This window comes from Squalius cephalus (genome assembly GCF_949319135.1).
Source record: "Squalius cephalus genome assembly, chromosome: 21".
NCBI lineage: Eukaryota > Metazoa > Chordata > Actinopteri > Cypriniformes > Leuciscidae > Squalius > Squalius cephalus.
In genome coordinates this window covers 33,568,244-33,712,422 of record NC_137142.1, presented here as the reverse complement: position 1 = coordinate 33,712,422, position 144,179 = coordinate 33,568,244, and the positions used below count along the sequence as shown (strand labels likewise).

The 144,179-nt window shown below is 37.7% G+C and overlaps 3 protein-coding genes across 5 annotated transcripts in view; 2 read left to right on the top strand and 1 right to left on the bottom strand.

Annotated features, from left to right (window-relative positions):
- ggps1 (geranylgeranyl diphosphate synthase 1) overlaps positions 1–22,386 on the bottom strand; it is a 31,585-nt gene extending 9,199 nt beyond the window's left edge. Inside the window, exons 1-3 of the mRNA XM_079855674.1 lie at positions 22,056–22,386; positions 17,392–17,486; positions 9,689–9,759 (exon numbers count right to left, since the gene is read on the bottom strand). Of these exons, the coding sequence (XP_079711800.1) occupies positions 9,689–9,759; positions 17,392–17,464 (144 nt within the window). The 5' untranslated portion in view covers positions 17,465–17,486; positions 22,056–22,386. The remainder of the gene's footprint in view (positions 1–9,688; positions 9,760–17,391; positions 17,487–22,055) is intronic.
- A 1,578-nt stretch (positions 22,387–23,964) lies between these two features.
- arid4b (AT-rich interaction domain 4B) lies at positions 23,965–116,572 on the top strand. 3 transcript variants are annotated; one of them, XM_079855664.1, is made up of 24 exons: positions 23,965–24,168; positions 38,813–38,872; positions 66,124–66,234; positions 70,788–70,853; positions 73,320–73,410; positions 76,165–76,244; positions 77,404–77,498; positions 81,941–82,082; positions 85,323–85,402; positions 89,916–89,992; positions 90,628–90,776; positions 94,340–94,412; positions 95,957–96,051; positions 96,147–96,244; positions 96,798–97,008; positions 99,276–99,493; positions 103,393–103,575; positions 106,113–106,197; positions 107,189–107,390; positions 108,336–109,511; positions 111,440–111,550; positions 114,566–114,718; positions 114,806–114,952; positions 115,814–116,572. In XM_079855664.1, the coding sequence occupies exons 2-24, from the start codon at positions 38,867–38,869 to the stop codon at positions 115,951–115,953; spliced, it is 3,789 nt and encodes a 1,262-aa protein (XP_079711790.1). In that variant the 5' UTR covers positions 23,965–24,168; positions 38,813–38,866; the 3' UTR covers positions 115,954–116,572. The 3 variants fall into 3 exon arrangements, with proteins under 3 accessions (XP_079711790.1, XP_079711789.1, XP_079711791.1); XM_079855663.1 differs by having other exon boundaries at positions 115,811–116,572; XM_079855665.1 differs by lacking the exon at positions 103,393–103,575 and having other exon boundaries at positions 115,811–116,572.
- A 6,728-nt stretch (positions 116,573–123,300) lies between these two features.
- On the top strand, positions 123,301–127,249 carry tomm20a (translocase of outer mitochondrial membrane 20). The gene is made up of 5 exons (XM_079855805.1): positions 123,301–123,516; positions 123,907–123,953; positions 125,002–125,083; positions 125,166–125,308; positions 126,823–127,249. The coding sequence occupies exons 1-5, from the start codon at positions 123,393–123,395 to the stop codon at positions 126,865–126,867; spliced, it is 441 nt and encodes a 146-aa protein (XP_079711931.1). The 5' UTR covers positions 123,301–123,392; the 3' UTR covers positions 126,868–127,249.
- Positions 127,250–144,179: the final 16,930 nt, after the last annotated feature.

The following is a 144,179-nucleotide window of genomic DNA, read 5'->3' as shown; positions in this document are numbered from 1 at the left end:
AGTGACACTATTCAGTGAACATCCAATACGAGTATTATCAGCTCAGGATTTATGATTTATATTTTCAGATTTCAGCCTGTTCAGTTTAACATGAGCTGAATCGCTGGAGTCGCTGTGTTCGCTCAGACATGCTGACGGGTTCATGAAGAGTTTACAGCCAGATAAACTAAACCACGCCACAGGGAGGACTCAACCAGACGGGTCAGAAACATGAGCAATCGCTTGATTACCAACCAGCCCTGAATATGATTCAGAAACGGCCCTCCGCACAGATACTGTGAGGACACAGAAATAGCCACCGCTTCAGATCATTACAATGACGTCAACACTCGCCAGAGGAAAGACTTGAACATGAACGCTGAACACACACAATCATCTGGTTATTACACACAACAGGGCCGGTTACTGAAATATCCTTCCGATGATGCTCCTCAAAAATGGTTTGGAAAAAAAATATACACTAAAATGGTTACTGCGACATGACATCATTCCAAATACATATTTTCTTTCTGACAATGATTTGAGTAAAAAAGTTTTTTTTATTTTTTATTTAATTTATTTAATAATAATTATTTATTATTAATTATTATTTATATATATAAAATTAAATTATGAGATATACACTCATCTAAAGGATTATTAGGAACACCATACTAATACTGTGTTTGACCCCCTTTCGCCTTCAGAACTGCCTTAATTCTACGTGGCATTGATTCAACAAGGTGCTGAAAGCATTCTTTAGAAATGTTGGGCCATATTGATAGGATAGCATCTTGCAGTTGATGGAGATTTGTGGGATGCACATCCAGGGCACGAAGCTCCCGTTCCACCACATCCCAAAGATGCTCTATTGGGTTGAGATCTGGTGACTGTGGGGGCCATTTTAGTACAGTGAACTCATTGTCATGTTCAAGAAACCAATTTGAAATGATTCGAGCTTTGTGACATGGTGCATTATCCTGCTGGAAGTAGCCATCAGAGGATGGGTACATGGTGGTCATAAAGGGATGGACATGGTCAGAAACAATGCTCAGGTAGGCCGTGGCATTTAAACGATGCCCAATTGGCACTAAGGGGCCTAAAGTGTGCCAAGAAAACATCCCCCACACCATTACACCACCACCACCAGCCTGCACAGTGGTAACAAGGCATGATGGATCCATGTTCTCATTCTGTTTACGCCAAATTCTGACTCTACCATCTGAATGTCTCAACAGAAATCGAGACTCAGACCAGGCAACATTTGTCCAGTCTTCAACTGTCCAAATTTGGTGAGCTCGTGCAAATTGTAGCCTCTTTTTCCTATTTGTAGTGGAGATGAGTGGTACCCGGTGGGGTCTTCTGCTGTTGTAGCCCATCCGCCTCAAGGTTGTGCGTGTTGTGGCTTCACAAATGCTTTGCTGCATACCTCGGTTGTAACGAGTGGTTATTTCAGTCAAAGTTGCTCTTCTATCAGCTTGAATCAGTCGGCCCATTCTCCTCTGACCTCTAGCATCAACAAGGCATTTTCGCCCACAGGACTGCCGCATACTGGATGTTTTTCCCTTTTCACACCATTCTTTGTAAACCCTAGAAATGCTTGTGCGTGAAAATCCCAGTAACTGAGCAGATTGTGAAATACTCAGACCGGCCCGTCTGGCACCAACAACCATGCCATGCTCAAAATTGCTTAAATCACCTTTCTTTCCCATTCTGACATTCAGTTTGGAGTTCAGGAGATTGTCTTGACCAGGACCACACCCCTAAATGCATTGAAGCAACTGCCATGTGATTGGTTGATTAGATAATTGCATTAATGAGAAATTGAACAGGTGTTCCTAATAATACTTTAGGGGAGTGTGTGTGTGTGTGTGTGTGTGTGTGTGTGTGTGTGTGTGTGTGTGTGTGTGTGTGTGTGTGTGTGTGTGTGTGTGTGTGTGTGTGTGTGTGTGTGTGTGTGTGTGTGTGTGTGTGTGTGTATATATATAAATAAATCAATTATGATAAGAAAAACACTTTTTTTAAGAAATGGTTTCCGTGTGCTTTTTTCAGGTTAAACAATCAGGTTAAATAAAAAATATTGCAAAAAATCTGTAATTATATATACATTTTTCTATATAATAACTTTATTTATTATTATTATATAGAATTAAATATAATATAATAATAATAATAATAATACAAAATAAATAACTATTGTAATGCACTGTAAAATGTATTGTTATAGTAATTTTTTAACAGTGCAACTGTAAAATTATAATACTACCATTTATGTCTTAATTTCTTAATTTTGAAATGAGAGCTTACAATACCCATGTTTCAATCACCCTGTTTTTATTGCGCATTTTGAAGTATCGCATCAGAAACGAGAGATGGAAGCACCAAATTTCGAGGAGGTTGTCTTTGACTTAATGCGAATAATAGAAGATGGAAACGCATTAGCCAAATAAATTCTGACGTAGCGGACATTAAACCCATGTGACCAATCGGCAGTTTCCGCTGACGGTGTTATTTACGGTTGGTTGCTAGGTTACCAATACCACCATCATCCGCTCGAACAACTTGATGGAAACGCACCTAATTCGCATTTGTAATTTTTTTTGCGAACTTTGAAAAGATTCGCTTCACGTTTGTCGTTTGAATGGAAACCCAGCTAATGAAAAAAATACAGCTCATGTATTAATTTACATAAATCAGATTTTTTGGTTTTAATAGTTTCTCATTTGTTTTAATTAATCGTTCAGCCCAAATTCGTAGGCAGAATGTCTGCGCTCCAGTTTTTCACATAACAAACAAGAGGATGTGATTTTATACTAGCAAGCTCCAAAAATGGTAAATAGCACAGCAAGGCGCGTGCACTATATTTAACGGCTTCTGAAGTCATACAATATATCTATTCTAAAATGTCTGATATTTCACTGACAATCCTACCGTTCCCTAAAGCTCTGAAATAGACAATACAATCATATGCACTATAAAAATAGAGCGCTGACGCCATTGCTTCTCATGTGTCACTGCAATCAAACACTGCGAGTTACAGCGGAGGGGAAGATTGAATAAAGACTCGTCATCTGTTCCTCACACATGCACAACTTGTACGGTTCATTTTCGGATCTTGACTCATGATGAGTCCATTAGTGACTTCAAAGAAAAGATACATCACTTACTTAATTGACTAGAAAATCAATGCATATTAAATCATTCAATCAAAATGTTCCTGCAATGTCAAAATATGAGTGATGGACATTCATCAAATTTGAGGTTCATCTACTAAATGATTTTGAGTTTCAGACTTCAACTGAATTTCTGTCAAAGCAAACGACCAGGCATTTACTACAGCTTCATGATCAAAATATCTACTTTATTAGAAACTAAACAAATGACATCTTCAAAATTACAAAATTCTTGCCTTCATCACAACAAACACAATGAGTGTAAAAACTGTCCCGTATTATGAACATGAAAATTGCTTGAATGATTCAAAGTTCACACCATGTACGGCAGAAAAAAACCCTTACCTGATATAAACAACCCTTATAATGATTCAACTAGAGCTTCTACACAGTACACACATCCAAAGGGAAGATGTTTTCCATTCACAAGATCAAATAAACGTGGAAGCGGAGACGACAGGCTCCGTAAAACAGCGTAACTGACACGAACGCCTGACTTTCCCCTGCCAGAAGAGCTTTAATGAAATATTCAGGATAAAAGGAGAGCTGTTGAACAGCCGGGCGAATGTGATCTGACGGACTTAGCAGATAACATAACGCACTGACGGAGATCAGCTGATTCACAATGACAAGATTAGCATAGCTTAGTGCAGTATGATCGCTCGCAGACTAAAGCCTTCAGTACGTTTAATGCTAATTAACAACGCTCGCTATAACAATATATCTGTCCTGTCACATCATATATGCACACAACTTAAAGTCAGCATGAAACAGAAGTCTTTTCTTCCCTATTTGTGACGTATATCTGAAACGCTTGCTGGAACAAGAACACATGTAGGGCGGGGCTTGGACGGTTGTGGTTTGCTATTGGTGGATCTCATGTGATTGACAGGTTGCTCCGCCCTCGTCATCAGAGAAGAGATTCTGCAAGAGGAAATTATTCTGATGAAGGTTACGAGTAGGGATGCACGATATATCGGCCATCATATCGGTATCGGCCGATATATGTTTATTTTTGATGTTATCGGCCTGATAAGAAAATTTGGCCGATATATTAAAGCCGATAAATAATGGATTATTTCCTTCAGCTGAGACACTTCAGATGCGCAATGTTGAACATGATGGTTTTTAATTGCTTAAAATATGATTCAAAAAAGGAAAATACGGTTAAGTGCAACATGTGCTGTCATATCGGCTACATAAAATTATAATGAGAACATTATAATTGTGTGTTTTGGGACTTGGATTTTAATGGTGAGACTTTTGTTTTTGTAATCAGGCTCTCAAATTATATAAAAATTTGGATTTAGATTTATCGGCCAATATATCGGTTATCGGCTTTCAAATATAAAGAATTATCGGTATTGGCCAAGATTTTTATATAGATATAGATACATAGTTCAAATGCAAAAGCCTCTAAGTGCCATCAGAAATGTTCTTCTAGAATGATCATTTTTATCAAGCTTGCATATTTAAGTTCCGTAATTTCACTTAAATGCCAATGAAAATTACCTACAGGTATTAATTGTCATTTAAGTGAAATTACTGAACTTAAATATATACGAGATAGATAAAAATGATCATTCTAGAAGAAAATTTCTGATGGCACTTAGAGGCTTTTGCATTTGAACTCTTCATACATATATATATATATATATATATATATATATATATATATATATATATATATATATATATATTATATTATATTATATTATATTATATTATATTATATTATATTATATTATATATAAAAGGTTTTTCCTGTAGTGTCTCGCCTTAGAAACAACAGCTGTTGTAGAGTTAAACCATATAAATAGACTTGTATGCACTCATCTTGTGCATTGTATTTGAAGTCTTCCAAAGTCAAACAATAGCCTTGTTTCAGAAGCAGACCCTAATTTAAGACGATCACTGATAATCAATACTGTAACTCATTTATGCATTGTGCGTAATCAATATTAAGGTCACGTGAATTCAAAATGAAAAACATTTTTTTTCCATTTATGGAATATTGCAGTATTTATTATAACTGATTTATCTGTGCACATCTTGTTAAATTCATGTGGCCCGTAATCTTGAATCAGAATATCTTGCAGCGAAATCTCTTCTGAGATGATGATGAGGGCGGGGCAACCTGTCACTCACATGAGATGCATCCAATAGCAAACCACAACCATCCAATCAATTCCTCTCAGACAAAATCAAGCCCCGCCCACATTTGTTCATGTTCCAGAAGCCGTTTCACTCAGATATACGTCACAAACAGGGAGAAAAGACTAGCACAGCTAAACATTTAACGAAAATGTAGAAACTAATAGTCTAATGACTGTCTGTGGTCTGTACTAATAATCCAAATGGTTCAGAAGGAACAAAGAAACCATAATATTGCAGTGGCGTTTGGAGCAGGTGACATCAATCCTGGCACAAACAGGTGCTGCGTTTTTTAATTGAACACAAATGTGAATGAGATTTGACAGCGGTGGCAAAAGATTATCAATCAATAACGACTTAATTTCAGTCTGTTCTCCACACGAATATAACATCGGTATAACTTCAGAAGACTTGTAGCCTAGGCAGTTTTATGATGCTTAGAGTAATTCTGGAGCTTGACAGGGTTAGGAAATAAAAAATAAAAATTGTGTACCAAAAAGAAAATGTGCATGCGCATACATATACACATACATATATACACCTATATATAGATATATTAGTGCTGACACTTTTGATTTGAGACATAAGTGTTCATTGAATCGATTGTAAAATCGATTTTCCATGTCTAAAGACGTTTCCATTTTCAACGCCAAATCCACGGACAACTGATGATTTATTGGCGTGAAGTTTCGTGAACAATTAGGCGATAATTGTTAGATAATAGATAATTGATAATAGATAATTGTTAGACAATTTCGTGCCTATACGTAGGCGATTGTAGCCCGATTCTGTATGCATGAGACTGTCTGAACACCAGCAGAATTCACATTTTTTGTAAAAGGAGACACATTATGCAGAAGTATAATCTGCTGTTATGTGTGTGTGTCAGAGCCTGCAGTTGCTGTGTGACGCACGTCCACTACGGGCGTATCGTGACGAGCTGGACGCGCACCGAGAGAAGGCCGTCAAAATCGATTCCCTGTTTTCATTTTCGAAACTTGTGTTGGTTGGTCCGAACGATTGTGCAATTGATTTTCGAACGCAAAGTGACAGCCCTAATATATATATATATATATATATATATATATATATATATATATATATATATATACACACACACTAGGGCTTGCACAGACTAGTCGAGTAGTCGAGAGATCGACTACTTAAACCACTATTCGGCGCTGTCGGAAACAATCGACTACTCGAGCGCCCATTAACCATAAATGAATTCAAAATGGCGAACGTCACCATCAGACACCACACATCAGATGTGTGGAAGTATTTCATCAAGGATGACAAAAATATCGTAATTTGCCAACTCTGTAAGGAGCCATTCACATATCGCGTCTAAAAACGCTCGATCTCCTTCTTTCCACAAGTGCTTGCGCTCCCATGGCGTCTGTCGTTGCTATGCAAACATGAACTGCGCTGACGAGGAAGTATCAGCAAAGGATTAATGATTTCTAGCCCTTGCATTAGCTTTACCACTAGATATATGGAAATGAGAAATAAAAACTTGCCCTGTACAGCTATGGTCAGCTGTTCGGCCGAGCTTTCGATGTTGTTACGGAAATGCAAGCTTATCGGTTGGTTTTTGTCTCATAACCTGCCCACCTCTTGCGGAATTCTGAAAAGTTGAGACATTTTCATCTCGCCGCGGCATAGATGCGCCTGGAAAAACGAGCGCGCCGCGACCGCGTCGCTTCCATTATGAGCGCGCCTGCCGCACTCTACATTACTGAAATAACAAACTTTAGCGCGCAAAAGACGCAATATGTGAACGGCCCCTAAAAGCGATTGCGTATGAAATGAAAGGCAAAAACGGATATTTATTTGGATTTACTCTGTGTTACATGAAAATTAAATAATGTCATACTCATAAATAATAATTATAATGTTTTAAGAGTTTACATATGTAATTGTTGCATTAGGCTATGAATTGGGCTAATAAAGGTTTATTGATAATAACTATTTCATGTCTTTTCATTTACAGTCGCATGAACCACGAGTAGTCGAGTAACTCGAATATTGTTTTGATAAGAAATCGACTAGCAGAAATCAGTAGTCGTGCAACCCCTAACACACACACACCTTTATAATATATAATAATAATAAATACTTTCATTGGGTCTCATTCATGAAACATTCGTAAATATACGAGTAAATATGTGAGTGATTTGCGCGTAAAGAGACCTTCCCGAAAACTCTTCTCCTGATTCACAAATACTTCGTAAACGTCAGATGTGATAGTGAAGTGTGTGTGTGTGTGTTAATGAATTCCAATCAGTCGTAAATGGGATGCGCGTGCACGCTCACTCAATTACCATAAATCCCGCCCATTAAATCCGACTGACAACTATATATGGGCATCATATTATGACACCAAACGAAGGATTTCAACATGTCTTCTCAAAAGCGAATGAAAAAGAGAAATTTCTCAGATGCAGAAATTGAAGTTTTATTATCAGAAGTTCATTCAAAACGCCACATTTTATTTTCAAGCGTACATAGTGGCGTATCAGGTCCTAAAAAAAAGGAAGCTTGGCAGCAGATGCAGTTAATGGAGTTTCATCTGTTAATTGAACAGTCCCAGAAGTGAAAAGAAAATGGTTCGACATGAAGCTTGACTGCAACACTTGTGACTTGCGGACTTGTGTTCTGTTTGCAGATGCTATTACTGGCTCTCATAATAAAAGTAAAAAGAAAAACCGTAGGCTATGTAATTACTATATTTTTCAAAATGCTGTGTAAATATGTACCCGATTAAGATGAATTAAAATGCAGCCTTATTAATGAGCAAAACGTTCGGATGTTAAACGCACTATTTACGCGTGGCTGGGAGCAGGTGTAGATTTCTTTCGTACCAACTAACATTTGGGAAATACGAACATTTTAATGAATCCGAAACTTTACGCCAGAATCACTTTACACACGATTTACACAAAGATTCGTTCTGCTCGTGTTTCATGAATGAGACCCATTATACGGAAAACATATTTTGCCTAATTTTCTCTATTCAGCCAAATACAAAATGAGTTCGGAGTTTCATGATTGTGAGTAAATGACAAAATCAATCACTGATCAAAAAAAGCTTCAGGGATCCTGCATGTGCGTTTATTTCTCTCTCTGCAGTAACACTATCCTCCGGCAAACTCAATCTGAAGGGCAGAATGCTGAAAATGGCCCATGATGTGATGGATAAGAGCTCAAATCTATTTGCATTGATCATTTTCAGTCTCTGCCATGCCAGTGCAGAAAAAACAAGATAAAACACTAAATAACCGGCTTGCACACACACAAAAAAAAAATAAAAATAAAAATTAATAAAAAAAAATCAATATTAATGTCATGCAAATTGAGGTTATGACATCACAATCATCTGACCACCAATAATTAGCTACATATAAATATCATAATCAAGTCCATTTGCATATAAATGTATTAAAGGTGCAGCAGCAATTCAGAAACAGGCAAAGGTCAGAGAGAGGCTGGCAAACGATCATGTAAAAGCTTCATTACTGCTACAAGAATACTTAATTAACATAAGTCGTGTTAAATGTTAGGAAACATTTAGACTACTTGGTGATTCAAGACAGAAGCCAGTGTAATGCGATAACAACTGTTCTCTTAATGATCAAACAAAGACAGTAGGTTGTTAAAAGGTCTTTCAGAAAGCAGCTCAAAGCATCCAAAGGCAGGTTTTCTGCCAAGTTCTTGAGCAGAACAGAAGTGAAACGCATCTGCTGCTTTATGTCTGTTTAAACCTTGCCCTCGGCAGACACAAAAATCAGGGAGATCCAATCTAAAAGTCTGTCAAGATGCAGATTAATTCAGCCCTCCAAAAATACATAGCTTATGCATATTAAAATAAACCATCATATTACAATTTTAAACTATAGTACAATGAAATTCACATTAATGAAAATCTAAAGAGAACCATTGGCAAAAAAGGAGCCAAAGAGTCATAAATCTCAAAATTGCCCAGTGCAATAGCTTTGTTTGAGAAATGGATCCAAATTTAAGATAATAATCCATTACTATATGCATTATAAAAATATAAAAATTACTTTCTGCATTATCACGGTTCTGAACCAAAGAAGGGCTTTGAATCTAATGGGAAACATTGGGAAGGATGGAGAACCAAAAAAAAAAAAAAAAAAAAAAGATTTCAAGAATGAGTTCATTTCTTGTTTTTGGGGTAAAAAAAACAAAAAAAACATTTAAATTTTTTTGTTGAGAATTGCCTCAAAAGCATGGTTTGGCACGGCTAAATGATCACAGAGTCAAGTCAATTCAAAGGACTTAAATGTTTCCCACCTTCCACAATGCATTTAAACATCGTAGTCAATCCAGCAACACTAAACACACAAACAAACCCTTACCTGAAGTTTATCCTCTGGGACATTGAGCCAGTGGTTGAACGCTTGAGAGAGCTTTGTTCTGACTTGTTTTCCTATCAAAACAGAGAAAAGGGGGAGAGATGACAAGAAATCAAGATTAGTTGCAGTCCAAACATGTAAAATAAGGGCTGATGTTTGTTTTATGGTTTTTTTCCAAGTTGGAAACTTTTACGGAAATTAATTGGAATTTATACAAACTATATAATACACAAACATAAATGCAAAACATTTAGTTTGGTCATAAGCAGACATGTCAAAATTATTGACATTTATTTGTGAGTAGAACTTTAATGAATTATTTCATTGAACAACTAAAAAGAATGAATGTTAAATAAATAAATAAAAACTTATTCCCAATGACCAATGTTTTAACCAAGACTTTGCTGCAAGATGTATTTTTCCAACAACATTTAAGTTCCAGTAAGGCTAACCTGCAATTTAGCAAATTTCCAGTTTATTCCCATTAATTCCCATGGAAAGTTTCCAATTCCTGGAATTTTGCAACCCTAATGATGACGCATGAAACAAGCAGCAAGTCTTAATACTGTTATAAATCAATAGAACCATTTTTGCCTTTTAAAACACAAACTCGAAGGCTGAGGACTGACGAGTATATATGAATATCATTGATCTCACTTCATCTCCATTCATGAGCCTTTCCCCTCCAGCCTCCTGCAACTCGAGGCTTCACGGAGTGTGTTAGTGCAGATACACTGATCTAATGACTGACTGGCAGCGGTGCTCCTTCATGTGTCACGGTTTCCCTTTCTCCGTTTGCCCTTCACTAATGAAGACGGTCAGATGAATCATGAAATACGTCAAGAACATGTCACACTTTTCTTTTTGGATTATTGAGGGTTAAATGAATCTGACATTATATTTTTTGTGCATTACAGTAATAAGGCGATTTTGAAAAGTTAGAAATGGTCCATCTAAGCATTTAAGAATGGGAGAAATCGTAACACTCAATGTCAATACGGTTTAACCTTGGGATGCTCGCTATATCGGCATCGGCCAATATGTTCATTTTTAATGTTATTGTTATCGGCCTGATAAGAAAATTTGGTCGATATGATAAATCCAATTAATAATTGATTATTTCCTTCAGCTGAGACACTTCAGATGTTCGCCATAATGGTTTTGTATTGCTTGAAATATGATTGTAATCACTTCAAAAAGGAAAATACGGTTGAGTGCAACATGTGCTGTCATATCGGCTACATAAAATTATAATGAGAACATTATAATTGTGTGTTTGGGACATGGGTTTTAATTGTGAAACTTTTGTTTTTGTAATCAGGCTCTCCAAAAAAATTATATAAAAATTTGGATTTAGATTTATCGGCCAATATATCGGTTATCGGCTTTCAAATATGAAGAATTATCGGTACCGGACAATTTTTTTTATTACCGACTTTGGTTATGCAAACTTAATTTGTAATTGATTTGAAATTATTTTGTTTAAATTTAATCTAAATTAAAATTAAACAATGAGTTAATTTAAAATGCAATCATTAAAATGGATTATTAAACCCACGTTTTATTATAGTAAAAATGTCTGTACACTCGGGGTTTTTCGTTTCAGTGATTCCCATTAGAGTAAAGCAGCGTCTGGATTCACTGCATCGAGAAAAATCAAACCTCTTTAGATTCTGGGGTGAAATGTGACCTGAACATGTTTTAATGAGATTCAGCCACTTAAGGCGAGACACGACAGGCAAAAACAGGCTTTGGCTTTTCATAAAGTGTTTTTTTTTCAGACTAGTGGAAAGAAAACATCTAAAATACACTTTTAACTATCTTTAAGAGCACTTTATCTATGTGCATCTGTGATTTCAATTACAGTATCTTTAAAGGCCGTTTTCTCAAAATGAGTTTTTCCTCCTACATTGAGCCAGAAATCTCCACTTCAGTGACACTTACATACACCATCTTATCTATATTATGAAGGTTTTTACAAAGGGGTTTGTTCATATATAATTTTCCTGATTTTAAACAACATTTTATTCTAATATGTGGCTCTAATATGTGACTCTGGATCAGAAAACCAGTCACATGTCGCACGGGTATATTTGTAGCAATAGCCAACAATACATTGTATGGGTCAAAATTATCGATTTTTCTTTTATGCCAAAAATCATTAGGATATTAAGATCATGTTCCATGAAGATATTTTGTAAATTTCCTACTGTAAATATATAAAACATGTATTTTTGTGAGTGAATGCAGCACAATCACGAACATAAAATACAACTTTAAAGACGATTTTCTCAATGTTTCCATTTTTTTTTGCATCCTCAGATTCCAGATTTACAATAGTTGTATCTCGGCCAAATATTGTCCTATCCTCACAAACCATACATCAATGAAAAGCTTATTTATTCAGTTTTCATATGATGTATAAATCTCAATTTAAAAAAAAAATACCCATGTGACTGGTTTTGTAGTCCAGGGTCACATATCAAATAAATGAAACAATAAACCTGACTTCATCCAATGTTCAGATTTTTGTTCTAGAGATGTATGCAAATTAGTTAGACAACACCTCATTTGCATATTTAAACATAACATTTCAGAAAACTTGTGATACAAAAAATGTTTGCTATTATTAATGTAATCAATCAACTAGTGTAGTATGGTGATATTTATTAGTTGACACCTGGGGTGTCTCGCCTTAAATGCAAATTAATGACCAGCTGCAGTCTCTCTCAATCTCTTCACATTCACGCCTGTGTTCTTGAGGAACTTGGTTGAACCGCTGTTCACTTTCAGTTCCTCAGTCATTCCTTCCCTGACCTCAGCAAAAACTAGCCGAGAGGGCCGTCTTCCGCATACGCTCACTAAAGACAGCATTAAAATTGCAAGAGGACGCCAGGAAAACAAGAGAACGGGTTGTGATGCTGCAGCAGTATTTCAGCAAACTGAATATTAGAGCTGGAAACATTCTTTCAGAGAGAGAGAGAGAGAGAGAGAGAGAGAGAGAGAGAGAGAGAGAGAGAGAGAGAGAGAGAGAGAGAGAGAGAGAGAGAGAGAGAGAGAGAGAGAGAGAGAGAGAGAGAGAGAGAGAGAGAGAGAGAGAGAGAGAGAGAGAGAGAGAGAGAGAGAGAGAGAGAGAGAGAGAGAGAGAGAGAGAGAGAGAGAGAGAGAGAGAGAGAGAGAGAGAGAGAGAGAGAGAGAGAGAGAGAGAGAGAGAGAGAGAGAATCTGCAAGATAGTAGAAAACGGAAGTTGTGGCAACCAAAGGTTTTCCTTCATTGACAATTTTACAACCTTGAATGCATAATTTAATATGCAGCCATTAAACTATTCAGATAGTAAGGGGGGTTACACTTTATTTTAAGGTGTCAGTGTTACAATATATTTAAGTGCTAAGTAATATTAAGCATTTACATGTACTTACTATAGGGTAATTATGTAATTATGCATAATTTACAGTTATTGCTATGCAAGTACATGTAACAAGGACACTGTAAAATAGTGTTACTGTAAGGGGTGACAATTTTTTCATGGTAACATGAACTTACTCTTCCAAAGCGATCACCATTCAAAATGTCCTTTGCCAAATTGGAAATATAAGCTTACTACATTATAGTAAATAGTAAAAAAGGACACATAAGGAGGATGGAACAAAACCAATCACAAATAGTCCTTTAACTACTAGATTCTGTGGATCTGTTGTTCATGTGTCGCTGGTTCTTGCTTCACGAGACGACAGCAGGAGTTAATAATAGACGCATGATGTTGTCATTCGTTGTGCATTGTGCTGACTGCAGACTTCTTGAACGCTGAGCTCTTCTGACTTCTACGATGATGATGCTTATACCACAAAATGGGTAGCTGACAAGAAATGTCAAGCAGTGACAGCAGCTTCCGGCGATGTGACATGCTGTTTTCCATCTATACCTGACCTCTCGTATTACTCAAACACTTCATGAGATATATTGCAGATTCAAATGTCAGTTTCACAAGGGATCCAGTGATGAAAAAAAAAAAAAAAAAAAAGTGATGGGAGAAAAAAAAATTATATTCAATGCGCTTTTTGTGTGCTTTCACAAATGTTTTGCATTCCTGTGTTTCACAGAAGAACGTGTGAAATGACAGATGCACGATTCTGGACAAATAGAGAATCACGCTTTTTTTTGTTTGTTTTTTAACAGACATCACGATTCTCCCACGATTCTGGACAGACAACTAAACTAAATAACATGTAATTTACTAGAGGTTCTGACTAGATCAGGGGTGGGCAAACTTTTTGGCTCAAGGGCCACACTGGGTTTTAAAATTTGACAGAGGGCCGGCCCAGTAGCAGATTATGAAACACGATCTCATGAAAGTGTGTAATGTATCTATACCACGAATTTTATTTCTCGTGCCATTTATACACCAAAAATGTTTTTTTGCGTGCATAATATGCTACGCACTGTAAACCCCTTGGTTAGGATTAGGGGTGCGGAGTGCGTGCCTATTACACGCCATAAAGTGAGTATCATATGCACACGAAAACTGCGTATCATAAGCACTACAAATACAATTCGTGGTATTCGCACTTTCACGAGATTGGGCTGAGCAAACACATTTACGTGGCAACGTCTGCGCGAAATTCAACAACTGAGAGACGACATTCTGACAATACATTATTTATGCTAGATATCCCCCATTTAGCATGTTATGTTTTGAGGTTCATTTTTAATTAGTCAGATGTTAGATAATTATAGCCTATACTTTTTAAATATTGTTTATCCTTATTATTATTTAATGGGCCTAACAGTAAATTAGAAACAAAACACCTGCAAGTGTACAATTAGAGTAAAAATGACAGAAGGGTTCATTAAAATTTATTAAAACTGCATACGGCAATCAATTTGCACTTCCAAAAGTCATACATTTGTGGAAAAAACCCCCCGAAATAAACGAATATACAAATTTATTTTAAGAATAATACAATAAAACATAAAAAGCAAAAGGCAGATCAGAACATTTAATGAACAAAACCGGGTTCTGTAATGTTAAATGGCAGACAGGGGAGCGTAGTCGAAAGCCGGGCGATAAAGGTCGGTAAACGGAATCAGTCAGGATACATCCACAAATCCAGAGGAGCCAAGAAACTAAATAGCAGACAAATCAAAACAGGAAAAACTAAACAGGTGTGCAAGCGGTTACCAAACATTTTTTTTCTCTGTGAGTTTCCAAAAAAGGAAAAAACATTAACGTGCAACAAGTCTATGCGCTTAAGTTGCTGTCTGTTTGGTTTCCATGGTGACGCGTCATTGCATGTTACGTGACACACCGCAGCCACAACAGCGCTGAATGAACGATGATCTGCTTTTATGTCACTTTTCCTTTATTACATTTGTTAGCTATGGCATGAAATATCTGATATTCCGATTGTCAAATATATGCAACGCAATATATATATATATATATATATAATGCAAAGTATTGCAAGAAAAAGGCTAAATGAATGTGATCTTAAGACAATTTTTTAAATACTCGACGGGCCGGATTAAACAGCCTAACGGGCCGTATGCTGCCCCGCGGGCCGTAGTTTGCCCACCCCTGGACTAGATGTTAATTGCTGCAGTCTATTTAAAATGTTTAATTAATCTGAATGAATTAGATATATTTTTTAAACTGTTTGAGTGAATGATTCAATGACTCCCTTAACTTCTTCATCACTTTTTTGAACAAATAAATCGCTTGAATGAATGATTCAATGACAAATACATTAGTTTAAAAGTCTTGTCTCCACCTACTGGTGTAACGACGTAATTGATAAAATCATTGAAGTGCCATGCTACTTTCAAAAGGTAATTTACTCTATTTTGATCACTACCGTAAACATCAGCGTTATGTCGTTTTCACACCTGAGAGTCCGCACCAAGGCCAGAACCAAAGTCCATGTTTTGATACATTACATGCATTCAGTTAGTTTTGGTTTGGCTTCACATTGCAACTATGCGAGCGCACTAAAGAACTTTACATGACGTACTCGCAGTGAATCGAGATCGCCATCTTTTAACGATTAATCGTGCAGTTCTACAATGACATTGAGTAAAAGATGACAGAATGTTAATGTTTGGGTGAACTATTCCATTATTGACCAACCAAAACTTAACTTAAACATGTTGCTCAATTTCGTTTGACAACAAGGCCTGTAATCAGAAAATCATACAGGCTGTATTTTCACTTTGCTACGTTAAATTAAAGCAGCTCTTTCCAGCTGTTAGTGATTCCACAGGAATGCATTTGCCAAATTTGTTGACAGAAACGTTTTGCACAAAGAGTTCAATTTAAAAAGAGTAATCAATACTCCTTAAATTATTCCGGCTTAAAGCAGGTCAAAATAAAGTCATGCAAAATGCGCGCTTATAAATGTGGAAATATTTCAGCAAACGTCATTTGTTTCATTTAGGACCGCTGCATAATCCTGTAATAAATTAAGTGTAGCGCACTGTACTAGAACTGCATTATACCGTCCCACTGAAATTCCCTTCATCTCAATAAAGCACTTTTCCTACAGCCATGATATATACCTCTTATAATACCCTTTAAACTAGATTTTAGACCAAGTTCAATATATCAAACTATTAATATCTCTACGACATTCATCCACATTTAAAGCAATAATTCCCTCAAAAATGAAAAACATCATCATTTACTCGTTCTCATGTTGTTCCATATGCATATGACTGACTCTCTTCTGTGAAAGCAGAACAGTGAAGGAAAAACTAAAAAATATTCACATATCCTAGATCCTTTCCATACAACAACAAGAACACCGCTATCAATGTCTATATGGCTATAATAAATCAATCATTCATACTTGTTATATATATATATTAGGGCTGTCAAACGATTAAATCGCATCCAAAATAAAAGTTTGTTTTTACATAATATATGTGTGTGTATGGAGTATAATTATTTTCTATATATAAATACACACGCATGCATATATATATTTAAGAAAAATGTGTTATTTATATATAAAATATTTATATATAATATAAATTATATATAATATAAATATATATACACAGTATATACATGCAAATATTTCTTAAATATATACATGCATGTGTGTGTATTTATATATAGAAAATAATTATACACCGTACACACACATATATTATGTAAACAAACTTTTATTTTGGATGCGATTAATCACGATTAATCGTTTGCCAGCCCTAATATATATATATATATATATATATATATATATATATATATATTTATTTTTTTTTATTATTATTTTTTATTTATTTATTTATTTATTTATTTATTTATTTATTTTTTTATTTTTTTTTTTTGTTTGTTTGCATACTAGGGAAGTCAATGGGGCCCATCAACTGTTTGGTTACAAATAATCTTTAAAATATCATTTTTTGTGTGTTCAAACAGATCAAAGAAACTGTTTGGGTAAACAATCCCTTTACATTGTGTGTTAAACTATTAAATAACTTCAAATAAACTATTAAATAAATTCAATCACACTCAGGTACTGCTTGACTACCATGATCACCATGTTGTTGATGGGAAAAAATGAAGTTTTTCACCGTAGAAAGCCTCAGTTTTTGAATAACATGACGGTGGTTGATGAGTAAATGTATTTTTTTTATTTTCTGTGATCTATTTCTTCAGCGCCGTTGAACATGCAGACAAAAATTAACGTCACATGTAACGCCTTACCTGGCAGCTGTAACAAGTACTTGTACGGTTCCAGAAGAATCCTTTCAGAAGTTGCTCTTTTCTCTCCATCCATCCCTTCGTTTCAACAAAGAAACCTGCAGAGAGAGAGAGAGTTTTAGTGAGTGTGAGTGTGTGTGTGTGTGTGTGTGTAAAACAGCCTCCACAATAAACTCTAAATGCCAGACGCACAGCCAATTATTCTTGGCTGAGTTGTTATTAATTCAATTGGCTTTACTTCCTGGTAAACTCCGAACATTATGCATGCACTGTCGGGACACTTTGGGGTTTTCCCACAGTGAGCAGGGCATGATTTGTTCCAGAAGAACATGTGCAATCCTATTTTAAAGGGTTAGTTCACCCAAAAATGAAAATTCTGTTAGTAATTACTCTCCCTCATGTTGTTCCAACCCCGTAAGACTTTCGTTCATCTTCAGAACACAAATTAAGATATTTTTGATTAAATCTGAGAGCTGTCTCACTCCTCCGCAGCGCTTCTGGGTTGTACGTCAGAACGGAGGCTCACTATTGGTCAGCATCACACACATGACCAGTGTCGGCCAATAGTGAGCCTCCGTTCTGATGTACAACCCAGAAGCGCTGCGCTGTTACACTTCGTGAACTCACTCAGAGAAACACAGAAGAAAATGAAGAGTTGAATAAAGTCGTTATTTTTGCACACAAAAAGTATTCTCGTCGCTTGATAAACTTAAGGTTGAGCCACTGTAGACACATGGACTATTTTAAACATTGTCTTTACTAACTTTCTGGCCGGCAAGTTTCAATAACAGAGAAGCCTATGGAGGAGTGAGACAGCTCTCAGATTTAATCAAAAATATCTTAATTTGTGTTCTGAAGATGAACGAAAGTCTGACGGGGTTGAACAACATGAGGGAGAGTAATTACTGACAGAACTTTCATTTTTGGGTGAACTAACCCTTTAAACATGTTGCTCAATTTCATTTGACAAGGGCTGTAATCAGAAGATCATATAGGCTGTATTTTGAACTAACTCAATCTAATTTAGCTTTGAAAAATGTATAATGTTTCATTAAAGTATAGCCTAATAAATGTGTATAAAATGCAATATCCTTAGTACTGTACAAACGTTTGGGATTTTTTTCCCCCTGAAAAACGGTAATCTTGTGAAATATTACTACAAATTAAAATAAATGTATTCCATTTGAATATATTTTTAAATGTGAATTTTCAGCATCATTACTCCAGTCTTCAGTGTCACATGATCACATGAGAAACATTTATGATTATTATCAATGTTGAAAACAGTCGTGCTGCTTCAGATTTTTATGGAAAATGTGATATTTTATTTTTCAGGATTCTTTGATGAATTTGAACAGCATTTATTTGTAACAGAAATCTTTTGTGACATTATAAATGTCTTTACTGTCGCTTTTAATTAATTTTATGCATCCTTACGGACCCCAAACTTTTGAATAATAGTGCACATACACACATAAATGTATACATTATACACACACATACAAAACAGGGTTCAACATTTTGACCTAAAGCATTATTCTTAAATGCTCAATTGTTTATTCTGCTTATTATGATTTTAAAAAAGTAGCTGTTTATTGAACACTGGTGTTTTATTGCTGTTGCTGCCATTGTATAAAAGCAATTATGCACTCAAGTGATTTTACAAAGATTTAGGACAATTCTAAAGACACTCCTAAACCACGGTTAAAATTACCTTAACACAACACAATAATTGGCGTTATTAATTACTCATTGTTTTTAAATGAATAACCCTACATGATGACCAGATAAAATGTTGCCATTTATAACATCAGGTTTTAAGTGATCATGCATATTAAATCAATGTATGACCAACAAACAGTCAAATATCTATAAATCATTCTGATCGATATCTAAGAACTCAAACTCACTGACAATTGGATCTAGTATTGCAATTCTTCAGAATGAATCTAATTAGGTCATTTAGAGAAAAACACTTCATTCGATCAGTTACATCTCAGCAATTGGAGTGACACAACAGTAGATGAGAGCTCGAACATCAACAGGGACAGTTTATTACAGCATGTCCATGTCGCGCTCATGGAAGTGCAGCACTGGACACGACAGAGACAAGCTTCTGCAGTCGCAGCCCATCACTCACAGGGAACACACACACCAGGACGGGGACAGGGAACACACACCAGGACGGGGAACACACACACCAGGACGGAGACAGGGAACACACACACCAGGACGGGGACAGGGAACACACACACCAGGACGGGGACAGGGAACACACACACCAGGACGGGGACAGGGAACACACACACCAGGACGGGGACAGGGAACACACACACCAGGACGGGGACAGGGAACACACACACCAGGACGGGGACAGGGAACACACACACCAGGACGGAGACAGGGAACACACACACCAGGACGGGGACAGGGAACACACACACCAGGACGGGGACAGGGAACACACACACCAGGACGGGGACAGGGAACACACACACCAGGACGGGGACAGGGAACACACACACCAGGACGGGGACAGGGAACACACACACCAGGACGGGGACAGGGAACACACACACCAGGACGGGGACAGGGAACACACACACCAGGACGGGGACAGGGAACACACACACCAGGACGGGGACAGGGAACACACACACCAGGACGGGGACAGGGAACACACACACCAGGACGGGGACAGGGAACACACACACCAGGACAGGGACAGGGAACACACACCAGGACGGGGACAGGGAACACACACCAGGACAGGGACAGGGAACACACACCAGGACAGGGACAGGGAACACACACCAGGACGGGGACAGGGAACACACACCAGGACGGGGACAGGGAACACACACCAGGACGGGGACAGGGAACACACACCAAGACGGGGACAGGGAACACACACACCAGGACGGGGACAGGGAACACACACCAGGACGGGGACAGGGAACACACACCAGGACGGGGACAGGGAACACACACACCAGGACGGGGACAGGGAACACACACACCAGGACGGGGACAGGGAACACACACCAGGACGGGGACAGGGAACACACACCAGGACGGGGACAGGGAACACACACCAGGACGGGGACAGGGAACACACACCAGGACGGGGACAGGGAACACACACCAGGACGGGGACAGGGAACACACACCAGGACGGGGACAGGGAACACACACCAGGACGGGGACAGGGAACACACACCAGGACGGGGACAGGGAACACACACACCAGGACGGGGACAGGGAACACACACCAGGACGGGGACAGGGAACACACACACCAGGACGGGGACAGGGAACACACACCAGGACGGGGACAGGGAACACACACCAGGACGGGGACAGGGAACACACACACCAGGACGGGGACAGGGAACACACACACCAGGACGGGGACAGGGAACACACACCAGGACGGGGACAGGGAACACACACCAGGACGGGGACAGGGAACACACACCAGGACGGGGACAGGGAACACACACCAGGACGGGGACAGGGAACACACACCAGGACGGGGACAGGGAACACACACACCAGGACTGGGAACACACACCAGGACGGGGACAGGGGTTTTAAACTGGAGGGTCGGGGCACAAAAATGGGTCACAGATGTTGTTCGGTATCGGCCGATATATGTTAATTTTTAATGGTACCGTTATCGGCCCGATAAGAAAGTTTGGCCGATATATTAAAGCCGATTAATAATGGATTATTTCCTTCAGCTGAGACTCTTCAGATGCGCAATGTTCAACATGACGATTTTGAACCGCTTGAAATATGATTGGAATCACTTCAAAAAAGAAAAAATATTAGTTAAGTGCAACATGTGCAGAATATTATAATTGTGTGTTTGGGACATGAATTTTACTGGTTAGACTTTTGTTTTTGTAATCACGGTCTCAAAAATTATATAAAAATTTGGATTTAGATTCATCGGCCAATATATCGGTTATCGGCTTATATACTTATATATTTCATACTGGTGACAACATAAATAGGCAGTAACTTGAGACCGATCGTATGAAACATGATCCAACAATGGCTCTTCATTCTCGCTCCATCACTACAGCCTGACAGCTCCAGCTTTCACTGACAACACAATGAGGGTTTAACTCAAAGCCTTGCTGTGTGATTAGAAGACACAAGTAATACACATAATAGTAGCCAAAGGTAATCCACTACTTTACCACGTTATGGTGCAACAAGTATTATGTGCAAAATAAACAGTATAGCACAAAAAAAGGATGATCTTCAAAATCATGCTTGCTATTGTGATATATAAATAATATAATATAATATAATATATATATATATATATATATATATATATATATATATATATATATATATATTTATTTATTCATTCATGTGTCTGTGTACCGGTAATTTGCCAAACAATTTCACTTAATATATTATAATCTTAGCTAAATATTCACAAATGCACATCTAATAATAATAATAATAATAATAATAATAATAATAATAATAATATAATAAATGAACTGTCTTCATTACTATTTATTTAATTTACATGTATAATAATAATTAACAATAACATTTTATTATTATTATTATTATTATTATTATTAATGTACATTAGTTAAAATGATAGTATGGTAACAAAGTTAAATAAATGCCCCACCCACCTTTTCGATCGAAAAATCTGGATCCTCGCACTTCCGCTTTCGTAATCCAGCACGTCACTCTTCCGCTTTCAATTTTTTTTCACTGGCAGCCAGCTCGCTAGCATTAGCCAGTTAGCCAAAGACGGTAATTTAACTCCACTTCGATTCACAACCCATTTAGAACGCGATCAAAACGGCACCTCATCATCTTTAGTACACTAATATCCCGCTATATGTAAAAAGAATAGATATTTAAGACGCGCCAGAGACCCTTCAGTTGATCTGTCATGTCTGGGTTTGACAGGAAGCTCACTCATCCCCTCTGCTCGCGCTTAAATACGCCATGGAGTCCACACAGAGCATGCGCAGAAAGTGGGTGGGGCCTTTTTCCCCTGACGCCGCATTGAATTATGGTAGATGTAGTTATAGGGTAAAATGCCACCCTTAAGAACAATGTGCGTTTACTTTTAATGTGTAACATATTTAGATATAAGTTTTGCATACAGATGATGATGCATCAGCCAATGTGTTATTATAGGAAATAAACAGAAACATTTGCTAATTTAGTTGTTATAGAACAAAATGTATAATTATTCAAAGAGTACATCTTACCCCACTACTGGGGTAAACTTTTACAGAGTGTATAAATTATACCTTTGATATAATTTTTATTAATATTAATAAAAGTAAGTTATTAATGTAAAATACTGAATCAACTATTCTATTTAAAATTGAATTTTGATCACTTAGTTGAATAATTAAATAACCGATGACAGAGAAAGCAGAATCCCAGTAAAAATATTATATATATATATATATATATATATATATATATATATATGCACAAAATCCTAAATGCACAGAAAAGAAATAACTGTAGAAGAGAATTTGATATTTTGAAATATTGTCTTTATCACTCTTAGTATTTTGTGCATATGTAGTATGACACTAAATGTTGTTGTTGTTATTTTTACATTTTCACAAATGTTATTTTAAAAACATCCAAGTCCCAACTAGCTTTGAAATTTCTATTCAATTATTATTTTAACGATAACAAACAATGTCCTGTTGTAGTGCCTCAGGAAAATGGCTAAAAATTAAATCAGAACATAAATACAATAATGCTGAAACTTGAAAGGTTAGTTATTTTATTCAAATAAGCATTTAGAAATTTTTATTGGTTTTAAAGACTTACTACTACACTACATTGAATAAACAAAAGTAAGAAAAGTACATAAAAAACAGTGACCAACTTAAAAGTTAAATAAAAACATGAAAATGTTTACAAATGGGAACACATTTTACAGCTTTCTTATTTTTTAAACAATGTTATATTTATGTAGTAAAAACAAAGGCTTATTCTTTTCTTTAATTGCCTTTATGAATACTAAAATTAGCTAAAAGAAGTAGAAGATTAATTAAGTCATTTTCCTTAAGATAAGATTTGTCATAGGATAAAAACAAAACAAATTAAAGCACAGTTGAAAGCTGGGAATGATGTGAGCCTTAATAAAAGAACATAAATCTGACCAAAAACAAACGGAATGAGAACAACTTTAAAAAGATCAAATGTTTCAACATGCAAACCACAAAATGTATTAAAGCGTTTAGACTTTTCCTCAGATTTAACTGTGCTCAAAGAGCATGCGCGTGAAGGTGGGCGGAGCCTGGACATATTTCCCCACTCGCTGTTGAACTCTGGGAAATGTAGTTTACGTCATCATTGTGTGTTCCATCGTCCCAGTGACGATATAACGCGGGTGTCATGTTCAAAACATACAAGTCCCGAGTATCTGTGCGATTAAAGTATCGCAGAGACGTTTTCCCCCGATTTCACCATCCAATAGGAAACGAGCGGGGCGGTTAGTGCGCGCGCAGCAGCCAATGAGCGCGCGCGGTGTCCACAGTGGGCGGTTTGTGTGTATCCTTCAGTCCGTTACAGACGCGAAGAGGAGGAGGATTAACACAGAGAAAACGAGTGCGATTGCGGAGCTATTTCGTCGGATTCGCATCCCGACACCTTTCCCTACATTTTCGGACGACGTTTCCAGCATTGATCGTCGATGATTTCCCTCGATTGTCCAATGGATTACTAATTTAACGGAGGAACATCGCGATCCGTCGGATACATCAGGTAGGACATTATGTTGACCAGATAAAGTCTTAATGGAGACGGAGATCGAAAGAAAACTACGCTGCGTCGAGCTTCAGTGTTTAACTAAATGATCACTTGTTAACGTTATTCACGCGACTGCATTTGAATCGTTTACTTCTATTTTGACAGCGAGATTTAAAGCGCTGTCGATCAGAGGTTTTGTTAACCTTGTTTTCTCGCTGGCTGAAAGGTTTACGGCGTAAATAGTGCATCTAGACAGCGGGAGACTTTTTGTTCGCCTTTATTAGTTTGTTAATAGTCGATGTAGCAGACTGGGCAACTTTGGGCTTCACTTGTATCGCCGTCAGCAGATGTTGTGTTGGAATTCGCGAAAAGACTTGAACACTTTCTTTTTGGCTGCTCGGCATCAAATAGCTCATGGGGGGGAAACACTGCCTTGCTGGATCCCTTACGTAAGGCTTTGTGCGATCGAAAGAGTTATTAAGACTAAAAGCGTTAAAATCTCTGAGGGCATGAATTGGGATTATGTGCACAATAATCGTAGCAAATTGGAATCGTTCACGCGCTCTTTAAAAACTCTCGCGCACGATCTCTTCGAATGAATCAACAATCTTGCAGTTTTCAATCCCGAACGTTCGATCATCGCCGTATCGCCTATTTTCTGGAAATTATGTGTTTATCACGAGCTTTACCTTTCTGAGGATCAACCTCGTCGATCTACGGACCTTTTTTGAGCGTGAGCAGAAATGGCTGGCGACGAGGAAGGCTAGTTTTCCAGCAAGCAGATTTCCATCTCCACCGTCGGGTAGTTGTCAAGCTAATTGTTATATGTGTCATGATAATCGGTTGTGTTTCGACGGTTAGTCTGAACGCGACAGTTATTGTTTGAACTGACATTGTCGTTAGGCTCACGCGCAGCGACGCATTTGTTTTCCATTCAGTTGATGTCGAAAGAAAACAAGTCCGATTTCCCCCGATCGCAAGCAAGTTGTACAAACCCTGTTTGGCTTGACCTTGTACGGAAAGCTATTAGATCGTTCATTGTGTTACACATAAACCGTCAGCATTTTGTTAGCCGAGCTTTGTCGCCTCCATCTAAACGACGAAAGCTGTCTCGTGTCAGTTTCTTTGTGATTTAGCGAACTGTCTAGTTTTCTCCATTCGGCTTTATTCGAAATAGCAATGTCGCTGTCGTCCCACTTCATGAAGTCAACACGGCTTGCAGTATTAAAGAGTGGGGGCGACAGATTCCGTTCCCTTTGTATGTTCAAACCTGGTCTGAACGTCGCAATGATAAGAATGTCGATGTCAAGCGACTGCAGTTGTGTGGCTCAGAAATGGCGTCATAATGCTGTAGCGCAGTCGACATTATACGTGCACACACACGGACTAACTGTAAAGCTACCTCACTCGTTTAACTTTCTCTAGTAGTTTAACTCTAGTTGTTTTACTCAATTGTAATGCTGACTCCTCAACTCCGTTCGCCTGTAGAAGCGCTTCTGTGGTAAAAAAAAAAAAAAAAAATGAATTAAATAAAATCACGTTGATTTCGAAGTGACACGCGGTCATTATATAAACGGCTGAAACACTTATGGCTTTAGGGTTTTGTAAGCATCTACCACAAATAAAATGTCCGCTATAACACTGAATTATGTGTCTTTACAAATCACAACTCTCTGTGACAGCCCTTACAGGCTCTGTAAACAGCTAAAGGAGTCAGGGGAGCGGTCCGTCCTGGTCTTAGCCAATAAGAAACGTGCTTTGTCCGTCAATCATTTTGTGCTGACATTGCTGGCATGTATGTGGAGGGCGGGGTTTCGTTGAGAGGGCGTGGTTTTGATGTGATGGGGAGGGTTGTTAATTCAGTGACCAAGTGTGTTGGAAGTTATCAAATAGCCTGAAATCGTTTACAGCACTTTTAAACCTTAAAGGGTTAGTTCACAAGAAAATGGAAATTATTCCATAAATTACTCACCCTCAAGCTATTATAGATGTATATATATATGTCTCATCCAAGCTTTATAATGGGAGTGAATGGTACCCAAAAAAAAGGTCATCCATCATAAAAGTAATCCATTTGACTCAAGGGGTTAATAAAGGCCTTCTGAAGTGATGCGTTTTTGTACGAAAATGTCCATATTTATAACTTTATGAACTATAATCACTAGCTTCCGGTAATGGCTGTACACAAGTCTAGTTCCGGCGGAAGAGTGACCTCTGAACCGACGCATGATGTATTGACGAACGTGGAAGCGCAGAGGATAAAGCAAAACAAAACACCGGTCAGAAATTAGTTTGAACCGCGAGAGGCCCCATAATCACTCTGATTATGCTGGTTGACAAAAGAAAGTCATGTACACCTAGGATGAGTAAATTGTGGGCTAATTTCCATTTATGGGTGAGCTAACCCTTTAAATGACCAATTAGACTAGATTTTTTTCAGTCTTTTTTTGGAAATGCAAATGCAGGGACTGTTTTCAAACAGGTTTCCACTGAACACTTCTCCTGTCTGCCATTGGATGACAAAGAAATAGTTCTGGGCCCCAATTCAGTAGTTGAGTCAATATTGCTGTGTCGTGCACAGTGTTTTTTACTCTTCAGTGAAATCAACTAATAAATTAGTTGTCTCTGTAAATTAAGGTAGGGTAGGGAAAAAAATATGACGTTGAAAAATTGCGCACATCACCTTTAACCATGAAAATGTTGGGTTGATTTTGATGTTCAAAGTAGACTTCAGGGCTGTAGTAAAGTATTACTGTTATTTCTACCATCATTTTTACTGTTACTATTACAAAAACACAATGGTGATTTACCTGCAACCTTTCCGTAACCAGATCAGCAACCACTTAGCCTTATTACCTCTTCTTTGCAAACATACAAACCTTAAGCTAATTGATAACAACTAGAGACAGTTTCCTGGCTGTTAACAATAAAAAGCTTTTCAACAGTTGTTCATATTACTTTGTGATGTTCATCAATGAACTGCAAAATGTAAAGGTAACACTTTACAGTAAGGTCTTATTTATTAAGTATAGTTAATGCACTAACTAACATGAACTAACAATGAATGAACAATAGTTTTACACTATTTATTAACCTGTTAATGTTAGTTAATAAAAATGTTCATGTTAGTAGCCTACACAGTACATTTGTCAAGTTGTGATCTATTTTTTTTTTTTTTTGTGCAATTCCCCACTTGAAAAGGACAGTCCCTCCACATGAAGATCCTAACTGGATTTCACTCAATAAACAGCCATGGAATCAGTTGTTTGTCTTTTATTTACCATTCTTTGGTTGGCAGTAAACAGGTGAAAAACCGGCTGTCCTTCACTATTTTGTGGAGGGCTTGGTTTTGCACAGTCACCTTGATGACAAAGATGAAGTTTCCTTGGTCTAGTGGTGCTATAAATGCTCCTTTCACTGTGGTCTAAAGACAACAACAGCCAGGTACTGGCACGCCCAGATTGCCTCAGATTTGTTCCACCTGGTTCTCCACTGATTGAAGGAGGAGGAGTTTCACCACTGAGGAGCTCCCAGGCAGTTTGTCAGCACACCTCCCACTCGATCTTCCCACGGGAACCGATGGAAAGATCGTAAATCAGCACCTGCTTACTGCCGGTCAGCTCCGAGTTTGGTCCTCAACTGGTAGCAAGACAACCAGGCGTCGAACATCTCTGTGCAGGACCGTGGTTTGGGTAGCGTCTTTAAGGACTTTGGCCGATGGCCGGTTTAGTGCAGGTTTTGTGACAGGAAGGCAGGAGCTCTGGACCACTTTGACGTTCACGTCTCGAACAATGCCCTTAGCATCTGGATTAACGCTCACCACCCGTCCTAGCTTAAATTGGCCCCTCACTGCATTTTGGTCGCACAACCAGACAATATCTCCGACAGCAACGTTGCGATGCAAAGTGTGCCATTTACTTCTCAGAAATAAGTTTGGGCCGGCAAGCTGGCTCCAAGACCTCCAGAACTTGTTGACCTGGTTCTGCATCTCTCTGAGTCTCTTGTAAGGGTAGTTCGCAAAGTCAAATGTTCTGATCTCACCGCTTGGAGAGGCTCGGCCCAGGAGAAGTGTGTTGGGTGACACATACTGCACGCTTTCTTCATGGCTCTGCACCCTGGCATCTATTGGGCATTCGTTGGCAAGGTTTGCAGCAAGTTGTAGTGTTGTCTGAAACTCGCTGTAGCTGAGGCCAGTGTTGTTGCCCAGGCTCTGCAGTGCCTTCTTGAGAATGCGGACAGCGGCTTCAGCAGCCCCATTGCGGTGAGGTGAGTCAGCAGGGTGAATTGTCCACTCCCATTTGGTACCTTTTTGAGCCGACATCTCTTCTATTGAAGTTCTATTCTGAGAATCCAGGAACTGGTACAGCTCTCTTAGGACAGGTTTGGCGCCGATGAAGTTTGTCCCCGGGTCGGACCAGATCTTTCTTGGGTGCCCTCTAATTGCAGTAAAGCGTTGGTAAGCCATCAAGAAGCTCTCTGTCGACATTGTGTTGACCAGGTCTGCATGAATTGCCCTGCTGGCCATACAGCTGAAGACGACACCCCACACTTTCATTGAGACCCGTTTCTTGATGTCATCTTTGACAAGGTACGGTCCGAAGAGGTCGACTGTAGTGAACTCGAACGGAGCTGCAGGTGTGGCTCTTTCAGGAGGTAGGTCAGCCATTACCTGTTTGCACCTTCTTGCCCTTGACTTTTTGCAGAAAAGGCAGTTCTCCACTACTTTTTGGGCAATTTTCCTCCCTTGGATGACCCAGGCTTTCCTCCTCATTTTCAGCAGGGTTGCAGCCACACCTTCATGACCCTCATCGTGCGCCTCCCGTGCCAATAAAGTAGAGACCCATGCATTGAAAGGCAGAAGGGGAACTGCAGCGCCATCCTCCCTGAAGCCATGGATTCTCCCACCGCAGACTAGTAACCCAGATTCTGGCTCTCTGTACACAACCAAGCGGTCCGTAGTGGTAGCTGGGAACGTCACCCCTTCTTGAGCAGCAAGATAGATGTCTCTTATTGCCTCTTGACGTTCTGTGGCGGTGATAACTCCTTTTGTGGGAATCGCCTCCCACTTTGGGGTCTCGATGGACTTTGTTGCAGCTGTAAACTTTTTGGCGGCTCTCCAGATGAAAGCAACAGTCTTGATTAGACACTTTAGGCTACTAAAGCGCCTCTCATCCACCAAGTTAAGGACAGCTGCACCAGCAGGAAGTCGTCCCACAAGACTTGGAAGACTTCTTTTCGCTTGGGCTCTGGTGAGTGCTGCCACGAATGACTTCTTTTGCATATTGTTAATGCTTTCTCGAGCTGTCACAGACACATCTTTTGACGACATAATTGGCCACTCGCTCTCTGGAAGATGTAGAAACTCTGGCCCTTGCTGCCACTCTGAATGGGCATCAAGTTCCTTTGGCCCAGCTCCTCGAGTGATAATGTCAGCTATGTTGAGTGGTCCAGGGATCCACCACCAGTCCTGTAGCCGTGTGCTCTCTTGGATCTCTCCAATTCTATTAGCGAAGAAAGTCTGAAATCCATAGCTTTCACGCTGGATAGCTCCAAGAACAGTCTGACTGTCTAACAAATGGTACCACCTTTTTATCTGGATCTGGGTATGCTGTTCAAAGTACTTTTTCAGGCGGCCTGCAAAGACTGCACCACAAAGTTCTGCTTTGACCGCATCCCCCTTCTGGTCTAGAGGTGTCAGCTTTGCTTTTGACTCCACTAGTCGAACTGTTAATTGTTTGTTGCAGTTCCACCGCAGGTAGAGGACAGCACCATAGGAGCTCTCACTGCCATCTGAAAAAGTGACAGCGACTGGTTCAGTTGTTGCCTTTGGTGGAGTAAGGGCTCTTGGGAACCTTACTTTGCTTAGCTGGACGTACTCCTCAAAAATTCCAATTGCATCTTTGCGGAGCTCATCTGACAGAGGAAGGTCCCATGTGTCCTTGACCATGCTGCACTTTGGTTTTGCCTCTTGGAATGCCCTTCGGACCAAGATAGCCCCTTTTTGCTTTGATGGCGTTGTCAGGCCAACTGGGTCGTACAAACCAGCAACTTGACTCAGCAGTTCACGTCTTGTCAGCGGGTCTGGTGTCTGTGCTCGTACTTCTTCTAGCAGTAAGTCTTTCTCAAGTCTCATCTTTTTCTTCCGCCTAGAGAAGTTGACCCTTACCATGACATGCAACATGTCTTCATCCACAATGTAGCCGAGACCGAGCGCCTTGTTGTCTTCCTCCTTAAGCTGGTTCGGCAGGACAACAATATTTGGTGATGCCTTTTCTCTTTCTCCTTTACCTTGGCCTGAGAAGACCCAAGGCTTCAGTGCAAACCCTCCTGCTTTTAGAATCAGCTCCACATTCTTTGTGATGACTTCGAGTCTTTCACAGCAGTTGTGGGATGTCAAGATGTCATCGACGTAGCTGTGCTCATGTAATACTTGGCATTCATCTGTGAGGTGGCTGAATTGAGGCAGGTTAGCCGTCTCCCTCATGGCAAGTTGTGCTATACAACCTGCTGGCTTGTCCCCGATATTCACTCTGGTTATGGCGTATTGTTCTAGCTCATCGCCCTCTGAATCACGCCACAAGAACCGGTGTAGATGGACTTCCCTCTCCTCGAGCCACACAGAATTGTACATTTTTCTAATGTCTCCTAGAGCAGCGAAGGAGCCTTGGCGGAACTTGAGGAGGACAGCTCGAATCGGGTTGAGAACGTCAGGGCCTTTCATCAGAAGATCATTGAGACTTTGGCCTTTATACTTCTGACTGCTGTTCCAGACAAGTCTTACCGGAGTTGTAACAGAGTGAGGGTTGGGTGCGATAAGATGACTAATATACCAGACAGGTCCATTCCAGTTGGTTAGATCCTCTTTGGTCAGCTTTTTTGCAGCCCGGCGGTCAACCATTTCGTGGACTTGAGCACTATAGGCTTTTTTCCACTGTGGTTCTTTGGCGAGCTGTCTCTCTGTTCTAAGGAAGGTTGCCTCCACTGCTTTTTTGTTGTTTGGCAATGTAGATGGGTCCATGAGCCATGGATATCTTGCATGCCAGTGTGGACTATCACTATGGTCATCAGCACCAACATAAGTCAGGCCACCCTTTACAACTTCCAGCTCCCTTTCTTCAGCCAGAGTCATTTCTTTGCCACCAGGTTGACAACTGCCGCAGCGACATCCTCCACATTTTGGGGTGCAGGGGGCGCCAATGCTATCCCATCTCCACCACTCAATAAAATCCCGAGTGGTAACAGCAGAACAAGAAGACTTTATGGTAGGTTTGGCACAAATATGTTCTTCATACATCAATGCTGCTGTTCTCATGGACCTGGCGAAGTGCGCTCTGGACTGGTGTGCTGTAACTGTAGCCTCTTCAAACAGACCAGGGTGTGTCCCTGCAATTGTTTTTCCCAATGGCCCATCCCATAGTACAAGGTCCCCAATGGTGCGCATTTTCTGTGGGACCAGTCGCCCTTCCTTATGGCTTATCAAAAGCTGTATCTGCCTTGGTCTCACAAGTTCATTTTGGGGGACATCTGGAAAGAACTTTTGGAGTCTTTTGGCTGTCACATGTTTGTGGATCTTTGCAATGCTGTCCAAACCATAGCAGAGGAGTTGGTGGGATCTAAAGTTGCCTTGCTCTGTGCGGACCCGGATCTTTAGGAGGTACCGTTTTGTGGTAACTTGAACTTTCATTCCTCCCACACCGTGGACAACAAGGGTTATGGATTCACTTCTAAGGTTCAAACGATCAGCTGCATCATGAGTTATATAGTTTGTATCCGATGCCAGGTCGATCAAAGTCCCAACTTTTTGTCCTGCATTGGCCGTGACCTCTAAGAGCATCATGATGACTGGCCACTCCACTATTCCATTCTCTGCTAGAAGACTGGGTTGGTTGGACACAAGAGAGGTTCTGGCTATAGTGTTGCAAAAGGCATTGCGACACTTCTCTGCAAGTTCAGGTGAAAGGCTTTTAATGAACTCTTCTTGGGCTTGGGTGTAACGCTCTCTTGTGTCACCTCCCACTTTGCTGTTGTTGTTGGACCTCTGGACGAGATTCCCTTTGGACGTATCAGCTCTCGGGCAAAGGTAATAGTGGTGTTCTGCAGCACGCTGTTCTATGCAGTCTGGCCTCCTGCACAGAAACTCTGATTTACAATAGTCACCTTCATTGTGAATCTCCAAGCATTTTTTGCAGGCTCCCAGCTTCCTGACAGCATCTCTTTTCTCTGACAGCTTAAGCGTGCGAAACTTTTGGCAGAAATATAGCCTTTTCTTATGCTTGCCGTCTCCGCAGACCACACATCCTTGAGCCTGGTTGCTTAGTTGGGTGGAGGTTCTGGTTCGAGCTTGCCGAGGTTCAGATTTTGGTTTTGGTTCCTCCTCTCTCAGTTGGTCCAGCTTCTCATAGATGGCTTCTTGACCTTGAAGAAACTTGAGGAGGTAGTCAAATCGCTTGTCTTCTTCAGCTTCATCACCTTTGCCAGCTACATGAAGAAGCCATTCCTTCTTCAGGCCATCAGGAAGTTTACTCTCTATTGTTTTTGTTACAAGAGGGTTCTTTATAGCACCGGTCTTGCCAAGCTCGTTCAGATCGACCAGGGCTTTTCCTACAGATTGTATGAGCTCAACAATCCTCCTGGGCTGGTTACCTTTAACTGCTTGGAGTCTTTGGAGCTCTTCTACTATCTCAAGGGCTATAGTTGTCTTATTTCCAAAGCGGTTCTCCAAGACCCGGAAAACCTCCTCAGCAGTTGTGTAAGTTGTAAGGCGGAGGTCTCGTATTGTCTTCTCATCCACGCTGTCGAGAAGTTGGAACTTTTTAACCTCTTTGGATCCAGTAGGTTCTCCCTGCATCTGGAGTGCTTCCCAATCTTTTTTCCACCGGTGAAACTCTCGGCGGATGCCAGAAAACTTTGGGAGGGCAGCTGGCTTTAATTTAATTGCTGGTGTGGCCACACAACTGATTGAAGTAGTACTTGATCTGCTGACGTGTGCCCCTGTAAAGTCTGCTTGTCTTATTGTGAGTTTTGGCAGGATAGTTTCAAGGCCTTTGATACGACTCTGGAACTGTTGTTGCTCTGCTGGGGGGGCCCAGCACTTCCAATGTTTATGCACCTCCTTCGCAGCCTTCACAAGTTTCTCCAGTTGTCCGATCATGAAGAGATATGCATCTGGGTTTTTACTTGGGTCCACAGCTCCCACGTTTTCTGCTTGCGACTCTGCTGTTGTAATTGCTTGTGTCAGTTCATATTCCCCGAAATTGGCCCACAATGTCTTTTGTATGAGGTCCTTTAGCTCTTGCAGTTTTCTCTCACACTCATTGGCTGTTTTGACCAAGTCAGACTTTTGCTGCTCGCTCAACTCCTCTGCATCAGAGTTTTCTTCAATACATTGCCCCTCTACATCATCATTGGCTTCAAGGACTTTGCCAGCTTCTGCAGTGAGCTTCTTAAAAATGTCTCTGAGCTCCTCTTCTGACATCATTGTATGCATTCGTAGCACATTATTGGCCAGACGGGAAAACTGACGCTTCGCTGATGTCCTTGCGGTCTTTAGCTGCTCCAACAGTAATGAATCAGCCATTTCAATCACAGCAGCAGGGCGGGAACAGTCTTTATTTGTCTCTATGGACACGTGTGGTCACTTTTCTGGTCCTTCTCCAGTCTTCAGTGGCGGTTTTTCACTGTCAAGTTGTGATCTATTTTTTTTTTTTTTTTGTGCAATTCCCCACTTGAAAAGGACAGTCCCTCCACATGAAGATCCTAACTGGATTTCACTCAATAAACAGCCATGGAATCAGTTGTTTGTCTTTTATTTACCATTCTTTGGTTGGCAGTAAACAGGTGAAAAACCGGCTGTCCTTCACTATTTTGTGGAGGGCTTGGTTTTGCACAGTCACCTTGATGACAAAGATGAAGTTTCCTTGGTCTAGTGGTGCTATAAATGCTCCTTTCACTGTGGTCTAAAGACAACAACAGCCAGGTACTGGCACGCCCAGATTGCCTCAGATTTGTTCCACCTGGTTCTCCACTGATTGAAGGAGGAGGAGTTTCACCACTGAGGAGCTCCCAGGCAGTTTGTCAGCACAACATTAACTAATGTTAACAGATAGCTATAACTTTTAATCTAAAAAAATGTATTAGTAAATATTGTTTTGATTGTTATAGTAATTAATTATCATTATGACTGATTGAGTTTTGTAATTGATTTGAAAATATAATGCAGAATGTTTCTTGTTGGTCTGTATTGTCTGTGCACTACTTCTGAAAATTTAAATTATAGTCTCAAATGTATTCAATTTCGAGGTTGAATAAAAGTGTGTTAAAAGCGGCTTACATACAGCATAATGATCTGGACCTCCAGCATGAAGTGTGTTATCTGCAGCTGCAGGTGTCTGTGTCTCCCGGTTAACAACACACTCTGAAGCTCAGTTTCCTTTCACTGCACAAATACAAACATTTAGCTCCAATCAACTGGTTGCAAATAATAAATAGTCATTTATTTCAGACTTTTATCGCTAACTTGAAATACTAGGGATGTAACAATATATCGTGTCACAATATATCGCAATACAAAAATGCAACAATATCATGGATAGTGACAATATTTATTGTGGATAGTTCACCCAAAATAAAGATTACTGTGTGAGAAAACATTCAAGTTTTCAGAGTTTTAGTGTCAGACATGTACTACATTGAACTACTATATATATAATGGTGAATATAATGTATAATAATGCAATGGGGGAATATTTGTATAAAAAGAGCTTCAGAATCATGAATCTTGTTGTTCTGGTGTCTCTATTGTCCTGTGCTTAAATCCAAGCCTATTCATTTACACACACAATGTAAAATCAAATTTAGCATTTTGATCAACAGTACATTTTTTGTTAACCTTTTATCATATGTCTTGGAGTATCAAAATAATATCGTATCGTGATATGTATCGAATTGTGACATGAGGGCATCGTTACACCCCTATTTAGCTGCAATCAGCTGGTTGCATAACTAATAATTAGTCATTTATTTGAGACTTTTATATCTTGAAATACTCTTATTAGAGTGACAGTCTCTGTGAAATAACCCGATGTTAAGTGTTTTCATCAGTGGTTATAGGTAATGGACTAACCATCTCCATTTGATTACCATCTCAGGTTTTCAACCACTAAACTTTATGTTAAAGCGTACAAATATTTTGCGTAACAAATCTGAACCATTTATTTTCACTTTCTTACTATTTAGCACAATTTAGGGGAATATTGTTGTGCATGTGTGTTTCAGTGAAAATCTAAAGTTATTCACATTTCTCAGTAACAAACATCCATGATGGATAAAATGTTCTGAAATGTACTTTCTGTGGATTTACATTACATGGCTCAAGTGGCCCAATTCCCAATTTTTTTCCTTCCACGTGGCACTGATCGGATATAACCCACGGGCGTGTGTAAGCAGGAAAAAAGCACATGGATTCATATATTCTGCCATGTAAGTGGTCAGATCGGATATTTCCCTGCGAGTCGTATGTCATTGAAAAAGCGACAGTGGCGAATGAAGTGGACACCAACCATGATCACATGACTCTTTTCAATGGCGGACGAAAGCTCAACCCAATTGTTTTGCTGACCTTTAAAGATGGTGCGGAAATCAAAAGCTTGTATTGTCATTTCATCTGCGTCCATTGCAAATCCAAATCTTCCTAAGGTTTTCCGAGCCAGTGGTTTCACCAAGTTTATATTGTAAATGCAGATATCGGATATGGGTCACTTTTAAAAGATGATGTAAGCTGGTCATCAAAAAAAACGGATATGGTCCACAAATCGGAATTGGGCATTGAGACTAGTGATCGACCGATATTGATTTTTTATAACCGATACCGATACCGATTATTTGCATGTTTATGTGCCGATTACCGATATGCAGAACCGATATTTATTTACTGTTATACTTCTGTTTTTGACACAATTATTACAACACAAATGAACTGAACAAACAATTTTATTTATAACAATCACTCCCTCCTTGCATACATAAAAAAAACTTTATATTTATACACAAATAAATAGAGGGGTCTGAGTCCAAAAAATAAAGTGCACTGTTACTAAGTGTCTTTGTTTAAAAATAAAAGCTTTGATGAGGTAAAAAATAAAGCACAAAAATTATTCTAACATATATTCAAAGATAGTTGAATGATGTATTTTAAGTGGTTCCACATGTTGGAGGTATTTTTTGTATTGTATTTTGTATTGAAATGTAATTTATTTTAAACAGTTTTAGAAGGTTTATGTGCCGTTTAATAGGTTTAAAGAGTGAGGAATAATTCACTGGGTAATATTAATTCACTGAATAATATTAGCTGGAATATAACATTGTCAGGAAAGTAACAAACAAAACAGCATATTTGCATTTTCCAACTAGTATGTTATTAATGAAATCCTTTCTGACAAAGTGCTGTTTATCTATGCATTTACACAGAACTATAACTTAGGCTACTCAACGCGATCGCGCGTAGAGATAATAAATAATTAATTTCCACTGAGCGGTATTTATTTAGATTTGTATTAGCGAAATAATGGTTATGTATTAAATGATAATACAATTTAGGGTGTTTAAACGAGATAATCTTGTCAAAAGTTTCATGCAGTAGCCGTGCTTGAGCATTCCTGTCATCAACCCAGTGAGTGCTCAGCAATATGAACAAACTTTTTTTTTTCGAGACTATATAAACAGCACTTTGTCAGTTGGCATTTCATGATCTAGATTGAATCTAGATCATGAAATGCCAACTGACAAAGTGCTGTTTATCTATGCATTTATTTTACACAGAACTACTCAACCGCGATCGCGCGTGGAGATAATAAATAATTAATTTCCACAAAGCGGTATATTTAGATGTGTATTAGCGAAATAATTGCTACGTAGTAAATGATAATATAATCTAGGATGTTTAAACAAGATAATCTTGTCAAAAGTTTCATTCAGTGGCCGTGCTTGAGCATTCCTGGTCATCAAACCCAGTGAGTTGCTCAGCAATATGAACGAACTTTTTTCTCGAGACTAATGGTGAGCAAATACAACAGATAGAGAATTGAATTCAGCGCTTTTATTTTCAACATGCACTCATTCATGTCTGTTTTATTTAATCCATGTAAATGTACGTCTTTATTGGGGCAGGACATGACGGATTTCGCTACGTGACTCCATTAGTTCGTCTCAATTCTTTAGAACTTTTAGAACCAAGCTGCATAAATAAACTATATCAGGCATTCATGTCTCGAATCTCATTTCTGCATGTCTGTTATGTTAAATAAAGTTGAATAATTAAAGCAAAGCAAGCAGAACATATGTTTTACCTGTGCACAGAGTTGTTGTTGACTGATCTCCTCAGACGCGGGCTGCAATGGCGGAATTCTCAAAACGGCCACATGATGGCGCCGTTTATCGGCGAATCCGATATTACAAAACCGATACCCGATTATGGGAAAATGCTTAAATATCGGGAAAAATATCGGTAAACCGATACATCGGTCGATCACTAATTGAGACCTGTGGTGTAAATGCAGCCTTAGTTTTATTTTGGCCGATCTGTCTTCAGGACACACAAACTGCATTGCAGTTATTGCTGCACGATATTGGAAAAAAAATGTGCAGCCCTTATTGGCTTTACTGGCAGACATTTCAATGTTTTGATTTTCTTCAATATATATTGATATGAAAATGATTTATTACTTGAATAATACTTGAATAGCCCTTGAATATGACTAACCCTAACCCTAACCCTTTATTTGGAAAGAATAAATCATTCTAGAATGATTGGAGTGTATCTGCATAGAAAATAATAAACAAATTACAAGCATAGATAAAAATACACTGGAACAAAGATACAAATGAAATAAGCAGTGCTTTATGTTTTTCAGGCAAGTCTAACAATATTCAGGTAAAGAAATTGAATAATCAAATGTAAAATAACACTGCATAGTCTTCACTGTATAAATTAAATATAGTTCATCTTTGTTACTGCTTCAAAAGTGATTTTCTCTTAATATTTTGTTGTTTGATTAACATTAATGACACAGACGGCTGCAGGTTTATTAGGCTGCTGTCACTTTAAGAGCTAATGCACAGATCTAATATAATGATTCTCATCCGTATTCTTTCTCAGTTGTTTACGTTCAGGTTAGCCATAAGCAACTGTGTAAACAAGGATACTTTCTTTAACTCTTACTGCCATAAAAAGTAGTGTTTATAAGCACACATTCATTCTGCAGTTTTTGTTTTGTGCAGGTGTCCTATATTTAGCATGATTTCACAAATCTAAAGTTAGACCATTCTGTTTTTGTAAACAAAAACAACTGTTTGTGTGTAGCATCTTTGTGTGGATTGTGATTAACAAAGAATCTCTGTAGCCATTTGAAATTAGAGGCAACCACTGCATTTTAAAGTCTTAGTTTGCCTGTTATAGAGCAAATAAATTAGCTTAAACAAAGAAAAAAATCTGCCAATTTGTTTGTTAAAAAATTGGAATCATCCATGAAAAATCATGATCATGGTGCATCACGAACTGTCCTACTTAATGTCAGATTATCAAACATGCCAAAGCAGTCTTTTCACTCATGTGTTCAGTGTCTAGCTCTCGTTCTCATTCTAAATGTGTGTTCATGTCTTTCAGCTGAAGACCTGAAAGTGAGTTCACTCAAGAGGATCACCGTCACCGTGGACGGAGATGAAGGTAATGCTCCTGAACTTTAGAGCCACTGTATGAAGGTGAAATGGTGGAGGTCAGATGAAGAATTGCCGAGTTGACTTGTCTATAGACATTGGTTTACATCACAGCACGACAAAACCATGGTTTTCTACTTGCTTTTGTCATTTGGTTGCAGTTTGTATTGGGAGAGACATTCTCATTTACCTGGACAATTTGTATTTTTGTATTTGTAAGTAAGTGCATTATAGTCATTAGTATTCTTGGTCTGTTTTCCTGGCGGTGGAAGACGTGAATGTATGCTAAGTTGTGTTTTGTCGACTTTTGATAAATGCTGCAAGCTTGAAATCTGATTTCATGGGGTTTATAAGATGCTCAATGCTTGTTTTTAAAGTTTAAGCATTAGTTTAAAAGTTTGTTTTGGTAATGTATTTTTAATAACATTTTTATTGGGTGTCGATCTGCTGTTTTTGTTTATACAAGAATCTTTCCTTTGTGTAGCACTGAATCCATTTTAATGGCCACAGTGTTGAATTTTGCATAAGAATTTTGCTCCGAAGTGCAAACATGTTCCCACAGACGTGCTGCTCTCCGGTAACGTCACTGCTCGGCACGGAAAACATGAACGCTTTGCTTCCTGATTTTCTTTTGGTCTATTTCTATCTATAAATTCATCATTGTAGGAAATTTAATACCAGTTGGCTCTTCAGTTGTTTTCATTTATGCTTTTGTTTCCATGGTTACTAGTGATCAGATCCTTACCTGTAAATTTAAAGTGAGGTCCTGTAAGTGTACTTAATGTATATTATATTGATTAAACTAGGTTAAATTACAAGGGGCAGTATAAGGAAGAGAATAGTCCAGTGGATGGCGAAAGCAATATTGAGGTTAAAGCATGCATTGTCAGGGCAAGAATTTAAGGGCTTGTTTACTAGGGCTGGGAGTCTTTTGGAATCTCACAGTTAGATTCAAATCTATTCTTGGGGTCGGGATTCGATATAAAAAGAAAAAAAAAAAGATTTTAGATTTTGAATTGAATTTTGATTCAATATATGCATTAATCTGAGCGCCTGATCAATGAACTGCTCACGGATCCTTCACAGAAACAGCTGATCTAAAATAGACCTTTTGTCCTTGAAGCCCCCTCCGTATATAATATATCTGTATATAAGAAAAAATTAAATGCAACTCCATAGGTGTAACTAAACTTCAATTAAAGTTTTGTTAAATTATTATTTTTCAATCTCATGTTACGGTGATTATCAGCTGGAGTTAGAAAAATATAAGATGTGCTGTTGTATTCTCAATATTTAGTGATTTAGCCTCAGATACAGGATATGTTCATTCGATATTTGTCATTTGCTCTCTTATTTGAACTTTTGTCATTAAAATAGATTAGTTTTTTAAATTAGCAAAGTTCAAAAACTCGTACATTAAGATATGCTAGCTAGTTTATTGCTGCATCATCAAATAGGCTAACTTCTTTGGATCCATTTAACATTCATCAGGCCAACATAAATACTGCAGAACAAAGATGCATATGAAATAAACAGTGCTATTCAGCTAGGTCTAAATTTTCAGGTACAGAAATAAAGTTATCAAATGTAAAATTATATTCTTCATTGTTTAAATTAAATGTTTATCCCAGCAGGAATATTAGGATGCGGCACGGATCCAATACACTGATACACAAGTGTTTTATTTCTCAACTGTTTACGTTCGTTTAAGACCTAACCGGCTTTTACAAGGATACTTGACAAGACAGACATTACAAACTCTGAATTGAATTGACAAAAAAAAAGACAAGTAAAAAAGTCAGTAATAAAGTAAGAACAAATAAACATTATAAACGATAGCACAATCGTATAAAATTGACTAAAGAAATTAAATAAACAGTGCTTTAAGTTTTTCCGGTAGGTCTAACAGTAGTATTCAGGTTAGAAATAAATCAAATGTAAATAAAGTCAAATGTAAAATATACACTGTATAGTCTTCACTGAGTAAATACATACAGATGAATCCTTACAATTAAAGTTACAAAAGTGATTCAGTCAAGAGCAGTGAGTGATTTTCTCTGTCTTTTATTCTTTGACTAACATTAATGACAGACGGCAGCTGCTTTATTAGGTTCCTGTCACTTTAAGACCGAATGCATGGATCCAATATACTGTTACACATGATTTTTATTTCTCAACTGTTTGCATTCACTTAAGACATAACTTAACATGAGGGAAGAAAGAGCGCAGCTGGTATTGGTGTATCGACACTGCGGAAACTGAGTACTGGGACCATTTCAGATATTTCAGTTTTGATATTTTTGACAACACTAAAGTGCTTCATGCAGGTCACAGGTGTAAACGGGGCCTAAAGGCCCGCTGTGTGCATGCATTACGCAGGGTACTGGCTTCAGTCTTCAACAACGCTGTGATAAAAATGAATGGCAGGGACATGGAGGTGTAGTGGGCACTGAGTCACGCACCATTAGCAAACTCCAACACTTTCAGCTTCCACCCCTGTAACATATGGTCATGCCCAGCAGCTAGGACGACAGCATGAAGATTATCACAGAGATCCATCATGCACTAGTGGTCAAGTCGGTGGCAGCACTCAGATTCTCTGTTGGCTGTGGTTGCTGTTATCTGTTATTTGAATGATCGTGTGTGTGTGTGTGTGGTACAGTGAGATTTAACCATCTGCTCCATTGACTGTCAGTGAGTTTGAGGACTAACCTGAGACTCTTATTATTCACATTGCTCATCAAGCTGCTCATTTGACTGTGAACTTTTACTGCTCTTTTAGTTTTAGTATTGTTAAATCTGGGAAGAGAAGGCCATCTAATGGTCTTGCTTACATAGTTTCTCACACACTAGAGAGTATAGTGTGAGTACATTAGCAGCAACACTTGTGTTCAGTGTCACGGCCAACTCGTTTCAAGCCACAACATAAGAGGGATCATACTAGATATGGATTTTTTGGGACCGATACTGATATTAGGGAGTAAAAAAAGCCTGATATCGCTACATCGGCCGATATTATTTATGTGTATATTTTAATACAGTAGCAAAATGATTTATGTGTATATTATAGGCCTAGTACAGTACCAGTCAAAAATCTGCACACACTTTCCCATTCATGTGTACAAACTTTTGACTGGTACTGTATATAGAATACAGTATACATAAACAGAATATATATATAAACACATTTTTTGCAATGATCACTCAAATGTGGTGATCAAACACTTGTGTGACAAAGACATGTTATGTAGGCAGGGTGAATGATAGAAGGAGAATGAGACATTTGAGCTGTAACCAAACTAGTTTGCATTGCATCTTCTATTCTATATTAAAGTCCCTGTAAAGTAAAAATTAAGTATGTGTTCTGAGTTTGTCACACCACAGAAAAATGTGTTATTAACCACCCAGCCAAATTTGAATGATAAAAAAAGCCGGCAAGTACATAAAATAAGCTATCAAAATCTTGAAAAAATGAGCAGTAGTCTCTGCTCTCAAACGCTGGGGGCGTGTCCGCTGGCTGCGCTGAAACCACGCCCACTAGCGCGAAAGCTGCCGTCGCCACACTCAACTGTCACAGCTACAGCCGGAATGGATGCTCCTAGCAGCTTAATTTGTTTTACAAAGCCATACATGTTCGAGCCTGGACTACCTACTATAATTATAACATAAGCACACAAGGCAACTTACACTCATTGGTGGGCACGCACTGCCGACGATGGCACCAGTTGTCGGCGCGACGGGAGGATGATCGCCGAGGCGGGAGATAGTCGGTTCGGCCACATTCACCAGTAACAGCGGATTATCAGTGAATGAATCCCAGTTGTCTCCGACGAAAGTTTATAAAACTATCCCGTGTAAAATGATCACTACAGAGGCGGGTTTTGGCGGTGATCCTCAGCTCTCCATCAAGGTGGCTCTTCACAAAATTAATCCACCTCTTGTTGATATGATAGTTTTTCGGAAATTTAAATAAGGACACCGATCTGTTTTGTACGTGATCGCATCCAGGTAATAAGCATTTCCGTGACGAAGGCATAGCTAGCTAGCAAACTGTAGGATGTAGTAACTAATAGTACTGGCAGTAACTCGCGATTGAGTTGCAAACTGATGTGAATGGGCTCCAGTGCGTCATCAAGTAGGGGCGTGTCCAGGAGCTCAGGGGCTCCAGTGCGTCATCGAGCCCCCGTTTTAGCCCCGCCCAAAAAATCCGGAACACAGCAACGGTGAAAAACTGTTTAACGGTCTAACTCCACAATTCAGTACTTCACAGTTCACAGTCTTTGTAATATGATTTAGCAATACATTTCTAACATTTATAATGTGTTTAGAATTTTTTTTTTAGAATTGCCTTTACAGGGACTTTAAATTCTAAATACTGTTGCATAATCTTCACTAATGACTGTCTTTTTATTTAGTCACGTTATATAAAAAATAACTTGTATCAATAAATATATCAAAAGTGTCACTGGCAAAACCTTGTTATCTTCTATTATTAGTCTTAATTACTCTAGTCTCTACCAGTGGAGGAAGTACTCAGATCTTTTTACTAAAGTAAAAGTAATAATACCATAATGAAAACATGTTTAATTACATACGTGACCCTGGACCACAAAACCAGTCTTATGGGTAATTTTTTCATTAATACCATAATGAAAACATGTTTAATTACATACAGTACTTTTAGTTAAATACTATTTTAAATAATGTAAAACATTTACTAAACGAGAAACGACTCATTATGCAAAATGGTCCTATATAAAGTGTTATAATTATATAAGTTATTAGAATATTACTTGATGTTGTAACGTAGCGTTATAGGCTGTAATGGGCTGTCTACACCGGACACAGTCGCAACAGTAAAAGCTGTTTACCTTGAATGCGGCAAAGCACCCATTACAAAGAATTTGTCCTTCGCGTCAGTACATCATTAATAGAATGAGGCATCAGTTTACTGTCGGAGATTTGTCGCTTGCGTCGCATGTAGACAGCATCACTGATTATAATGGGTTCAACTGTCTTTCGTCGCATTGCGCCGCTTGCGTCCGGTGTCTTGTTCAGGCAGCAGCAGACAAGCAACGTCTTAAAGGTACTATCCCACAGAGAGTGAAATAATGAAATAATCCAGTTCATGACCCCTTTAAACCAGACAGCACGTGAACACCGAATTCCCGTCTCTTCCGCCACTGTTTGTGCTTGAACAGAAAAATACACACAAAATGATGTCAAAATGCCTGCCTCCGCAAATATCCTCAAGACACACTCAAAGAAAATGGATGTGTATCATTATATTGGATCCGTACATTAGCTCTTAAAGTGACAGCAAGATTAATTATATTTATTTGCGTTATTTTACATTTGATTATTCAATTTCTCTAACCTGAATATTGTTAGACTTGCCTGAAAAACATAAAGCATTGCTTATTTCATTTGTGTCTATTGTATTTATCTGTGCTCATAATTTGTTCGCTATGCAGATTCACTCCCCTACAAAATCACCCCAATCATTGATTAATTCTTTCCAAATAGAGCTATTAAAATTTTCATATTGCAATATATATTGCAGAAATACAAAATATCGTAATATCAGTTTTTTCCCAATATCATGCATCCCTAATTCAAATGTAATATAAACAGATGATTTCACAGACTCAGTAACAGGCTTAAAATGTAAACACACCTTCATTTTCAGGCCGACTGTTGCATCCCTGGACTCCTGAAAGTTGCATAGCTGGCAATTTAGGCTGTTTTAAATCCACTATGCATCAGATATTTAGACTGGGCGTTTCACTGGTGTGCCACCAGACCAGTTAATGGCAGTAGGAAATGACTGGACAGCAGACTGTCTAAAACTCAATGAGATCTCTGGCCAGTTTAGTGAGCACGACTGGTTGTTGCATGTAATTATATCACATTACATCAGATCCTCAGTCATTTGAACGCTGTGAGGAAGACATGGTGTGTGTGTGTGTGCTAATTTTGAGATGGTCATATCAGACACTTCCCACCCTCTGACACGATAATACAAAAGAAATGGCAGACGAGACCGCTGTTTATCTCACTTTATACTCCATAGAGTGTGTTAACATCCGTCTGGATGCGTTGACGTCTCCAATCTCCATTCTGAGAAGCGTTTCATTTCACCTTGTGGCAAGAAATGCTGACATCGAAGTTCCCTCAACGAAACCGCCAGCGCCGCGGAGAAATGATGACTGCAAATGGTGTATTTAACGCTTTTTGGCTCTCAGGTATGCAAATGAAAATAAAACATCTCAGGACTATTAAAAAACGTTCTTTGTGTGTGTGTATCAAGCAGAACGCCTGCAGGAGAAACAAGAGGTTTGGCTGAATTGCAGTTCCTGGAAACAAATGGATTTTACTTTAGTATAATTTCTATAAAGTTAATTTACTTTTATTTATTTAAGGTATTCATATTTGAATTAGCTTTTTATTTTATTTTATTTTATTTTAAGTTTTAGTAATTGTGGTGTTTTTTTCTTTATATGCATTTTCTTATTTTAGTATTTCTATTTAGCTTTAATTTATATTTCTATCAGTTTTAGCAATTTTAGTACTTTTATTTCACTTGGTTGCCTACTCAACATTGCTAATTTTTAATAAAAAATTTTCATTGAAGTTAGATTTGTATTTCAGCTTTATTTCAATTATCAAAAGATTTTTGTTTTCTATTAGTTTTTAGTTGTAGTTTTAGTTCACAATAACAGCACTAATAGAAATGGCTCAGATCCCTTTTTTATGTCTGTGTAATTTGTTTTTCATTGATCTCCAGACAATTGTCTGATCATTTAGAATAGTAACAGCTGACTTTTAAAATAGATATACAATAAAATAAAAAGCAAAGGTATTCTAGAAATGTCTCTAAATTGTTCCTGCAAAGAATTATTGTGCTCATGTTGTATTTAAAGGCGTTTTGCCTCGAGGTAAACACCCAAACCTCTTTCTCCTGCACGGTGAGCTAGGTCAGCAATAGCACAGACTATTCTCCAGTTTAAAGTATTGAACGGCACAATAAAGAGAGGCTTAAAAGCTGAGCTATTTTCTACTGTTTGGTCTTGAAGAAGATTAATTCTTCCTTATTCCCCTTGCTTGGCGAATAAGCCATGGTTTGGTAAGAGTATTGTTTGGTTCTTGCTTTGAGATTTCGTCCCTGGCTGAGATTGCAGTGCTCTTGTGATTGCATTGGCGAGGTTTGTCTGTGGTCGACGTCGCTCCTCGTCTCTTGTGTGCGGCTCGATCCATCAGATTGACCTATTTTGAGGAGGGTGATTTAGGGTTGGTGGAGAGACGGACATCTCTTGGCTGTTTCTATTTATAAAGTATGACACAGAAGACTGCCAAGACTAAGACCAGAGCGACCTGTTCCTAACCCTTCCTCTGTGACGACTGACACCCGTCTCGAATCCAGTGCTTTCAAGCCACACGATCAAAACCAGTTTTCAGTGACCAAATATATATTCCAGCAATATTCTGCTCGGAGAACTAGTGAGGTATAGTTTATTTTTCATAGCATTGTTATACAATATTTAGTTATTATAACATTACAGTTATTTTAGTATTTTATATATATATATATATATATATATATATATATATATATATATATATTAGGGGTGTAACGGTTCACAAAATTCACGGTTCGGTTCGATACGATACACTTGTGTCACGGTTCGGTACGGTTCGGTTCGGTACGTTTTCCATACAGCAAAAATAAATAAATGCCAGAGAAATTTCCTTGATTTTTTTTTTTTTATTATTATTATTTTATGCGCTAAAATATCTAAAATAAATATCTATCTGAAACTAACATCATAAAGTATGATTTTTTTTTTGTTTTTTTTTTTTGATTTTTTTACTGAGCAATAATGGAGCTATACTTGACTCTTCTTATGAGCATATAAAACAAAACAGCTCCTTGGACAAAATGAAATGTAATATTGTAGTAGTAGGCTATAAACAAAGGTTTATTTTAGTTCAGATTAACATTTGAGGGCAGCAATAATTGTATTCATAATGTCAAAATAAAACCGACATAATGTTACTTTAAAGCATTATAGCCCACTATTCCTGACAAACTTCCATACCTTGCAGTTAGTGTTACTACAGTAAATCCATTCTACGGTGAATGTTGCTGATCTGACACCGGCCAGTTCATTCATGGCACGATGTTTCTTCCTGGTTTCCACGTCAGCGCTGTCTGATCCGTTAATAACAGAGAAATGTGCATGTTTCTCACTAGATCTCGCAGCGATGTTATTACTTAAGTAATATTCAAATTCAAAAAGCATTTGAAATTCAAATACTTTCTTTAGTGGTCTGGATCTCTTAGCGCTGTTTGGTAGTGTTGCTTGATCAGGCTCGCGCATAGGGCTCGCGAGTCCCGCTTCACAGGTCAAAACTGATAAACGGTCCACACAAACACAATAAGAGTAGCTCAGTGTCGTTCCTTACATTGCATTTGCCAGTTGATGTTGTGGTCGCGCCGCGCTTGCCACCCGCGACGCGCCTTCATTTGAAATAACGGAATTTTTGTCGGCAGAAAAAATGGTCCAACGAACCGTTCGGTACGTAATGCGTACCGAAAACCGAACCGAAAGCCTCGTACCGAACGGTTCGATACGAATACGCGTATCGTTACACCCCTAATATATATATATATATAGAGAGAGAGAGAGAGAGAGAGAGAGAGAGAGATTTTATTTTTATATTTTTTGCTTTATTTAAATTTTAGTTTAAGTTTTAGTAATTTTGTTGTATTTTTTATTTTTATTTTCTATTTAGCTTTAATTTAGATTTATTTCAGTTTGAGTTAATACTGAAATAGGGATGCGCGATATATCGGCCACCATATCGGTATCAGCCAATATTTTTAATGTTATCGTTAACGGCCCGATAAGAAAGTTTGGCTGATATATTAAAGCCGATAAATACTGGATTATTTCTTACAGCCGAGACATTTCAGATGCGCACTGATCAACATGATGGTTTTGAATTGCTTGAAATATGATTGTAATCACTTCAAAAAGGAAAATACGGTAAAGTGCAACCAATGTTCCCTCAATTTTTTTCTTGCTGAGCAGAACTTTTCTCTATTGGGTGGACATATTTCGCCACCTGAGCAAAAACATTCTTTATACCTGACCTGTACAGCATTGCCTACGTTGAAACACAATGGTTTTAACATTCACTTATTGGTATTAAATTAAATCATATTTTTGAAAACAGAAGCAGTTAATTAAGAAGTCACTAAATGAAGCACATTTTAGGTTACCTGAGATTTATTTATTTATTTAACAAGAAATTATATAAAAAATCATTTACAAAATCTTCTGCAGGACAGTTCAACTGAGACACTTCAGATGATTGTAATCACTTCAAAAAGGAAAATACGGTTAAGTGCAACGTGTGCTGTCATATCGGCTACATAAAATGATAATGAGAACATTATAATTGTGTGCTTGGGACATGGATTTAATGGTGAGACTTTTTATTTTTTTATCAGGCTCTCAAAAATTATATAAAAATTTGGATTTAGTTTTATCAGCCAATATATCGGTTATCGGCTCTCAAATATAAAGACTTATTGGTATCGGCCAACATTTTTATATCGGTGCATCCCTATACTTAAACTTATTATATATATATATATATATATCTATCAATATGGCTATAATTGTTGTTAACATTATTATTATTATTATTATTATTATTAATAAATAAAAATATAGATATAAAAAAATTACCATTGTAATATTTTATTGTAAAATAAGAAAATTAAGAAAATTTATATAATAATTTATTTTACATTATAACTGTAAAATTGCAGCACTAAAATGTATAGCCGTCTTAATTTCTTCATTTTCAAGCATTAATCCATCAAACATTTATTTTGATGGTAAACCGCAGGGATCCCTTAAATCTGCTTTTTTTGTTAAATGCTTCTTCTCATTACAAATATGTGAGGATTGTTGATCCATGAGTGCTGAGTTATTTATTTGGCATCAAGTTAGAAATGTAATGATTGAGTAATAGTGCATGAGCAACTGAATTTGAGCAAAACGTTGTTACGTAACGGATAAAAATGGTAATTTCTGCCCACGTGTTTTAAATCTCTGGTGTATTTGTGTCACTTGTCTGGTGTTTTTGCCCCCAGCCCTGGTGATTTAACCCTTCCCTCCAGCGCTGCTGATCAAACACTGATGAGTGAATGTGATGAGGCGTCCCGCTGATACAGAGCGTCTGCTGGTAATATCCACCTCTGGGAGATGAGGTCGTGATTCATGGAAACTGAACAGATTTTTATATGTTTGGTTGTGATGGTGGGAGGCGTATTTGACAGATTTTGTGGTTCAAAGCAAGCTGTCTGGCCTTGAGTACTTGTTAATCGCCATGTTTGATGTTGAAGCCAGGGGCAGACTTAACCGAACTCAACGGTGGATTATTGAAGCAGCACAACACTGTTCCCGCATGGTCATGACAACGTTTTTTTCTTTTCTTTTCTTTTCTATTCTGACTTTAGAAAAGGACATTCAAGATCCAGAATTTTGTAACTAAGCTTTATACAACCAGTAGTTCAAACTATCGATGAACCCGTGGCCAATAGTCACTTCCAGGGCTTTATCGGGCCTCGTCAGGGCCAACGGTCAGGGTTTTCTGGCCCGCCGAATACCTTGGTCCACAGCGGACCGACTCGGGCTAGAGGCGGAGCGGTTACGAACAGAGGCAGAGTTTATCTGAGTCGGGAGATGGATGGATGATTCCATATACCAGCTAACATCAGCATTAAATACTTTTAAATCATTTACCTCAAGACTCACTTTCATGTTTGGATGCCTTCTGTTTGTGATCCGATGTGGATTCTGATCACCGTATAAGGTAGAAATATTTATACGCGATGCAAAAGACTGTGCACGCTAACCATGAACGCTTGAAGAAATCAGACAAATCATAAAGGCTATCACAATCATGTTTTTATTGTATCTGTCAGTAGCCTACGTCTCGTCTCTTTATACGGACTATCATAAAATAAAGCTTCCTCTGTTTCTCTGACTGAAAATATCTGTAGGCTACTGGGAGAGAGTGCTAAAGCTCTTCAGGTCGTATTTTTGGTGGCATATTTGTAGAAATTATCATTCTTTCTAAATGTGATGTAAATATGTCCTATAACTACCAAATAAACAGAAACAGACGCGACTGAATAAGTCTGTCCTCTTTCGTTTTTTTAAATAGACCTAACGGTAAGCCACTCTATTTCTGTGTGGCTAATGTGCAGTTTTGACACAAATTAATTCATTATGATCAATGTATCACTTTTTATTGTAAACCTGTGGTAAAACATTGATTCTTGGGTCTTGGGTAATGTAAAATGAAGATCAGTGCACATAGGCCTTTATCTCATTTCCTGGTTTCGGAACGTTCGAAATCGCCAAGCAGTGTACTCGCACTTCCGTTGGTTACTTAGTTACACATTTAGATGAAAAGTAGGTCAGACCAGTGTCTGTCAATATTAAACCGCATAAAGACTATTTAAATAGGAATCGTGCATGTTCTGCGTGTCTCTGTGAATGAATGGCACCGACGCGTTTCATTTACCACACACACACACACACACACACTGAGGCACGCATGACCCTCGCGATTTTTTTCAGCCTTACGTATTAACATTAATGCACTTCATCAACACAGCCGCTCTGAGAGTCACTTCAGCAGCATTTTAGCCTTATTTGAGAGAAACTATCATCATAAACACAGAGAGACTCAAAGGTCTACACGGCAACCCGTCAAAATAAAAGTTTGGTTTAACCTTTGAAGAAATGTTTGCTTAAATCATTACATTTTAAACAATTGGTTATAACAATTTAATTAAACCATTCAACAACAAAAAATGAAACTTTTGGGAGACGCGAGAGCGAAGTAGTCCAGTGATAATTAACATGCAGCCATGGTGATTGCAATAACCGGAAGACGCTGTACACTGCTTCGCGGCTACTTCCGGCGTTCTATTGTGTTGTGATAAAGGCCTATTATGTGTTAATATAGTCTACCTTCAAGTTGAAAACCTACAGTAACTGAGCTATAGTGACAGATGTTTTTTTATTTTTTTATTCTAGAATCTATATGTTTAAACTATTTGAATTAAACTAATTGTTAATAAATTAAATTATGTATTAAAGTCCCCCTGTGGTGAAAATCAAGTTTTTAATGTTGTTTATGTGTCTATGTGGTGTTTTTAATATGCTTTAAGTCAAGCCATGTGTAAATTCATAAGTCGACAGCATTGCTGAGTATTTCCTCCTTAAAACTGCAGTGAACCAAAGACAGTCTCAAAAACACGCTTTGAAATCGCTGGTGTTTCTGACGTCACAAACTACCTTGTAACCAATCAGATCAACGTGTGATCGTCAACGAGTGGATCTCTGAGTGAGTGAGTGGAGGCGGGGCTCATTTGCATATTCATAGAACCGCGTATACTAAATGAGGCAAGGGTGTCGAGTTACATTCAAGATATTTTAAGGCATGAATAATTTTTTCCCACAGAAAAAAACGCTTAAATATGTAATTTTGGTGATCAAAGGTGAGTTTTAAGGGACAAAATTATTTATCTTAAAGCATATTAAAAACACCACATAGACATATAAACAACATTAAAAACTTGATTTTCACCACAGGGGGACTTTAATACGTTTAACTACTTACTAATACTTTTATGTATTATGTTTATAGTGCTTTGAGTATAAGGTGCATTCTATATTATAGAATACATTTTTTTATATTTTGGTGCCATTTATTGATTTGCTGTTGGTGCCATTTTCCACATGAGCAAAAACAAGGCGTTATTTTTGACTTCAAAAGCAGATTTTTTGTTTGTTAAAGGTCCCGTTCTTCGTGATCCCATGTTTCAAACTTTAGTTAGTGTGTTATGTTGTTGTTAGAGTATAAATAATATCTGTAAAATTATAAAGCTCAAAGTTCAATGCCAAGCGAGTTATTTTATTTAACAGAAGTCGCCTACATCGAACGGCTTGTTTGGACTACATCCCTCTACTTCCTTCTTTAATGACGTCACTATAACCGTTTTTTGACTAACCTCCGCCCACAGGAATGCTCCCTCAACTCTACTGGCTACTTGCACACTTCTAATAACTTACTGTGTTTACTCAGCTCTTACGGTGATTTTCTGAAGTAAAACTGACGCTTCATCTTTTGTGTGATGTACAATAAACTTTATTAAACTCATCAGTATATGTTTGATCATCATTCAGACAGCAGACTTGTAGGCTATTAATAAATAATGGATACATACAAGCAGATGACAAATACGTTATAATAACCGTAATTAAACTACTAAACTATACCTGTTTCATCTCTATACAGCACTCTGACTCTGTAGGCATTATTGTCCGACTCGAAATGAACACCGTTACTGAGAGTTTCTGATATTATCATCATTCCGTGAGATGAAATTGTCCTGAGAGACTGAGCGCGAGCTCATGAAGCTCCGCCCCCTGTGTCGTCCAGCAGCAACTTATTTGCATTTAAAGGGCACACACTAAAACAGCGCGTTTTTCTGAGCCCCAAAAAATGACAATTTAAACATGCTGTAAATGATCTGTGGGGTATTTTGAGCTGAAACTTCACATTCACACTCTGGGGACATCAGAGACTTATTTTACATCTTGTGAAAAGGGGCATAATACGGGACCTTTAAAAGATTTTTACAATTCCCTTTAAAAAAAACAGCCAGTAATATTATTAATTCACATGTGATTATCATTATGGACAGATTTATTTCTTTATTTTTTGGGCTAATTGTCCACTACATTATATAATGTTGGTGTATTGGGTGTCTTTAATTTAGTAGTATCTCTTCACTCTGTCATTGTTGACCTGCTACAGGAAAGATCAGTTTAACGCGCTCGTTCTACTCTGGCCGACCGAAACACGTGTGTTTAATCAGGCGATGGACGGCAGGGGAGAATTTTCCACCTCAGCAGAGGTAGGTGAATCGAGAAGCTGTAAAACAGCCAACGTGAGGAACTGTTTTCCCCCTTGCATAAAGTCGCCAATATTGCAATAGCTTTTCTGGTGTTTCAGCGCGGGTTATATAACCTTCACTCCATTGGAGTTTGTAATAATGTTGGCAATGCAGTGCAGGATTTTGAAGTCATTACCCTGCTGGCCAAAGTTCCTACAGCCCAATGCAAATCGCTCCGTTGAGGAATCGCACTCTCCTGCCTTTGAGGCGAGTCTGGCTGCGCTTTCCAGAAAACACATGAGTGCCGTTCTTTGTTAGCTATTGTAGAGTAATGCATGCTCGCTCTGCAAAGGCGTGACTCATGAAAGTATGACGGTGCTGATGTTGTTGTTGAGAGCAAAGCCAATTGAAATTGCTGCATTGAAAACCTCTTTTTTCATCCCAGGTGAAACCTGATAGGTATATCACCGCTCTTCCCCAGTTGATTAATCACATTACATCAAGACCAGACGAGTTTTCTCAAATGTTATGTTTAAAAATGCAAATTAGGCATTGATTGACTAAATATGCACTGATTTGCATACACTCCCAGAACAGAAATATGAACATTGGATTGAGCCAGATTCCAAATCCTTGTTTCATTTTGTTGACGTATTAATTTATAGTATCTTTTTGGGTATTGGGATCTCGCTGTGACACACTACATTAGGATCTTGCATGTAATGTATTGCATCGTTAGTTTTGTTATTCTGAGAGTTAATGATTTGAACAAGACCAAATCCTAAGCGTCTTGCACTGTTTGTGCTATGGACATAAATTCTACTTCAAATCATACAGCATATTGTGTGGTATAGTGGAGGAGAGAAAGTGCGCTTTATTATTTAATTTATATTTCAATTATTTATTATTATAATATTTCATTACTTTTTTTAATGAAACTAACTAACCCTCATTCAGGTGTTAATGAAAAAAAGAATGCATGAATTTTTTTTTTTTTTTTTTTAATCTTTCTTTTGATAAATTGCATGTTCAGATATTCATACAACAAAATATTCTGGGGGCCATAAAAGTTTTGTGAAAATGATCAAATTCTGCCGCTGGCTGGCAACTTTTTTTGAAACACTGGCAGGGAAAGAGTTAAGCCATCAGTCTTTGTGCATGGCAGATGCTGAAAGAGGTAAAATAAAATAAAATAAAGGCCATATACTTAATTTAAAGAAGTCTAGAGACTAGAATCACTGGATATATCAGTCTGTCATTACCAACATCCTAATCTGATTTCTGTTTTGAGAGGTCAGTTTATTTGGAGGTTCAGAGAAGCTGTTTCACGTCACAGTACTTTCGAGTGCCGTCCTTTCTTTTGTATTTGTTTCATCTCAATTGAATTGAAGGAAATGAGTCAGTAACTCTTTGTTATAGTTTATTTTTTGATGGGTTATGGTAAGAAATTACAGTCATATCTTGCCAAAGCACTCAAAAACATCAAGGCATTGAGGAAAATAGGTCGAGTCAGGAGAAGCGTTTTGTGTGTTGAGGTTGTGTGTCGTCTTAAATTTTATTCCAGACCAATCCAACCCTGTTGTAGCAGAACAGAGTAGATCCATCACTCTTTTGGTTTACTTTGGTCTTGAAGATCTTGCCAAACCCAAACTTTTCCTCATGTCTTAATATCAATCCTCAATTTTGCAGTGTGAAAAGGCAAGGGAGGGGTTCGGGAAACCACAGCCGAACAGATTCCAACACAGTCTCGTATTGCCAAGGGATGGTCATGTAAACATTCTGCAGCCGCGTCGTTCCCAGGCGAGGAGGCTCTGCGAACTAATGAGGTGTTTATGTTGGAAAGAAGTGCCTGCGACTCCCTCTTCCACTGACTTCATCTGCCACTATTGACTAATTGCCATGAATAAAGTCACACATCTTACCTAAAGAGCTTCCACCATGACGCTCATCGTTTCAGACGCGTCACATTGAATGCAATCCTTCAAAGCTACAGTATTCATGCATCTCCATTGAAAAGTAAAGATAATATAGTAATACGGATAGTTCTGACATAACATTCTGATTGGAACATTAGTTCTGGAATAGCTGATAAATGCATCGCTATGAGGGCACATAAATTCTCTGTTAATGTGACAAGTTGTAAACAACTAAACTCCGCTTCACATTTTGCCTAACAAATTCCTTAACAGAAGTTCTTTCTTATTTTGTTTGGGACACGTTATCCTATGTTGCATTCCAGCTACTGATAACTACTGGTTGACACATTTCCACCATTGCAGTGCCTCCTCTGAATTTATTTAGGGTTTATGTTTCACAGCCAGATGTGTTGGTGTGGTAGGAAATGACCTAATGCAGTGTATTAAAGTGGTTAAATTTGGTTTCAGCTGTCAACATTTGAAGTGGATCAAAACCTTTCATCAAAGTTATACATGCATTTTGAACAATACCCGTTCTTAAAGGGACAACTTTGATGAACTTTTTTTGATCCACTTCAAATGTTGACTGCTGTAGTTTGAATGTGATGTTCTCACAAAACGATTGATAGTTTGTTTATAAAGAATTTCAGGGCTCCATATTGCGACCAAATGATCACATTTTACAACCTTTTTTCCTGCTGGTGCGACTAAATTGTTTTAGAGGTCGCACTGGAGCCACAACCAAGTTGCCAAACTAAGAAGAGCTGCCATTTCTGTTTCATATAAGAGAAACACAGTATTAATAACATTGCTGCAAGATCTAGTGAGAAGCATACAAATTCTGTGCTTAAATCTCTGTTATAAACCAGAGCAGATCAAACAGCGCTGACGTGGAAAACCAGAAACATTGTGCCATGAAAGTTATATTAGGCTTTTCAGTTCACAAATCACCAACATTCACCATGGATTTAATGTATAACGCTAACTGTAACCACGGTATTGTGGCAGAAATAGTCAAACGTTTTTAAATGATTCATTTCAGGGTTCTTACAACCTTTTGACAGTGAAATATGTTAAAATATTGAAGGAAGAGTTCATACAGAAATGAAAATTGTCTTCATTTTCTTACCATCATGCTATTCCAAACCCACATGCTGCTTTTAAGAAACTTTGTGCATCTGTTTCCGTAAAACAACAGGTCATAGTCACTGATCTGTTAAGCCTCAAAAAGGACACGCACAAAAAAACAGTAGTCTAAATTACTTGTGCACTATATTCTTCACACAAATTTATTGTATGGCTGTATGACTTCAGAAGAATATAGCACGCAAGTCTAATCGAGTACTGTCATGGTGTCTTTCTTTTTTTGTGTGTTTAAAAATATAAAAGAAATGATAGTTTGGGTGAACTATCCCTTTATGTTCATGTTCCCCTTTTGAAGTGATTATAGGCTGTAAACCGAAAGCCTATGGTAACGCTCATGAACTCCGCAGATTATTATACCCATAAAAACACAGATTTGGATGCTCAACTCCATGCATTTTATCTGCATGCCTCACTAAAGGGGATTCAGAGGATTTTTTGAAAGTTAATCTGCTGAAAGAAACTCTTCTTGAAGTTGAGGGTCGCTCTGATCACGCATGAGCTGAAAACACCTTACGGGCTCTGAATATATGAAGCCAAGAGTAATAAGTGTGTTTGCTCGAGGCTTCCTGACCTTCAGATCTCGCACATCTCCAGTTGGTCACCATCTGTGTCCGAATTTGCTGAAATGGGTTTCTAAGGCTGAGTATCTCTCACCATCCTTTATTAAGAACAACAGATGAAAGACTGAAAAACATAAAATATGCACTTTATAATCTGTTTTATTTCCATTTATTGAATGGAATACTAGTTTGCTGTTTTTAAAAAGTAGTAGTGCTATAATGGTACTAGTTTGCATCATACGCAGTATGCATTATGCAAATGAACATTTAAACAAGTATCATTAAAATAGCTTCATTGTTTATAAATGGAAAGTCATGTTGAGCACATTGCATTGTGGGATGCACGATTGCACACAGTGTGCTCTGGTTGCACGTTTTGGCACTTGTTAATAGGTCATCTGGGTATTTCATGCATATAGATAATTCACACACTGTGCCCAGTATGGAAATAACACTCTTCACCTTTAAATTTGGGAGTGATTTCTGTTCTCAGAGTGTTTTGTGGCTGTTTTCTGTCAGTATGTCTTGCTTCGCTGGAGAGTGACGGCGTCCGTAGCGCTGACTGTTGTTTCTCTGTTTCTCTGGAGCGCGTGAGGAGGACTGATGGCAGTCATCTAAGAGCAGATTGTCAGGGCTGTTTGTGTGATGTTAATGAACATCTGTGGCGTGTCTGCTGATGCCCCGTCAGGCTGAGAGCCACAGGATGGGCAGCGGAGCAGAGCATGCTGGGTACTTCACTCTTTGGCAGCGCCACGTTCCTTCTGGAGACTGAGAGAGCTTGTGACCATCTAGCCGGGAACCTTAACCGAAGTGAAATGTGGCATACGTGTTGAGGAAATTGCATGTTTAATGTACTATCAGCTGGTTTATTCATGCTTACTGAAAATTAATTAAAAAATAGATTTCATTGTACAGAAGAAAATTGTTCACAAATGGACAAAATGGCAAATCTCAGCTATCCTAAATCAGAACAATACAGATCGAAGTGGTTTTCATGCCGTTCATTAGTTTCATTAATGATCCTCAATCGTGAATTTTAGTACCGAACACCATACTAAAATACGATTCATTCCAACACTGCTACTGGATCTATTACATGAAACATATAGCGATCAGTGTATTCCAAACCTCAAATGATTGATTCTTATGAATCATTTACTTATTTTTAGTGAATCAAGAAAACTTGAATCAGTCTGAACAGTTACAGAATTATTCTTATTCAGAACCGTTTCCAAAATGCATGCCGTTCAGTTCCATTTATTCTTCTAAATTGTTAATTTTACTACTGAACACCACACTAAAACAGTAAAATACTCAGTCCATTCAGTCGAACACTGCTACTAAATCTGTAACACGAAAGGTATAGTGATCAGTGTAGATCGAACCCCAAATGAATGATCATTTGGTTCTTTTTAATGAATCAAAAACACTTGAATCACTCAGATCGTTTACTGAATTATTCCGACTCATTAATTTAACTGCATTTGCCATGTTTCACTCCAGATTAACTAAAACCTGTTGCTGTGTTATGTTGTATTTAAAGCTTTTGTCACTAACACCAGTGTTATGACTCTTTCTGTGCCATTGACAGAATTGTGGGGCTTTTTGTGATTCCACTGTTATACGGTAGGTGGCGCTATTACACTTTTTCTGAAAGAGTACAGAATCTTCGGATCAAAAAAGAAACAGAAACAAGCAATAAAAGCATTGCTTTTGCACGTTTTTCTGCTTTTTTGTTCCAAATGTTGCTTTTTTATTAAACTTACCCACATTCAATTGTTGATTAAAAAAAAGAAAGCTTGAAGCTAGAATAAAATGTTTCATTGGAATTTTTATGAAAATGATCAAAAACGCTGGCGGTGTTTTGCAACTTTTTTATTTTTTTTAAAGAAACGCTGGTGGGGAAAAAGTTAATATGCACAATTTATTAATAAAATATGTTAGTGGTAATCTTTGTTTTTGTATTTTTATGTAGTTTATAGAAATTACACAGATTAAAAGGTACTTTGTACATTTATATCTGTGAAAAGTCATTAAAAGTTTGTGTTAAAACACCTTTAAAACACCATTTGTAAAAAGTACTGAAAGAATTGCTAATGGAAATGTAAAATAAAAAGGGAATTATTAAACATACAATTTCCATCTCTATTCATCACTCTGGTCTAGATTTTGAGCAATCACTTTTGGCTTTTGGATAAGTGCTAGGGGTGTGACGGTTAGTATATAACCGTGAGACCGACGGTTATAGTTAACACCGTCATTAGATCTCTATAACTGTACGTTCACACCGCTGCTGACTTGAGCTGCAAAGAAGCTCTGGCCGCCCTGTCAAGGACGCTTGTCAAAAAGTACGGGGAAGCTTGTTGACGCTTTGGCCGCTCTGACGTAGCAGCATTCTATGTTCGATCATGGGAGAAGATAAGTGTCACACCATGAAATGTAAACAGAAAAAACAAGCAATACATTGACACTAGAAACCTTTTATAATGGCAGCATTTTTATAACCGTTTTGGTCACATTTGGTCGGGAAAAAAAGAATAATTAGCTATTATTATTATTAATAATAATAGTGAGTGCGCGCGCGCGGCCGGGGCTCGCTCGCTCTCTCTCTCTCTCTCTCTCTCTCTCTCTCTCTCTCTCTCTCTCTCTCTCTCTCTCTCTGCTCGTTCTTATATATATGCCCTGTCAAGCGCGCCCTGCTTTCACTCTATGATGGTTAAACTGTGCAATTAATCCGATAGGAAACCCAGCAACGGCGATGATCAGCTTCTCCTCCATTTTCTCGGAACTAATGTTTTGGTAGGAACGAAAGTTTACATTGTATGTTTCTCTGGAATCAGCTAGCGCGAAGGACGTCTATATTCTGATTGGTTGCTGGCGTTTTGCCGCTGCTTGCCGCTGAACCGCGTCATAGCTCATTACCATAAAGTTGAGCTACTTTCAACTTTCTGATTGACGCTCAAAACGCGATGCCGATGGATTTGACGCTCCTTGCAGCTGCGAGAAGTCAGCTTCCATTGAAAATGAATGACTTCCAGTAACTTTGGAAGCTCAAGTCGGCGGCGGTGTGAACGTACAGTTACCGTCAAAACCGTGTTATTAAAATATTTTTTACAAACATTTTTTATCATAGAGAATGTTTAAACACTAATTAAAAACAATTGTTAACAGTCTGTGTCATTAATGGTCTATGTCGTTTCCAACTGTATTTGATTCTTTGCCAAGTACCAAAGCAAGTTTTGTTTTGTAAATCGTCAGACATGATTTTTACAACTTCATTAAGTTTTTCTTTGTAGAAAGCCTTTCTTTAAAGCGAATTTTGTTTTGTATAAATTGTATCTTAATTTTAATAAATGTTTCATCAACCAATGTATTGCATAATGCATGTATTTAATAAATAAAAAGCAAATATAGAAGACAATATAATAACCGTGACATGGAGGCGCCGGTGCGCCGCGTTCACTTGCATTGCATTGTGAACTAGAGCGCATCTCATCGTAAATGAATGAAACTCAGCGTAGGCCTATGCCTCATACATTAGCATTAAATATCTTTGCTGCATCCTTTCTAGAACAGACAAGGGCTTTCTTGCGGCTCGCATCAGCAGAGCATTGCATCGTCCATAGACCGCAAAACAATCAGCGGATGGCGGGCAGGTGCGGCTTTGAAATTTGGTCAAAAAACGTTGGTGCAGATGATGAGTTTAGTGATGCGGTTGCGGATGAAACAATACCCCATCCGCGTATCTCTATCGATAACAACATTGAACACTACACAAATATACATTTTTTAATTTTTTTTATTTAGGCGATCAAATAGCTAATCAGTGTCTGCTCGTTTATTCAAACTAAGTTGTCCTATAACAGACGAACGTCGCAACAACGACGGTTATGTTACGAACCGTCACATTTGACTCGCGTCATAACCGTCATCACCAATTCTGAAACCAGCACACCCCTAATAAGTGCTAAATGTTTGCATATTTCATTGAGTTTGTTGGTCACAGGGCTAACATTGTGAAGTTAAAGAGAGAAATGAGACGAGGGTGTGTGAGACTTGATGAGTTTGATAGTACGACAGGGTATTGATTATAGCAGAAAGGACTCATAAAGCCGCCACAAAGTGAGCGTGACTTATAGATGTGACCCCCACACCAGAGGTCAGTAATATGTTAAAGCCTTTAGAGTGGCCAGTTGACCAGTTCATTAGGTTTTTAAAACATTTCTGATCAATCTTACCTTACCAAACTTTCTCAATCTCAATTCTCGGGTCATTAAAGTAGGTCATTAACTCACATTTAAGTGGACAAATCTCATTAAACCATGTTCAGGCCACATTTCACCCCAGAATCTAAAGAATTTAGATTTCTCATTACTGCAATACAGTCGTTTTATTCTTGGTGTGTTTTTTTATTATTATTATTATTATTAAGTCATTTTTATTCAGATGGGTTTTAAACTGAATTCTACCAAAATTATACAACAATATGGTGAAATGCTATCGTCAGGGCCCTTGTAATGTGTACTGATGCTGTTAATTTACATATTAAGGTCTTTGTATAGTGCCAACGATTACTAAATCACAGTTCTGTTTGTTGTTATTGGTATTCAATGAAGCTTCTCTTGTTTTAGTCGACTGTGAGTCAGACCTCTCCATTATGCTTTTCTTTGCCAAATTTCATGCTGAGGAAACTGTTTTATTGACTAGATTTAAAGAATAGCGTTAGCAGCGCAGATTGACCAATGTACTTTTTGATTTTCCTTTCTTTTCTTCCATGGCCATTGCAGTGCATTTAGGGCAGCATTGTTTGACTAAGCGTTCTTGCATCTGTTAAACAGCACAAAACATGCTTTCCTGTTCATAATCATGGTGATCATCATGTGATCCTCAGAAACATCAGCTCTTTTGTGGTTGCCTGTTGGTTAAGGCACTTGTCATATGGCAGTCAGTGGTTAGTTTAAGCTGGAAATTTAAATGTAGCAGCTGTGTTTAATTTCCTGACGCTTTAGAGCTAGCATGATGGTTTTCGCTGTTCACTTTCTCTGCTTTCAGTTGCACAAAAAGACTGAGAGCATCTTGTCGCAGTTAGTGAAACAAAGTTCAGGGAGTCACAATGCAATTACAAAACAATTCTTAATGCTTCTCTGTTTTTTAAGCAATGATTCGATAACTGAACACTTCACAATAAGGTCCTATTAGTTTTTAATATTAGTTAATGCATTAACCAGGGATGAGCAATACATTTGTTCCAGTATTTATTAATCTTTGTTAAAGGTACGCTATGTAAGTTTTGGCCCTCTAATGGTTAAAAAACAAAACTGCATGCATATTGCGGAAGGACATTGTATTGGTTGTGCTTCGGCTCTGTGCGGATGATTATTGTTCTCCCACTGCTCATAAAACATTCACTACTTAAGAGATATAGCCAGTTTAGATGGAAAGGATCTCAAGCTGACTAGGTGAAGACGATACTGTATTTTTACCCATAAATAGACACGGTACTTCCTTGAAAATAAATTTGCAACAAGCATAATGAAATTTCACAATAGATCATGCTTTACAGTGTTTATCTGTTCAATAAAAAACACGATTCAAAAACACCATCATCTCCGCGTCACTTTTACAATATTTCAAATTCTTCAGTTCTCGCCCGTCTCCGAAAAGCCAAACTAATGTTGATTCTTGTTTTATTACGAGCTCTTTCGCATTATGTTTTTGCCTGCAGATTCTCCTCCGGTCAGCGTTTGATTCCCCGGAGATTTAGGCTCAATCCCAATTCACCCCTTGCCCCTACCCCTCCGTTTTGCACGTTCCCGTGAAGGGGTAGGGTTGTCTCGATTCTCTTTTGGTTGGAGGGGTAGGGGGAAGGGGAAGGGCCAGATAGCCCTTGAAACGAAGATTTTTCGGGACCACACTTCAAACGAAGGGGTATGAGAAATGTACCTGCATACACCGGCTACAGAGGCAACATGACTGCCAATAATCATTTTCTTTGTCACATTCAATCTTGTGTTCATATTTACGGTCATGTTCTTCAAAGAAACGTTTGCAAAAAAATCGCTAAAGTTCGTTAACAATATGACGCGTGTAACGCGCCGCGCTAAACGCCTCATTCGCGCCGCAAGACCTCCAGACGCGCGTAAACGCGTCTTAACATTGAAGTCACTCGCGCCAGACGCTCTATTCGCGTTTGGTGTGAACGCAGCATTAGGCGTCGAAGATATCGTCATCTCCGTTGTTTTCTGTGAACTTCAGAAGAAAAATGCAAAAAAATAGCTGTAACTCACGCAAGACTACAGCTGACGACGGCATCTTGGAAGTTTGTGATAAACATTGGCGCATCTCCTGTGACGTAGGCGCTAGCAACGACGTATAATGACGTGTAACGGTGTAGTAGTGGTGTCCCATTTCTTAGGGGAATATTTTCACCCCTACGCCTTGCCACTCTGTTTCAAGGGGCAAGGGTAAGGGGTATAAAATAGAATTGGGATTGGGCCTTAGCGGCTCCATGTCAATCTTTCTCGCTCGTTGTGACAACTAACCCCTGCCACTCCCCCCCCCCCACACACACACACTCCCACACCAGACATGTGTCAAAGTAGCCGGAGCAACTTTACTCTATTTACAGATATGACTAGACTCACACGGGCGAGTGACACATGATGCAATTTCCCGCCAAAACAATCCTGTCAGGTCTCAAATATAAACACTTCTAATAGGCTTACTGTGGTGAATCAGGGTAGGACAAAACACGTTTTGGAAGAAGGCTTCTTTTTTGTCACATAAGTAACATAGTTACATTGCCTTTAACATTAGTCGATTTAAAAAAAACTGTCGTTGTTAGCTCAGGTCCATTTAAATAGTGTTAACAGATAGAACTTTTGATTTTCATAATGTGTTAGGGTTAGCATACAAGTATATTTCATTGTTAGTTCATGTTATCTAATGTGGTTAACTAATGTTAATAGAACCTTGTAAACCTTTAAATTGAAAGTGGTACCAACCAATTATTGAGGGGTTCCTGGAAAAACTACAGTATGGTAAAGAAAAAGCGCTCACATTTGCTCATTTAAAATACACTGTCAAACAAACAAAAAAGCAGTTTCTTTATGATTGGGATTGGGATTTACTAGCAATACATTTTCTAGCAATTTTGAAAATTGTGTTATAAGCGTAGCTCATTCTGATGTTTGTCCATGATTAAGGTTCTTTGAGTCTTTGGTTAAAAATGTAATCTATGCTCTCAAGAAAAGTCCAGATTGTGAAGGAACAACTGGCTGTTGTTTGCAGAAACCAATCATCCCGATGACTAATCTCTAATTCTTCTGGTTATGAAGAAACCTGGAGCTTTTAGCCGTGGTCCGACTGGCTGGTTTAAGCTGTGAAGTCTCCACGTCATGTTCTTGTGGGTGTCTGGAGGTCTAAAGACACAATCAGTAGCCTTGGGAACCCTCGTGTCTGTGTTGGTTAAGATGTTATGTGAGTGGGTGGGTGGGTCGGTTATCTCTCGGCCTGTTCGACTCTTCAAACGAGAGAGACGGGTCGTCAGGGTCCGGAACACAGAGCCGATCCACCTACACATGCTATTCCTGCTCTTACTGTCATCTTAAGATAAATAAAGAATGAAGCGTAATGTAAGCTCAGAGCTGAAATGTGCTGGCCGGCTGTCAGTGCAGTGCATGTAAGGTTCAATTATACTTTAATCACAGATTATGAGAGAGATACCGCCATAACTGGAGCGTTAATGGTGTGTTCACATGGAGATTAATGTCTTCAAGTCTTCAATTATTTTTCTCAGTACAACAAAATACATGCGGCCTTAACTGCATGGTGCAATCTGTGAGTAACTTTCATTTACTCAGGTTAATTGAATTCATTAAAGTTGATTTGGTGATTCAAATGGATGGCAAAAGTCTACTATAAATACGACATCTGTATGTTTACATACACTGTTTTTAGTTTACCAATTTCGTGAAGAAAAAAAGAAAGATGTTTTTACTTTCTGAATGTTCACCTAAATACCTGAATACAACATATACAACTTTTAATTTTAATAATGTATTAGTTAATGTTGAAGTCGAATTCAGAATCGATTCAGAATTGTTGGAGAGAGAATCGCAATGCATCGAGTTTTTTTTTTTTTTTTTTTTTTACCCCGTGTGTGTGTGTGTTTTTATAAATGTAGTATGTTGTTACTATTTAACTTAAGGTGTGTTCAGTAGGATTATAGGTTTTTGCTTTTGTACAAAATTTAGCATTAAAAAGTGAGAAATTTCAATTAAATTTAGGGCTGCATGATTAATCGAAATGAAACCTAGAGAAAGAGAAAAGTTAATTGCAATTAATAGTGCAGCCCTACTTAAATTGGTGTCAACTACAAAAATGTTTAGTTCTGTGACATCTCTATTGTGTTTATCTGGAGACAAGACTTGAAGATGGATTCTTTTAAAGTAACCACCCACAACACCACAGCATTTCTTATTTTCTTCAGAAATATTGTAAAAAATCTAAAGCTTTTTTGATGGTTTTAGATTAATTGTCTAATGCTCTTGATAGTGATGCATTTTAATGCCAAAGAGTTTTCATATTCCATATTCAGACATCATTACACCATCAGTACTTGCTTAAAGCTTAATTTTTCTTACTTGTCTCATTTTACCGGTTGTAATCGTTTGTCTCCTAGAAGCATTTCAGTTTCAGAGAGGTTTACTGCGGTATACATCATCATGTTTGGTATACATCATCATGTTTGGTATCCAACATGCGCTGTTTTATTATGTAAAGTGAATGGAGTCATGCACCTGTTTTTCGCTCGTTCAGTTTGTTGACTGGTATGAAGATGATTTAACACACATTTCAGTCATTTCTATTTATGTCTGATATTCCAAGCTTTAGAATAAACACTAGAAGATGTTGTTTTAAATAGAACTTTAGGGTTCTTGACTCAATTTCAAACAACCCTTTCTGCCAAAGAGGAGTAATGTCTTAAATGTAGGGATGCACGATATCAAATTTGGCCGACATTTTAAAGCCGATAAATAATGGACTACTTTCTTTGCTTTCCAGCTGAGACGCTTCAGATGTGCACTGTTTTCCATGATGGTCTTGAATTGCTTGAAATATGATTGTAATCACATTTCAAAAAGGAAAATACGGTTAAGTGCAACATGCGCTGTCATATAGGCTACATAAAATGATAATGAGAACATTATAATTGTGTGCTTGGGACATGGCTTTTAATTGGTGAGACTTTTGTTTTTGTAATCAGGCTCTCTAAAATTATATAAAAATTTGGATTTAGATTTATCGGCCAATATATCGATTATCGGCTTTCAAATATAAAGAATTATCGGTTATCGGTATCAGCCAAAATTTTTATATCAGTGCATCCCTACTTATATTTCCTATTGATAAAATATGTTTACAAGCTGTTTAATTAATAAAATTTGATTAAAATTATAAATTAATGAACCAAATTAACTAATTAAAACTAAATCCATAAAATGATCCCATGATGGGAATGGAAAATATGAAGTGCCTAACAAGAACCTGTTGTGTAGGGACTTGATTTTTCCTCACTTACGCCACCAAAAACGTCATTAATGTCCAGTGAAACTGACGTGTGTTTCTTGTGTTTGTTGTTGTTCAGACACTGGAGGAGCCCCCTTACCTGACCGTTGGCACTGACGTGAGTGCCAAATACAGAGGGGCGTTCTGTGAGGCCAAGATCAAGACCGCCAAGAGACTCGTCAAGGCAAAGGTGAGCCACTGAATCATAAGATGAACCAAAGCAGCAGAGATCACTTGAATATATATTTTGAATGCATGGATGATCATTGATTAGAAAAGACTATTATGCAAATTTGAGGTGAGTTTGATCGTACGATCATCAAAAAGTGAATGTAACGTAAATAAAGATAATAAGAGGCATCTGTATTTTGTTTGTTAACTGATGTATTGTTCATCCCTATTATTGAAAGAGAGAAATGCTGGTCTAATGTTGAAATAGACTTAAGGGCTGCAACTAACGATTATTTTAATAATCGATTAATCTGTTGATAATTTTTTTCGATTAATCGGATTAAAAAAAAAAAGCATTCATTTCCAACCCTTTGTTCAAAAACAGAACTGACAGTGCAAATTCACAGTGCAAAAAATCTTCAGAAAGTGCACAAACAGGTCGCTTCTTGAACATCCCTGAGCTGTTAAAGTAATGAAACAAAAAACATACACATGAATGCTTAACATCTGCCAAATATATAGGCTTTTTTAAAATAAAGTGCACAAAAAGATGTATATTTGTGTTTAAAGGGACCTTTATAAATAATTTATAAAAAAATAAAGAAAAATACAAATCAGAAAACTTAAAGGAGAACTCCGGTCAATTTTAACATTGAGCTCATTTTTTTGTAAATTTGGAGTGCTGTCAATACAGAGAACAACGACAAAAATCGGTGTTGCCTACACCGTGTTATCCTCTTTTTAAAATTTGCACCCTGTTGACTTCAATGGGGCAAGTTTTAAACCTGCTTTTAGCCTCTTAACATCCTTGATGTGTCATTACAAGTGCACAGCCATGTGAGTGATTCCTTCGGAGTGAACACGAGTGAGTCTGACTGCAGTAGATGTGAAAGATATGAATAAAAGTGATGTTATTTCAGCCAGCGCACATACCTGTATTTACATCCTGTTTTCGGCTGAAGTCCACAGTAGTCGATTGGCGCATGATCGTACGTACTAAACCTATGCGCGTGAACTCGACAATCAACTACTGTGGACTTCAGCCGAAAACAGGATGTAAATACAGGTATGTGCGCTGGCTGAAATAACATCACTTTTATTAATATCTTTCACATCTACTGCAGTCAGATTCACCCGTGTTCACTCAGAAGGAATCACTCACATGACCTGTGCACTTGTAATGACACATCAAGGATGTTAAGAGGCTAAAAGCAGGTTTAAAACTTGCCCCATTGAAGTCAACAGGGTGCAAATTTTAAAAAGAGGATAACACGGTGTAGGCAACACCGATTTTTGTCGTTGTTCTCTGTACTGACAGCACTCCAAATGTACAAAAAAATGAGCTCAATGTTAAAATTGACCGGAGTTCTCCTTTAACAGGGTTTATTTGAATGTCAGAACTTGTTCTAGACTACACTCACAGACGCGCACACACTCACAAACTCTCACACTCAGACACACACACACACACACACGCAGACACACCACGCACTCACTCTCTCTCACTTCCTTTGTTCAGACACTTTGCATTGCAATGCAAAATATACCGTCACATCGCCTAGTCAGGCCAGTTAGATATTTTGCTGCATTCTCTTCAAAGGCAGTCTTTGCAGATATAACCATCTTCCTCACAGATGCCATTATCCTCCGCACAGCTCTCGTGGTACCATGACTTACACTGACAACATCCCAATGTCGGAGAATAAAAGTCAGAGTCATTGTTATTTGACGCTTAAGAAACGTAAAACATGGTTGTGGTACAGTGTCAGTGATTAGTTATGAAATCTTACTGCATAAATTCAATCTTATTTAATCCTCCATATGAAAGTTTATGTGCTCGAATTATTTCTATTTATTAAACAAAAGTTCAAAACAATAATTGTAGTACTGATTATTGGAGTCCATTAATCGAACTTCCATGGCTCTTATATAGTAATTATATATTACTACCTATTTACTAATGCTCGGACACACTCGGTCTCTCTCGCGCGCAGACACACTCGGTCTCTCTCACGCACTGTCGAGTGCAAACATTCAAATCTGACCTAGAGAGAGCAGTTGTCATGTATAGGTATTAAACACATGTATAGTTTGTATTAAAACTTCAGTGTTTTCAACCACACAGTATCATTATTTCTGTTATAATCATTCAAATGATCACAGAAGTCTATAAATAAGAAGTTTATAGATCAGATAACCTGATGTCTATGGTCGCGTAAATAAAGAAAATCACCCTTTGAATGTAACTTAATGTTACATATGTAGATTGTGTCAGTTACGTCGTTACACCAGTAGGTGGTGACAAATGTAAAAAATATATATATATATTGCATGCATGTCATTGAATCATTCATTCAAGAGATTCATTCAAAAACACAGATTCATCAAGTAATAAAACAAGCAGACCGTCAAGAATTAAACAAGCCTCATTTTGATGCATTTGTGTGTCGTCGTTATTGGACTTACATTGTTGTGAAATGTTTTGAAGTTGGAGAGCAAATTGAGTTTTCATTCCTAATGAAATATTCTGCTCCTTTTCCTCCTTTCTCTCATCAGACTTTCTCTTTCTGTCTTGTCTCTGCCCTCATGTTTTTCTCCTGATGGCTCTCTGATGTTTTGTAATTGAGATGTGATTAGCTGCTCCTCGCCAAGCAGAAACCTTGTTCAAGCTTGTAATCATATTCCTGTTGTTGTACTACTGATGACATCATTGCGTCTCTCTCTCTCTCTCTCTCTCTCTCTCTCTCTCTCTCTCTCTCTCTCTCTCTCTCTCTCTCTCTCTCTCTCTCTCTCTCTCTCTCTCTCTCTCTCTCTCTCTCTCTCTCTCTCTCTCTTCACAGCAGTGTGTCTGTTTGTTCTGTCTCTCTCTTTCTCGGTTGGTGTTTATCCATTAGTCAAAGAACAGTCTTTACATTCACACAGTAAGTGTGTCTGAGAAATAAGAGCAGGGCATTAGATCTCCTCGCTGTCTGTGTGTTTATGCCTGTGAACAGATGTAATGTCCTGTCTGTCAACTGATTTATATACGTTTATAGTTATCTTAGTTCTGTGATTAAGGCATCTTTTGGTTTCTGCAATGTCTGATTTATCGGATGTTTATTTTTATGTTCCTGTGTTCTTGCAATCTTATTCATTGGTCATGTGCATGTGCTTTTATGTACTGAACTGAGAAAATATATACCGTGATTTATATAAAGTCACTTTGGATAAAAGCATCTGGCAAATGCATAAATAATGTGATGTTTTGAAAATGTATGTTTTACAAATCATGTTGATTTATAAATACTCAAAATAATTTTGACCATAAGATTTTTAAATTATTATTTTTATTTATTTATATTTTCATTTATTTTATTATTATTATTATTATTAATAATAATAATGATAATAATAATTAATTAATTATTATGTTTATTTATATATATATTTAAAATATTCATAGTGAAAATTATGTATGTGTGTATATATATATATATCCCCGTTGCACACACACACACACACACACACACACACACACACACACAGTGAGTGTAATTGAAGGTTCGTTCGTCAGGAATGACCTGTTGCAGAACAATCAGAGCTTCATCAGACGTGACTGTGGCGACATGCTGAAGTGTGAGACTTATTATCTCCTGTGACACTGACACATTCACACACACACACACACACACACACGTCTCACGGATGATATTCATTCGACAAACTGCTCACAGCTGGAGAAGTGCATGTGTAACCCTAAACACAGTCATGGCAGTGTGAGATTACATGGACGTCACTGAGTTAATCAGCTTTGGACTTTCTCATATTCTTGTTTATTTTCAGTATGCTTATGTACATTATACAAAATCCATATATGAACATTTGTGTGGATCGGATTCTCTCAAAACAATGTGCTGGGCATAGTTTTTTTTTTTTTTTTTAGATGATGGCTGTTAATTGTTTTGACCGTAATTAATTTTTCTAGAGAAATAAAAAAAATAATAAAAAAAATTAAGTTTAATTATTAATTTCTATTCGTAACATTGAAATATTCATATTCTGTGAAGCTGCTTTGAAACAATGTTTTATAAAAGGCGTTATACAAATGAACTTTAATTTTATTTTAATTGATACTTCAGTTGATTCATGCATTTCGATGTTTGGTCACAAAAGTTGTGTTGGACTGTATTGTTGTGTGTGATTTTTCAAGTTCTTCATGTCATTTAATTCAGATTTCAGCTTGTGAAATGAAAAGGATGAATCTCAATTCTTATGCGTGGCGTCTCACAGTGTTGTGTGTATTAGTGGAAATATGACATCTTGTTCCTCCATCTCTATCCCATCCTCTCGCACAGCGTGTTTCATCCGCCCTGCTTTCAGTATAATTATCTTCTGTTCTGTGACACTCAATGATTGGGTTACCCAGCGTGTCTTCTCTGCGTTTGGTCTGATATCAAAACAGGGACGTTCGGGTCTCTGGTGAGGATCCGGCTTCCCGATAGGAGCGATCGATGCTTCTTGGCCGTTAGGGAAAGCCCTTCCGTGTTTTCTATCCTCATTCCTCACTGACTGTGTGTGTGTGTCTCTCTCCAGGTCACCTTCAAACCCGACGCGTCCACTGCGGTGGTGCACGATGAACACATCAGAGGACTTCTGAAGGTAAGAGCAAACCTGCCTCCTTCAGCACAAACACAGGCTGTGGCGCATCACTTCCTTGGCTTTATGAGAGTGTGTCTGTTAGTGGTGCAGTGGATCACAAGACTCACGGTTCGGATCATTTACGGATTTTGAGCCACGATTGTTTTTTGGATCAGCCATATATATATACACATATGGGTGGAGGGGCGTAATTGTAACTTTGCTTTTCATTTATTATTTAAAGTTCACTTGAGGTACTTCGATACCACAGCAAAAACTACTAGCCTAACTGTTGAAGTTCAAACATTAAGGCGAGACACTACAGGTGAATAGGGTAACATTTTTAACTAGCAGATATCACCATGAATCTTTCCCAGTTGGTTACCTACATTTAAGATGAGGAAAAAATGTATTACAAGTTTTCTGTAATTTAATGTTTAAATATGCAAATTAGGCTATATCTAATTAAATATGCGCTAATTTGCATATATTTTAAAAAAATGAAATCTGAGTATTGGATAAAGCCAGGTTAAAAATTATTTTTTCATTGTGTTCAAATATTAGATGGAAAAAAAAATACAGAGGGATTTATGGATATCTACTTTTGTTATCCTGTAAATCAGAATATACTGTCAATAGCCTTAAAAAATATATTTTTGCCATGTTTTTTGAAATAAAATGTTATATAAATCAGGCTAGGAATAATATATTTACAAATCCCTCTATAAATGTCTTCATAATATAACTAGGTACAAGACTGGAAATTTAGGTGTATATCGGTGCTACTGAAGTGGAGATTTCAGACTTGGAGAATGAGAGTAAAGTCATTTTGAGAAAATGGGCTTTAAAGATTTATCATCAGCCAATGAGATTGCGCATTCAGCCCTTTTACTTTCACGATTGGTTGCTGATTAAAAAGGAAATGACCATATTTGGATCCGACAGCATTGTACAGGAGAGAGAGAGCTTTCTAACGGTGTGTGTGATGACAGGGTGCAGACAGCGATCGCGGAGCAACGGGAGGATTTACAACGCCAACTTTTGTTGAATTTAGGAGAAATCTACAGACGCAAACAGACAAAGTGTAGGAAAATAAAGACCTAAATGTGTATTTCTGCCTTTTTTTTCACCACAAGTCTGAAAGAAGACATGTTATTGAAGACAAATGTCCAAAAATCTCAAAATTGACCAGTAAAAAAAAAAAAAATTACAAGCAGAGATGAATACTAAATAACACAGTTACAATGTCTAACATTAGTATTCAGGTACAGAAATGTATAATTAGGCCTAAATGTAAAATAACACTGTGTTCTCTGTAGAAATCAAAAAGTCCTGCGAAAGTCCTGCGTGATGCAACCAAATCAAAGCTATTTAAATGTAATCGGTTTGCTCATGTTGTTCCAAGCCCTTTTGACTTTCACACTTGAACGCAAAACAAATGAAATATTTGTAAAGTAGCCCGTGATCACATCTGTTAAGCTCCCAAAATGCATCACAATGACACGCTGATTTGCACACGGTGTCAAAACTATTGTCTGGAGTTCATGTTTGATGGTGCCAGTGATGCCAGTCAACCATATAATCCTCTATTTCATATTTATATTGCATTGAAATCTTTGTTTGTCACTCATTTGTTTAAAAATCTCCTGGCAAGCCAGCCGTTGCATCTGTAGCTGTGATTATGAATATGACGGTAATTATTCTCCGCCATCAGCTCATCAGAAAACATCTCGCTTATGTCTGGCAGAACTGTTTGCTTTGAGCACTTAGTGAGAGAGTAAATGACAAATGCAAGCAGCAAATAGGTGAAAACCACTGATGCCCAGACTAGCTAAACTCTCAGAGCTAGTTATTTATTGGTTATTAGCGGGCCAGATTCAGTACACTTGAAGTACATTAGCAATAAAAGGCCAAAAGAAATGTATGTAGCATGTGAATATGTTAATATATTTTGACGCTGAGTCTCAGAAAAACATGTCCACGTTTTGGAAAATGGAAGAAATTAAGTTATATTTTGCATAGAAATAAGATAAAGGACCATTTAGATTTATTTATTTTTTGCTTTGTATATAAATAATATATACATTTGTATTATAATTATTATGAAATAAAAAACTTAAATTTAACTTAAAACAAAAAATTATCTTAATTTTTGCTCAAATAGGCTTCATTTTCTTCATGGATTTTATTTCTAATTATTTATCTATTTTTGCGACCTCTTGTTGGCATGTTCTTGACAGGGTTTGCCCTTATTTGAACATGTTAATCATTCAGAAACATTTGATACGATCATTTTACGATGGTAGTGCCACAGTACAGAACATGATAATCCCTCACAGGCGTTTCTCCATGAGTACTGTCAGTGATTATGGGAAAAAAGAAATAAATTCCGGTTTCTCATCTCCAGCTTCAGTGTTTTGACGCCCAGCGAGTGGTGTAACACCGTGAAAGCCTGTGAATGAGTGATTGTGTTTTCTCTGGTGTTAGGTGGGCGCTGTGGTCGAAGCCAGGAACCAAGATGGGATCTACCAGGAGGCCATCATCAACAAGCTCACTGACGCTAGTCTGTACACCGTCGGTAAGTCCATTACATTCCTTTCAAACAGTATCAAGCCCCTTTCACACAGAGATTCCGGAAAATACACGGATAATGTGTCCCGGGTTCGTTTGACTTTGGTTCATTCACACTGCCAGTGTTTTTCCGGAATCTGTGAGTGCGTTCAAGATCCCGTAAAGACACGTGATGTCAGGATGTGATAACTCCTGTCAGATGTTCTGCTGATAACTCTTCGTCATTTCTACACGAAGACGAGTCCATTCTCCCCAGTAGCGCCACTGGGTTTGCCGAGTGGCTCGTTCCCCATAGGTTGTAGAAAATCCCGTGGGATGGCCCGTGCGTCATCACTACGACACACCCCTTACGGCATTGGTCCTGGCTTTTGTTCACACAGTGTGTATTCCGGGTCTGATCCCGGCAATGTTACTAGGTCCCCATCCCGAGATCAATCCCGGGACGTGTTTGCGTTCACACAGAAGGCACTCAAGCAATTTTACGGCAATTTCCCGGGATCAACGCGCTGTGTGAAAGGGGCTTGCCTGAGACAAAGAGGGAAAGGCTTCTTCTGTCCTCGTTTATGCTTTGCTTTCATATGCGAGGGCAACACAGTCAGCTGGAGACGCTGAGTAATTTTCATTTTCGTTCAGGGCTCATGTTTTGATGAATGTATTTTTGTTTTGTTTTTATTACGTTGTGATTTGTGTTACGTTATATGTTAGGATAATATGAGTCAGTCTCCGTCTCTCACAAAAACATGAAATATTGTGTTTTTATTCCTCATTTTGATGGGTTAATGTGAATTTAGTGCACATATGTGTCGCCACATGGAGAGGAAATCTTGATGAGTCTTAGATAAAGTTCTGATGGTAAATTTCGCAGAAGACCTGTGAGTCACAGCAGATGTTTTCTCTAGCAGATGGTTTGTATGTCTCTAATTTGACACTGTCGTTCTTTCGATTTTACCTTATAACCATATTTCTATGCTAATGAAGTTTCAAACCAACTGGTGATAAGTTTTATTCTCATTTGGTGTTCATAAACACATGAAATGGACTCGCTTCGCCCGATTTTATACACCTTTTATTCGCCTTTAGCCATTTATACAAAGGCAGCTCAGAAACTGACCTATTATGATTATGATCTTTCTTTAGTGTGTGATGTTGCTGTTTTAGCATGAAAAAGGTTTCCTCCAGCAGTTCTTCTCTATATCAGTGTCAGTGTTTCTGAACTCATCCTGAAACGCCTCCATTGTAGTCTTGAGTTTCTTCCGGGAACGAACACGTCACAATATTCCTCATTTAAATAATTCATACGCAGAATAAAGGGGCGGGGCCTGGTTGAGTTAGTTAGTAGTGTGTTAAACTGGTGGTTATGGTAATGGGCGGGACATTTCCCAAACACACTCGAAGCGCTTGACCAATCACAGCACACTGCTCCAGCCGACCAATCAGAGCACAGTGTGCTATTCAGAAGGAGGGGCTTCATAGAGACAGGAACTAAACAGAGCGTTTATGAGCTTCCAAGCATGACCCTGTTCTAGTAGAGCCTAAAAACTAGGGCTGCACGATTAATCACAATTTCCATGTAATCGCACTTAAATGGATTTGGTTTATTGCGATTATGAAATCGCAAAGGCTGTGATTATTTGTTATGTGCAGCTTGTCAGTGACGTACGGCTCTGTGATCATTAGTAAACGCTGCTCCATCTGAAAGCACTGTGAGTTTGAGTCGCTTATAACGTGCATTTGAAAAAGCAACACTCGTCAAACATCTTTCCAAACATGAAGCATTGATGAACCTCTGTCCAACAAAAGACAATATTTAATAACATGCTTTTACTCCAAACTCACTTCATGACGACAGTTGAGCTCCTCCTTCTGTGAGATGATGTGCTTCTTACACAGAATAAGGCAGTCGTGTGTTTATTAGTCATGTTTAATCAAAGCGTTTCAATCTTCTGTTTATTCGTACTATCGTACTATTATTCGTACTATTTGTGTTATCGTACTTCAGCGGTGGGGCATATTTGTGTGAGATGCCCTCTGGTGTTCAGATGATTTGGTGTGTGTGAGACGCCCTCTGGTGTTCAGATGATTTGGTGTGTGTGAGACGCCCTCTGGTGTTCAGATGATTTGGCGAGTGTGTGTGTGAGACGCCCTCTGGTGTTCAGATGATTTGGCGAGTGTGTGTGTGAGACGCCCTCTGGTGTTCAGATGATTTGGTGTGTGTGAGACGCCCTCTGGTGTTCAGATGATTTGGCGAGTGTGTGTGTGAGACGCCCTCTGGTGTTCAGATGATTTGGCGTTTGTGTGTGTGTGTGTGTGTGTGTGTGTGTGTGTGTGTGTGTGTGTGTGTGTGTGTGTGTGTGAGACGCCCTCTGGTGTTCAGATGATTTGGCGAGTGTGTGTGTGAGACGCCCTCTGGTGTTCAGATGATTTGGCGTTTGTGTGTGTGTGTGTGTGTGTGTGTGTGTGTGTGTGTGTGTGTGTGTGTGTGTGTGTGTGTGTGTGTGTGTGTGTGTGTGTGTGTGTGTGTGTGAGACGCCCTCTGGTGTTCAGATGGAGAAACATTACTACCGATCAGCCGCTTTAAAGCTGCGCATAAAATAATCGCGGCCTTTGCCAAATCGCGTTCGGTTTCATTGCCATTTAATTGTGCAGCCCTACTAAAAACACAATCAAGACTTTGAAAGAGGGCATAGTAGGTCCTGTTCTAAAACACTCTAGAGTGTGTGTGTGTCTGATAACTCGTCTCTCTCTCTCTCTCTCTGTGCAGTGTTTGATGACGGTGATGAGAAGACCCTCAGGCGCTCGTCTCTCTGCCTGAAAGGAGCGCGCCACTTCGCTGAGAGTGAGGCAAGTCATCTTTCTCTTTAATGCGTTGGTTTAAATGACTAGTTAAGTCCTTTACCTTGTGACACTTGCTCCCTTTCGCATCACATCCTGTTCTTGACAGTGTAATTTTACGAATTCATTTAATTTTGTCGAAATTCAAAGGGTATTTCTACAGACATTCAAGTTCAAGTGAGCTTTAATTTGTCATTCAGCAATATGGGAATGAAATGTTAAACATATAACCTGTATAAATCTATGTAAACATATAACCTAAATAAACCTACTCATAGCTAACCTATTTAAAAAGTAAAGACTCTCAGATCCAGTGTTTTGAAAGAGAACTTGAGGACATGTTGGAAAAACCTGTGAATTGATTTTAAATTAAAACCATATTGCAAAGAAAACATGTTTAGTTTGAAACATTCCGATTAGACAGAAAAAATGGAAACTCCTGCAATATTTCTCCAAAAAGTGAGTTTTTCATTGCAAAATTGGCAGCATCTGCTCAAACTGAAGTCGTAAGTAATGATTTATTGTGTTCACTGATATGATTACCTTATATAAAAATCATGAGTTTAACTTATAATCCAGTATATTAAGGCATGTATATAATGGGTACATGAAAATCTTGTGCATGGTAGAAATGACCCAGAACCGTGTCGAGTCTGAGGCGCTTCATTCCCGGGTGATTATTAGAAACTGTGTCACGTCTCAGTGTTTGCTAGTCAATGATTTCAAACAGACTGTCAGTTGTGTAGAAGTCAGAAACATATTCTACGCAAGTATGTGAATGCAAACACTTCTAGGTACACAAGTGAGCCTCTATCTATTAGATCTGGTAAATCTTTATCAGTATTCAGGAACTTGCTCAAGGCACATTTTTTATTGACCGCTTATAACAGGTAATCTCAGTGTGCTGTGAGATTTGTTAATATGTTTTATGTTTTAATCTTTTTATTTTCATGTAAAGCACTTTGGGCGACCTCGGTTTTAATTAGCAGTGCTATATAAATAAACAAAAGAAAAGAAAGAAAGTGTGAGTTTATATGTCATTTTCTTCCATAATGTCATTTTCTTCAGTCAGTTTGATGAATCGATTGTCATGGCAGAGCAACAGTTTAAAGAGAGTCGTGGCTTTCTCAGCGCTAACTAGTAAATCTCATCTCTGATTCTCTTCCAGACTCTCGACAGGCTTCCTCTTACCAACCCCGAGCACTTCGGCACTCCCGTCATCGGCAAAAAAGGAAACCGCGGAGGCCGACGGTCCAATCCCATGTGAGTGTGTCTACTTGAAGTTTTGTGACAAAATGAAGAGGCGTTTACATGCATTCACTGCGTTTTTAGTCGAGTCGCCTTTATTTCTGTAGCGCTTTATGCAATTCAGATCGTTTCAAAGCAGCTTCACGGTAATAAACATGTAAAATAGCAGTGTTGCAACCTTCATCAGTTAAGAAATGACTTTAGTCTCTGCTATAAGCAGCTCTACAGGAGGCAATATTTAATGTTAATTCAATTTAGTTTAACAATTTAGTTTAATAATTTTAAATATATATATATATTACTCATTATGAAATCAAAATCCACTGCCTTTATTTCCACGTTTTAATTAAACTTAAATCAATCAGTTTAGTGTCAGACTAGTTGATCCTCCCGTCCGTCATGTTTCAGAAGCGAAATGGGTCGCAAATGGCATTTCATGTTCACTTTAAGGACTTTTTTGAAAAGTCATTTGCATTTTTTTTATAGCTAAGTTGCATATATTTTTAGCTAAATGATTATTATGATTATTTCGATATTATTTTTCATGTAGTAAAATAGCTGTTTGTGAATGTAAAAGCTCTGCAAAGTTTCAAAGTCAATGAAAAAGTTATTTTTTTATATTTTTTTTAAAGTCTCCTAAAAGAAAAAGCAATTCTGAATTGCTGAAACCGTCGTCAGTAATTCCAGTCTTACTTCCGGCTCGAACCTGTGTAGGTTTGTATCAAATGTGCATAATGCCAGTCTACGGTCTTCTTTGCCCTCAATCACTGTAGTTGTAGCTGAGACTGGAAGAGTTTGGTTTGTGTTGTGATTCTGCAAATCCACTTTGACACAGATTGATACGGTAAAACCGACACCATTGTTACTGTTTGTATCACTTGATACAGGAGTGTATCAAGTGCTGAGGAAGATGGTAATGGGCGTTTTGTTTCTGACACGCGCTGTAAGCGGTCGACCAATCACAACAGCCCATCTGACCAATCAGAGCAGAGCAAGCTCTCAGAAAGGAGGAGTTTAGAAAGACCGAATCTTTTATCGAGCCGTTTCAGAGACTGAGAGAGAAGAGCTGATGCTGCAATGGATATTATGAGAAAATGTAATGTAGTAGGAACCTCCAAAACAAAATTAGGGACCTTTAAAATGGCATAATTGGGGCACTTTAAAGTCATCAACATGAAACGCCATTTGCAGTCCATTTACCTCTGCAATGTGCTGACGGGAGGGTCCACAAGTCTGGCACCAAACTGGAAATCTACATTGATTCAAAGTCTAATCCTCACCTGACGGATGAAGCATCTGTGTGTCTCAGTCCTGATGCTCCAGGGACGCGGAGTTTCCTTCTGGGAATACTGATTACACAGTGTTTGCTGGGTAAAATACACCTCTTCTGTTAGCAGTCGCACGAATGGGACGAGCGCTAGCCTGGAATTCTCAATCCTCAGACTCAAATCAGAGGAAAGCCAGTGTTTTTCCTGCAGTGAACAGCGTTCGTCTCGAACCAGAGCGTCCCGCTGACAAACAGGACTCGTGTGTGTGTGTGTGTGTGTCGGTGAGAGGCGTGACCTCACAGTTATCTCCGTCAGTCACGGCTGGCCATGCGTGAACTTAAAGAAACCGCAGTCGCTTTGAGGGATCAGAATCCATCATAATGTCAGGGGGTGCAGTGACGAGTCAACTACTGGATTAGAATAGTTATGGAGCATGATGCAAAACTTTTTTTTTTTTTTTTAATCATACTTGCCTTTTTCCAGTAGAAATATCAAAAAAAAAATATATATATATATATATATTTTTTTTTTTTTTTTTTTTCAGTTTTCATTTTAGTTTTAGAAATTGTTAGAAAATGTTGTGCTTTTATATCATTACATTAAAAAAAAAATCCTTAATGCTTTAATTTTTATTTTAGTAATTTTAGGTATTCAACGTAAACTGATGAAAAAAACTTTTTTATTACAATTATTTGTTATTCCAGTAAAAATATCATTTGATTTGATTTCCAGTCATTTGTTTTAGTAATTCACTTTTTTTTTTTTTTTCAGTTCTTCAAGTTTTGTTTGTTTAAGTGTTTTATTTATTTTAGTTAACAATAGCAACACAGCTTGAAGCAAAACTGCCAAATGTATTAATTGCATAAAGTTTAATTTTCCTACTTCACTCTTTCCCCGCCGTTGACGGAATTTTCCGGCGTGTTTTTATTTTTTTAAACAGGTTTTCACTGTTATACGGTATACGGCTTTTACACATCTTCTGAACAAGTACAAAACCTCCGGCTCAAAACACAAGCAAAAAGGGAGAAGAAACAAGTGATAGAAGCATTGCTTATGCCAGTGGTCTTCCCTATTTCTTTCATGAGAGCCACACTGATGGGACAAACTCAGTAGGAGAGTGAGTTTTACTGCAAAGTATCAAAAGTTACATCCAGTCATACATACCGTGTCTGCTTATCAATCTGTCATCCCTGAACATACAGCATGCACTGCAATAAATACAAAAGGGCGAAAAAAAGAAAAAAAAATCTTTATGCTTGACCAGTCAAATTTGTAACTGAGACTAGATGATTTCCATTAATGACAAAAAAAGCAGGATTTCCAGAATATATTTAATGACCTTAAGTAATTTTTTTTCTACATTAGCAAATCATGTATCTAACCATTCCGATTGATGAATCTGAATCTATTATAGTTTGTGTGAACGCTAAACATGTGATCGGGTTGATGTGCGCGTTTATATAATCACAAGCTTCAAATCGGAATAGATTTTTGGACATGCGCTCACTGGACGAATATACAGAGTTTCCTGCTGTTTGTGCATAATAACTATTCACCTACATCGGTTCTTTATTTGTTTTAAACAGCAGACTTAATATTTATCCATTTCTAGTCATAATTTGGAGACGATGAGCGTATGAACCGTTGTGCCGCTGCTTATATTTATTATCACGCAGTAAAAATGCCCAAAACCAGTCGTCTGTGGATGAGAGTCTGAAACAAGCACTGGTGGGCCGTTGTCCTGCTCCACAGACGCAGTGAAAAGAGAAGTTTAGAATGACGGGACACTCAATAATAAGACTCTTTATTCAACAAGAATAACGGATCGTTCCGCACGTCATTCGTCATCCTTTCAGTTTCAGTTTTCAAGGTGTCCTCTCGATCGGATTAGAAAAGGAATAAACCACTCCTTTCAATCCGATGGAAATTATTTGTAATAGAGCTGACACTGACTTTTTAATGGGTTATGTTATAGCCCTAATTCTTTTTAATGTTTTTATGAAGTATCTGTAGTGACTGCATGATCATATCACTGTATTATTTACCGCCGTGCGAGCCACAAATTAAAGCTTGGCGAGCCGCGCAACGAGTGACACTGGCTTATGCTGTAGTAGTCTTTGACAAAAACATGATTGTCTCAGCTTTTTCTTCGCCACATTCAAGTGTTGATAAAAAAAAGAATGCATGAAGCAAGAATAAAACTTTTTTGTTGTTGGTTAAAAGCAGAGGGTCTGTTCTTTCTTTTGATATATTGCATGTTCAGATATTAATACAACTACATATTCTGGGGGCCATGAAACTTTTGTGAAAATGATCAAAAATGTTGGCGGTGGCTGGCAACGTAAAGCGGCTCTTGTTTTGTTTGAGCGAGTAGGAGTCCCTGAGGCTTATCAGGTCATGTTTATTCGTGATGCAGGCTGTTGATTGGCTCATTTAACACTAACAAGATTGGCTCTCCTTGGCGGTGAGCTGGAGTGCCGGTTCTTAATTGAGAGCGGCCGTTGAGTCACGCCGCATATTGAATATTGGCAAGTGAGAAGCTCGTCAGCTCACGGAGCCTAATTACCTATTATCTTCATCAGAACAAGCAAGAAAAAGCCTCTTCTATTGTGCTTGTATGGCACTGTGATACAGGTGATGCTTATCTTTAAAAGGTGAATCGGTTTAATCATGTTTAGCTTGATCTGACACTTTGTTAGAGTAACTAAAAAACGAAATGAATTATAGAATAATTCACCTTTAAAAAATGCGTAGTACTTTTAATTACTGTTCATTTTAAATTGCTGCGATGCATCTTAAAATAATGATATGCTGAGGTGAAATTAGCACATAACTTTTTAACAATTTTGCAAAGGTTATTTTACTATTTAAAGCAAAAATGCATCAAAAAAGTTTCTAGGGGGCATAAAAATGTGCTTAATTGTCATGCAAATAATGTTATAATACCAAAATTATTAACTTGCCTAAAAATGTGTGTAATTTTCTGTATGAAAAATATAATGTCTTATTTTTCCGTTAAATGTGACCCACATTCATGGAAGTTTTATTATTGCTGCTTTTGATGAACAGACTTTTTGTCACTCTGAATCTTAAATATGTTGTTGTGTTTTCTCTGGGATATCAATGATACTCGAATACCTTTCAGTGTCTGTTGTTTATTTCACATTAACACGTAATCTCAATCCACAGTCAAGAAGAGGAGTCATCTTCATCATCTAGTGAGGAGGAGGAGGGCGATCAGCAACAAAACGAAGAGCTTTACGGCAAAGTGGTGTGTGTGGATGGGGTCGTCACTAGCGACAAAAAGAAAACCACATGGTATCCTGCCCTGGTGAGTCTCGGCCGCAGGACACAGAACAGAAATTAAGCCAATATCGAATGTAAAATTCTACATTATATGCAAGTAAAAAAATTTAATTAAATAAATGTATGCATAAAAAATAAGCTTCATAAGGTGAAATGTTTTAATTTCATTTAAATGGAACCAAACAGAATATATAAAATTCGGTAACACTTTACTTAAAGCCTTTATGTATAATGCATTATAAGTGTATTTTTTATGCAGTAATTATGCCTTGTAATTCACCTTATAATGCATTATATAGTCTCATAATACAATATAATAATTATCTAATCACTGAACACACCTTTAGAAAGTATAATACATTAAAACACATGATAAACAACCAATTTCAGAATCTGCAAATGTTATAATGCATTTTAACTTTAGTTACAATTATTTATGAGAAGATATAATGCATTATAATGTAGCTTGATGACGCATGAATGAGTGTGGAATCATGAGAGTTGTCGTTTTCACCTCCACATCCGATGGAAAGCAGTCTGACGGGACTCATGTTCATCATGTTCATGGATGAGCGAATGTGTTAAAGGTTTATTAACGGTACTGTGGTTGGAGCCGGGTGGAGTCGAGAGCCTGGGAAATTTTACGCTGCTGTTTTAATTATGCTTAAATGTTGCAGTCGGCTGCTTTCATTTTGTTAATGTTTATTTTATGATTAAAATTACATTTGTCCGCCTCCTTCCCTGAGCTTGAACTTTGTTACAGTTACGTTTGATCACTTAAATTCACATTATTTCATCTGGTTCTAATGAAACAGCTGGGAGTGCTGAATTACTACTCATAAAGGCCAGTTTATCTGACCAATTAAAATTGTGGGGAAACACAGCTCAAAACAATCACACTAAAATACATGTGAGTGTGTTGAAAGTTGTTATAACGTTACTCTGTGCGTTCGCTCAGCGTCTGGATGAGACATCGATATACTACATCGATATTAGAATATCATATTAATAAAAGCTAGATGACGTGTGTTGCTAAATGGCATGCAGTTCATTTTTAAATATATTGTATGGCAGAGAAAAGTCAATTATGAATAAGCTCTTTCTGATTATCCTGTTAGCAACGGTACAGAATAGTGTCTCTATACAATTGAAACTCGAAAAATTAGAATATCGTGCAATAATTCAGTAATTCAAATTAAAAGGTGAAACTAATATATTTAGTATATGTAACTATATACATATGCATGATTATACTTTTCAGAGGGTCGACATTTCTGTATTTAAAATCCTTTTTTTAATTGATTTAATGTAATATTCTAATTTTATGAGTTTTTGAATTTGGGGTTTTCATTAGAGTTCTCAACGGGCCTGAAAATTACAACCCGACCCGACCCGGCCCGTGGCTTTTAAAGCCCGGACCCGATGTAACCCGACACAAAAACATGAATTATCTGCCCGAACCCGGCCCGCGGCCCGACGCCGCGTCGGATTTTTTTTTCTCTCATACACGTATTATCATGACCAGCAGATGGGAATTCAAATCAACCTTTAATGTTCATGCCTTTTAACAATACAAACAACTGAAACAATAAACTTTAAATATATAAATAGGCTGTAGTAGCGACGGTGAATTCACCTGCGGCAAGTTTACTTCTCACCAACTCCATCTTCTCCAGACTAAAGGCGTGCACGCAGCGGCGTCAGGTCTGCCGCCGCCCCTCTCCATGATGCACGTTACACGCAGCAGCAAGACTTTCTTTACGGTGAACAGCAGCGATGATTAATAAATGTTTTTTTTTTGTTGTTGTTGTTTTTTTTTACTGAGCGGAAAAGATTAAGCCCGAGGTCCGACCCGACCCGAGTCATTTGATTATATTTTCGACCCGAACCCGGCCCGAACCCGCGGGTCCCGTCGGGTTTGTCGGGCCGACCCGACCCGTTGAGAACTCTAGTTTTCATAAGCTGTAAGCCATAATCATCAAAAGTATAACTTCTAATTTTTCAAGTTTCATCACTGTTACTCGTGATAAATCAAGAAAACAAGAGGTTCAAACAAGACTAGCCGTGTTGCGCTATATACCCATGATTAGTTTTCTGATTATAAAAGTATCACACTTCTGCTTTAAACATGATGAACAGTGCAGGTTTCAGAAGAGAGTCTTCCTCCAGGATTAATGCATCTGTTCCTTTCTGAAGTTGCACATATTGAGCGGCATCATTGATGTAGGCGGTCGTTCTCTCATTTCTTCTACATCTGTCCCTCGTTTACATGCAGTAGTGGATGATTCACAGGGTCACAGCAAACCCGACACTGGCCCTTTAAATATTCCTGGTGGCTCGTGTTCCTCCAGAGATGATGTTCCTGCTCTCTGTCCCCTCCTCACGGCTCTCGCTAGAATGACAGCATTGAGAGAGGAAAACAAAGCCAGTGAATGTCTGTGGTGTTTCTTGAAGCCATGACAGGCTCCTGATCTCTGCTCGTCTGATCTCTGTTGTACAGTAACCTCAGGTCAGGGCTGACATGTGGGAAATAAAGGCTGGATCAGTTAGGATTTTGTATGTCCAATATCCAATGTGTTTTGGATGTTCAAGTCATTTTTTGTTTTTCACAAAACATGGTCATGAAAACATCAGGGAATTTTTTTTTTTAGGCCTGCATTTTTTTAAATTACATATTATTTTCCTTAATGCACAGCTCTAAAATATTCATACTAAGCTTTTATCAATCTCAGATTCAATCTCTTTAAAATAAGAGGTCAAAATTTGGAATAATTATGTATAAAAATACAAGGCTGTATTTTTGTGATACAAAATACAGTAAAACTGTAATATTGTGAATATTATTACAATTTAAAAGAGCTATTTGAATAGATTTTGAATGGTAGTGTATTAAAGTTTTCACAAAAATATCCCAGACAGCAACATAGTGTCGGCCCAGATTCAAGACTGGAGTAATGATGCTTAAAATTCAGCTTTGATCACAGAAATAAATGACATTTTACAATATATTCACATAGAAAACAGCTATTTTAAAATAGTAATAATATTTTTACTGTATTTTTGATCAAATAAATGTAGTTTTGCTGGGCAAAAAAGTCTTAATTATTACAAACGTAATTATTACAAACAACTTTAAGTTCAAATAAGTTCAAATAAACCTGTTTGCCTGGTATTCATTTCCTTAGGTGTAAAAGGTTGGTGCAAAGATAATGCTTTCTGTGCCGAACTCTCATCTGTCCTCTGTTTCTCTTTATTTTTTTTAAAGGTCATCTCTCCAGACTGTCATGAAGATGTGACACTGAAAAAAGACAACATTTTTGTCCGCTCCTTCAAAGATGGAAAATTGTGAGTAGCTTTCAGATGAAGTTATTTCAGTCCGTGCTTCTACTTTTAGCTCTCGAGGTGCAGAAGGAGTCAAGCTGTGAAGGCATCACGAGTGCTGTTGTTTCTGTTTATAGCTGTGATTTTATCAAACATCCTTTAAACACACTGCAAATGATGGAGGACGTCACTGCTGGGCATCATGTAATGGAGGAGCCCGTGATGTTTCTGTGGGGTAAATGTAGTTAAATGCCCGTCTCGGGTTAACCTCCCCCGAAACCAGTTTATACTGCCGCTGCTGAAGGTGGAACGACAGAATTGGTCTTATTCAAGCGCTGTGCTGAGAAATGTGTGGTTGTGGAGATATTTGTGTTCTACCTCAGGGAAATAAAACCTGTGAGTGCCGCGATCATACACACCGAAGCTTCCTGATGACTCTCTAAATAGACAAAACTCTGTTTCTAATGTTATTCCCAGTGTTCGGATTGGTTTTTCGGCTGGTTACTCAAAACAAAATCACCCTTTAGTTTCTGTGATATTCTCGCCCCCTATATCCTCATTCACTACTCCCTACATTAGTCCACTGGTATAGTATATATTATATAGGGCTGGGTAAAAAATATCGAATTCTCGATTTTAATCATTTCACATTTTTTACAAACCGATATTGATTCCTAAATCCCAATAATCGATTAGTCATCCTGTTTTCAGTTGATGAATGAATGTAACATTGTTGCGCGCATCCCATCCAATAAATCACAATAATCTTTGTGCTTTGTTATTATTGATATGAAACAAAGTCTCAGATTTCAAATTATGTCCATTTTCTTATGAAATTCAAAAACATAAATAGCGTTTTGGCGCTGTGGCGTGAGATCGCTCTGGCTCAGCTCAAGAGAAGCACATGATCTTCTCTTCGCCTTAATAACACCAGTTACAGCGCGAAATAAACATGAATGAGCATCTGAAAGTGTGTTATAAGATAGAGTACAACTTATCGAAGTCCGTATCATATCACATGGAATCGCTCGATCAGTGTTTCAACCGTGGAAAGACGTTAAACAATGTCATGTAACGTCACATTTACCTCAGAAAAAACATATCCAGTGACCATAAACTCGTCAGTCAGCTAGAAAAATTAACTCGAGAGGAGCATTTTGTTAAATATATGCACTATATTACATATTCATAATAATTTTTAATGTTCTTCCATATTTAATGCATGTTTGAATAAATTTGGAAAGTTTTTTTATGACAGCCACCATTTAAATGTTTATGTAATTTCATATAACTTTATTATTATAAAAATACATAAAAGTGTAATTTAAGTGTTTGAATACAAATCAGTTAATTTTTACCTTCAATATTATAGTAGGCTAATGAAGCCTATAGGCTACAACTGACTCCCATAGTTTACAGCATTAGTTAAGAGATTTGTTTTCCTTGAGAAAATTTGCCATGTATTGAACCTGATATCCAAAATAATCAATATTGAATCGAATCGTAATCGAAATCGAATCGAATTGCAAGCTTGTGAATCGAAATCGAAATCGAATTGTGAAATTTGTGTCAATACCCAGTGCTAATAGTATATAATATAGAGTGAATGAGAATGAATGAGTGAATTCGGACACTGAGTGCCGTTTTTGCATAGTTTCTGCTTGCTGTTTAATAATCATTTGTAATGGAGCAAACTGGCAGCTCCAGTTGTAATAAAAAAGATTTGTCTTGAACTCTGTCATGGAAACTATGTATATACATTAATAAACAATTCAATAATACATTTTAAAAGGAATTTATACCTGTATGATATTACGCTGTACCCACATTGGACCAGCGGTTTGGTAAATGGATGGATGGATGATTCGCCATCTTCTGGTCAGACGCGGGAATTCATTCGTCATTCGCACTCTCACAGTGCATTATGGGTATTCTCTAGTTGTTGAGCGTAAATTGGTTGTACACTCATGATTGCGGTGCATTGTGGGATTGAATGAGCGCACTCGATAACGTCCACTATGATTTCGGACACTACTGCAAATGGCTGTTCCCTCAAATTGTGCCCTATTTAAGGGTATAGGGGGCGATTTCTGACACAGCCTATGATTTGAGTGCCTCATTCAATGCTGTGTGTGTGTGTGTGTGTGTGTGTGTGTGTGTGTGTGTGTGTGTGTGTGTGTGTGTGTGTGTGTGTGTGTGTGTGTGTGTGTGTGTGTGTGTGTGTGTGTGTGTGTGTGTGTGTGTGTGTGTGTGTGTGTGTGTGTGTGTGTGTGTGTTATATTCCAAAGTTTAAAGTCAGCATGAAACACTTGCACTAGTCGTTTCTTCCCTATTGTTAAACGCTTCTGAAACGAGAACCAGTGTTAATTTCGTTGACGAATAATTTTCGTCATTATTTTCGTCAACAACATTTTTTCTCAGACGAAAACGAGACGATAACTAAATAAAAAATAGTTTTGAATGACAAAAACTATGACGAAAATCTACTGTCATTTTCATCAACGAATAAAAACTAGACGAAAATGTTAGATAGTGACGATTTGGGAAGCGATCCAGTCTGATGTCCTGCATTTGTGGTAGATGCGCACAATTGTACTGAGACGTGATCTACCCAGCGGCACACGAGTTGGCATGCGCTGCATGTCTCATAAAACGTTAAAACATGTACACGTCTGGGAGAATGAGTAGAGCAGACATGAAGATCTGAATAAGAGTGACGACGCAAAAAAAAATAGCTATATTCGGTACGGTTTTCTGTGCGCACACACCCGACCCGAAGCGTGCAGCCATGCACATAGACACCTATGTACAGAATTGAGCTCTCTTTCCTGTCTGAATGGACAAATACACAAATATTATGTCTAAATGTCCGTTTTTGAGAGTATTCACGTAAATTATGTCGGTTATGTCTTAAACAGTTGTGAGTGTATCTATGTCATTGGACATGAACCGATGTCTTAAAGTGACAGTGGGTAATAAACCTAATGCGGTCTGTGTCCTTAATATTGATCAAGCAACAAAAGAAAAAGAGAAAAGCATTCACTGCTCGCTTTAATAAGGATTAATTATATTTAATTCATACAAATAAATATGTCTGCTTGAAAGAATAGAGAATTATGTATGCAAAAGACTGTTCTACTTTAGGAAAAGTGGTTTTATTTCATTTTAAGATATTTTTTAAGTTACAGTAGTTTAGATCTGTATCTGTATTGCACGTTCAGACTTTAAAATCATTCATATTAGCAGGTTAATATATGTTTTCTCCGGGAGTATATGGGTTTGGAAATTTTAGAGAAATTCTAAATAAATGCATTTAAATTGAAACCCATTATATTTTAGTCGACTAAGTCTACTGTAGATTTAGTCGACTAAAATCTTATTGTATTTCGTCGACTAAAACTAGACTAAAACTAAAACAATTCAGATGACTAAAATATGACTAAAACTAAATGGCATTTTAGTAAAAAAACTATGACTAAAACTAAATCAAAATTTGCTGTCAAAATGAACACTGACGAGAACAAATGTTGGGCGGGGCTTGGATGGTTGATGGTTTGCTATTGGTGGATCAGATGTGAGTGACAGGTTGCCCCGCCCTCGTCATCAGAGAAGAGACACTGCGAGAGGGAGGGGAAGTTATTCTGATTACAGATGAGAGCTTGACTTCTGTCTGCATCTTCACTGCTCCCTCTAGTGTCTGCTCTGGGAAAGTAATGACATCACTGCCACATGTAGATTTATACATATTGATGAACATAAACATGTCTTCTGAGCGTTAAAGACCTCTTAATTCCCTCGATATAAGCAGTTTCAGAAGGTATTTGGACACTCCTGTGTGAACGTGAGAAAGTAACTAAATACATCCAATAAAAATCCCCATCATGCAGCATTTGAGCACAGTCACGTGATCTAATGAGGGACCAGATTGTCCCACAATATATATAAAGTATATTGTCCATATACTTTCTCAAGGACATGCCTGGTTCATGTTCCTACACTGTAAACTAAAACAAAGATTTTTAGAGTATGTTTTCCATTAAAAATACTATTTCAGTCCTTCTACATGTTGCTTCTTTGTAATAATTTGTGAAATTTACTGTGATAATTGTTTATACACAAAATATTTTTCAGTGTATACGGTTGCTCGTGTCTGTACAATATTCTGGCACTGAGAAATGGCCTGTTGTGGGATTTACATAATCACAGTTTTTCCTTAAGATAAAGGTTTTATCATCAAATTTGTGCATTTTTAATGAACCCTTATTGAAGTCCAGTGTGACGATGAAGCTGATTTGATGGACATCGGGAATAAACATGCCATGTTCATGTTTTTGCAGGGCATGTAATGCAATTAATTCAATAAAAACATTGTAATCGATAATCAATGGCAACCATGATGATTTTTAAAATCAGAATGCTGTTTCATACATGCAGTGTGTTGAATTATGATCAGTAATTGACTTAAAGATGATGGTTATTCATTATGTTTTCTCATATGTATGAAGCTCTGCTAACAGCGTTTTATTTTATCTTGCAGTTACACAGTTTTGCGGAAAGACATTCGCGTGCTGGATGAAGAGAAAGCTCCCAAAGCGGACACTGGACTCAAACCAGGTGAGAGCAAGAGCGCCACCTACAGATCAGAGTGTGTTTAGGGCCGGTTATTATCGTAACTAAAACCATCAAGAACTTTGGGAACACTGGGTCTCATTACTTGATGTTAATTAGTGCATTAACAAACAATGAGCAATACATTTGTTACAGTATTTATTCATTTTTAAGTTATTCATGTTAGATATTAATCGATACAACGTTTGATTTTAATAATGTATTAGTAAATATTAAATGACCGTATTTTTCATTGTTAGTCGATGTTAACTAATATTAACAATTGGAACCTTTTTGTGAAGTGTTACCAAAACATTCTCATTACTGGAAATAAAATAAACATTAAAAATAAAATATATGAAAAACTTAAACTAGTTGCTCATTTTTATTTACTTTAACTTGAAGTACTGAAATAACTAATACTATATAGACAACAAAAAAATACGAACAATACTATTTGTAAAACTTTAACTAAAATTAAAATGACTGGTTTTCACTAAAATAAAATAAAAATTAAAAAATACTTCCGGAAGCAGGGAGCTGAACGAGTGGATGACATCTGGGGACAACGTTTTTTAAAAGTGAAAAAAGAAAAATGACACACATTATAATCTCACCGTCTCTGTTTGTGTGTTTCACAGCACTAGATGCAGCGTGGGACTTTCAGCGTAACGGCACTGTGCCCAACACGTGGAGGACGGAGGTGAAGGATGAAAGCTCAAGCAGTGAGGATGATGACGAGGAAGAGGAGGAGGAACAAGAGGAAGAGGCCAGCGGCGAGGAGGAAGAGGTGACAACAGAAACCATGTGTTGGGGAGAAACGTCACTGAAAGATTCACACTGAATCAGGGAATCTGCGCTGATCACAGCCCTAATGCTTGTGTTGATGTAGTCGATAGGGGACTGTGCGATATATATGGTCTAAAATAATATCGTGATTGTTGTTTTAACGATGTGCAATCTGAAATTATCAAGTATGTCGCTCACTTTACAAAAACACACATAGAGAGTTGCATGCATACCTTATGTGATGTAATCTAGTAGGTTAGAGGCTAGTGCACGCTGTCATTGTGGGATTTAGTCTATTAAAAAGCATTTAAAATGCACCCAATATTCAAGATAAGGGGGCAAAAAAACACTGTATGTCTTTTATATTTATATCATTTAATATAGTTCATCAATATCACATGACGAGTGCCGTTTTTTCTCCAAATATCAGCTTGATTACATATGTGATATTGATTTTATACAACAGTTCAATAAACGATAAGTTAAAATTTAGTGGCTTACATTTTAGACACAATATTGGCTGTTTTTGCTCTATTTCGCCAACAAAAATAGTTCCAAACAAAGCCACAGGACTGTTTCGCACGGTAGTGAATGAACGAATCGTTTGAACAAATGATTCAATGACTCACTCATTAAGACAGTCAAATGCTTCGTTCCTGAATGAATCAGCCGTTTGAATGAATCGGTTGAACTTGCTCATTAACAGTGACTTTCTGTAACCTACTGGTGGTTTTAATTTCACATTTAAAGCATCTTTTCATTTTTTAAATAATTTCAATGTATCAATATTCAACGTTTTATGTTTAAAACATCAAAACATTATTTCTTTTGTTGATACTGATTACATTTGATTGTAACAGCCCTATTATGTCTTATTATTCTAATAGAATTTATTGATTAAATGAAAGAATTTGACACAGAAGATGATGCATACATTTAATGAAGTTAAAAATGGCTTTATAAAGTTAATAATGCCCAAAAAAAGGTAGAAATCAATTTAAACTTATTGTAAAAGATCATTTCTGTCACTTCTGCGAACTAACCACCGCACAAAATATGAAGAATATCAAAAACTTTAGTAGTCGGCTTTCCACGGCAGCCCAAAACCTGCCAACACAATAACACACTCTGAAAAATATCGTCTAATTATCGTTATCGAAAAATCCCTGAAAATATCGGAATATATTTTTTTGTCAATATCGCACACCTAGTAGTCGATACAGTGGCGCTTTCACCCCTACAGCACGAGCTCCTGTCATCAGCCGCTCTTTAACTTGATTTATTGACCACGAAATATCACCTTTGGAGCTTAAGCGGCGTGTGTTTCTTCATGAGCGAGTGAGAGATGAACAGCTTGTGCGTGTGTGATGACAGGTTTAACTGTTAACCTTACACTGTTAACTGTTCGTGTGGAATGAAAACTACTGACGTGTCTGTGTGTGTAATCTAGATCATAGAGGAAAACCACAGTCTGCCACAGAAAGCATTGTTGATTCAACGGTCTTGACGATACTAACCTTAACCACATCTTTCATTATTGTGACCGTTTCTCAGCTGTTTTCATAATAATGTGGCTTTCCCAGTCACTAACAAGATACTCTTTCTAACAAGAAACAACAAAACCAAGCAATTTTTTCTCATATTGTGTACAGTTTTATGGTCAAACTTAGGCAAAAATCATCTATTCTTGCTAAAGTGAACTTGTTCTCGCTCTCAATCTAAAGAACACCGGAAGGTCTGATTCATTTTAGTGAATCGGTTCGTTTAATTGATTCTTTTCACAGAAAGACACACTGAATCATTTGAAACCATTTTATGTTTTCCTTGTGCATCAAAATAATTTGTCAGTTACTGTTATCAAGTTACATTTAGAGGGTTTGTAGGATTTTTCTTATTCAGAAATGAATACTTTTATTTAGCAAGGATGCATTCAATTGATGAAAATTAATATGATTTTTCAAAAGATTTCAATTCCAAGTAAATACCGTTCTTTGAACTTTCTAGTCATCAAAGAATCTTTAAAAATTAAATATGTAATGGTTTCCGTGAACATATGAAGCAGCACAACTGTTTTCAACATTGATGATAATCATAAATGTTTCTTGAGCAGCAAATCATCATATTAGAGTGATTTCTGAAGGATCATGTGACACTGAAGACTGGAGTAATGATGCTGAAAATTCAGCTTTGATCTCAGGAATAAATTATATTTTACTAAATATTCCTTTCTGTATTTTTAATCCATCATTGGGGAGTGTAAATATATTCTCCCTCTAAATAGTTTGTGTAGTGTAAGGCCCGATATATTGGTCCAACACCGGTTCGCCAATACACAGGGAAGGTTATCACGTGTTCTGTCCTCACTCATGCAAAGTATTGGTTGGTTAAATTTACAATACATTAATCATGTATTCTCTCGTTAATTCATCTGACTCCATAAATGAAAAGGTTCTAAGCCATCTTTGGATCATTAATTGTGAGCGAATGTTTTACTATTCCTTTTAATCATTAAATGAACAATGTCAAAATCAGTTATAATCACATGTAACAATTTAATAGTTCAGATATCAGAGATCAATTCCACAATCAATTCAAATATCTAGAACATGGTTATACATTGGTTACATCAAATAATCTTACCTAGCTTGTACCTGAGAGAGAGAGAGAGAGAGAGAGAGAGAGAGAGAGAGAGAGAAAAAAACCACCTATTCCATTCGTGTCCAGCAAAGAAGAGACCAGAGAGCTGGAGCACACCTTCCTTTATCCCCTTGACCAGGTGACATGGGGGATGGGGGAGACCACCCTCAAAATGACTTCTTATTCAACAAAAGGGGGGTGGCATTATCTGGACCAGTTTTCTCTAAACTTCTATAAACCTTATTTCCTTTTATTTTATCTATCTGGATATGAGATATCTGTACCACTCACTTTGAGACATTTCAAATGACACCAAAAACATAACAGTCAATGATAAACATTCACATTAAACCATATTCTTGTGTGAGTTCTTCGTTTGTTTCTGAGAGGAAGTGAACCTCACTTCCTCTATGGGGGAGGTCGAATGTTAATTAGCTAGCAGGGCCCTTTTGTCTTAGACCCCAACCAGTATTTTCAGTCTTACAGTAGTTAACTACTTTAGTTTCAAACAGAGATCACGATTCTCCAAAATAACATGTAATTTACTTAGACTGCAGCAACTAACATTTTGTCAAAACTTTATTTAAAATGAATTATTTAAACATGAAAAGAGTGAATGATTCAATGACTCACTCATAAAGTCTCTACTTGTTTCATCACTGGACGGATCTGTGTTTTTGAACAAATCTCTTGAATGAATGATTCAATGACAAACACATTTGAACAGTCACTTGTCTCCACCTACTGGTGTAACGGTGTAACAAATATAATCGTTATTTGAAGCTCCAAGTTACTTTCAAAAGGTGATTAGCTCTATTATGATCGCTTCCATAGACATCAGTGTTTATATCCAAACTATAAACTTTTCACCCAGCACTTTCTGTGATGACACCCGGCTCTGTGTGCGTTTGTGTTTCCTGTATGCAGGAGGAAGTGGAGCCGTTCCCAGAAGAGAAAGACAACTTCCAACAGCAGCTTTACAAATTTATGGAGGATAGAGGTGAGTAGTGTCAGTGTTTAGTATTATTTGTGTACTATTGTAGTATTTATGTTTTGCTTTTATTTTTTACTTCAACTTTAAACTTATGTATTTCTGTTTTTGTTCAAGTTTTTAACCTAATATAAATATTTTATATAATTTCAGCTTTATTTCAATAACAGAAATTGATTATGATTAGTTTTAGGGGGAAAATGGAAGCGTTTTTCGTTTGCGTTTTTCATGTACAGACGACAACATTGTCAAAACGATCCCCGTTTACAAGGATCCGCGGGAACGACTAAAATCGCTGTATTCTGCTGCCAGGCCAGTAGATGGCGATGTCACTTTGTAAAGAAACACTGAGCTCCTATATACCTTCTGTAGCCCCGCCCCTTTTCAGCGCTGCGCTCGTTGTCTTTTGTCTTCCGGTCTGTATTTTCACAGTGATTTTGCGTGTTTATGAATGAACGGCTCGTTTTAAAATCTTCCCGATCTACTGACATTTGTTAAGTCATCTGCTTTAAACATTACAGTCCTCATGATAACTTTCGTTAACTTTACATTAAGTAAATCCACTTCAAAAGCTAATTACTCCTGGACAGCAATGCCATAGAAATATACAGAGCGACCGCAAAAACGGAAGTTCAAAGACAATATTTTAAAGATGGCTGCGCGCTTGTTTCTCTGGCGCATAAGGTCTATAGACAGAACACGTAATACGCATGATGTCACCGTTTTCACAAATTCGTGTTTTTCTAGTCAGTTCTCGTACAAGGTGCTTAAAGTGCTTGAAGTTGACTTTTTTTTATTTAAGTCCTTGAAACCCATATTTATAAAAAGGTACTTGAAAATGCTTGAATTATTGAAAGACAATAGGCTATATTAGAAAATAGTGTTTAATTTTATTGATAAAACATTCTTTTCACATTGATATAGAGCTATTTCACATGGCTATAAGCATGATATTGCTCATATAAATATTCAAGTATATGATACAGATTTCATTCTTCTGATCAATCATATATTCATGGGAGAAAAAATCAGTTTGAATAAAGAAAGTGATATCTTTGTCCTAGTATCCTTTCAGTGGTCAAAGTTACCGCAGCCATTGCATGTGCTGCACTTTATTTGTGCCATTTTGTTTTATTAGTTTTTTATTTATTTATCTACTTACCTTTTATAGAATTTGAAAGATAATAAAGATATTGTTTTATAAGTGAGATAAAGTCCTGGAATTTCATTTGACAGTATCTGTACGAACCCTGTGAGGTTCACATGGAGACCATAACGGAATCATTTAAAAAACGTGTACTTTGAAATACGTTTTCAAAAGTTTGTGTTTTCATGCCTTAGTCGTGTAAATGAACGACCAAAACGCATAAAAAGTTTTCCGTTTTTAGTTGAAAACACTGTCGTGTAAACGGCCCCCATAGTTAGCGGTAACAACACTGGAGCTTGTCATCTTGTCAAGTCGCTCTGGATAAATTGTCAGCCAAATGCATGAATGCAAATGTGCGTATTTTACTCTGAAACTCACACTAACTAGCTTCTTTTCGTTTTTTCAGGAACTCCTATCAATAAACGACCCGTGCTGGGCTACAAGAATCTGAACCTCTTTAAACTCTACCGGCTCGTGCACAAGCTCGGAGGATTTGACAATGTGAGTTGTATTTCTGAAACGCCGCCACAATCTGTTGTTTTGTCTGCGTTAGCTTTCACTCGCTGAGCAGAACGTGTTCCCTCCCTGTGTTTCAGATCGAGAGCGGATCTGTCTGGAAGCAGGTGTATCAGGATCTGGGCATCCCTGTGCTCAACTCCGCAGCCGGTTACAACGTCAAGTGTGCCTACAGAAAGTACGTGCATCTCCGCGCTCAGGATGACAGTGACAGCAAACATGAGTTGTTCGAGTTACCACAAACCTTTGTGGCTTAGAGAGCAAGCGCTGTGTTCACCGGCTCTGTCTGTTAGCTCTCTCATTCTCCCGAGGCGATGACAGAACCGTGTGGGGAACAGTTGTACACATCCTATCAGAACCTATAGTGCCACCAGCAGTTCCACGTTTCATGCTCATTTTGCCTTTCTTTAACCAGATTGCTCAGTTTGGATCAGATCATCTGGATACCAAAAGTTACTATTGAACGGTCAAAGTTTAGAATAAATTTGACTTTTAAATGTTTTTTGAAGTTGTCTCATGCTCAACAAGATCAAGAAAAGAAAAAATTGTTAAATATTAATAAAATGTAAAACAGCTGTTTTCTATGTGAATATATAGTAAAGTGTAATTTATTCCTGTGATCAAAGCTGAATTTTCAGCATCATTACTCCAGTCTTCAGTGTCACATGATCCTTCAGAAATCACTCTAATATGATGATTTGATAATGTGTTGTGTGCTGATGCTCCTGCAGGTACCTGTACGGCTTTGAGGACTACTGCTCCTCCACAGGGATCACGTTCCGCATGGATCTGCCGTATAAAACGGGTGAGAAGACGAGTGGGAAGAGTGAGGAGAACACTGAGGAAACAGTCAGCGGAGGAATCAGTGTGTCTCTAAGTACAGAAGAAGAACAGAAAGCCCTCAAAGAACCAGAGACCTCCAACACACAGCATGTGCTCAAGGTACTAAAACATCATCTCAGGGGTTTCTGCTATGGCTTACTACTCATATTACTCATACTACCCACACTAATACTACCCACACTAATACTACCCAAACTAATACTACCCACACTAATACTACCCACACTAATACTACTCATATTACTCATACTACCCACACTAATACTACTCATATTACTCATACTACCATACTAATACTACTCATGCTACCCAAACTAATACTACCCATACTAATACTACTCATATTACTCATACTACCCAAACTAATACTACCCACACTAATACTACTCATATTACTCATACTACCATACTAATACTACTCATGCTACCCAAACTAATACTACCCATACTAATACTACTCATACTACCTATACTAATACTACCTATACTAATACTACTCATACTAATACTACCCACACTAATACTACTCATACTACCATACTAATACTACTCATACTACCATACCAATACTACCCATACTAATACTACTCATACTAATACTACCCATACTAATACTACTCATATTACTTATACTACCCACACTAATACTACTCATACTACCCATACCAATACTACCCATACTAATACTACTCATATTACTCATACTACCCAAACTAATACTACTCATATTACCCACACTAATACTACCCATACTAATACTACTCATACTACCCATACTAATACTACTCATATTACTCATACTACCCAAACTAATACTACCCACACTAATACTACTCATACTACCATACTAATACTACTCATACTACCCATACCAATACTACCCATACTAATACTACTCGTATTACTCATACTACCCACACTAATACTACTCATATTACTCATACTACCCAAACTAATACTACTCATATTAACCACACTAATACTACCCACACTAATACTACTCATACTACCCATACTAATACTACTCATATTACTCATACTACTCAAACTAATACTACTCATACTACCCATACTAATACTACCCATACTAATACTACTCATACTACCCACACTAATACTACTTATACTACCCACACTAATACTACCCACACTAATATTACCCATACTATTACTACTCATACTACCCACACTAATACTACCCATACTATTACTACTCATACTACCCACACTAATACTACCCATACTACCCACACTAATACTACCCACACTAATACTACCCACACTAATACTACCCATACTAATACTACTCATACTACCCACACTAATACTACCCATACTAATACTACCCACACTAATACTACCCACACTAATACTACTCATATTACTCATACTACCTAAACTAATACTACTCATATTACCCATACTAATACTACTCATTCTACCCATACTAATACTACTCATACTACCCATACTAATACTACCCATACTAATACTACTCATACTACCCATACTAATACTACCCAAACTAATACTACTCATACTACCCATACTAATACTACCCACACTAATACTACTCATACTACCCATACTAATACTACTCATACATAATTCAGCTTTGATCACAGGAATAAATTACATTTTACTAAATAATGACATAGAAATAATATTTCACTGTTTTTGCTCTATTTTTGATCAAATAAATGCTAAAGGCGTGAGCAAAAATTGCAATTATTCCTAACTTTTGATCGGTAGTGTGTGTATATATAAAAATGTGAATTTAATATATATATTATTATTATTTTTATTTTATTTTTATTTTTTATTGGATATTGGATATAATTGGACACTCCCTCACTAAAGTGATGCTAATCTGTAGCTGTGGAAGCATGTGTAAAAAAAAAAAAACCATTTATTTATTTAATTATTTGTTTTTATTGATCATGTGAAAATGTAATCATCGGTTTTGATGATGTCTCCCTTTTTGTGCTGATCAATACTCCTGTTTTTTTATAACATGTTCAATTGATAATTATCTAAAACATATTGTCACCATGTTTTAGCAACCTTACAGTGTGACTTAATACTTCTTCACTAGCCGCTGCTAGGCAGTGTACAGTACACACTGTGGAGAGAACTAGTATTGACTTTGAAAGACTTTAGACAAACAGCTGTGTATTTTGTCTCGCGGCAGGATCGTCTGACCTCATGTTTATTTATAAGTCATGCTTTTTTTCCCCCCAAACACAAGCTGCTGAAACGAAAACACTGATGCATTTACAGATGTAGCTAAATCATAGTTTAATTAGGGTCAAATCATATTAATTCCAAGATTATAACGGTGAGGGTGACGTGTTATTTCTCCTCAGGAGGAGAAGACCGAGACCACGGCACCATGTGAAGATAAAGCGGATATCAGCAGCGTGAATGAGGAGGAGGAGGATGATGATGATGATAACCACGCTGATGAAGAGGAGAATGATGCAAACGAAGAGGCCAAAGAGTGCGGACCGACAGCGGAGAGTAACGTCATGGAGAACGTGAAGGAGGAGCCGTGTGAGGAACCCGACAGCAAAGATCTGTCAGGGTAGGTGTCTCTTCATCTCTGAGCTTCAGTGGGGGAGAGAGAGAGAGAGAAACGGAGATGTGCTCAGAGAATGATGCATGATAGGCAAAGCCGGAGAGAATTTGGGAGAAACGATCAAAAAGTGAGATCATGACAGCACTTAATAATGGTGTTATGTGGAAACATTTGGCTGGTTTTGATGGTGGATGCTGCTGTAGTTTCTCTCTGGTTGAGTCTCATGTCACTCGCCCGCTTATTGAAACTGCATGTTGGCCGAAGCGTGTGCCTTTTTAGCTTGCTTTCTCTCTCTCTCACACACCCTTTTTCCATCTTATCTTGAACCATCCCACATGTCTCCAGCAAAAAAGGCCTCCATTCTAATTTTCGCTGCACTTTTTATTGTTCCCGTCTGTTGGAAATAAGAATATTTAAATGATCAATGTCACGTGTGAATTGCTGCGAATTTCATTTGTTAGATATTTCATTAATTCTTGACTGGTATATCACCGCCAGCTGGTGATGGAATAAAGCTAAAGTTCAATTTCTTTAGATTAAATAGCTTTAAAATAAGTAATAAATATAAATACCGCAATGTATTGTGTGTTTGTGAGCGGGTTACATAGTCAATTATGTCATCATACGCCATCTTTCAAAAGTTTGGCCTCGGTTTATTTGATCAAAAATACTGTCCAAAAATTTTTAATATTATTAGAATTTCAAATAACTGGTTTCTATGTGAATATATAGTAAAATGTAATTTATTCTTGTGAGAAAAGCTGAATTTTCAGCATCATTACTCCAGTCTTCAGTGTCACATGATCCTTCAGAAATCATTCTAATATGAAGATTTGATGTTCAAGAAACATTTATGATTATTATCAATGTTGAAATCAGTTGAGCTGCTTCATATTTTCGTTGGATACATTTTGTTCAGGATTCTGTAATGAATAGAAAGTTTAAAAGAACAGAATTGATTTGAAACTTTGTAACATTATATACATTTTTACAGTCACGTTTGAAAAATTAAATGCATCCTTGCTGAATAAAACCTGTAGCTGATTATGAGTCAGCAGAAGTCCAGTTTGAATTATTCCGGCACCGTTTTTTGTGGGAAAATGATCTCTTCGGATCTGTGAGTTTTGGCTGTTACGTTTTGTCTTGAACTATTCAGGTGTGACTTTGAAGCTCAGTCGAGCGATGGACTGACTAGTTAAGCTCTCCCACTGCTTCCCAAGTGTTTCCCGATGCTTCCCGCTCTCTCATATCATGCCTTTAGTGTTCTGCTGTGTCGTTGTGTGGATGAGAACAGACCCTGATGCTGAGATCACGTCGAGCCGTGTGTCTGGGTAGGGTTGGGAATCGAGAAGCCGTTCTGTTCCGCAAAAAAAGCTTTATTTTCATGACTTTATAATAATTGGTTCTTGATCTCATAAGCAATGGAATTGATTTAGTCTAAGGAATTGCTCACTTTACTGTTTAGTCATGTTGAACTCAAAATTCTAAACGTCATCATTAATGAACTCAAAATTCTAAACGTCATCATTAATGAACTCAAAATTCTAAACGTCATCATTAATGAACGGAACGGAACGGAACTAAAAATGGAATCAGAATTGTTACATTTCAAACGATTCCCACCTCTACACTTCAGTCCCTGAACTAAATCTGGTTGCATTGTCTCTAATTTGAAGCATTTGGATGCACATGTGCGTTTTTGAGATTAAACTGCCTAACTAATCTCCTTCACGTAGCAGTGATCTGATTATTTAGCTGGTTTTAGATGCTTTTTTTGCTGCCGTCTCAACAGTCATCCTGCAGTGGTGGTTTTCCAATGATGCTTTTCCCCTTCATTTTCTGTATTGAATCAGTAACTATGTGGAACCAGGGTCCTGCCTAGTACCAGCTCAGTTGTTGCATCACTAGTTGAAGGTTGTCTGCTGCTAACTAACCAGGGTTGTTTCTCGGTTGAACTCTGTGAAGTGATTTGAGTGGTAGAGTTCAGTGTGCTATACCTGTCTAACGTGGCTTCCTCTCTGCTCTCTAACGTGATTGTGATTTGCCCCTTTGCTGAGCTTCGCTGTGCCCCTCTTGCTGCACTTTGACCCTTTCCCTGTCACACACACACACATCTTGAACTCAAGTTCAAAGTCACATTTGAAATATCTTCTAGTTAGAAGAATCATTACTCGCCCTCATGTTGGTCTAAACCTGTATGGCTGTATTTCTTCAGTGAAACACTAAAGGAGACGTTTAGCAGAATGTTCATGTAATGACCACAGGCTGTCAAGCTCCAGAACAGATTAAAAAACAACATTGAAATTTCCATTAAAGTAGCTTCTTTTTTTACAGGTTTTTGTTGATTAGCATTGGTGGTTAGTAGAAGGCATTACCACACCGTAATGATAATGGGGCAAATGCATCTTTCTCCATTCACTGCCATTTAAACATGGTTGTGTATTCTGGGAAAATAACTTTTTGCAAGCAACATACAAATTTTTTTTGTTATATTATTGTAGATGTTTTACTTAAATATGTATTATTTTTTACATATTTATGTATATAATAAATGTAAGAATTGTCATAGATTCATTAGTATTCAGTGATTTATTTTTTATCATATTTTTAACGTTTTATTTCAATTTATTGAATATATACGGTACATTATTCATATATTATACATGATAAAACATGATAAACTTTTTAAAATAAAAATTATTAAAATAATGAAGTTTTATTCTAGTCAAACGTACATATTTTATATATATAATGTGAAAAAATCTAAATAAATAAATATATATATAAATCCAATTTATCCAATTTTTATAAAATGTATTTATATACTGTATATTTTAAATATTTTTTTAATAGAACTTAGAATGGACAAAAAATAATAAATAAAATGAATAAAAAATTATTAAAATAATGAATAGTTTTATATAAGTGAATTATGTAATTTTTTAATATATATATATCATACTGTTTAACATTTTATTAAATATATTTTTCTATAAGGATATAAAAAAATCCAAATAAATAGATATTATGAATATATATATGAAATTTATGTAGAAGTTTCACTAGTATCAAATATTTATATTTATATATGTATTATAAATTATATTATTATTTTTTGATAGAACTCTATTCTTCTCTGTCTGCTGTCTTTGACATTATAGCTCACGATAGTCAGCAGTGAAGGGTTTGAGACTGTCTTCTTTAAGTGCCGTTAGCCGTCCAATCAGTGATGTCCTTTTCCTAGAGCTGTAGAGTCATCCGTCACATGACGCTCACAGTTCAGGTTAAAAAGATGTCAGTGTCCTGTTCCCATGAGCAAAGATGCTGGTTGTGTATTCCCAGCAGACTGCCTTTGAGATGAATGCCATTGCAGACGGATAGTTGTCTTTATCCAGATATGTATTTGATATTCCAAGTTTTCCGCGTATATCATAAATCATCCAAGTTGGACTGCAGAGAGTTTGACTTAGTATACAAAATAGTATGGCTTCTGAATACTTGGATTGGGCATGTTTATTTATTCCAGTCCCTTTTTGGAGCTTGACAGCCAATGCTTTCATTATATGGAAAGAGCAGCTTGAGATTCTTCAAATGGAAGAAGAAACACAGGTTTCATGAGGGTGAGTAAATGATGACAGAAGATTCATGTTCAGGTGTTTAAAACGAATCAGGCAGTTTTAGACCATCTTCTTAATATATTCCAGGTTGAGGTTTCAGACAGCCGGCTGATGACCCCATAATGTCTTTAGTGTTAGACTTATCCGACAGGGAAAGATGAGGACAATTTAGATTTCAGAAGCATTAGGCTGAGAAAGCGAGATTTCTGGGTGGGTTTTTTGGGGAGGGCGGTTGTGGGAAAAGCCTAGGGCCAGGAAACGGGAAGTACTGAATTGTCTTTCTTGCAGGGATGTCAGCAGTCAGGAGTGGGAGGAAGGGGAGGAGTTTGAGTGTTACCCTCCTGGGATGAAGGTGCAGGTGAGGTATGGGCGAGGCCGAAATCTGAAGACGTACGAAGCCACTGTCAAAGAGTCAGACCTGGAGGGGGGAGAGGTGCTCTACCTGGTGCACTACTGTGGCTGGAACGTCAGGTAAGGCAGGACCCTGGGAACTCATGCCTCATTTGTTTGCATTTGCCAAAAAATTGGAGTTAGAAATCCTGGAGTTAGAGAGGCTGGTGCATGTGGAGTTTTTGTAGGCCAAAACCTGGAAACGAGCATTTTAGCGCTTGCGGTTCCATCGTCCTGAAGTCAGTCGATGGGCTTTTGAGTGGGTTAAATGCCTGAAACGAGGTCTGTGGTGAACACAAGCTCTAGGTGTTTTCATGTTTTATTCTACATCCGTGTCCGTGTGGGACGACAGATGTCATCAGGGACATTAAACGACATTAAAAGGCTGCATTACTCATGCTTTTTAAACTCAAACTTCCAGGGAAAATGTTTTTTTTAAGGAGAGACTGAAGGAGTTGGCGAAGCTTAATGGTGGTGAGGTTGAAGTCGTGCGACTGTGGTGTAGTTCGTTTATTTTTGCAGATTGTATTTAGACTTCATTTGTGAAGATTATCATGATGAACAAAATGTGTAACTGTTGTCGGTCACAGTGCTTATAATCCAAAACCCAGTGAGAAAATCTGTTGTGTTTTTGTCGAGGGAACCAGGGTGAGGCGAACGTACGGGTTGGCCTACAAAAATACATTATCACGGCAACGCTCTATTGCAGTTTGATGGACACGTCAAGTGACCAGCTTTTTTTGGGTTTTTTTTTTTTTTTACATGTGGAAATTTGTTTAAATCACAATGCAGTGGATGCAAATTAGTAGGAAATGTGTGATCCAAAGGTGCTAAATCCAGATTATTTCACTGGTGTAATTGATGCAGTTCTATTTTACTAATTAGTGCCTCAAAACTTGGAAAGATTTGATGCACTAATCTGGGAAACTTTGGTAGTTTTAGCAATTAGTGCTTGTAATGTGAAGCTTGTACTTTGTGAACACCGTGCCTTTTAGTTTTGTGTGCAACATGCATCAGTTGGACTGTGTGCAATCTGGTGTGTGCGTGTGCGTGTGCGTGTGTGTGTGTGTGTGTGTGTGTGTGTGTGTGTGTGTGTGTGTGTGTGTGTGTGTGTGTGTGTGTGTGTGTGTGTGTGTGTGTGTGTGTGTGTCTGAGGCCCTGTTTACTCCTGGTATTAAGATGCGCTTTGGTCGATCGGATCACAAGTGGACGACGCTATACACAGGTGTAAACGGGGTCTAAAATGTTTTGAGCTTGTCCACTTTCAAACACTTCCAGAGGTAGTTGGAAACGCATTCGACCGGATTGCTTTCGTCATATAAACGCTCATGTGATCGAATGTGTTCGGACAGACACAACAGACGCTTGCTCTCTGACTACTGACCTAAAGCATAAACATTATGAAGTTGGGTTTGAAGATGAACTAACACACACACACACTCAGTGTTCGGCTGGTCTTGTGGCTGTCCGAGCAGAAACCAAAGCTGATGTTCTCCGTATGTTTTCCTGTTTTCTCCGGTTGGGTTCATGTGTAAATAGATCTGAAGAAACCCATACATTTAGACTCTCCCCTGGAAGAAGTCAGGACAGAAGTGTTTGAAAGTGGAGAAAAGAGGCGGATTAAAACACCAGGTGTAAACGGGAATGAGTCTCCCTCGTCTACTTGTGATTCGATCGACCAAAACGCATCTTAACACCAGCTGTACACAAGAGCTGAGACTTGTCGTTCTGTGGAAATGGTTACAGAAACAGCCCCTTGCTATCGTCTGTGAGGCAGAGGAAGAACGTTGGTTGATTTTAATATTTGGCTTGTTTCTTTTTGGCTTCTTTTCTGTGCCTGAGAGGTCGATCAGAGACTAATGGAGTGTGAAAGTACGCTGTCATTTACTGGACTGCAGTGACCCGTATCAGGAGGTGGATCTCGTGAGCGACCCGTTAGCGTTCCCATTCATCTCAATGGCAGTTCTTCAGCCGCCATATGAAACCGAACTACGCAATCTGCATGTTGCCATCTTTGCTCAGTTCTGGAGGTTTTTCCTTCGGGCTCTCATTGAAAGTGAATGATTTCTGGGTGTTTCGCCTTTGCACATTGTTGTCGGTATGAATAACCCTCCTTGAGACTAGGACAGAGATCAGTCATCAAGTTCTACTTCTCAGATTTGTGTCCGGTTTATTTGTGTTGTGTGGATATTTCTGATTTGTACAAGCATTGAGACTTGAAGCTGATTTCTTGCTGCTGACAAAAATAGAGCAGGACCTTCTGAACATCATGCCCATTTACATGGACACTTTCTGTTTCCATGTCCTCTCCATCGGATTAGAAACGGTTTAAACCACCACTTACAATCCGAATGAAATTTCAATTCATTCTGTTTGACATGGCTACAAGTCCGATCACAAACGTATTATTGGGGTCCATGTAAATGCAGCTAATGTTTTATGTACACAGTGTGCTTATTCTCTTAATAGTGACTTTATATCTTGGAATTGTGTGACTTGTTCGATGTAATTTCTCATTATTTGGACATTGCATTTCATTATTGCAACAAGACGCAGAGTTTTATCAGTTTTGGAGATGTATTAATTAGTAAATGTTGACCAACTGTTTCTCTTAACAGGTATGATGAGTGGATCAAAGCCGATAAGATTGTCAGACCAGCCAATAAGAACGTTCCCAAAATAAAGCACCGCAAAAAAATAAAGGTACAGTCTGATTTTTTTTTTTTTTTTTTTTAAAGATGTTTTTGATCTTATGAAATTATTTTTTATGTTGTTTAAAGATGTCTCTTCTGTTCACCAAAGCTGCATTTATTTTATTAAAAATACAGTAATATTGTAAAATAGTATTACAATTCAAAACAACTGTTTTATATTGTAATTAGGGCTGTCAAATGATTAATCGCGATTTAATCGCATCCAAAATAAAAGTTTGTTTTTACATAATATATGTGTGTGTACGGTGTATAATTATTTTCTATATATAAATACACACATATGCATGTATATATTTAAGAAATATTTGCATGTATATACTGTGTATATATATTTATATTATATATAATTTATATTATATATAAATATTTCATATATAAATAACACATTTTTCTTAAATATATATATGCATGTGTGTGTATTTATATATAGAAAATAATTATACTCCATACACACACATATATATTTATACATGCACAAACTTTTATTTTGGATGCGATTAATCGTTTGACAGCCCTAATTGTAATATATAGTAAAACGTAATTTATTCCTGTGATAAAAGCTGAATTTTCAGCATCATTACTTTAGTCTTCAGTGTCACATGATCCTTCTAATATGTTGAATGAGAAATCATTCTAATATGATGATTTGCTGCTCAAGAAACATTTATGATTATTATCAATGTTGAAAACCGTTTACTGTGATTATTTTTGCATTATTTTTCAGGATTCTTTGATGAATAGAAAGTTCAAAAGAACAGTTTTTATTTGAAATAGAATCTTTTGTAACATTATCTTTACACATTGTCTTTACTGTCACTTTTGATCAATTTAATGCACCATTGCTGAATAAAAGTATGAATTTCTTTCAACAAAAAAACAAATCGTACTGACCTCAGACTTTTGAACGGCAGTGTGTTCTTCATGTATGTTCATATTTATAGGGGCTACACTCTTAATTTGCTCTCTTTGTTTAATGACAGAATAAAGCGGAGCGAGAAAGAGACCGAATAGAGAGACTGACGGACGGAGAGGATCTTCCTTCACCCAGAAATCGCATCAATCGGTTGTCCAAACCGAACTCTGGCAGTGATGTCTTCTCGAAGATGGAGTGTGGTGATGAACTAAACCAGCAGACGCCAGTAAAGCCCATCGAGATCACATCTATTCTCAACGGCCTCCCAGGTACCGTTATATTCACAGTGCTAAATTATGAATCTTATAATGTGTCATGTTTTTTTAAGGTAAAGTGTGCAATTTGTCAATACTAAAAAACTCACTGTAAGTAAACCATTGGTCCTGACAGGTGACACTGTGATTTTGTGAGACTTTAAAAACATTGATCTGTTTGTTTTAGCAACCGTCTGTGTGTACAGACCATAGACTATTAAAAAAAATATGGATGTAGTGTGCGTGGCGTCACCCCTAGGTTTCTGAAGAGCATTTTTGAAGCTCAAAGTGGGCGGAGCCGTCCGTCGCCATTTTGGCAGCGCGTCAATCCCGGATAAACGAAAATGTGCAGCGAGGCGGATTATCTGAGGGGACGTGACGCTGACAGACAGCAGACAAACGGCTAGTAGTGACATCAGTGGCAATCCACCTGTCAAGTGGCCACGCCCTTAATTATGCAGAACTTTAAGGCTTAATATAATTTAAACCGATGAGTTATAAAAAAATTCACCCCCCTCACAGTTTACATGAAGGGCAAAATTAGCTATATAGACCAAAAAACACTTTTTGTACCAGGCTGTAAACATGTTTTTTTCTGCTGTAAAGTTTTAACATGGGGGTTTATGGGATTGACTCTATTTTGGAGCCGGTCTCTAGTGGCCAGTCGATGAACTGCAGTTTAAGTCACTTCCGTGTCGGATTCACGAGAGAGATCGGAAGGTTGCCACTTGTAGTAGTGTGGAGTGTCTGGGAAACATCTTTGGAAAAAGTGATTGTTTTTGCAATTCCATTTTGTGCCACTAGTGTCTGAGTAATTGCATACTTCACCTTTAAGCTTACTGGAGTTCCCACGGAGATGGACAACTCTGCATGAAAATTCATTGATCAAAAGCTGTGGGAACCCTGTTATGGTCTCATTTAGCAGTTAATGTTTGATATCCATTCCTATGTATCCCATAGTCTCAGAAAGCTCCACAGATGACAGTGAACGAGAAGATGATGATGACGCTGATCATGACGAAGAGGATCATCCAGGAGGACGAGCGAGTCTTCGGAAAGGAGGTCCTCCAGAGCGCTCGCTCACACCACAGCACTGGGAAACCGGAAGCCCGTCTGAAGGCTTCAAAGCTCCCACAGTTGTCGACGAGGATCCCACCGTCCAGGAAAGCCCAGAGTCGGGCAAGAGGAAGAGCCAGTTTGAGGTGGACGTGGAAGGATCCGGCGGCAGAAGAAAAAAAGCAGAAGCTCTAGGCGAACGCAGCTTGAAAAGCCCAGCGAAAGGCAAAACTAGAAGCAGTAGAGGCAGCGATTGGCTACCAAGTAGTTCGCCAAAAAAGTTGGAAGAACGAGGTCCGGTGGAGGATCGAGGCGAAAGCAGTTCTGAAGACGAAGCAACTGAACTTCAACCCAAGGAAATACCAAAAGGGCATCCGAAAACCAAGAGCTCGCCTTCGAAGAAATACAACGGCGTCAAGGAGAAGAATAAAAGCGGGTGTTCAGGATTCTGGGAAATCCCAGAGAAAAGAGCCAAAATATCCACAGGGATCGATGACAGGTCGCCCAGCTCTCGTTCCAAAGGCCAGAAGGACGTTTGGTCCAGCATTCAAGTTCAATGGCCCAAGAAGATTTTAAAAGAGCTGTTTTCGGACTCGGACACGGAGGCGGCGAACTCTCCTCCTCCTCCTGCAGGAACCGTTCCAGACGAGCCGAGCACCGAACCGGCCCGGGACAACGACGAAGAAGAGATCGCAGAGGAGAAGCTGCAGGAGAATCCCAGCAGTGGCACCAACTCGGTCCTCAACACGCCTCCGACGACTCCGGAGTCTCCCGCCGTAGCCGAAGGTCCCGCTGAGGTTCTGCCCGAGATCCGCGCGCCTTCGCTGCCCGCCAGTCCTCAACACGCCTCGTTACCCGAAGGACCCCTGATGGAGGAGCGGGCCGGGGGACGCAGCGAGTCCGACAGCAGCACGGTGGAGGTGGAGAGCTTAGGTGGAGAGATCCCGGAGATCCATCGGGAAGAGGAGGCGGGATCCCCTTCCAAGGCCTTTGATGGAAACCTGTCCTGCAACAGTAACAGCAACTGCAGTCTGACGCTCAGCAACAGCAGCCAGCAGGAGAGCGAGCAGAAAGCCAAAGGTACGTGGAGAAACTGCACACGGGATCGATAGAAGTTAATGCGTTTATTCAGCAAGAATGCATTCAATTCAGATCCTCTCTGTCCGTCTGTCTCTCTATTCAGTCTCTTTCTCACTCCGCTTTATTCTGTCATTAAGGTGAGACACGGCAGGCAAAAACAATTTCTTTTTTTTTTCACTGGTCAATTTTGAGATTTTGGACTATTTGTCTTCAATAACATGTCTTCTTTCAGACTTGTGGTGAAAAAAAGTTTTCAAAAAAGTTACATTTTGATGTGTTTTAGGTGGTTTGTATTGTTGATTTCTAATGATTTGATAAGATATTTTGTCTGTAAATAGTTGTTTCCACTAAAAAAGTATGAATTTTTACAATACAGTATCTTTAAAGGCCGTTTTCTCAAAATGTTTTTTTTCTCATACTCTGAGCCAGCAATCTCCACTTCTGCAGCACTTACATACACCAGACTTTCCAGTTGTGTTCCTATCTTTATTCTTAAGGTTTTTACTGAGGGGTTTGTTCATATATCGTTCAGATTCTGATTTATACAACATTTTATACCTAAAAATGGAGCGAAACTGGATGTTTTTGGCTGTTTACAGTCTTTTCTGATTAATGGAGTGATAAAAAGAGATATCCCAAATCCCCTCTGTAAAAACCTTTATTTTTTTTAGATTTAATGAGATTTTAATTTTTAATGAGATAATACCTAATTTGCATATTTAAACATAAATATTCTAAAAACTTGTCATACAAAAGATATTTGTCTTAATGTCAGTAATCAACTGGGGAAGTTTCATGCTGATATCTATTAGTTTTTTTTGTTGTTGTTTCCCTATTCACCTGGGGTGTCTCCCCTTAAACAAAGAGAGCAAATTAAGAGTGTAGCCCCTATAAATATGAATATACATGAAGAATAAACACACTGCCGTTCAAAAGTCTGAGGTCAGTACGATTGTTTTTAAAAAGAAATTCATACTTTTATTAAGCGAGGATGCATTAAATTGATCAAAAGTGACATTTATAATGTTACTAAAGATTTATATTTCAAATAAAAGCTGTTCTTTTGAACTTTTCATCAAAGAATCCTGAAATGAAACGGTTTTCAACATTGATTATAATCATAAATGTTTCTTGATCATCAAATCATCATATTAGAGTGATTTCTGAAGGATCATGTGACACTGAAGACTGGAGTAATGATGCTGAAAATTCAGCTTTGATCTCAGGAATAAATTACACTTTACTAGATATTCACATAGAAACCAGTTATTTTAAATTGTAAAAATATTTCATAATTTCTGTATAATGTAATAATATTAATATATCAGATAAATGCAGCCTTGTTGAACATAAGAGACTTAACAAAATCTTACTGACCGCAAACTTTTGAACAGTAGTGTCTATAAACAGATTTCAATTATTTTTTAATTTTATTTTACATTATAAAACCTGAGCTAACATGAACTAACAATGAACTGTTGTTTTGTTTCTTAATTAATCTTAACAGATCAATAAATACTGTAGCAAATATATTGCTTATTGTTAGATAATGTTAGTTAATGCTTTGACTAATGGGAGCTTATTGAAAAGTGTTACCAATACTTCAATATGATTTAAAAATATATTTCTAAAATGTGATTAATTCGTCAAACCCCTGCATTAATGCTTTGCGACAAACTGGTTAGACAGTGAGGAAGATCACTAAGTTTTGGAGCGAAGAAAATATGTTTTATATTTTAATTTTTATATATAGTTTTTTTTTTTTATTCCACTGCCCTGCGTCTCGTGTTTTTAAACGCGAACCCTGTCCTGTGTTAATATAATGTGAATATTATTTAAATCTTGACTAGTTGTTAGTGCACATTAAAAAATAAGTACAAAATCATTCCAAGAAATGCATTTATAAATGTTTCTCTCCCATCTCTCAGCCTCATCCAGTCAGAAGCGGCACAAAGAGTCTCAAGGCGGCGGAGCGGCAAAGAAACACAAGCGGAGTCATAAGAACCTGAGCTTACATCCCAAGAAGAACCGCAAACCAGGTGAGAGAAACCTTGGAGAGGTTTTAGAGAGGTGCGCGGAGCCATGCTAAGCTCATCCGAGAGCTCTAGCTTTAGCTTTCCTGTGTAACTCCGTCTTTGTCGAGTCCTTTATTCCTGCAGGGATGTGAACGTGCTCGAGTGTCTCTGCTTCTCGAGTGTTTCGAGTGTGTTTGTCATTGAGACACTGTGGCATCGTCTGGTAATGAAAAGCTCATGGAGTTCGGTGACTTCAGTAACTCACTTTAAGAAGATGACTTTGTCTCCAAATTAAGTTATGGTTTGCTAACACTATTCTGCCAATAAAAACAGATGCTGCTCAAGTTTTTTACACACAAGCCAAACTCAAACACTTATTTTCAGTAGTGCACTTTAGACATTCTGCTGACTGTGAGTGACTTTGCAACTACATGTTAACTAACTCTTATTAGAGCATTAGTAGACTGGTTAGGGTTCGGGTTAGTGGAATAAGTTGACATGTAGTTGCAAAGTTACTGTAGATCAGTATCCGTAGATATCAGTAGAATATCTGTTGGGGAACATCACAATAAAGAGTTAGCAGATATTAAAGGTCCCATATTGTACAGCTTTCTGAATTTTTTTTTTAGGTTTTGATGTCCCTAAGAATATAAATTTGCGGTATAAGTACCAAAAAACATCTCAATATATATTTGACAGCTCCTTTCTCAGGAGCTCTGCCAAGGACAGGTCGATTTAGGCCTGTCTGCTTAATATTCATGAGCCTCTCTTCTGATTGGCCTGTTGTTTTCTGAGTGACCCTTCATTGGTGGGGGTGGAGACTGAAGGCGGTGACTGAGTAGTTCTGACATCACATTTATACAGCTTGTGAAAAGGCACAGCTACTTCATGCAGGCTGTGCGCGTGTGTCTGTGGATCGACTGTTGTGAAACTTATATGGTAGTTTCATCGCCCCTAGACCTCTGCTATCATGGAAAAAGCCAGGAAATTTCAGTTTTGACAAAATGGGACCTTTACGCAGTCAGTCTACATATGAAGAGTTTGGTTCCAAAACGCGATAAACGCCATTTTTTTTAAAAATTGAGTTCCCGCAAAAATCTGTATTGTATAGGGTCGGTATTGAAAAGTCCATTTTAAATTTTACGTAAAATGCGATATCCGCCATGTTATGGTGTCACGTTTTCTCCCTTTCTTTCCAAACCGCGACAAACGCCAGTCTCCTTTCTCTGCAGAATGCGATAGATCCGCTCTCAACCAATCACAGCGCACCATTCCACGCATTGTAAACAGTAACGGCGGCGCTTTGAATACACCCGGCATCCTAGTTTTTCCTATCTACTTTGTACTTTTTGATCAACAAACAAACAAAAAAATTAATAATTTTGACGGCATTGATGAACCTGTGGTGGTTTCTGCGGTAGGGAAGAAACGTAAGCCATCGAAATCTAATCATTTACGTGAGGAGATTAAGAAGATGTGGCATGCGGGAGGAAAAATGCCGGCTGTTGCTTGTTCTCACACGACAGCATCAAACTTCAGTCACGCTGACACATTGACCCCAGGGGATCTTTTAAAAAACTTTCAATTGTTTTACTCAAAGTCAACGAAATCAGAGCAGGACATTTTACAGCTGATCGCCGTCAAAAAAGTTCGGGAGGTATTTCCTAGCGATGGCTGATTGAATGTATTTTTAGTCCAGTGCCTGTATTATAAGATATTGACCGAGTTCAGAGGCTGTCATATGTGGATCAACTTACTTTGTTGTGTATTTTCAACAGTTTCAATATGAAAATAACTTTCATATTGATTCAATGGATTAATTGCATTTTGGAAAAAAAGTGTCATGAATTTATTGCATTTTGGGGGAAAGATTACCCGTTTTTATAATAAATCTTTGAAAATCAAAATCTGGATTTGAATTTTTAATGTTATTATAACCTACAGATGCTATGTGAAAGTTTGAAACAGAAAATAGTGGTTTTCATCTTGCCACTTTCTTGGTAAAGAAAACACATTTTTACTCAAATTAATCCAAATGGATTTATCGCGTTTTGGAACCAAACTCTTCATATACTCTAATAAGAGTTGGATGAAAAGTTACTTATAGTTAGAGGAATGTCTGAATGAACCATCGAAATAAAGTGATAGATGTATTCACACTGAACCTGAAATGAATTCTAAACACATTTTTCTTGGTTAGATTATTGTAATATATAATGTTAAATTTATTATTATTGTTATTTTGAAGATTTTTATACAATAGTAATATATTTCTGCAGTTTTTTTTTTGTTTTTTTTTACTTTCACTGCATTGATTAGAAAGTCTGGTTGACTGAAAACTGAAGACTTTTGAGATTGACCTACATTTACTATTGACTTGAAGTACCACCTTGACGTTAATATTTCTATAATTTAACAACAAATAAAATATTTTTTTTTTAAATTAGATGTTTTATATATATATTTTTATTATTATTATTATTTTTTATAAAAGGTCTGGTTGGGTGTAAACTGAAAGACCTTTCAGTTTGACCTAAATATTTACACATTGAAATTAATATTCCAATAATTTTACTACTGTTTTTAGTTTAGTTTAAATTGTCTTTTTATTTAATAAATATTTATTTGAATGAAATCATTAAATGTATTTATTTGCACTGGTAGAAGTTCCAGTTAAGGTTTTAACTTCGTATTTCAATAATTTAACAATAGAATATTATTATTTTTTAAAGTTTTGTTTAATTTTTACTTGTTTTTATTTTAAAATGATAAACTTTTATTTAAAACATAAAAATGTAAAAAAAAAAATTTTTTTATTATTATTCATTTTAATTGCTAAATTATTAGCACAAATCTTAGTTTGGGAAATTCGCTTGAGTGCTCTGCTTTCACACAGACTTGATTATTGATTATTTAAATCAAATTCAAGCATACATTTTTTTTTTTAAATTGAATGTCATTATAAATGCAAGTATAAACCGATGAATGCATGCGAGGCCAGTCCAGTAACGCTGTGTGTGTGTGTGTGTGTGTGTGCAGCTCACAGCAGTGACAGCGAGGACCAGTGCATCAGCGAGAGCAAGAGCTCGAGCCGGACCCCCCCCTCAGGCCACCGGTACCAGAAACACGGAGAGCCGGATCACTCCCACTCCCGGGAACATCACGCCAGGACCAGGTGGACCTTCCAGATGTGTAAGTGCCAGGATTCCTGATAGTCTTAACCCGTTTGATGAGAATGGAATGTCTGACATCGGTTCCCTCTCGCTCCTGTCGATCCAGCGGACCTGGAGAAGATGAGCAGTCTCGAGCGGATCGCCTTCCTTCAGGAAAAACTGCAGGACATCAGGAATCACTACCTCTCGCTCAAATCTGAGGTGGCCTCCATCGACAGGAGACGCAAGCGCATGAAGAAGAAGGAGAGAGAGAGTAAGTGCTCCACTTATTCTAGTATTATTTATACACTTTTATGGTATTTATTCATATTTACTTAGCTGTTTATTTTATATCATAATTAATTTATAAATATTTTTAGTCATTTTGTTATGTTTTTTTTTTTTTTTTGGTTTTAAGTTGTTTTTATTTCAGTGTTAGTTTTAGTCATTTCAGATCATGAACTTAAAATGATTTTTAGTTAGTTGCCAAGGCAACTTTTTTATATTATATATGTAATATACAATAAAATAATATGAAACAAGTTTTTCATATAATATTTTTATAAATATTATTATAAATTATTTTATTTCATCTTTAATTCAACAGCTGAAAATATTTTAAATAGTTTTAGGTTTTAGTAATGTTGCTTTGAGCTTTTGTTTTTCTTTTTTTTCTTTGCTTTTTTTTTCTTTTAAAAAAGGGTTCCCACGGGTCCTTGAAATGCTTGAAAGTTTGTGAATTTTGTGTAAGAAGTTTAATGGGAAAAAATTCCATATTATTCCCTCCGCTCCGCTAATGTGTTTCGCCAACACTTCGTGGCCTATGCGCACTAGCTTGCTACATTTACGCGTTTATTAGTCTTTTATGTATTTATCTATTTACCTTTTTTAGAATTTAAAAGACAATAAAGAAAGATATTCTTTGATAAAATGAGATCTCTGAACTAAACTAAAAAGCAGTGCTTGAAAAGTCCTGGAATTTCATTTAGCAGGATCTGTACGAACCCTGTTTCTTGGAATCACCCTTTTTCGCCAGTCCAAAGTTAGCAGTTTTGAGGCTAGTTTGCTAGTTTAAAAAGTCACCTGATTCCCTCATGTGTCATGAACTAACCCATGAGCTCTTGCGTCCCAGCAGGCGCAGCGGTGGCCTCTTCATCCTCGTCCTCATCCTCACCGTCCTCCAGCTCTCTGACGGCAGCTGTCATGCTAACGCTAGCCGAGCCGACGGTCTCCGGCACTTCTCAAACCTCTGGGGTGTCTGTGGAGTGCAGGTGACAGGAATGAGACGGTGTCGAGCAGCACAGAGCACTTAACCAGCACCCGGCTCGACCTCTGACCCCTGCACTAGTGGACGGACACACACTGACAAACGGGGAACAAGTATGACGAAACAATAGCCACCAGATACAGCAACAAGCACTATTTTATATCGACAACTGTTTCCTTGGCAAGCTAATTGCACTCAAGTGCACTTTTTCCTGAAAGTTGGGTCGAGTTTGACGATAAGACTATTTCTGTTTGTTTGTTTTACAAACCATCGCCACAATGTCCATGAATATTTGATCCTGAATATGAATTCCAACAGGTTCAGTTTCACCCGTAGTAGATCATCGGAGGCGTTTGAGGCGGAGACGAGGAGAGTCACTGACGGCCGTTACGCCGGTGGCGCTCAGTGCCTTACAGCTCGAGGCACGCGTGAGGAATGCTGGGAAACGGTCAGCGCTGGGTCGATGTGTGTTTCATGACGCCTCCAGAAGAGTTCGCTCACTCACAGGAAAGAGAATGTCTCGTTTATTTTTAATCACAACATGGCAAGAGCGTCAAATCAGTCCAGGTCATATTTCACCCTAAAATCAAAAGGTGGGAAAGTGTGTGTGTGCGCGCGTGTGTGTGTGTGCGCGCGCGTGTGTGTGTGTGTGTGTGTATATATATATATATATATATATATATATATATATATATATATATATATATATATAAAGACATAAAAAATTAAAGTACTGCATTTAATTCCCCAGTTAGAAATTTTATATATATGTCTGTGTGTATGTGTATATATATATATATATATATATATATATATATATATATATATATATATATATATATATAATAACTGTATTACAGTACTGAGAATCATCATTGACAATGACAATTAATTAAATTAATTATAATTTCAGTGAAAGAAGAGCTTTAATGGTCCTAAATATAGGTTTCATTAGGCAAGTGATTTTTTTTTAAATATGTATCAAATATGTAATTCACTATATTACATTAATGAGAAATTAATAGATAATTCTCTAATAATTTCACAATGAAAAAAATCTTAATGGCCCTATAAAAAGGTTTCATTATGCAATATTTTTTGTGTTTTATATATAATTATGTATTAAATATATAATAAAACATACTGCATTACAGTATGTGATGAGAATTTTATACTGTATATAAGTAATAAAAACTAAATCTAGCAAAATGATGCAAGATTTTTTTAATTATATATATATATATATATATATATATATATATATATATATATATATATATATATAATAGGTTTCAAAATATTACAAAATAATATTATTTATAAAATACACGCGCACACACACACACACAGACACACACATACATATATATATATATATATATATATATAATATTTTGAAACCTATTTTTTATAGTTTTTCAATTAGATATATAATTTTAAAAAATGTATTTCAGTAATGACAAATGATAATAATGGGAATTGTATATTTAATAAATAATTATATATAATTTAATTTAACAATTGGGTAAAAAAAATAAAAAGTTCTAAAAAAGTCCATTGTGAGATGTTTTTTATATAAAAATGAAACATTTCACAATAAAAAGAAATCTTGCATGATGAAACCTATTTTTAGTAGGGCTTATATTAAACCTACTGTATTACAGTAATGAGAATCAGCATTGAGAATGATAATAAATATTTCATATCAATTAATTTCCCATTTTTCCCAATTGAAAAAAAGTCTTTATATGTATTTATATATACATACTGTTATTTATATATATATATATACCGTTTTATCTAGTTTTAGGGTGAAATGCGACTCGTTTTGCGGTTCTGTTCAGATGACACCTTATGAATGTTAAACCCCCAATTAGTCCAGTGTTTGTTTGTTTTTATGCTCTCAGAAATGCTCATTAAAGCTATATTGATCATCCCTTGATCCTCAGCGTTCCCCGCTCGATCCTCCTCCTCCTCCTCCGCTCCGCGTGTTGGTCCCGTCGACAGAAAGCCGAGCGAGTCGGGCAAAGGGCTATCGAGCCGCGCGCTCGCCATGGAGAATTTGCGTTCAGTATCTCTGGAGGTGAAATGTATTATGATTGTTGACAATTTGAGAATTGAAGACTTTTTCTGGCAGCCAGGATTCTAAATGTATTTTACTACTGAGATCTACCCAGACCCTGTGGGTGGGGTTTTAATGGTTAATGTGGCAGTATTCAGAAGTGCAATGGCAGATTCATCTGGAATCATGTGCAATGACAGATGCCGATCTGTTGTGTGCGTAAGCCTTTGTGTGTTTGTGTCTTCCTTTTCTCCATTCCCCACCTCCTTTCGCAATGCCATACATGCAAGGATGTCGAGTTATAAAGCACTGTGGGAAACGGAAAACACTTGTTTGGGTGCGTATGCTAGCAGTGAAGGGTGAACTGTGTGTGTGTGTTTAGCCAAAAACGAAAGTTGTTCCAAATGCATTTGATGTTATTTTCCCGTGCAACACAAAAGCAGACGTTTCTTTTCCATGCAACAGCAGTTCACCAATAATTGACACTAATTTCAGTCGATTTCAGAAGCACATTTGTCATAAAAACGGATGCTTGACTGAATATGCATGAATATTCTTCAACGATGGCTTCACGGAAAAATAACGGCATGGTTTGCAATGAGTGATCGTTCGTTTTTGGGTGAATTATTCCTTCAGGAGTTCTAGGAACATCATCACTTCCCTTCATTCATCGCTCTCTTTACTTACGATGGAGAAGACGTGCATTTATAACGAGAAGCCGTATGTGTGTATGTATGTACAATGCTGAAGACATCTTTCCTTTGTATAGACTCCCTGTTGTATCATAACCTGAAGGACTGTACCGTTTGGCACTTGTATGTAATTGTATGCCTTTGTTATACATTTGTATATTGAGAAGTGTGTTTTGAGTCGAGCTATTTAATATCTTGCACTGTTAATACCATGTACGTTTCTGTACAGTTTTACTGTTTTAACTGTAGCGTCTGTGTGCATTCGGAAGGTGAAGCATGTCCATTTTCTTATTCGTTCCTTTGCGTTTCGTTCTTTCACTTCGGTAGGAGTTTGTTTTGATTCAGTTCCTCACTTTTACGTTTTCTTCTCGTCTGTGTATTTCCGTTAAACTGTGCTTGTACTAGGCTTTTTTTGTTTCTTTTTTTTTATAATGTGGTATTTTCCAAACTGTACATGAAGTGTAAAGTTTTATGGATCTTTGCAAAAACGTTTGTGAACGAGAGAGAGAGCGAGAGAGAGAGAGAAAGTGACAAAGCTTAACGGAAAGTTCTATCATATTTATTAAGCTCATCAGAAGATGGACAGTGTGTAATTTATTGTACAAATGTAAGCAGAAAAGCCTTTGAAATAAATGCCATAGTTTGTGACTCTAATGTCCACTTTTGATTGATTGATGATGCTTCAGTATTATAGATTTGATCTGGTGTTTTTAATGGAAGTTTGTTTCCGCCGCAGAATTACAAATACAAAAAAAGGTAAATGCGACTTTTTATCTCATAATTCTGAGGAAAAAGGTACAGTACAGTGATTGCGAGTTATAAACTCGGATTTGCGAGCGATAGTCAGAATTGCGAGTTTATAGCTCAAAAAGTCACAATTTTCTTTTTATTCTGGGGTGGAAACAAGCTTCTACACTCTGGGTTGTTGCTGGGTTGTTTTAACCCAATTTTGGGTCAAATATGGACAAACCCAAACGTTGGGTTAAAAATGTAATTTAAAAATGTAATCCAGCCATTGGGTTTGTCCATATTTGACCCAAAGTTGGGTTGAAACAACAGCATTTTTTAGAGTGTACACTCTGGGTTGTTGCTGGGTTGTTTTAACCCAGTTTTGGGTCAAATATGGACTAACCCAAACGTTGGGTTGAAAATGCAATTTAAAAATGGACAAACCCAGCCGTTGGGTTACATTTTTAAATTGCATTTTTAACCCAACGTTTGGGTTAGTCCATATTTGACCCAAAATTGGGTTAAAACAACCCAGCATTTTTAGAGTGTATAGTGGGAATGCGTTGACGTCACTTTCCCGCCGGACCGAGTGGCAGAAGAGCTGCTGAGTGACTGGATTTAATAGGAGAAACTACGAAAACGCGAGTAAAACGAACGATTATCAGTTTAAACTAAAGGTTGGACTCAATATAGTGTTCCTTACAACTTACCAAAGATCCAGCGATCCGTGTATATTGACATGCAGCAGGAATCCTGTTTCCTGACATTTATATGAGCCTGATTTAAGCGCCGGAGAAATACATAAAGCCAATTTGCCTGTGAACACTGTATATAAATACAGTATAGGTCTAAATCTGGATGATCACTTATATCAATGTTATATATCATCATATCGTCCAGCCCTAAAACATGAATAGTTTTTTGTCAATGTTTATTTAAAAACATCTAATTATGCAGAATATACGATGGTAAATATTTAATTGATGAGTTACAATATATAGTGTATGATTTTACCCCAAAATTCTGTATATTGACACAAAATGATCACTGCAAATCCCGCTTTCTCTGCCTGAAGTCCAGTTGTTTGCAGTGATCCATTTGCTTCCTCAGTCTGTAAAAACACACCTCAGATTTCTTGTCAAATCTAGTTGTACAGTCAATCTCAAAGCTCTTTCCCATTTTAGATGTGTTTTGTGTGTTTTTCTCAGCATTCGCGCTGATTTTGCCCAGTGCCGGTCCATCATATATGCAAAACACACAAGATGCGTCCCCGCACCACCAGGGGGCCCCCTTGCGCTCAGATGATTTATTGATTATGGATACGATTATTCGAATTCGAATTTTAGTTTTGGTTTTTATTTTGGCTTCCAGTGATTATGAAATCATGTCGCATTCTGTTCCTTCCCTTTAAAGCGTTGCTCTTCCCGCATAACATCCAAATAAGTCAAATCATGTGACATGACTGTCATAATATATAGTCAATAATTTGATCACTTAAAACTCATCTTTGATCACCAAAATGACATATTTAAATGTTTTCATGCCTTAAAATATCTTGAATGTATCTCGACACCCTTTCCTCATTTAGTATGCGCGGTTCTAAGAATATGCGAATGAGCCCCGCCTCCACTCACTCACTCAGCTCAGAGATCCACTGGTTGACGATCACACGTTGATCTGATTGGTTACAAGGTAGTTTGTGACGTCAGAAACACCAGCGATTTCAAAGCGTGTTTTTGAGACTGTCTTTGGTTCACTGCAGTTTTAAGGAGGAAATACTCAGCAATGCTGTCGACTTATGAATTTACACATGGTTTGACTGAAAGCATATTAAAAACACCACATAGACACATAAACAACATTAAAAACTTCATTTTCACCACAGGGGGAGTTTAAACAAAGTTGGTTATTTCTTAAAGGGATAGTTCACTTTGAAATTAAATTCTGGTATGTTTTAGCTTTCCTCAAGGGCATCCAAGATGTAGGTGTCTTTTTTTCCGCAGTAGTTTCAATTTTGATATTTTTAGGTCAAACCGTTCTTGTCTGTCAGTCCTATAATGCAGGTATATGGTCACTGTCTCAAATTAAACGTCCAAATTAAACAATTCCCCATCGTAAGTACACATTGATGGCCTAAGACACGAAACGAGCAGTTTGTGTGAGAAAATGAACAGTATTTATATCGTTTTTACCTCTTGTAACACAGCCACGTCCAAGTGATCTGAGGGCGTGCGCGGGTATAGATATATATACACTAGACGTCGCCTTGGCTACTGCAGTTCATTGGAACGAAACCGTAGCCAAGCGACGTCTAGTGTATATATATCTATACCCGCGCGCGCCCTCAGATCACTTGGACGTGGCTGTGTTACAAGAGGTAAAAACGATATAAATACTGTTCATTTTCTCACACAAACCGCTCGTTTCGTGTCTTAGGCCATCAATGTGTACTTACGATGGGGAATTGTTTAATTTGGACGTTTAATTTGAGACAGTGACCATATACCTGCATTATAGGACTGTCAGACAAGAACGGTTTGACCTAAAAATATCAAAATTGAAACTACTGCGGAAAAAAAGACACCTACATCTTGGATGCCCTTGAGGTAAGCTAAAACATACCAGAATTTAATTTCAAAGTGAACTATCCCTTTAAGTGAACATAAACAGTTGGGAAAGTAATCGCATGCTTGTCAGTACATCGGTGAATTTGGTCTTAAAGTGACAGTAACCTAATAAACCTGCGCTCTCTGTCTTTTAATGTTAATCAAACAACAAAAGAAAACAAGAGAATTACTCACTGCTCTTCACTGAATAACTTTAGTAACTTTAATAAGAATCTATGTATATTTCATTCATATGGTGAAGACTATACAGATGTTTACATTGATTACTTTATTCAAATTCTGTATTATTAGTAGGCTAAATTGATATTTTATTTGTATCTTTTTTCTGTTGTATTTTTCCTATTGTTTGTAATTTTATTTTTTTATGGTATTACTGACCGTTTCGACAGCAACACAGTGTCGGCCCAGATCTCGCCGAGGAGCGGCACTGGTTTTGCCTATTTGTGGAGATATCTTCTGAAGAATAGCAGAACCTGACCAATCATTCATTTATATGGATATATATTTATTTTTACACTCACACACACGCAGTACGCATAAAGAATAAAAAAAAATCAAGCCAGCATGAGCCAGGTGAGAGTCTTATGAATACATTATCACATTAATAAGAAGCATTAAACAATGTAGGAATGCTATTATTGGCGCTAGTAGTAAAATGTAAAATGTTACTGATGAAATGCTTTTATGTCAGCAGTTCCAGTCTATTTTAGTCTAAAGAGTTATATAAATAAATAAATACTTTTTAATAAATGTGAAGAAAGTCACTGGTAAATGTTTTACTAATATTATTATTTATTATTCAAACATTATACATGGACTTTAGTTCAAAAACAAATATTAAACATTATACATTAAACTGTAAAAAAAAAAAAAAAAATGGGGAATAAAAATATCTATACTTTTTTATTAGTACACTTGCATTCATGAATGTGATATTATGTGAAAAGTATAGTAAAGTAAATTAATTAAACCGTTATTTGCTCTCTATTCTTTTCAGGATATTCATTGAAGCCAGAAAGAACATATATATATATATTATTTTATTTTATTTTTTTATACATTTTTTATTTTATTTTCAAAATTACAGAATTCAATATCAAGTTTTTTACACATTTTGGAAGTATAACTTGAAACATAACAATAATTTAAATAAATAAATAAATAAATAAAAGAGAAATAAAGCCAGAAAGAGCATTTGACGCTGTGTTTGTTCTTTCAGGCGTCTGCAGCGAACACCTTCACACTGCTGTCGTCACTCAGAGGGGTCCTTCCGCCGCTCGCTGAGTCCGTGAGCACGAGGACGTGCAGCAGCAGCAGATCTCCGTTAACGCGCCGCGATGATCGGCGGCAAACCGAGCGCGATCGCCGCGGGCGTCTGTGGCGCGCTCCTCATCGGGTACTGTATCTATTTCGACAGAAAACGACGCAGCGATCCGAACTTCAAAACCAGACTGCGTGAACGTGAGTCACGAGATCGACCAGACTAGTTAACACATACTAGGACGCTGTTTACGTAAGACTGGTTCGTTTTACTTCTCATGCAGTGAGATGGTGTTTAGTTTACAGTACCGTGTCTTTATAATACATAGTCACGTTCAGTCAGTTTCAGATAATAGTCTTATTTTGACCCAGGATGTCATGCACGTACTATTGATTCATTGAATCGGTTCCTTTGAACGACTCGTATGAACGCTTCACCTGTGCTGAACTGAATCATAATCAGCTTAGTCTGGTGGTCACATGGGTTTTGTGTGTTTGATTCAAGATTTTTATTAGTTATGTACATCTTAAATATATATATATATATATATAAGTCTGTTGTTTCTTCATGTGCTGTTTTCTTCTTTTTAGGGAGGAAGACTCAAAGAGCTGCTCAAGATAAATCTGGACTTGCTCAAGTAGGTCAAACATCTGATCACATTTAGATGTTTATGAGGATGAATCCTCTGTTCCTCTAAAGCAGTTTTGCATCGTGTGATCATCTCTGTGCGAGGGACCCCATTCTGAATTTAAAGACGACTACATATTTTTTGTGTATAAAGACCCCAAAGAAAAAATATCATAAATGTGTTAAATATTATTTAAAATATAAATGTTCTGTTATGTTATAATATTGTTTTTATTTCAGTGACAATGAAACTGTTATGCATGCTTTTTATTTATTATTTAAATCATTTTTATTATTTTTTTTTTTTTTTATTTTAACCATCTTTATTGTAATCCAATTACGTTAGGTCTGGTTTAAATAACTTATTATTTTTGTTGAAACATTTAATGTATGTTAATCGTTGTTTATTTTAATCAATTTAGTTAGGTCTTATTTTTATTTTTTTCAAATCTCTAATTTTTTTCCATTAACCCCTTTTTTTATTAATTTATTCAAATAATGTTGTATTTATTTTTTTTATTTTTTTACTCCTTTTTATAGTCACATACATTTTTTTAGTTAGGTCTTATTTTATTATTATTATTTTTCTCTACTTTTTTCCATGCATTTTTCATTTATTTTTATTCAAATTGTTTATTTTAATCAATTGAACTATTTGGTTAGATCTTCTTTTTTACATTTTCATTTATTTTAATACTTTTTCTATTTATTTTAATATTTGTTTATCATTTATTTGTATATTTATATATTACATTTTTAGTTGGATCTTATTCTATTATTTATTTATTTCTCTACATTGTTAATATTTAAATTTTTATGAATCATTTTTAAATTAATTGTAGTAATCATTGTAATCAGATGAACTATTCAATTAGATCATTTTATTTATTTTATTTAAAAAAATTTTTTTTAATTATTATTATTATTTATTTTTTTGTTAGGTCTTATTTTTTTTTTTTTTTTTTTTTTTATCAATGCATTTTCCCGTGGACCCTTATACTCATTTGCAAGCGCTTTATGCCGGTGAAGGTTTGACTGTCGGTCTTTATATCCTCCAGCTGCCAGATCTTAAAGATGCCGGAGCCGTGCAGAAGTTCTTCCTGGATGAGATCCAGCTGGGCGAGGAGCTTCTGGCTCAGGGTGAGGCGTCCGTCTCACTATCATCTGGGTTAACACACACAAACACACACTGAAGTGCTAAACGCCCACATGTATTCCTCAGGAGACTACGAGAAGGGTGTGGATCACCTGACCAATGCGATCGCAGTGTGTGGCCAACCACAGCAGCTCCTGCAGGTGCTCCAGCAAACGCTCCCGGCGCCGGTCTTCCAGATGCTGCTCACCAAACTCCCCTCCATCAGTCAGGTGAGCCACTCCTCACTGCACACCTGTGAGGGCTGGCATCCAACATCACTTCCAATTCTGGAATTGAATACTTATGAAATAAAAATTTCGATTCCTCTTATCGATTCCTTTGTGAGCGTTTGAATGTGACTTTAAGCCATTGAAGCGCGAGACGACTCGCTGTTTCCAGAGCTGCAGGCGCGAGTAACTGTATCGGGCAGCTCTTAAAGTGACAGCAGCCTAATATTCCCTCTGCCGTCTCTATTATAACACCAATCAAAAGACTAAGAGAAAATTCACTCGTTCTTGACAATAACTTTTGTAACTATATTTGTAATGTATATTTTATCTATAAACGGCAGTGTTATTTTACATGTGATTGCAGTTTCTGTGCCTGAATACCTATGTATATTTAAACCACAGGCAAGCGTTCCTCGTGTAAGTGTTCTTTAAAGGAACACGCGACTTTTTGGGACTTTAGCTTATTCACCGTATCCCCCAGAGTTAGATAAGTCCATACATACCCTTCTCATCTCCGTGCGTGCCGTAACTGTCTGACGCACCCACCGCTAGCCTAGCTTAGCACAAAGACTAGAGGTAAACGGCTCCAGCTAGCATACTGCTCCCAATAAGTGACAAAATAACGCCAACATTTTCCTATTTACATGTTGTGATTTGTACAAATAACAAGGTCACATGAGACACAGCCATCTTCTAACCGTACACATACTGGGAACTATATTCTCAGAAGGCGAAGCACTGCTACTTGGGTGGAGTGATTTGCTCGCAGCCGAAATCACTCCACCCAAGTAGCAGTGCTTCGCCTTCTGAGAATATAGTTCCCAGTATGTGTACGGTTAGAAGATGGCTGTGTCTCATGTGACCTTGTTATTTGTACAAATCACAACATGTAAATAGGAAAATGTTGGCGTTATTTTGTCACTTATTGGGAGCAGTATGCTAGCTGGAGCCGTTTACCTCCAGTCTTTGTGCTAAGCTAGGCTAGCGGTGGGTGCGTCAGACAGAGTTACGGCACGCACGGAGATGAGAAGGGTGTGTGTGTGGACTTATCTAACTCTGGGGGATACGGTGAATAAGCTAAAGTCCCAAAAAGTCAGTGTGTCCCTTTAACCTGTTGATTTTTGTTAATGATATTCAACTACAATTAAATGTTTTGCAATAAGACTAAATGTGAATATAATTTTTTTTTTTTTTTTTTTTTTTTTTTTTACTGCATTGGAATCGAAATGAGGAATCAATAAGAATCAGAATCAATAAGCAGAATTTGAGTAGTTAAACCTGAAGCGATACCCAGCCCTACCCCTGTGCATTCTTTAAAACCCCCCACGAGCCACGTGTCGCTTCTGGGACAAGAAAGAATGCGAGAGAAAACCAAGAACTAACCAAAGTTAAATGTCTCTGCAGTGACGTTTAGCTATTTCACCTCTTGAACACTGAGATATCTGTCATTGACATTATGCGCCGCATGCTGTTCTCGAGCTGACCTTGTGACCTCTGTGTTCTCCTGTTCACAGCGGATCGTGAGCTCTCAGAGTCTGGAGGAAGACGATGTCGAGTGAAACATGACGGACAGCAACGGACCTTCTGCTCTTCTATTTATCATGTTTATTCCTGTGTTTGGTTGCACATCGATCCCGACCACTTTCTGTTCCTGGTGTTTGCTTTGACGTTGTTCGTATAAAATGGATGTTTTTTTTATTCTAAACATGATCTGACGTAGACACTATTAAAGACACTATAAAGGTCATCAGTTCATAAGCACTCGGCTCCTTTTAATGTCATTTCTGGATATTTCTCACGTTTAGTGGTTGATCATATCACAGATGGATCTATTGGCAATGTTAATCAGATGTTTTTGTTTATCAATCTTGTTTTTGTATGCACTGAACTTTAATTAATAGATTCTTCTTTGTAATCATTAAATAATTTAATGTAAATGTCTTTTCTCTCGTGTTGTTTATGCATTTACATTTTTCTGCTGCACATTTCACTGCAGTGCTGCTGATTGTGTGTAGATTGCCGTTCTCCTCCTCTAGGAGGCAGTGCACACACACATTCTGATCAACTGAACTTCACTTGAGGGGATTTGAAGAGATATGGACAGGGTTTTTAATGGTAAAGTCTATCCTGGTTTACTGGGTTTTTTTTGTTTGTTTTGTTTTTCTTTAAAAATTAACATTTAAATCAGTCAAATCATCAATCTATCTTCCAAAACATGTTTTGTCTTACCCTGATTCACTATGGTAAGCCTATTATAGTGTTGATGTTGCCTATTATAGAGTGTTAATGCTTTAGATCAGTCGGGAGGGTTTTTGGGGGAAACGGCATGCGTCGCTAGCCTGTGCGTGTCTCGTATCAGCAAGTTGCTCCGTCTGCTTTACTGTGTGTGTGTGTGGCAGGGGTTAGTTGTGTGTGTGTGTGTGAGTGAGTGAGTGAGTGGCAGGGGTTAGTTGAGTGTGTGTGAGTGGCAGGGGTTAGTTGAGTGTGTGTGAGTGGCAGGGGTTAGTTGAGTGTGTGTGAGTGGCAGGGGTTAGTTGAGTGTGTGTGTAGCAGGGGTTAGTTGAGTGTGTGTGAGTGGCAGGGGTTAGTTGAGTGTGTGTGAGTAGCAGGGTTTTGTTGAGTGTGTGTGAGTGGCAGGGGTTAGTTGAGTGTGTGTGTGTGAGTGGCAGGGGTTAGTTGAGTGTGTGTGTGAGTAGCAGGGGTTAGTTGAGTGTGTGTGTGTGTGAGTGGCAGGGGTTAGTTGAGTGTGTGTGAGTGGCAGGGGTTAGTTGAGTGTGTGTGAGTGGCAGGGGTTAGTTGAGTGTGTGTGAGTGGCAGGGGTTAGTTGAGTGTGTGTGAGTGGCAGGGGTTAGTTGTGTGTGTGTGTGAGTGAGTGGCAGGGGTTAGTTGAGTGTGAGTGGCAGGGGTTAGTTGAGTGTGTGTGAGTGGCAGGGGTTAGTTGAGTGTGTGTGAGTGGCAGGGGTTAGTTGAGTGTGTGTGAGTGGCAGCGGTTAGTTGTGTGTGTGTGAGTGAGTGAGTGGCAGGGGTTAGTTGAGTGTGAGTGGCAGGGGTTAGTTGAGTGTGTGTGAGTGGCAGGGGTTAGTTGAGTGTGTGTGAGTGGCAGGGGTTAGTTGAGTGTGTGTGAGTGGCAGGGGTTAGTTGAGTGTGTGTGAGTGGCAGCGGTTAGTTGTGTGTGTGTGTGAGTGGCAGGGGTTAGTTGAGTGTGAGTGGCAGGGGTTAGTTGAGTGTGTGTGAGTGGCAGGGGTTAGTTGAGTGTGTGTGTAGCAGGGGTTAGTTGAGTGTGTGTGAGTGGCAGGGGTTAGTTGAGTGTGTGTGAGTAGCAGGGTTTTGTTGAGTGTGTGTGAGTGGCAGGGGTTAGTTGAGTGTGTGTGTGTGAGTGGCAGGGGTTAGTTGAGTGTGTGTGTGAGTAGCAGGGGTTAGTTGAGTGTGTGTGAGTGGCAGGGGTTAGTTGAGTGTGTGTGAGTGGCAGGGGTTAGTTGAGTGTGTGTGAGTGGCAGGGGTTAGTTGAGTGTGTGTGAGTGGCAGGGGTTAGTTGAGTGTGTGTGAGTGGCAGGGGTTAGTTGTGTGTGTGTGTGAGTGAGTGGCAGGGGTTAGTTGAGTGTGAGTGGCAGGGGTTAGTTGAGTGTGTGAGTGGCAGGGGTTAGTTGAGTGTGTGTGAGTGGCAGCGGTTAGTTGTGTGTGTGTGAGTGAGTGAGTGGCAGGGGTTAGTTGAGTGTGAGTGGCAGGGGTTAGTTGAGTGTGTGTGAGTGGCAGGGGTTAGTTGAGTGTGTGTGTGAGTGGCAGCGGTTAGTTGAGTGTGTGTGAGTGGCAGGGGTTAGTTGAGTGTGTGTGAGTGGCAGGGGTTAGTTGAGTGTGTGTGAGTGGCAGGGGTTAGTTGAGTGTGAGTGGCAGCGGTTAGTTGAGTGTGTGTGAGTGGCAGGGGTTAGTTGAGTGTGTGTGAGTGGCAGGGGTTAGTTGAGTGTGTGTGAGTGGCAGGGGTTAGTTGAGTGTGTGAGTGGCAGGGGTTAGTTGAGTGTGTGTGAGTGGCAGCGGTTAGTTGTTTGAGTGGCAGGGGTTAGTTGAGTGTGTGAGTGGCAGGGGTTAGTTGAGTATGTGTGTGAGTGGCAGGGGTTAGTTGAGTGGGTGTGAGTAGCAGGGGTTAGTTGAGTGTGTGTGAGTAGCAGGGGTTAGTTGAGTGTGTGAGTGGCAGGGGTTAGTTGAGTGTGTGAGTGGCAGGGGTTAGTTGAGTGTGTGTGAGTGGCAGCGGTTAGTTGTTTGAGTGGCAGGGGTTAGTTGAGTGTGTGAGTGGCAGGGGTTAGTTGAGTGTGTGTGAGTGGCAGGGGTTAGTTGAGTGTGTGTGAGTGGCAGGGGTTAGTTGAGTGTGTGTGAGTGGCAGGGGTTAGTTGAGTGTGTGTGAGTGGCAGGGGTTAGTTGAGTGTGTGTGAGTGGCAGGGGTTAGTTGAGTGTGTGTGAGTGGCAGGGGTTAGTTGAGTGTGTGTGAGTGGCAGGGGTTAGTTGAGTATGTGTGTGAGTGGCAGGGGTTAGTTGAGTGTGTGAGTGGCAGGGGTTAGTTGAGTGTGTGTGAGTGGCAGCGGTTAGTTGAGTGTGTGAGTGGCAGGGTTAAGTTGTCACAGTGAGGTTGACATGGAGTTAGGCTAGGGAATGACCGTTTGAATCAAACGCTGAACAGAGGAGAGTCTTCTGGCAACAAGAGAACGAGACTGAGCTCGTAATAAAACAAGAATCAACATCAGCTTGGCTTTTCAGAGATGAAGCGACGCGGAGATGATGGTGTTTTTATTGAACTGATAAACTGTCATGCGTATCTCTAACAGAGTTCACTGTAAAGCATTATCTTCTTTGTGAAGAGTCATATTCGCCCACACAGTCACACAGAGCCGAAGCACAACCAAAATATTCCTCAGCAAAATACATGCAGTTTTGTTTTTTAACCGCTAGATGGCCAAAAGTTACATAGCGTAGTGTACACTGGTCAACACCTATGTTGTTTGTCACGGTATACTATAATACTACTCTAACAAAGTCTGCATTATAACCTATATTATGTGCATAGTTTACAATTTTTATGTATGAATACCCATAACTACTATACATTCTCCAAAATATGTGGTATGAAACAGCATTCATTATCCCCCAATGCAATGCACTACACTCCTATTTAAGTTTGAGATGAATTGACCAAAGTAATATAAGCAAATAATTTTCTTAATTCACTATTTGACTGTTGTTTTACCAGGAGTTTGACTTTCTTAAACTAGTTTGGATTAAAAGTGCTGTGAAAAAAAAAAAAAAGCATAATAGCAATTAAAAGGTAAATGTGTAAACGCACAATTGCAAAGATGAGATTTTAACTTTTAAATGCATGCAGTTGCTTTAAAAATGATACAATAGAGATGTGGCATTCTCTCTCGCTGTAAACTATTATCTTAAACTGGATGAAACGACTTGTGTGGTTTAGTCTAAGCACAGATGGTTGGACATGACAATTCCCTGCTGAAATACATAAATCTGACACAGGTTCTGTGATGAGAAGCTGAGCGCCGCTGGAAGTTATGATGGGCTGGAGTTTGAGTTTTCTCTGTGAGCTGATCTATGTGTTTTGGGTCTGAACCCGTCATTATAACCTGGAATCTGGCACTCGCGGATCACTGAACTGTTCGCTGGAAGAAACAGCAGAAGGGAAATAAATCCAGCTTCTGTCCTTTCCGTCCAACCCCGCTCAGATTTTCCAGGAATAACGTGGTTGTCGGGTTTATAAATGGAGACTGCCAGTGGCTTCGGCTCAGCTGGAAGAAGACTCACTATTCAGAGAGCATTTATCACACTCATTCAGTGTCAAAAGTAAAATCATTGGTAATGTCACCACACTGACACCTAATTTTACTCTACAAGCCTCAAATGTTGGGAGGTTTGAACATGATACATAATCATTTTTCATGTAGATATGCAATTACATTCACAGCTCATTTTATTGCCATAACCTGAAACACATGATTGAAAAAAAAAAAATGTTTGGTCCACTATTATTTATATACTATTACAGCCTTTATTAATATTTTGAATTTGATTTTTTTTTTATAAATTTTTTTTTATAAATTTTTTTTTTTTTTTTTGGACCTACATTCTTAAAAAATAATAATCTAAAGCATCTTTTTCCACTATAAAAAACCTTTTGTGCAATGGTTTCCATGCATGTTAAAGGTTCTTCATGGAGCAGCAATCCAATAAAGAAGAGATGGAAACCCGTGACGTTACACTCGAAGCGGTTTGTGACTTTCAATGACAGCAGTCAGGTGGTACAGGTCAGAGCTCTTTAAGTTGTTTATGTTCATTATTATTGTAGTATTATGTGCTTTGAGACATGAAGTAGTTTAACGAAGTCTCTCCTGCTGTACGCGTTCATGTATTTTGAAGAGGCATGGCTTTCAAGACTCTCAGGGGAGGGTGGGATCTTATGCTTTCAAAGCTAACTCGCTAATGCTAACCTCTCCGAAAATTGCCTATCCTACCTTAAGCGCTCTGAGCTGGACTACAGCAATACAGGCAACCAAGCAAGGAGATAAGTGCTTGTGGGAACGACTGAAATCTCCAAACATGCAGGAAGACGGTGAGGCCGAGTCAAGGGAATGGATATTCAGACTGATGCAATCTTTCTTAAACTTAAATCTGTACTGTATTATCACTGTGGTTGTTCGCTAGCATAATTGGCATACGAAGAATGAGGTTTGTCTGTGTAATCGAACAACTCATTGGCTCTGTCCCAAATGCTGCCCTTGAGTGATGTAATGCAAGCATAAGCCACAAGTGATATTTGTAACTGTACAGTCTACATAGGCTATTTACAGAACACTTAGCGTGCTTTTTAAAACCACAAAGTAGTCTCTGAAAAACTTTTTTTTTACCAGTTTCTACTGTTTTTTTTTTTTTTTTTTTTTACTGTTTTTTTTTCGATCACATTTTTGTCATGATAAATTAGGTAGGCCTATCATTATAATTTAGAAAGCATAAACGTCAAACGTTTTTTTTGAAATTGTACTTTGTTTGCCATTTCATGAAATCGGTGCTGACGGTGTTTTACATCGCTAAATTAAAACGTTTCGTTGTTCTATGCGATTCTTATTAGGCCTATTACTAATTGTATTCATTTATTTTAACTTATTAACTTATTTTAGCTTTAGTGACGCGTTTTTAAAACCCAGCGCAAAAGACGAACGGAAAAACGCAGAAAAACAACGGAAAAGCAGCGGTGGAACCGGAACGCAAAAACACGTACCGGAAAGGCGCGAGCATTGTGTAAAACGCGGAAGTAGTTGCGCAAATAGTAAACTAATGAATCTGCACATGGCAGGATTTGATCAGCATATGTAATATTATCAAGCATAAAGTCGTGTTTACCCGGATGACACAATAAGCGCGTATAGAGGATATAATCACTGGATTTGCCGAAGTTTACCATGCAGGTTAGTGACATCAGATCTTTGGAAGTGTTTTAAAGCCTGTAGTAACAAACGAACTAGAAATACACATTCAGAACTGTATACTTTTAATTTGCTTTGAGTAGGCTAATGCATGTAAAATATTGCATTGTTTAAAGAATGTTTTTTTTTTTCCTGCCATGTCTGATGTTATTCTAACCTACAAAAGCAAAACACAAAACTCTAGGTATTAGCCTTAAAATAGAGTTGACTGAAATTAGGTTTCGCATATTTCTGCACAATTGTACACCATCTTGGAAAAATTCCATTAAGTTAAATTAACTCTGTGTTTTTCCTTTGTGGTTTGTAATGATGTATAATAGTTTCTTTATTCTTTTGTTGTTTTGATCCCTTTCTGCTCCTGATTCTGTCATTTGCGCTGTATAGCCGTGAGAATTGTATTATTTATTTAAAAAAACGTATTATTTATTTAAAAAAACGTAAAATATTTTTATTAAAGAGAGAATATAATTTATATATCTATTGCAAAATATGCATATTGTGCATAAAAAATGTTGAAATAGTTTATATAGGGAGTCGATTATGTCATTCGCAGTGCTTCATGGTAGTGGGCGGAGCTCTTTTGGCGCACTTTGCTAGTCACGTTCTCTGATTGGTGGCTATTTCTTTGCAGAATTATGGGTAATGTATTTGTTTTTTTCAACAGCAATTCTGAATCTGCTGTTGAACAAAATAAGTTGTAAAAAAATTAATTAACAATCTCGTGTAGCTCACAGTAATCAATGGATTCAATTTGGAAAAAAAATATTTGGCATGTTTTTGTTGGCGGTTTTCGTGTTTGAGTTTGTCTTTGAAATGTTGATGGTCTCTTTTGGTACTATAAAAGTTTACTGTAACAATATGTGTTGATGTCATAGGGTGTTATACTCATTACAGAATAGCGTGAATCACACTGAGAACCATACAGGTGATCTACTGTATTTCAGGTCACTTTTCATTTGCATGCTCATTTCTTAGCCAGTGTAAAGCGTACTGGACTTTATATTATTCCTGAGTACATGAGCCTATGATCTCAGTTGAACACAGTCCAGCTCCGGAGAGCTTTAATGACCACAGGGGAGGAAAGGGTTTGGTCGTTTGGAAGCTTCCCTGCTGGAAGACAAATACAGGCCTAATTATTTTTATCCAAGTCTGCAGCTGGTTTCTTTCTTTCTTTTTTACTGTGTTTGGAAGGTGTAGTCTGGAGCTCGGAGCTGCCAAGAGACAGGAACTGGAAAATACTTCTCTAAGAGAGAAAATACAATATGAAAATGTAACCGGGGCCAAGAACCGTCGAATAAAAATATAATGACAGACGGTGTATTTTCCATGAACTCATGCACTCATAGCAAAGCTGCTCCCCTCCCTTGATTTTATAAGACGGGAAAAGTGTGTTAAGAGGGAAAGCTGCTGATCTGATTTTGGACTTAAAGGGATAGTGTGTCCTAAATACAATTCTGTCTTAGTTATGAGTTAAAGTTTTGCATACATTTTGATGTGAACACTTTACAGATTTACAAAATATCTAGTTTTTTATTTGCCTGACATGAGGGTGTGTAAATTATGTTGAAGTTCAACAGGAAAAACAAGTAGATTTCTTACTAAAAATACTTTTTTGATTCACATAGACATCGGTGTCATAACAAATTAATAAATAAATCAGGTATTTTTAGATGTAGTTTATAGATGTAAGAGTTTTTGTTTTTAGCTATCTACTAACTCCTTCAGTATTCGCCGTGTTCTGTGGCTTTTTGACCTTGGTGTGTAAATTATGACAATGTTTATTTTTGGTTGAACTATGCATTGAAGTTTATAAGTCTGTGCTATGAGAGGGAGTTTGAGGCTGATCTGTGAGGTTGTGTGTGAATGATACTGTGGCCAATGGAGAAAACTTGATTCTGGCATTGAAACGTGACGTGAGATCATCAGATTTATCTTAATAAAATGCAGCTGAAGTGTCTGACGGCCTTTCCCTGTAAATAAACAACTGAGCAACACATTTATATGAACATCACTGTTCCTTCTCTAACAAAAATACCATAAATCATAGTACTATCATGGTTTTTTGGTGGTAATACTATGGTATTCTTTGAATACTTTTGTTTCATATTTATGCTGTATATATTTTATATGGTATTCTTTGCATATATACACTCATCTAAAGGATTATTAGGAACACCATACTAATACTGTGTTTGACCCCCTTTCGCCTTCAGAACTGCCTTAATTCTCAAGGCATTGATTCAACAAGGTGCTGAAAGCATTCTTTAGAAATGTTGGCCCATATTGATAGGATAGCATCTTGCAGTTGATGGAGATTTGTGGGATGCACATCCAGGGCACGAAGCTCCCGTTCCACCACATCCCAAAGATGCTCTATTGGGTTGAGATCTGGTGACTGTGGGGGCCATTTTAGTACAGTGAACTCATTGTCATGTTCAAGAAACCAATTTGAAATTATTCGAGCTTTGTGACATGGTGTATTATCCTGCTGGAAGTAGCCATCAGAGGATGGGTACATGGTGGTCATAAAGGGATGGACATGGTCAGAAACAATGCTCAGGTAGGCCGTGGCATTTAAACGATGCCCAATTGGCACTAAGGGGCCTAAAGTGTGCCAAGAAAACATCCCCCACACCATTACACCACCACCACCAGCCTGCACAGTGGTAACAAGGCATGATGGATCCATGTTCTCATTCTGTTTACGCCAAATTCTGACTCTACCATCTGAATGTCTCAACAGAAATCGAGACTCATCAGACCAGGCAACATTTTTCCAGTCTTCAACTGTCCAATTTTGGTGAGCTCGTGCAAATTGTAGCCTCTTTTTCCTATTTGTAGTGGAGATGAGTGGTACCCGGTGGGGTCTTCTGCTGTTGTAGCCCATCCGCCTCAAGGTTGTGCGTGTTGTGGCTTCACAAATGCTTTGCTGCATACCTCGGTTGTAACGAGTGGTTATTTCAGTCAAAGTTGCTCTTCTATCAGCTTGAATCAGTCGGCCCATTCTCCTCTGACGTCTAGCATCAACAAGGCATTTTCACCCACAGGACTGCCGCATACTGGATGTTTTTCCCTTTTCACACCATTCCTTGTAAACCCTAGAAATGGTTGTGAGTGAAAATCCCAGTAACTGAGCAGATTGTGAAATACTCAGACCGGCCCGTCTGGCACCAACAACCATGCCACGCTCAAAATTGCTTAAATCACCTTTCTTTCCCATTCTGACATTCAATTTGGAGTTCAGGAGATTGTCTTGACCAGGACCACACCCCTAAATGCATTGAAGCAACTGCCATGTGATTGGTTGATTAGATAATTGCATTAATGAGAAATTGAACAGGTGTTCCTAATAATCCTTTAGGTGAGTGTGTATATATATATATATATATATATTTATATTTATTTATTTATTTATTTATTTATTATTTTTTAGGTAATGCAACGTTTATCAGTGTACACATACAGTACATGCATATTTTTAAATTATGATAATTTGTAAGTATGAAGCATGCTTTAATTAATTAATTGTAATATTTATATATTTATTTATATTAATGTTTTATTGTTATTATGTATATTTATTATTCAATATTTAATATTATTATTTAGAATATATTTATAAATTACACATTATTCATAAATATACAATTAATACAATATATTAATAAAATATATTAATTAGAAATGTTATATATATATTATACTTTCTTTTTTTTATATATATATATATATATATATATATATATATATATATATATATATATATATATATATATATAAATGGGTAATAATCAATACTAAATCCCTAGCACATTTGTTTACAAAGCGACTGACAGAGAAATATGTTCAATATTAAGTTGAATCAGTTTCAGCTGCAACATATGTTATTTTGAAACTCTTCAACAAAAAAATAAACCCACAGCTGTTGATTGTTCCAGCTGCAGAACATTAGTGTGTGCTGTATGAGTGTGAGTGTGTAATAGCTTCAACAGGGGGCGCTGTTGCTCCAGCCTCCCAGTTAACCTCCCAGTCTCTCCAGTCCTGATGCCATTCACTAGTTCACCAACAAAACATGTCGGCTGACGTGATTACAGGTGATGTCTGCCAGATGACCTTCGAGATGTCATTACTTTACAAGTGAAGCAACTCAGATTTATAAAAACCCTTTGTGTGTTTGCATTGCAGGAACATGCACTGAATAACTGAAGAGTGACGGTTAAACCCTGCATGTGAATGATTGAGTAAAGCATGTGTTTTAGCTCTGCATACATGTGCATATAAGCTATCTTTGCACAATGCACACATTTCAAAACACAGATAATCAGAAACTCACTGCTATGTGTTGTCGCCACAGTGCCAACTGTGTGTGTGTGTGTGTGAGAGAGAGAGAGAGAGCATTTAGCCTGAAATGCATTATGGTGCAACCGAGGAGAAAAGCTGAGCTCTGTCATGCCAGCAGGCGCTGAGGAAATGTAAACCGAGTCACAGTCTTGCTAATAATAATGGCGGCGTGTTGCAGGGGGTTTAATTACCAAAGCAGTCTTAAGCCCTGTGTCATGCCTTGCAAAAAACACAGAGCGGGGAGGGGGAAAAATCCTTGGCACTTCCTAAAAATAAAGAGAGGTGTACGTGCTTGGAGTGCTAACAGCTGTGCCATCTGATCCGACACGGGAATTCACTGTCGGGATCAAATGCCTTTGAGTTTCACTGCTTTGTGCTCTTGTGTTAACTGGATTTTTAGAGAAAACATTCAGGATTCCCAAAATAGATTTACCCATCTGAAAATACAGCACTGAAAACCCCTGTGAACCAAGCAACGATCCCAGCCGAGGAATAAGAGTCTTATCTAGACAAACCATCTGTCATTTCTAAAAAAATAAATAAAATAAACATGTATAGACTTTTAACCACAAATGCTCGTCTTGCACTAGCTCTGCGAAGCGCCACACATTACGTAATCCCGTTGAAAGGTCACGCTTGTTCCGGTTCTAAAATGTAGTGTTGTGTGAAAAACTCCTACTTCTAAATCCTCCAACATTGTTGTTTTATTTATTTATCATTTTTTTGTGAATGGCGTTTGACATTGACACGTTCACTTTATAAACACCGAGTCGGTACTTCCGCCTACCTCATTACGGTTTGTCTTCCTCCAAACCCTTAATTTCTTTTCAACTGAAGAAAGAAAGACATGAACATCTAGGATGAGGAGGGGGAGAGTCAATTATCAGGAAATTTTAATTCTGAAGTGAACTAATCCTTTAAAAAGCACGGCTCAGTCGGTTCAGGTCAACTAGGAGCCACATGCTTTGAAGGTCAGAGTCGCGTTTCAGAAACCTTGACATGCTGATTGGCTGAAAGAGTATCTGTGGTAAACACACACACACACACACACACGCATACACGACGTGTCCCGCCTGGGTTCGCTCTGCAGGAATGCCATTCACCGCTTTAAATCGGCTCCTAAAATCATTCCCCCCCTTCGAGTCACTGCATTGTTGACGCTTATCCACCCCGACAGATCATTACATATCCGAGTCTCAAAGTTCAGCGGCAGATTAAATGATTCTCCTCACGGGGACGAGGCCTTGAGCGAAAACATTAAAGACATAGATGTTTTTCTTCCTCCTCAAAGTGAAGGAGATTATATAAAACTCGAGCGCTGTTCTCTGTCAACGCTTGTCAGGTTTATCTGACACATCTTGGCAGGAACTCCTGCTTTTCTTTTTCCCTTCCTTTCTGTCGTTACGTTTTTGGAACAGAAGAGGTAAACAACATGTTAAATAAACACTCGTCTTTGTCTCCCTCCTTTCTCTTTTTCTTCACTAACCGCCTTCCTGTCTCATCGGCTTTTGAAATCCCGAGACAGGTCGTTGTTTTGCTAGTAGGTGCAGCATTGAGTTGTAACAAACCCCTGGCCTCAGGAGAGCGTCAGAAGGGATTAATGGCGAGGCGGGACTCCCCGTTTTCCCTTTGTTACAGTCGTACTGTATTTTTATCCCAGAGGAGCTGAGGGTCCAAGCTAAGCTCCTGTTTCCTCATGCCCTGATCCTCCGGGGGGGAAGATGTAAATAATATATCAGGGGAACTGAAGCCTGCAGCGACTGTGGCGGCCATTACGAGGCGTTTAGTAAACGCTCCAGACAGGAAGAGCTAATCACTATTATTATTACAGTAGAACTGCGACATGAACTCTACGCTGTTAAAAAACAAACTTTTTATCTTTTGTCAAATCAACTTAGATAATTAATGGGGTTTGGATTTAACATAATATTTTGAATTCCAATTTCCATTGTATTAACTCAATTTTTATTTCAATAAACTCGACATTTGTAATCTACTTTTTTACGTTAAACCAACAATAACAGTGTGGAGGACGAATCACTTTTACTTGTAGGACCGCGAAATGGACTTTATAACAACTTTTTATCTTATATATTGACTTATGTTAGATCATTAATGTGGTTCAGATAACATATTTTGAGTTTCTATTATGAAACCAGTTTCCATTGTATTAACTAAAACATTATATTTCAATGAAAACAATATTTTAAGGCAACCGGGTAAGTTACTTTTTTACGTTAAACCAACAATAACTTTTTACAGTGTAGAAACTACATAGTAAAACCCCCCTTAGAATACATTAGCAACCACATAGCAACACCCTGGCAACAACTCACAACACTTTAGAAACTGCAAAGAAAAATGCTACAACCCCTCAGAACATCTTAGCAAACTGCATAGCAACACCTTGGCAACCACATACAACACCCGGCCTAGAAACTACATAGAAGTATGGTAAAAACCCCTCAGAATACATTAGCAACCACATAGCAACACCCTGGCAACAACTCAGAACATTTTAAATACTGCATAGAAACATGCTAAACCCTCTCAGAACATATTAGCACTACATAGCAACACCTTGGCAACCACCCACAAAACTACAGTACATAACATGCTAAAACCTCAGAACACCTTTGCAACTGCATTAGCAATGCCTTGGCAACCACCCACCACAGCTTAGGAGCTACATAGAAACATACTAAAACTCCTCAGAATATGTTAGCAACCACATAGCAACAACTCACAAGACTTTAGAAACTGCAAAGAAACATGCTACAACCCCTCAGAACATCTTAGCAACTGCATAGCAACACCTTGGCAACCACATACAACACCCGGTCTAGAAACTACATAGAAACATGGTAAAACCCCCTCAGAATACATTAGCATCCACATAGCAACACCCTGGCAACAACTCACAACATTTTAAAAAATGCATAGAAACATGCTAAACCTTCTCAGAACATATTAGCACTACATAGCAACACCTTGGCAACCACCCACAAAACTACAGTACATAACATGCTAAAACCTCAGAACACCTTTGCAACTGCATTAGCAATGCCTTGGCAACCACCCACCACAGCTTAGGAGCTACATAGAAACATACTAAATCTCCTCAGAATATGTTAGCAACCACATAGCAACACCCTGGCAACCACTCACAACACTAGAAACTGCATAAAAACATGCTAAAACCCTTTAAAATAGCTTAGCATAGCCATAGTAACCACCCAACCACAACCCAGTTTTAACATTTTCTTCAGAAACAAAGTAAAAATCTAGTTTCAGTATCTGTTCCTAATGTTTGTTTGAACTTTCCATGAGCTGTTCTGGGAGTGCGAGATGACAGAAAGGCAGAAACTCTGGATTTGTTTCTGGGAAGATGATTTGAGTGGGTTTTTTTCCTTTTCAAAGCAGCAGAAGGATAAAGTTGGCATCCACAATGAGGTCTCTCTGTCTCTTAAAGGGACGGGATCATGTGATAGCCACTGTCTAGTGTCGGATTGCAGCTCTCCATCGCTGCTGTTGGGCCTGAGCGATCAGAGACACACAACACTGCTGAATGCATGAATGGAGGATCTGTTAGCGCATGAATGCGGCGCTGTGTGGAGGATCTGGCCATTGTTGGGCTGCTGATCGATGCACACATACATGTTAACCCTTTATGCAATGCTTTCGGAAAACAGCTGTATTTTGTGCACAGGGCTGATTCGGCCTCTGATTCAAGATAGCAGAATATACTCAGAACCGGATTCTATTCCAAATATATCAAGACAGCATTTCAAGACATACAAAAGACATGAAAGCTGTTCCCAAAGGAAGGATAAAATGCCGCCTTTTAAAAGCACTGAAGCCGATCTCAGGTGTCTTGCATGAAAAGCCTTTTGCTGTTCAAACTAAGCCTGAAAATGGATTCCACCCTTGTGTTTTACCTTTAGAATTACATGCTTTTGTGTGCAGCACATTAACTTTCTGTATGTGTTTTCTTTAAAACGGAAATAGGAATGCACCCCTTGTGAAAAAGAAGTGCGCTTTTAGTGTACTAGTGTTTTAGAGTAAAAAACTGTACTTGCAGATAATATAATATTAAATAAAATGCCACTTTAATGGGCTACACTTGTTTCTTAAGAGACTTAAGGGTAACGCTTTATTTTTAAGTTACAATGCAATTATACATTTAGATGTTGAGTGATATTAATTAACAACATGTATTTGTTGGATTAGGATTAGGAATAGGGTTTGGTTTAGCATGTAATTATGCATAATTTACTGTTTTTTTCCTACTGTAAGTACATGTAACATGTAAAGTTTCACTTTAAAGTAGATTGTAAATCATTGTTTTAATCATCTTTTATAGTGCTTTGAGGTACACTTATTTTGATGTGTTGACCAACATAATAAAGCACTTGATTATAATTTACTGGCAGTGTTATTCAGTATTACATTTACTGTTAATACATTTTAAATTCACAAAATTTCAGCTTCATCATTCCATGTGTATTGTATATTTAAATACACTAGGAAAACAGAATTATGAAATTACATATAAAGATGTACTTAAGTCCTACTTAAGTGGTATAATACATTTTAACTAATTGCTTTTAATATAAATAAAAAATATATATTATCATACAACACATTTTCATTAAATTGGAAATAACATGCATTTAAGTGTCTGAGAATATTAAAAAATATACTTAAGCGCGAACTGAATTTAAATACATTATTTCTGTATTAAGTACTTTTTAATGTACTCTTATGCAACTTGTCTAGTCTCAGATTAAAATGCATGTTTTAACTGAAAGCAACTTCATATCATATCTTAAAAATATCAGTGTAATTGTTTTGACTCAAGATGCACACCAGTAATGTTTTTTTTTCTAAGGCATGTTTATAAAAGATAAAAGCCCTAATCCTGGCTTAATCTAAGCCCTGTCTGTGGAACCATGCCGTATCTATTAATGTATTTTAGATATACTAAATATCAACTTTACAAATATATATTTAAATACACTTTAAGTAAAATTTAACAATGTTTCAAAGACTTCTTAAGTCCTACTTAAGTAGGTCAAAAAACTAATTGCATTTAATATAGCCTAAACTATAATGCACTATTTTCACTGTGCAAATAGCATGCAGTTAAGTGTCCGAGAGCATTACATTATTTCAAAGTATATTTTTTCCATAAGTGCTTTTTCTACAAGTATGCTTAAGTGTACCTCTTTTTCACAAGGGATTTCATCATCTTTGATGCATTTTGAGCGATTGAATCCACCCTGAAGGGTCATGGCCTTATATAAGTATGAGAAAGCCAACCCACAGAGATGCACAGATCTGTTCCTCTCTCACACACACTTCTAAAGCTGCTTGGAAAGCTCATGCTTATCTCCACAGATATCTGCTTTATTCAGCGAGATCAAGGGATGGATCTCGCAGTGGCCCACTCTTTGACCTCGAGGTCACTTGAGCACATCTGACTGTTACTGAGATTGTCTTGTGTGCGTTTGACCTTTCAACAGCTGTGGCCACTTCAACGTTACAGCATTGATGCTTCATTCAGAGCGATGAATGTTGAAGCTGATGAACATGAAACGGCGTTTGCAACTCATTTTTCTTCTGCTATGCTGCATATTGCATGATTTTAAAATAGAGGGCATTGCATAATATTTGCGTAAAGTTAATTGCAGTTCGATAAGGCAAGCATTTTGTTATTTGGAATAACATGCACTGATGATGATGATGAATCATTCACATTATGACCAGGAACATGTATTAGGAAATGTATTCCTTTTAATTTCATGTTAACAATGCGTGGCTTGCCTAAACACGTTGCAGCAATGATTAATCATACAAAATTTATTGCATGTTTGGTTAGCTTGTCATTTCCAGCATATTTCATCATGTACTTGCAGTATTGTTGTCTATAACAGTTTCTCAAACCATTGCATTACAAAACCAGTTTACCATGCTTTTTAGTGGTGTTACAGAAATGTTTTAAAACATTTTACCCGAAGGTTCTTCATAAATGAGAAACCTTTGATATATATAATTGTGTTTAGGCTGAAGGACAGCAGGCAACTCTCCAAACAGCTTATCTCTCTTTGTGGTCCAAAAACATGCAGAAATAAGCACATAAAATCAGTCGCTGTTGGATCGCTGATTTTATTTTGAGGTCATAAACTTGTTTTCAGCACGAACATTTTAAATTAAATGTGCAACTCTGTGCAACTCTGTATGTTTGACTCTTTAAACCTCAGATTTTAAAGCTCAAATAATCATTAGATTATCTGAAAAAATAATCAGTAGATTGAAACTAAAAAAACAAAGCCCTAAAATATTGAGTGGAAAACTTTTTAATTGCATCAAGCAATTTTTTATATGGGCCTATACTTTCCCACATTGTTCTCCATCTTTAGTGATTTAAAAATTTTTGCAGTGCATTGTGGGATTGCTTTATCAGCAAATGTTTTTGATTAAAAAGCTGCCTAGGTTTTGGGACAGAGACATTTACAGCATGCCAGCATGCACTATCCAATCCTTTACTGAAATTAGATCAAATATATATTTGCAACACATGCACTTGCTCAGACAGTATTTCTGTTGTGAATTCATTCAGCATATCAGTGATATAATCTTTTTTTTTGTGATCAAATTTTTATTTATTTATTCTCTTAGAAAGACAATACATATATGTATATACAAGCCATAAAAATAGAGTATAAACATATAATATATATATATATACATACACACACATTCGCATACATACCTATACATAAGCATATATAATAAAGCATAAGATTAACATAATATAAAAATAAAATAAAAAAAGAGGAAAAAACAAAATGAAGAAATTAAAATGAAAAAACGACATAAAAAAAACAAACAAAAAAAAACACCCCAGGTATAAATCAGTGATATAATCTAAATGTATGGCATTATTATTATCAACTTCTCAATGATCGCGTGCACGTTCCCCTAAGCATGCTGTTATAATATGGAGGAAGTACATTTGAGCTACTGATTTGCACTAATCTAATGTACAG

Bases quoted from the DNA above. Each gene is read 5' to 3' on its own strand.
- arid4b (XM_079855663.1), top strand. The intron at 97,009-99,275 runs GTACTAAAACAT...ATTTCTCCTCAG, and splicing joins ACACACAGCATGTGCTCAAG to GAGGAGAAGACCGAGACCAC. The intron at 99,494-103,392 runs GTAGGTGTCTCT...TCTTTCTTGCAG, and splicing joins GACAGCAAAGATCTGTCAGG to GGATGTCAGCAGTCAGGAGT.
- tomm20a (XM_079855805.1), top strand. From the start codon at position 123,393: ATGATCGGCGGCAAACCGAGCGCGATCGCCGCGGGCGTCTGTGGCGCG. The intron at 123,954-125,001 runs GTAGGTCAAACA...TATATCCTCCAG, and splicing joins ATAAATCTGGACTTGCTCAA to CTGCCAGATCTTAAAGATGC. The intron at 125,309-126,822 runs GTGAGCCACTCC...TCCTGTTCACAG, and splicing joins AACTCCCCTCCATCAGTCAG to CGGATCGTGAGCTCTCAGAG.